The sequence below is a fragment of the Brachyistius frenatus genome, unplaced genomic scaffold, assembly GCF_029030835.1.
Source record: "Brachyistius frenatus isolate BFR_SWC_R1_liver_20210118 unplaced genomic scaffold, ASM2903083v1 Contig_15, whole genome shotgun sequence".
Taxonomy (NCBI): domain Eukaryota; kingdom Metazoa; phylum Chordata; class Actinopteri; family Embiotocidae; genus Brachyistius; species Brachyistius frenatus.
The window spans coordinates 3,024,176-3,168,354 of record NW_027210614.1 but is presented as its reverse complement, the minus strand read 5'-3'; the positions used below and the strand labels follow the sequence as shown (position 1 = coordinate 3,168,354).

At 40.5% G+C, this 144,179-nt stretch overlaps 7 protein-coding genes across 8 annotated transcripts in view; 5 read left to right on the top strand and 2 right to left on the bottom strand.

Annotated features, from left to right (window-relative positions):
• Positions 1-31,708: 31,708 nt before the first annotated feature.
• Positions 31,709-67,639, top strand: LOC138618107 (chromodomain Y-like protein 2). The gene is made up of 7 exons (XM_069693617.1): positions 31,709-31,996; positions 50,050-50,656; positions 57,490-57,707; positions 63,935-64,107; positions 64,194-64,404; positions 64,493-64,636; positions 64,729-67,639. The coding sequence occupies exons 1-7, from the start codon at positions 31,973-31,975 to the stop codon at positions 64,885-64,887; spliced, it is 1,536 nt and encodes a 511-aa protein (XP_069549718.1). The 5' UTR covers positions 31,709-31,972; the 3' UTR covers positions 64,888-67,639.
• Positions 67,640-68,603: 964 nt separating this feature from the next.
• Positions 68,604-70,648, bottom strand: cmc2 (C-x(9)-C motif containing 2). Of its 2 annotated transcripts, XM_069693618.1 has the most exons (5): positions 70,373-70,648; positions 70,069-70,148; positions 69,180-69,250; positions 68,994-69,065; positions 68,604-68,875 (listed from the first exon to the last, which is right to left on the bottom strand). In XM_069693618.1, the coding sequence occupies exons 2-5, from the start codon at positions 70,103-70,105 to the stop codon at positions 68,792-68,794; spliced, it is 264 nt and encodes an 87-aa protein (XP_069549719.1). In that variant the 5' UTR covers positions 70,106-70,148; positions 70,373-70,648; the 3' UTR covers positions 68,604-68,791. The 2 variants fall into 2 exon arrangements, with proteins under 2 accessions (XP_069549719.1, XP_069549720.1); XM_069693619.1 differs by lacking the exon at positions 70,069-70,148 and having other exon boundaries at positions 69,180-69,296.
• A 1,903-nt stretch (positions 70,649-72,551) lies between these two features.
• Positions 72,552-75,961, top strand: cenpn (centromere protein N). The gene is made up of 10 exons (XM_069693381.1): positions 72,552-72,722; positions 73,422-73,467; positions 73,590-73,649; positions 73,837-73,910; positions 74,039-74,212; positions 74,320-74,421; positions 74,629-74,683; positions 74,789-74,898; positions 75,031-75,154; positions 75,758-75,961. The coding sequence occupies exons 1-10, from the start codon at positions 72,552-72,554 to the stop codon at positions 75,877-75,879; spliced, it is 1,038 nt and encodes a 345-aa protein (XP_069549482.1). The 3' UTR covers positions 75,880-75,961.
• A 1,577-nt stretch (positions 75,962-77,538) lies between these two features.
• On the top strand, positions 77,539-86,262 carry atmin (ATM interactor). The gene is made up of 4 exons (XM_069693616.1): positions 77,539-77,923; positions 81,071-81,196; positions 82,128-82,327; positions 82,426-86,262. The coding sequence occupies exons 1-4, from the start codon at positions 77,693-77,695 to the stop codon at positions 84,209-84,211; spliced, it is 2,343 nt and encodes a 780-aa protein (XP_069549717.1). The 5' UTR covers positions 77,539-77,692; the 3' UTR covers positions 84,212-86,262.
• A 939-nt stretch (positions 86,263-87,201) lies between these two features.
• Positions 87,202-88,801, bottom strand: cunh16orf46 (chromosome unknown C16orf46 homolog). The gene is made up of 2 exons (XM_069693379.1): positions 88,581-88,801; positions 87,202-88,071 (listed from the first exon to the last, which is right to left on the bottom strand). Exons 1-2 carry the CDS (start codon positions 88,782-88,784, stop codon positions 87,238-87,240), a joined length of 1,038 nt encoding a protein of 345 aa, XP_069549480.1. The 5' UTR covers positions 88,785-88,801; the 3' UTR covers positions 87,202-87,237.
• Positions 88,802-89,791: 990 nt separating this feature from the next.
• On the top strand, positions 89,792-94,696 carry LOC138618105 (protein phosphatase 1 regulatory subunit 3E). Its single transcript, XM_069693614.1, has one exon. The coding sequence runs from the start codon at positions 90,008-90,010 to the stop codon at positions 90,932-90,934; it is 927 nt and encodes a 308-aa protein (XP_069549715.1). The 5' UTR covers positions 89,792-90,007; the 3' UTR covers positions 90,935-94,696.
• Positions 94,697-124,210: 29,514 nt separating this feature from the next.
• gse1b (Gse1 coiled-coil protein b) overlaps positions 124,211-144,179 on the top strand; it is a 175,715-nt gene continuing 155,746 nt past the window's right edge. Inside the window, exon 1 of the mRNA XM_069693620.1 lies at positions 124,211-124,612. Coding sequence (XP_069549721.1) covers positions 124,442-124,612 — 171 coding nt within the window. The 5' untranslated portion in view covers positions 124,211-124,441. The remainder of the gene's footprint in view (positions 124,613-144,179) is intronic.

Here is a 144,179-nt window from a genome sequence, read left to right as displayed (position 1 = left end):
AATCATAGCGACCCCTCCCCCCCCCAACTTGGTCACAACCCTGGAATCGTCCGACATTGCCCTTAAAAAAAAAAAAAGATTTAACTTGCATTTTACATGTTTGTTTTTGAAGGCATCATGCAATGAGCTCTAATCCTGAAAACTGACACATCGCCTGGCTCTTATACAGCCATAATCAGAAACAACATTGGTTGTAGGCAAACCATTCAGCGCAATAGTCATGCCTAATGAGGTTATAATGCCGGGCTGAATGGCTCTATCTGCTGGGGAGAGGCAGCTCTCTCTGCAGACCCTCAGACCGTAGCCTCAGGTCCATTTTAGAGAATATTCCCAGAGTGTTTCATAATTTCTATTCATTAATGGTTTGTTCTGATCACTGAGCTATATTGTTACGTCTTTTTAGCAGTTAGTTGGCTGTTTGTCAACACAGATCATCATCTTTGTTAAATCAAAAGCGTTCCTGCTTAGAATTAGAATATAGATGAATTTACAGGTAATTCATATAATCTTGTCACTACCGACACTTTTGTAGAGACAGTGTAGTCAGACAAGATGAGGATAAGAGGCCGAAAATCTCCCAAGTGGTGCAATGTTGCATCCACAGTGCACCTTAAACCCTAAACAGTTTCGACAAACATGGGAAATGGCTCCTTTATTTTATTTTATTCCTTTACTCCTATACGCTGGTCTCTGAGGAGTGCTGGCATCGATTGCTGATTTAATGAAAGCGTCTGTTCATCTCCCTCCATTCCTCACTCCTCTTTCAGGTCACTCTGCTTAAAATGCCTCCGTTAATCAGATTTCTGTTAAAAGCCGTAAATAGAATCAGAGCTCTGGTGCCAAGGCATACTCTACTTTACCCTGTCTCTGCTTTTTTTTTACAATTTTCCTAAAGGGTGTAGTGAATTTGCCGAGCTTCACTTCTAAAGTACAAGTTAACAGGCGACCCGTCATATTCACGCACTCAAGCATGTCTTTCAAAACAAAAAGGAATGATCAAAAAGAACAACACAGCACTTCCGTAAGACGACAAAGTTTTGCCAAAAATAATGAAATGGAGTGCAATCGTTTTTGCACATGACTTCTAAGACTGCTTCTCAATCTTTCTCTATCTTGGGGATTTTTATCCCATCCTTATTTTATAATCCAAGTTCTCAGGTGTCTGAGCTTTAGCTGGAGAAGAAATGGCCTGTAGCTTAATAGCTGTTGATCTTTTTTACAAATGTGGTGAAGGAAGTATAAATGTCAATGTTTCCCCTATTATTGTCTTGGGAGGGCAAGCTTACCTCGCCGACGGGACCTCCCGCCCCCTGAAAGAAACAAAATACAAACGTACCTACTCTGTATTTACTTAGTTCCTGTTCACCCGTTTCATTTCAGCTCAGTGAGTCTCTCGTGTGTGTCTCGCTCACAAAGACATTAAAAGCCCGTCCCTGTGGGAAATTCACAATCTTAGGATTGCAATAATTAACGCAAATTCAAGCAAACGCTGCAAAATTAGCAGGAGCTGAATTTTTTTTTTTTATTAACACAATTATTCCGCAGAAAAAAATTGTCATCAGAAGCCGTGCTGAAAGTATTAGGGCATAATAAAGTGGGGGTGTGCCATATCATATCATTCACAATAATACCGGTATACGTTTTCAGACTATATAAAAAAGGGATATCATGATAATGTCAATTTCCCGACCTGTTGACGTAATGACGTCTGTTACGCAGCGGACCTGTATGAAATACGTTTGCGGCTTACAGAGCAACAATCATGGCGACAGACGCCGTCTTCTACAGGTTTTCAGCTGAGTGGGACTTTAATTGACGGTCGCGCCGTTTCTCCTCCGTCCCTCCGTGGTGTTTCACACCGGGCAGCTCCGCCCTGCTTCACACACACAGAGCTCCACACACTCGACTCATTACCAAATAAAAGTGCAACAAATGCCCAAAACCAGACAATAATGGGCAAACATCGCTCCTAAACTTTAGAAAAATCAGACCACAACATTGCTGAATCTGCCGACGGTGGTGAGGAAGTAATTAGAAGGATCATGGTCGTCGTCCTAACAGAGCAGCAGCTCTCCTCCAAATCCCCCTCAGTGCTGTATACGGGATCTGAATCCCACTTTGAGATACTGTTGTTTACAAAATATAGAATTGAGAGATAATTTTTGTTTAGTTTTTAATTCATATTTGAATCTTGCAAATCTTTCAAATTCCTGCAATTTTACACAAAAAGCTCACTCACTAAACAATCGCACAAAAACTGCTAAATCCTGGCGGGACTGAAAAGCAGCAGAGCAGGAGATGGACACAGGTGATCGTTACTCAAGTTGATGACAACTACGCTAGTTACAGGATTGTAAAAAGCGCAGTAAAAGCCCAAATTAAGATATCAATGAACAAAGCTCGACCTCACACTAATGAAAACCAGTATTTTAAACACACCCTACCTGTATCTACTGAAAGTAGTAAGGATGTGGACACACACACACACACACACACACACACACACACACACACACACACACACGTGTGAGGTGCACATGTATTTTCTACGCCAACTTCGATTTGTTCATTATAGACAGCATATAGATTTAATCGCCGAAGAAAATCCTCCAGGTTTAGGAGAGGTCTGACTTGACTCGGAAATAAAAAAAAAAAAAGAATGACCTCTGAGCAGCTCCATGTGGAAGAAGAGAAACTCATTCAACCTCGTCTTTACCAGACAATTTGTGTTGGGCCAGAAAAAGTGAAGGCTTTACAGTGAAACCAAAACGCCAACTAAGAAAGTAAAGAAACAACCTCATATACCGTCCCACCTAATTTCACTGTAGGGTCCTGAATATCATTGTTGATTCTTTCAATATTTACTCATGAAAGGCAATACGAAAGGGGATCAGAGTGCGAGTTGACTAGTGATTTAGGGTGCTGGGTCTTGCAGCCACCATCACTAATCTACCTTGTAGGTATTTAAAGGGTAATTCTACACTGAATCGAACCAGGAGGGAAACTGCTGGTGCACTTGTTGGGTTGAACAGTTTAGACATGTTGCACTGACCGTGAAAAAGGTCCTTTTAGTCAGATGTACAAAACATGACTTTATTGTTTATTGTGCTCACTCAAGTGTTACAGAAAATAACTCGACATCTTGGGAAATTCTAGCAATCTTGCATGAGGTGCATAGTACTTCATAGCAAACGTAGTTGTTCTGATTCTTTACGTAATTAACCGGAGCACTTGTCAATACAGTGCTTTAAAATAATCAAATTACTCACTCTGGATTCTTTGGCAATCTTACAATTCAATTCAATTAAAATTATTGGTGTCAAAATTCAGTTCAGAATCAATAAAAGAAAGGGAGGCACTATATTTTGGCTCTTATTCCAGTGCACTGTGTACCAAACCATTGACTTCTGTCTTTTACCTACAGAGCTGAAAATGAAAACAATTCAGCCAACTGTGTGAGAGTCATTTTAAGATTAACAGGAAAGAACAGAAAAAGGTGTCAGAGCATTACATTTTAAATTGACATTTTTAAAGCTATTCATATTTATACAAGTAAAATTAACAGTAAGAACTTTAAATAAAAAAAAAGCTTACAATATTCCTCCAGCAGAAAAAATATTAAAAGGCACATGCAATTTACTGAACAACAGCAAGCATTTAATGTATTTTGTGAAATCGGAAATTTACGTGTTTGTTGAAGATTAGGATAGCGGTGTTGTTTACGTAATACTTCCAACAATGGAGAAAAGCCTCTCTGCAGCAATGTTAGTGTCGGGTAAAGCTGCCGTTCACCAAAACCTTGTATGGGTGCAGAACTTTTGAGGCAAAACAGAGTACTGATCAAGATACTGAGTTTCCCAAACCAGAGAGGGTTGAAGTTTTGGTTAGTTATTAGTTAGTTAGTTATTGTTAGTGCTAAAGTTTAGTGAAAAAAAAAAAAAAAACACTATAAAATTTCAGTGATAGGGTACATAGTATTTATTTGACACAGGCAGTGGACTTAACAGGCTGAGGATCCAGCCAACTTAGTTGAAAAACTTCATTGGAATCGCCAATGGACAAAAGCGACCACAGGTATCGGCATCTCCATTCAATGCGAGCGCCACATGGTGGCCAGTCAAATGACGTGCATAGTGTCACAGAAGTCTCAAATTTTGGCCACGCAGGAAGGCTGATTAATTCTCAAACTCAATATTGTGAGATAACTCATGCTTAATAAAACAGGCAGAGTGTCTGCTCAGCTTTAAGGGTAACTCTTTGCTTTATAGCTGATTGACAACTTGTGCACTGCAAAATGGTTCAGGATTCTGTGTATAGATCAGGATGCTTATCTTTGAGATAAGATGGAAGGATTTCTCCCTTTTGTTCAAAATTCACTGACATTTTTTGCATACTGTCTTTCGGTTCTCCATTACTTGTCCCCGATCATCAATCTCAAATGCTAAATATTTATTTCCATGACTCTTGGTGCTGGTGCTTGTTGCTGTACCTGCACTTGACACCACCATTCAACATGTTGTTCTTGCCTATAGTATTTTCTGTACTTGTGGTACCAAATAAAAACAATTACTGACACGTTTAGAACTGTGGCATCAACTTGGGAACAAAGTATTGATTCCTACATCCCTAATGTACACAGTGAATAAGCCACTCTGACTAAACTCTATTCTGATGTTAAAATTAAAAAAAACTAAAATACAAAAAAAGAGGACACAGCCATGTTCAATGCTTCCAGCCCTGGCATCCGCCAGTAGACGTCTGCAGGTAATCCAAAATGTGTCTCCCTGCCTGGTGTTCCACCTCCTAACAATCCTCCACCACCTTCAATACATTGGCTCCTTGTTGTAGCAAATATCTATTTTAAGAGTGTGGTGCTGAAAGTGAAAGGAAGTGTTCTGTAATATGTGCAAGCTTATCATAACAAAAGTGTCCGCAAATGAATGGAACATACTGCAACGACAGTCAGTTAGTGGCAAGAGAGCTCAACCTGCACCACCTGGAAGTCTTCACACTAGCCCTACAAAGACCATATAAGTAGTCCTATTGTATCTTTGCCATATCACAAACATTTCACTGAAGAACATGCCCATGCATGTGTGCAGTATGAAGTATGAATGATTTGTGCATATTCTCAACACAGTATTTTTTTATCAGGAATATGGGAATGGTGCACGCTTTGCATTTGTGAATACGAACCATTTGTAAATCTGGCCCCCAGGAAGTTTGGTATATTCAATTACAGGTAATGTGTATGTTCATTTTTTATTTTTTTTATACGGTTTAATTATGCAGTTTGCCAAAAAAAAACACTCCTCGGGCTGAAAAAACCTGATTGGTTATTGTATATGCTGGAGCATCCTTTAAGAGACTTTACTTTTCTTTGCAGCAGATAAGCAGCACTTAGACTGCCATGAGGGCTAATCATCACATTGTTCCTGATGAATAGCCAGCCAAAATGATTATGCACTCTACAAAATCTCTTAATTAGCAAAATCTCTTTCTCAATCAAGTATCTAAATTACATTTGTACAGTTCAGTGATTACTGACCAAAAAGAGGATTCTTGAGCTGTAAAGAATACGCTGACCCATAAATGGTCCCACTGAATGGGTGACCACTCACTGAATGAATCATGTCCTAATAATTAAATTGTATGGCATACCGAGAGTGTTAACTTCAGTGGATGCACATTGAGCGGTTCTGACTTCTCAAAAGGCTTTTAAAGAAATTAAGTGATGGTCTTAGACAATAATTTCTCTTTTCTGGGTCATTGATTGTTGTCTTTTTTTTGGCTCCTCCAGACACATTTTGCTCCTCTACTTAAGACTTGTATTCAGGGACCCTTGCCTTATGTCTATAACCTTAGACAAGTCAAGGCAGTAAAGAAGATGCACGAGGCTGAGCTTTCACAGTTGTTACTTTTGAAACATGATAGTTAAAATATTTACCTTCAAATTGAGTCTCTTACTTTGTGTCTGAAACATGTTATTCGCTCATCGACTGTAATTGTTCAAGCAATAAGACAGATAATGACAGTAAATCAAGGGAGGTTTTTCTGTGCAGGCTGCCATTTAGCAGAAGAGCCACTAAAACCACAAAAAGAGGGAGACGACACCATCTAGAGATCAAGCAGAAACTTGTTTCATTGTGTCCAAATGCTCACCAAATATTCACATCTACGCAATGTACAGGGATACAACATAAGATACAAAACTTACGTGGGCTAATTTGTTATAGAAATTTCATGCCTGAATCTATCAGGATAAACTGGTATTTAAATATATGGATATACCTATGCATCAAATTCTTTAGCCTTAATTTGAATGATATATCTCAACCTAGAGTATGACACCATCACACCATCTAGAGATCAAGGATAGATTTGTTCCATGATGTCCAAATGCTCACCAAATATTTACATCTACACAGTGTAGAGGGATACAACATAAGATATAAAACTTTATTAGATGGGCTTATCTGTTATAGTACTAGTACTACTGTACTATAGTAATAGTACTACTAGTAGTGGGCTTATAGTTATACCTATCCATCAAATTCTGCAGATCTGTAACCTTAAATTTGAATGATTCTTAACTAAGTATGATTTGCATCGTGCTAAAGGCAGCGTTTAACCTTTAAAGTGACAGGCTGGTCCAGAAAGTTTAAAACACAACTGCCGCTGGAATATAGAGACCTTATTACCCTCTTAGATAATAAGAACATTTGTTTAACACATTGAGACTGTCAAAGCTGGAAAGTTTTGTCACGTCACTGAAAGCTGTTTAGCTTTCTTTTCTTCTTTTTTAACAAAGTGATTAACCATTTTCTGCAATCTGTTAGCATCCAGCTATAAATCAAGTGATTACTGAACAGCCTGCAGGATTGTTGTGATTTAGGGGCCACAACACCATGCTCTCCATTCAAGCACCTGTATACCATTTGTTTCTGTTTTTCTAAGAAGTATCAGCAACATGTCATAATATTAGGCCCAAAATCAAAGTCAATTAGTATCCTTCTTCCCTCCCTTTCGTACCCAGTCCTGCCTCTGCCGTCACTCAGCCATGCCTTCGAAACTAGAGAAAAATCATTATTGCCTTTGTATGATATTTCTTACCTTTTAAAGGGGTTTTACTAATATCAAGCTTCTTCCTGATCAATAAATAGGACTGGAGGCTAGTGCCATTCATCACTTCCAAAACCTCACTCCTGATGAGTGATAGCTCTCCCATGCAGTCAATATCTAAAATCACTCATAAAGACTGATTAGGACCAAATCAGAACCTTCCTCTCCTGAACCCTCTACATATCATAAAAAAAATAGCTTTGTGGAGTCAAGTAGCCATATGATAGACGAGCATTTCCAGGAGCAGGGCCAGGGTATTGTGTGTGCCATGAAGCTTATTTTATAGGGTCCATGATAGATGTTGTTTAGAGCGATTTAAGCGGCCCTTATGCTGGTGTCAGCATCTGACCCCTCCGCAGTGATAAAGCTATCAGAAGGAGAGAGTAGATGCTGAAGTGAAATACGGAGGGAGGGACACACGTGCCAGATAGACTGCAAACTGGGCACCCGCCCAGCACTGGGAGGGGAACGCCTTCAGTCTTATCTGCATAAAACTTGAGTGTGCAGGAGTAGTTTCAGTGATATTGTCTTTTAAGTCCACAAACCGTCCAACTTCAAAAACTTTATTCAAATTAGGAGCATTTTTTCCAAAGGATTAAGTGCTACTGACTCCTTATTGCTTCAGTCAAACCCAAGTTTAGCACACAATTTAGCTAAGTTATATAATTTATTTTACCAAACTGGTGGTAGCATTGTGAACAATGGAATAGCAGTGAATGTGTAGAGGCAAAAAAAAAAAAAAAAAAAAGCAATATCAGGGGTAACAGATACCGCTGCTTGTGGATGCCAGTAAACCTAAACAGAATAACAAACTGCTTACCAAAAAAAAGAACAGGGCAACAGAGCCTAATATAATAAGATTGTAAAAAATTACAAATACAAATTAATATAATAAAACAAGTTGAAAAAAAACGACAAGAGCATGGCCTGATAATTAAAAAGTGGATCCTGATAAAAGTTTGAAAATGGCTCAAAATGAATGCGAGTTTTCAGAAATGATGATGAACAGGCCATCAAGGTGTGGTAGCGACTTCAAGAATCAAACATAGAAGGAGACTCACCTTAGTGGTCGAGCCTCAGCTGCACAGCAATGTATAACACATACTGTATAAAATATAAATTGGTTCCATGAATAACCTTGAAAATAATCAATAGAATCCTAAAGGGTCAGTTCACCCAAATCATCAAACAATGATGCAGAACCCTACCATTCATTTCTATTTATTTTTGGTCCAACCAACACCTCATAGTTCCGCTACAACTTTAGTAGAATTTGTACTACCTATTTATATTTGACATTTACTTGCTAAAAAATTTTTTGCGGTTCATTAACTCTCATTAGTCTCAAAAGAAAAAAAAAAAGTAATTTACATCAGAAAAAAAAAAAAAAAAAATGCCCAAATCTAAATTCAAACTGCATTCTAGCCAACGAGCGGAGGACAGAGAACAGGGGATGGATCCCGAGTTTAACTGCAGGTAAGGAAAAGTGCTGGCACAAAAAGTATTCTTCGTCATAGAGGTTACTCTTTTAAGAAGGTATTACAAACCCAATGGGACATTAACCCCACCTCCCCTCTCCTCCAATCCATATAATACAGCCGCTGCCCCAAATGAGTAGTTGGTGTTGTCATGTGAAATTGAGACCTATTGGTTGTAATCAGGAAATGCGACAGGCCTGTCCCCTCTAAGAGCAGGTCACCTCTACTCCCCCGCCCTTTTGCTGCTCTGGTGTGTTCAGCCTTCATGAGCCCCATGTTTTATTCCCCATTTCTGTCTGCTTACATTGGCCTTGTCATTTTTCACCCTGCTGACTGATTACTGGTTACACTGTTGAGCCAATACAGCTCCTTGTCTTCTCTGGCTTTATGACATTATTACATGTCTTTATCACCACCATCAAATACTCGTGGCCCCATAGTGAGATGCTTCAAGTCCCTGTTCAGAACAGGAACAAACACCCACAAGCTTAGACCACAATCTTCAACACGCACTACATTACAGCATAGATATAGTGGTGTTAGTTGGACAGACACCTGAAGCAACGGACCTTTAAGGACTAAGTTAATGTACAGTGCATCCAGAAAGTATTCACAGCGCTTCACTTTTTCCACATTTTGTTAGGTTACAGCCTTATTCCAAAATGGATTAAATTCTTTTTTTTTCTCATAATTCTACACACAATATCCCATAATGACAGTGAAAAAAGTTTGTTTAAATTTTTTGCAAATCTATTAAAAATAAAGAACGAAAATATAACACGTAAGTATTCACAGCCTTTGCTCAATACTTTGTTGAAGCACCTTTGACAGCAATTACAGCCTCAAGTCTTTTTGAGTATGATGCTATAAGCTTGGCACCTATTTTTGGGCAGTTTCTCCCATTCTTCTTTGCAGGACCTCTCAAGCTCCATCAGGTTGGATGGGGAGCATCGGTGCACAGCCATTTTCAGATCTCTCCAGAGATGTTCAATCGGGTTCAAGTCTGGGCTCTGGCTGGGACACTCAAAGACATTCACAGAGTTGTCCCGAAGTCACTCCTTTGTTATCTTGGCTGTGTGCTTCGGATCGTTGTCCTGTTGGAAGATGAACCTTCGCCCAGTCTGAGGTCCAAAGTGCTCTGGAGCAGGTTTTCATCAAGGATGTCTCTGTACATCGCTGCATTCATCTTTCCCTCCATCCTGACTAGTCTCCCAGTTCCTGCCACTGAAAAACATCCCCACAGCATGATGCTGCCACCACCGTGCTTCACCATAAAGATGGTATTGGCCAGGTGATGAGCAGTGCCTGGTTTCCTCCAAACATGACGCTTGGCATTCAGGCCAAAGAGTTCAATCTTTGTTTCATCAGACCAGAGAATTTAGTTTCTCATGGTCTGAGAGTCCTTCAGGTGCCTTTTGGTAAACTCCATGCAGGCTGTCATGTGCCTTTTTCTGAGGAGTGGCTTCCGTCTGGCCACTCTACCATACAGGCCTGCTTAGTGGAGTGCTGCAGAGATGGTTGTCCTTCTGGAAGGTTCTCCTCTCTTCACAGAGCAACGCTGGAGCTCTGTCAGAGTGACCATCGGGTTCTTGGTCACCTCCCTGTCTAAAGCCCTTCTCCCCCGATTGCTCAGTTTGACCGGGCGGCCAACTCAAGGAAGAGTCCTGGTGGTTCCAAACTTCTTCCATTTACAGATGATGGAGGCCACTGTGCTCATTGGGACCTTCAATGCTGCAGAAATTTTTCTGTACCCTTCCCCAGATCAGTGCCTCGATACAATCCTGTCTTGGCGGTCTACAGACAATTCTTTGGACTTCATGGTTTAGTTTGTGCTCTGACATACACTGTCCACTGTGGGACCTTATATAGACGGTGTGTGCCTTAACAAATCATGTCCAATCAACTGAATTTACCACAGGTGGACTCCAATCAAGTTGTAGAAACATCTCAAGGATGATCAGTGGAAACAGGATGCACCTGAGCTCAATTTTGAGTGTAATGGCAAAGGCTGTGAATACTTATATACATGTGATTTTTTTTTTTTAATTTTTTTTAAAATTATTTTTAATAGATTTGCAAAAATTTAAAAAAAAAAACTTTTTTCACGTTGTCATTATGGGGTATTGTGTGTAGAATTTTGAGGAAAAAATATTAATCCATTTTGGAATAAGGCTGCAACATAACAAATTATGGAAAAAGTGAAGCGCTGTGAATACTTTCCAGATGCACTGTATTATAAATTTAACAGTATGAAAACTTCATTTCAAAAACTATAGTAACTTCTCTAGACCTGCTCATGCCTGCAATTTTCCGTCAGGCTGCACAAACTAGACACTAGACAGCGATAACACAAGTTCAATAGGTTTGACCAACCAAGCATGTGTCAAATTTGTAATGACATTTATAATCCTTTAACTCTAAATTATATATTCAGTTGGAAATCAAAGGAGACAACGCAGCGGTTTCGTATATCACCACATTTAGCACTTTAAACATGTAGTGCTGGAATAGTTAAAAGAGTAATTTGCCGATTTTCAACCCGATTTGTATCAATACAAAGTCACCAGTAGTACTCTATGATACATGTCATTTCCCACAATGTAGCTGGCTGCGAGAGCTCCCTGCGCGACCACCGGTAAAAGTCCGCCAAAAGTCAGCCAAAGGACGTCTGGCAGACTTTTGGAGCCGGGACAGAAACTACAGACTGTTTATTTTCTGGGTTTCTGCAGCCAGTCGGTGACGGGGAGAGGCAGGTTCTGTCCTCACCGCTCCAAACTCAAAACAGCCGGTCCACCACGCTGCCTACTCGGGTACACAAAGCAGAGGACTACGGCAGAAAGTAACTTTAACATGCATGACAACCATTTTAACAGTGTAATGCTGGATTCAGGCAGTCAGGGCTACTTATATGAGCAAAAATACGGTGCGGAGGAATTACGGCGTACGGAGGAGGAAGAGGCCGCCACAGCCGAGACTGAAGGCCGAGCACCTTGCGACGAAAGCGGCACAGAGCGAACCGGGTCGGGAACAACAGGTGGTGCCGGTGCGGGAAATGTGCACCGACGGACACCGAACTACAGTCGCCCTGCTGCTGTGAAATAGTGAAGCCAGCGGGGTGAAACGGACATCTGAGTACACAGTAAGTGCAACTGCGACAGTCTATTATTATTATCAACGTTACAATGTAATATCATATACTACACGTTTTATGAGGTTATCGTAGTTCAGCCCGACGTTAGCAGCTCTGACTGGCTGCATGTAGGAGCTGTGGAGGTTTACGCTACAACAGACGCAGCCACTCGTGAAAAAGTGATATGATGTCAGAACATGGCGTAATCCTGCTTTTAAAAAGCAAAAATGGGTTATGTAAGCATTGTGCAATCTCTAGAAGTGCATTTCTCTTATAAATTATTTCCACTCAGTGAAAGATAGTGATAGTATAGCCTACAAAATGTGGCATGATAGTCACTATAATTTTTATAGTTTAGCAGGGATTGTTTACAGTCTCCTCTGATTACATGTCTATTCAAGCAGACAGGCTTTGATATTGCTGCTAGATTCCCTGTAGTCATCCAATGTTTGTTCTTTACATTATGTACATTACTCTGAAGCAGTTTTTATCACATTTTCTGTGAGCTGTAAATAAGCTTGGCGCGCTAGGTTTCTTTTTTTTGCAGACATTATCACCTGACAGCCCGAAGATTTCTTCAGGGAGAGACGACCGTCTTGTTTTGCCAGCCAGGCCATCAGAGTGAAGTTTCCATCACTGACGGACAGCACCAGGGACTCAAAAGAAACAGCAGATGCACTAGATGAACTACAACTTTAAAGTATTCTTCGACATCGTTTAAATTTTCATACGGTGAGAGATCTAACTATTCATCTCACACAATCATTTGAATGTGAAATAGAAGTTTACTCTAAAATATCTTATCAGAAATTTTGTGAATAAAGCTTTAAATTAGCTCGTTTTAGTTTGTTCTATATCCCATTCAATATTCAGGACAAGCAGCAGAGAATATTAGTTTTGACCCTCTTAAAACAGATTGTTTTTGCAGATAGATATTTCTGCCTTTGACTCATTCTATACCTATATGACTACTTTAACACAATATGTTACAATTACCCATGTGCTTCTACACTATAGTTCTTTATAAAAGGTTTTTGTTTTTTTATCGGAGGAAGAAAGTTAATAAAACACCATAGAATTTCTAAACTACTTATTTATAGACCAACTAACACAACAATTATTTGTTTTATATGCGTATAGTAGTTGCAGTTCTTTCCAGGAGTTATTATCCCGACAGTATATCACCTTGCAATCTATCCCAAGGACTCATTTTTGCAAAACATAGAGCTCAGAAAGCAATAATAAAAAAGGTAATTAAAGCATATTGAAAATGTGTCAATTAGGACATTTTAATCTGAATCAGCACAAAGTCAATCATCATTGCCCCATCCACTTTAACACCCAGAAGTCTGCTTCAGAAGCAGCTGTTGAAGCTCCTTTTGAAGGTTCTGGTATCGGCTTCAGATGAACTCTGTGGCGTTGGATTGAAAATCACAATAAACTCTTAAAACGTGGTTCTCCTGTAAGAGGAAGGAAAAAGTTGTTGTTTTTTGTAAGAATGTTCAAGTATAAGCATTTATGAAATGGCTCAATTTTGGGCTACATTACAATTATGGTAAATTATATTTATACAAAAAAAAAAAAAGCAGGAACCAAGAGCCAACAACACTTAGAATTACATACATGAATGCATAGCACTGAACTGATTCAGCCTAGAAAAATATAATTTTAACTTTTGCTGAGATTTTACAACACATGTCAACACACCTGTCTTGGTTGTGGCCTGCTTAGGATGGCAAGATGGGCTCGCTCCTCATTTCCATGGAAGAGAAAGTCTGCCGTTTAGAGGAGGACACTGTGAAATGCTTCCAGCACACCTGTTCTTGGTAAGAAAAAAAAGGGTGAAAAGAAAAATCATTAACAACAGCAATTAGGGAATACTTTAAAAGGCTCACAAGTCCCAAATGAGGAACATTTTCACCATTACGACAGGAGAGTACTATATCATATCATTCACAATAAAGATGTTTTAATTGGACCAAATTAATAGAAATATTCCAACTTGTTGACGTAATAAATAACATTGTACTGATATGCAGTGTAACAGTACGACATGTTCTCTGTGTCCTCTCTCCCTCCGGCTGATATGTGGTTGCAGTATTGAAACGGTAAGATAATGAGGAAGATGCTGTGCAGAGACTGATTATGTCACTGCAGCGGTTTCAGCTGCAAGCAGTTTGTGTAATTTACAGTGACGAGCTACGGTTTATCAGTGAGTATCGTGTACTTTAGCTACTTGGCAAATAACAACATCGTAGTAACGATAGATTGTGCCGACAACCTCACCTGTATGTGGCGTGTTTTGGGTCGGGGAGGATGCAGAGAACAGTCCCGGTTCGTAGATGGACCGGCGGTACCTTCCACTTATTTCCTCTTTACATCCTTGGTTTGTTCCAAGTCGTTGTGTTCTCAGTCCTCCGGTTTGAAATGGAGACCACAAACTAATACTTTCAACCACGGTGTGCTCTCCATGTGTGAGGTCATTTGTATTTGATTACGGGACCCGGAGACAATGCAAGTCGAAACCATAGTGACCAAAAAGTTTTGTCAACAAACAGATGGCTGCTCACTTGCTAACAAACCGGCTTAGATGCAAGTAACCGGGACCGCTGTTCAAGCTCATCCACTAGAAACAATGTAGGGCCGGCTGCAAGAGAACGCAACGAGCGCAGTGCATTCTGGGGTTTGTAGGACTTTTGCATTTTGAGCAAAAATGAATACTGAAGACTATTTTCTCTGTTTTTTTTCTGGTCATGTAACACCAATTTCAAAAGTTTTGCACCTCTCAAGAGCATAGACAATCTGGTTTTGTACAAAGACCATTCTTTAGACTGGAAATCTATTCCTTCAAGTCACACAGAGCGACAATAGAAAATATAAAGCAGCAGAGAAGAACACCTGCTGGTTTGTGCACTACTGTATTGTATGTAATAATATGGCATTGTTCCTGTTCTGATAATGCCTTTTTGATTGTCCTCACTCACTTAACCATAATTTTCTACTGGGCACCAGCTCCTTTTCATCTCTGGAGATTCTTCAAACTACAATGTCAAATGTTTCCCCTAAAATCAAGACAGTCAAATTAAATGTATACTCAATACACCACACTGATTTCAAAGCAAAAGTTGAAGATGGAATAAGCGTTCAAATTAAGCACAGCTCTCCCAGCTAAAATTCTTAAGATCCTAAATAACACCTTACAAAAAAAAAAAGGGAAAGACAGCAAACATTTACTCCACAAAAAAAAAAAAAACTTTTAAATGAACACTGTTTTGTAACTCATTCATCAATACGAGAGAAAACTGTAGGCTGTATTTTAATTCTAAAGTCATATTCCCTAAAGTTCAATTTCAATGTACAAGGGTGCATGACTCAAAGCATATTAAAATGTTTGGTTCCTGACCCGAGGTGGTAGTCACACAAGGTAACACAGTGGCAGTAATTCTTTGTTTCGGGTAACATTTCCCATTACAGAAACTTCTAACAGATGTTCTACTAAATTCAAGTGCATTTTATAATTAAAATACTGATTATTTTTGTCCTTAAGAAAAAACAAATAATCCAATTTAGGGGTGCAACGTTTGTTGTTGCTAAAACTGTTCACTTCCATTATTACTTGATAAGAATTAAAAAATATTAAATGAAAAATTTGTAATACTTATCTACATTTTGCAGTCTTTTTTTTTTCAACTTTAACTGAAAGTACAGTATTGTGTCTATGCATGCATGCATTAGTGTCGGTTATTTGAGGGCAGTCATGCGAGCCTGCTCCGGGGTGGATGTAGGGAAGTGTCCCTGTGTGCGTGTCTGCGAACACATACAGAAACTTGATTGAAATGGGAAATTTTAACATGAGAGAAGTGTAATCTCTGTCTCACAACAGGCTGCCGCAGTGTCAGAAGAGCACTGCACTGGTGGCAATTATTATTGGCATCACGCTAATTGTAGGTGAATAATTAATCCTTACTGTTCTGGAGTACAGGGACCTGAAAGTGTGAGCTGGTTTGTGGCAGGGCTGAACTCGGTGTTGAATGGTGACTAATTGGAACTGGGATCCTTTTGTTTATTGGACAATTATAATATTACTTATTCCCGTTCAGGTCATGTTTAAGGAGAAACATTAGCTATTATTAGGCTCTCAACACCACACCATACCAATTAATAACAATCAAAGTATGAATTCAAATATCCCCACACTGGGATCTTGAAACAAAATACATAAATGTTACTCAACATGCAAAACTGAGTTCATCTCATGAAAGCAATATACATATTTATATACACAGATACTGATAAATGTATCTGTACAAATGGGTGAGTTCAGTGATGCTCAGTCAAAACTCCCGATGAAATCTGCAGCCCTTGTCTGCCCTCTGTTGGACAAGGTTTAGATGTCTTTCCTCTCCAAAGGAGGCAGAGCAACATTATAATAGATAGATTATATATTTCAACGATTACAACGAACTTTGTGTTTTTTACGTAGAAAGAAAATCATGTTGTCTTCAACTGTGTAGGCCTAAAACGGGAGTAGTTCATTTGTAGTACAATAGTGACTTTCCAAGTAAACTTTTACACCAAACACAAATTAATATTTAAGTGCAATATCACAACCAAGTTCTAGTATCTAGTTTTAAAGTGTTACGTTCGTAATCAATTCTTGGCGTTGTCTCATTCTTACAGGAGAAAACAGACAAAACACAAACGTTTTGATATCAATACTGATCAGAAAAACCACAGTAAATATGACCTCCAACTTTAACTAATTAATTTTCTCGATAGTTTGTTCTTTTCACAAAACACCCTCACACAAAACATGAGAGGATTTGAGTGTAATGCAGTTTGAAATTGCATTACACCTGATCAATTACCAGGATATAGTATAACAAAATGCACAGGTGAAAATACAGGAGGAGGTGATTCGTCCTAATTAACAAAGACACGATACACCTCTTAATTTCTTGTTCATAGTACTTTCTTTATCTTCTACCTACTAATCCAACATGGTTCAACCAACAGGTTCCATTTTTTAAATCTATTGAGATTTCCTTATGCGTCATTAGGGTATTTCCTGACGAGTCACCACTGTAAATATAAGATTACTTTTGTACACAAGAGAAAATAAACAAATTCAAAATTGGAAATCTGAGATTAACCACAACCTTTTTCAAATGTTAAGACAACTGGGAGACTTGTGTATTCAGTGTATAGTAAGACAATGTTGCCATCTAGTGGGCAACAAAGCAAAATCCTTTCAGATCAGCATGTTATCTTTTAAACAGTTGTATCTGGGGTTTTTGATTTGAATTGAATGTTTTGCGCAAAGTATAAAACAGCAGTCTTTCCTTCAATAACTGACAATATGTATTTGATTTAACTCTTTTTTTTATTTAATATCTAGCCGAGTTGTACTCCATTAACTTGTGTTGCCTTTCAGATTGCATCAACTGGGTAACTAAACAGTCAAGGAAATGCTGCAAATGTGCTGACGATCAAAATATTTAAAACCAAAACATCCAAATTATAGACAGTCCACTACATAATAGCTAAAAAAAATTTGTGCCACTCAAACAATAGTGGGCCATACGTGAGCCAATGCAAGCTTAGAGCACTGTCCAGCAGACAAAATGTCATCCAATGCCAACCAGAAAATGGTAAGGGATTCATTCAGTGATTGTATTTATGCAAAAATAGGTGGTTTAAACACTTTTTTGTGTGTACCTGCATGGATTTAAAGCTGACAATTTCTAGTGTTGTACATAAATACAATGCAAACTGAAGTAGTCTAATAAAAAGGTGATAATGTAGAAATTGCAATATAATATTTTCAGGCTATGTTGTTGACAAATTTTAAATGACCATATTAGTTTTACTCTACACACAAAAAGGGCCAAGTTAATGCAGAATAACACCACAATGGTCAACCCAAACTCACTCCTACTACTAGTTGACCGGATTCTATCCTAACACTACGGCTGCTATGCTCACACACTGAAGTAGAAACCAACAGAAACCAAACCTTGGTAACAGGGTGAGCGTGTTCAGTACCTCACTGGGGTTATCAAGTGAGCACCTCCCTTCACCAGTGTCTCGTCAAGTTAGGCCCTTAATACCCCAGGAAGGCTCAACAGCAGTCCTGGCGTCCCAGGACTACTCCCCTCAATACTCACATCCACCACCCCTGCATCTAATCTAGCATGAACTACATTGGCAATTCATAACAGGGAAGGAAGGCTTTCTGGGCTCTGGACTGTTATTGAGGCCCTGGGCACAGCACTTAGTTCGGTTTGGCTGGGTAGTAATTCAGTCTTTACCAATATGGCTATAGGGTTCCAATGTATCGAAAATGATGTCTTAATTATTAAAGTTACATTCACTTTCGCTGACCTGAGGTTTTGCCAGACATCCACAGACACTTATATAAACAAAATACTGCCCTTGTCTAGTTTAAGGAGGGATTCAAATTTTACTGATAATGTGGTTGTTACAGGCATTTATGGCATGTGTCTTGACTTTCAGGAGGAAGGTTGCTCTTGTCTCTGATTCAAGTATCCTTTACACTGATGTAAATAAACATGCATATTTCAGTAAAATGTCCCACTCACACTTGAAAGCCAACTCTGTTAAGATTCTCAGTCACCAAGGTCAGGATATTACTAAGTGCAATCTGAAAGCAAATTGATTTATGGGGCTTTCAACATCTTTAGGGGTTATCAACACCTTCAGAGTTCACGTGAGTCATTGACTTGTTTGGATTTTCAAAAAACACCTGAACCCTCTACACATCAAGTGCAATAAGCCTCTGTGGCAGAAGCCTGTCCACCCTGGTGACAACACGCCCAGGCCTAAACAGAGTGATGTTATGTGCGCAGTTCAAGGATGTGAGGAATGCGCAGACCTGGGGCCTGTTTCACAAAACCTAGATAAAGGATTAAGACAGGATTTTCCAGATATGCTGCCTTAATTAAGCCTCGTTTTGGTTTCACAAAAGCAGTAACACAAGTTACCATGGAGATGTATTCAGTGAAACTAACCTGGTCCAAACCAGGCTAACAGCCAGGCTTACTTAATCCTGGTGCCTTTCAGTCAGTGTTTACTCTGATCAGAAACCAGTTTCTTACAGTTATTCCCTGTCAAAGGGAAGTTTTGCCATAAAATAAAGAATGAAAGGAGTTTCCCTTCATAAAGACGACTGCTTTTCTGAATAACTGCCTGCATCAACTTTCCCAAGATTCAGCCCCACGCAGCATGAAGCTCTGACCGTCCTACAGATCATCTGTACTGGGCTAAACATTTTTTCAAGTGACACGTTTCTCTTCATGCAGCAGGAGAACCTGAAAATCTGAGCAAAGCCTTTATTTGTCTCTGTTAGAAGGTATATTTGTCTTCGAAATAATATTCTCACATCTTTATTATCTCCCCACAGACGTGTGTGCTACATTAAGGAGGATTTTTTTTTTTTTCCCAAATCGCAGGTACAATGAATTAGATTATGTGTGTGTGTGTGTGTGCGCAAACACGTACATGGAGAGAGAAGGGTGTGTGTGTGTGTGGGGGGGGGGGGTAATCTTCAATGTGAATAATATAAGTAACAACTTTAACATTTACCATCACTAAACAGAGGTGGTGGTTTGCAACACCACCACAAGGCATCCTCAAATCCCTACTGGGGGAACACCCATTCAGGCCATGACTCCTGTGTCAACATTTGACCTAAACGACTACTAACAACCCTAGATGAGGTTAAAAGCCTGGGACCTGTCAGTGAGAATAGAAACATCTTCAAGAACCTCAGGCAAGTGCAGTTGCTTTTAGGTGACACTAAGAAAATCTCAAGCCGACATTTCAAATTCCTGCACTCACAAAGTATTTCAATGATGAAGCAACACATTGATGCCCAAACAGGTTTGGCCAACAGATATAAAGGTTGTATGATTATCAAGCAACTTGACCCTCTGGCTTTGCAACATGAACACTCAATGCTATAATCCATTTCTCAATCTCTAAAGATTGACCTATACGCAAAGTAAAATAGCTGTGAATGCCCACACACTTTGAGTATTTAAATTATAGCTTGTCCTTGAAGAACAAACACAGAAAAAAAAAAAAAACACCGTATCAAAAGACGTGAATAAATCAGTGTCAAATTATAAAAAGTCTACTTTCACACACTCATCTATGGGTTAGAAAAGAACATTCACACATGAGAAACCCGCAAACTAAAGCTTCTCCAAAGTCTCCGAGCACACACCTTTAGACCAACACGTAGACCCACGACCTTTAACCGGATACTGTTATCAAATCCATGTTGTTTGTCTAAGAAATGCAAATAGCAGATATCAAATGCAAATCAAATGCCCTGCAATGCACATTAAAACCTGCAAGCATCAATACAGGATTTAACTCGTAAAATTAATGACACTACTTTGCGTATTCACACCGGTGAACCATGAACTATCTTATACACCTGATGAAAAAGAAACGAAGAAACTCCACTCTTCACCATCATCCACCACTTCAATTAACTGTGTTGCACAAGCTGCAACCTTCAACTTCACACTCGACAGTTCATTTTCGCCCGGTACTGTTAAAACTGATTTAAACCAGCAATTAACTTTATTTAGGGAGAGCGCAATTATCTTAAACCAGGTGTTTGTTCTTCTTCGTTACCTTTCGTAGCGGCGTCCAGACTCGCTGTTAGTCCAAGTGACTCACGAGCGCCCTCCCTGGGTCGCGCGAACTTTAGCACGTGTCAACTTCATCTCCTGAACGTTGTTGTTTCAGCTAACTTTACTCCGACCGCCATGTTGTTTTCCTCCTCGCAACTGTCTTTTCGGTCCTCCTAAGAGGCTTTATTGAAGTCAACCTTCCTTTTGCTATTATGCCAGCTCTGTAGCAGGTGTTGCGCCGAGTTAACCCGCGTGTCCCTGCGCTAATTACTCCGCCGCGTGCGGCTCAATTGTGGTCCATTATGAAACGATTACTGAACGGGTCTCCCAGGCACACGCCCAGGGGCGCAAGGAGTAAGGTGGAGGTGGTCCAGAGGTTCTGCTGGGAGTGAGTAACATTTCGTAATAGTGAACAAAACCACCTCAAAGAAACACCAAACAATGACAACAAGATGCAGAATTTCTGTAAACGATCATAAAGGGATCCTGAACTATTCAGAACAACTACAAAGAGATTTAGATTTACACAAACTCACCACAATTTGAAGAAAATGATTCAAAACAGCTTTATAAGGAGGCTTATAACAATTAAACATACACTCAAAACAGCAACAAAGATAGCCTACTCAAAATGACAAAAACTAAAAGAGACTTAAATGATTTTTTTTTTTTAAAGAAAAGAAAAAAAAAAAAAAGCACTCAACTATACACAGCTATAAAGGCCCAAATTTGTATCGCTCACCATTCAACCTATTTTTTTGCACCTGTGTTTTTATAACCTTTCAAATTCTCTACTATGAAAAGGGTTTAATACAGTTTTGCTTATTGTGGTGAGGACATGTTTTCAGTAGGGGGTTTGTAACCATAAATTGTGGAAACGGATGCTAAAGGGCAGCAGTTATAAATTAAGGGGTTCTACTCAAAAGCGTTATATCATAGCCTAAGCATCAAAAAGTTTACAATGTTATTGTAAAATGGGCGAACATAAAGCATTTACATAAACAACTGCACATCCTATAATGAGAGAATTCAAATACAGAGGAACCTCTAGCCCATTGAGACTCAGATGGAAGTTTCACAGAGACTTATTAAGCAAAGGTTATTTTGTGTTGAACACTAATAGTGCATTGAGCCTGCTTCTGATAAAAAAAAAAAAAAAAGGTTATGATAGGCTTAGACAAATTATTAGTAAATGGTTGCATTCCCTTTCTTTATGGTAACCTCTGTCCCATGACCCAGAAACCTTTTGTTTTGTTTATTTACTTGAAATATGTTAGTGGGTTTATTATGTTAGTACATTTAACTGCAGAGGATGTGCAATTTAACTAGACTGAAACTGAGAAATGCAATTATGAAGTTCTCATTTATCTTTCTTTCATTTTCTATGTTAACTGGTAACTTTTACAAACTTTGTCATCTGAATTACTATGTTACATATTTGAAAAATGAGTGCAATAGGCTGTCAATAAATGATTCACAAACGTTCAACATTAGTCAGCTTGCCAACTGACAATCTTGCTCATAGCTGTACTGGAGGCCGAGTTTGCCAGAATTATTAATAGAATGAACTTACAACATGGTTACAATTGACAGCAGACTGAAAGCACTGTAACTGTGCAAGATATCTTCTCTCCTGTAAGATTTCATTCATGACCTAACCCAATTCCACCTCATTCACAGATGCTACACAGCCACACTCAGTAGTATACAGTTGTTCACTGGGGTTGAGGTATCTGTTCAGCTTTGAGTGTGACAGACATGTAGGGAGTTTGAAGAGAAGCCAGGGGCAAAGTTTCAACATGGTGTAGAAGTCACGTTCAGAAATAGGTGGGCAGATGGTGTGACGAGGAAGAAACAGAATCAGTTCATGTATTTGAGTGGAAATGTGCAGGATTACATTCTCACTGTGGCTGGTCTCAAGTGATTGTAAGTGATTGTAAAATCAATATTATATGCAAACATGCAAAACGCACACACACGAGAATGAGTTTTAGCATACTGGACACTGTGCAGAGTAAGAACTGAAAAATGCTTGCACTACCTGGCGAGATCTGTTGGCAACAAGAGGGGTAAACTACAAGAGTTCAGATGTAGTCTAATGTCAACTATGATGAAGTTTAAGCAAGCACTTGAAGTATGGGTGAGGAAAACAAGTTTTAGCATAGTGAAACACTGCAGTGACAACAAGCAGTGTAGAACTTGCAATGTGAACTAATGTGAATTTTAAAGCCCAGCTGGTGGTTGTCCAACTGGTTGTCAGACATTATAGGAAGGATGTAAAAACAGCAATATTAACATTGACTGATATTCACTGCTAAACAGTGTGACATACAAAAAGTTGGTTCACTTCAAAATATTCATTACTACTGGAGGATTGTTCCAAAATGATCATTTAAAATCATCGCTTACTCATTCTTCCTGCATTACCTCCACCATGGAGTTATGTCATCATATTAGTATGTTTGTTTGTCTGTTAGGATTTCAAAAACTCAACAGATTAAAAAAAAAGTAGTGAAAAATTAGGCTGGAGGAGAAAAAGAACCAGTAATTAGTTTCTGGTGCAGCAAATGCCCCCCTTTGACAATTTAGCAAGCACTCTATATTTTGGCTCTCAGCTGCTTAACCATGAGGTTATTTAGTCCATAGCTGGATGAGAGAGCATGAGATAATTGTTCAAGTGGCAAAGACCTTTAGTAGCCATATTAATTCTGACTATTTCTCAACAAAGGAGGAAGTTGGCTGATGGATTAAAGAGCCACCAAGTTGGCAGAGGGAGGATGATGGGATAAATGGGTGTGTGAGTGAAATGCCAGGGGAGGCCACTTTTCAGTTCCAGACAGTTCATTTTGGTTTCTTTGAACCATGCTTATGATTATTTAACCAATTTTTTTTTCGAGTTTTATCAACTTACTTTAACCTTGCTGAAGTACACAAACTTTTTTGAAACCTTTCCAAGTCTGGTTCAGGGCTGCAGAGCTTTGGAAGGCCCTGAGAAACTATTTGGTTCTGTTGATAGGCGTGTTAGATCACAAAACACTTCTGTGTGTCGTTTAAAGATGCTGTAAAGCAAATTCCAAGATTTGCTTCTCAATACATTATATAATCGTGAAAGGAGTTGCTGAAAGCATGTGCAAAGTTTGAAAACTTTGTCGCACTGAAATGTGGAGTTAGACCGTTGAACAGTTTCTCATCCGTCTTCAACTCAAGTTTTTTTAGGCGGGGCTAAAACCCAACCTATCTACCTCACAACAACCTATCTACGTCAGATCACAGCCGGTTTATATAACCTTCTGCATGGCTCCTCCTCTCACACGGTGAAACGCTATAAAAGCCTGGAGCTCATTTGCATAAGAGGTCATCCCACTGGACTTCAGTTCTACTCCTGCCGTGGTCTGATTGTTATTGTACATCAGCTAGCTGCTACAGGACGTCTCCCTCCACACGCAAGTGCATCTTTCCTAAATGCAAGAACCTCAAAAGCAACGCTGCATCGCTATTTAAATTTCCTACTGATGAAGAAAGGAAAAAGAGGTGGACTGATTTTGTGAAGAGCCACACTAAAGGAGACTTTAGGATTAACACCAACAGTGACCTGCAGTGACCATTTCACGACGGATAGTTTTAACTTGGACCGGAGACAGATGCAGTTCACGGACACACGGCTTCTCCTGCAGCGCGGAGCCGATCCGAGCTTCACCCTCCCGGCCGTTCATTCTCCTGTCGCACTGGCACCATCCGCTGCCGCCAACAGTTCACCACTCAGCGTAAGTTCTGTGTGCTTGTTATAATTATACTCGATAACTTTTCCACAGTAACTGCTACATTTAGTCTGCTGTGTAAACCCCTGACGTGATTTTACTCATGTAGAATAACGGTATTTTTGTGAAATGGTAGCTAATGTGCTAATTAGTTCAGAGGAAAATGCTCCGATAACCACAGATTTTTTTTTATGTGTGTCCATCTAGCTACGATAAGGAACTATAATATATGTAACTCTGTATTTTACATGTCGGGGTGATGGTAAACATGGACCAGAGGAGATCTTGTCCTCCCGATTAATGAGGGTTGTTGTTTTTGTACTCCGGTGTAACGTTACAATCACCGACCCTCTCGGTTGCATGTACCGGTACCAATCCGGATAAACGAGCCCGACTACATGTGCAGGAGGCTGCAGAGAACAGGTGGAGGTGGAGGTGGAGGGTCATCAGTGGAAGAGAAAGACTGTCGGCTCGACCTGAGCAGGTTCAAAATTTGAATTGACGTGATATAATGAATTGATGTGATGTAATGCAGCGTTGTGCATGTTGTAGTCGTTACAGAACTAAATCAAATCAACTCCTCCGCTCTTATTATCTCCACTATTGTAATGCAGGTCATTAGAAGTAGTTGGAGACTCACTGTCTGCTGTCTCTGGTGTCCAGTTTTAATCCTGTGTTACAGCTCAGGGGGACAAGCTGGATTTATATGCATCTGTATGTTTCACTCACTGGACAAATACATTCTAATTTTATTCTGTTTTCCCAAAGCAGGCTGCTCCGTCCACCAGAGAGACAGAGTGCTAGTGGGACATCATGCATAAAGTCACCAAGAGGTTGGATGTCAGACGGACCACTTAGTGTGAAAAGAACTGCAGCCACAGGACTGTCATACAGAACACTGAACACCTTCCAGCGAGTGGGTGGAGCTTCAGCTCCTTCAGGACACACCCCCACACTCTCAGCACAGAGAAGACTGATGATTTTCTCACCATTTCAAACTCTAATTTAACATACTTGTCGGTGGTTGTTTTTCATCAAATTTGGATGGGTAGTTAACAACCCATACTTGTGTGGGGTGATGAACTTAAAACTCATTTTCATTTCTACTTTACAGCATCTTTAAGAGTCAATCATACACCGATCTGCCGTAACATTAAAACGACTGACAGGTGAAGCATTAATACAACAGTCCAGCAATAAATACTCCCCTTATAAGAATTATAATGTTCAGCCATTATTCAGTCCAATTGAGAGGTGATTTAAGTAAATGGTCATTTTGGAGACTGTAAATTGTGGTGCTAAAGAACTGCAGCGGGTGATAGTGACAGTTCTGAATACTTTGTCCCTCCCATTTAAATTAACTTTGACTGACAAAATATTAAAAACACCTCTGTTTTAGATGTTGCTGCGAAAATGGTCCACACACAACTTAAAACCTGACAAGACAGAAGATCTATACAATCGCTGCAATTTTCAGATGGACACCCAGGAATAATGTCACCAGTTTGCTATCTGTCATAAATGTGAAATAAGGTCACAATCTCCCCTTCTGCTCCTCAGTTATGCTGTGCGGACAACCCAAAAACATAATGCCCCTGGTTATGGCCATTGCTGGCAAGGAGGCATACAAAAAAAACAACCTTTTATCTAAAAAAGCCCATAAAACAGCAAAATAAAACCCCAAAGTTATATCCAATAATAATATCCTTAAACCATATGACCGACAGTAAATGTTTCTGATAGTTTCTTATAATGGAAGAAAGTAACGAAGTACATTTACTCAAGTATATTATTTGTACTTTACTTGAGTATTTCCAATTTATTCTACTTTATACTTCCATTCCACTAAATTTCAGAGAGAAATGCTGTATTTTCTACTCCACTACATTTATTTGACAGCGTTGGTTCCTTTTCAGATTAATATTTGACACAATGAATAATATAACAAGCTTTTAAAATACAATACAAAGATTAAATTGGTGTATTTCAACCTTTTTGGCTTCTGATGTCAGTGTGAAAGCAGTGTGAAGGGAGAGCTGTGGCTCAGATGGTAGAGTAGGTTGACTGCTATTTGCAAGGTTGGCATGAAACTGGATATAAAGTAGTTCAAACTAGCTCCACCCCCAGCAGCTTTAACAGTAACACTCTGCTTACACTGCTTCAGTATTAATAATCTAATAATGTCATATTTAATAATATATCAGTCAGATGGAACTACCCAATACTTTCACTTTAATGCTTTCACTACATTTTGCTGCAAATATTTATGCACTTTCACTTGAAGAGTTTATCATGAACAACATTACTTGACATGGAGTATTTCTTTTACATTGCTGTGCCAATACTTTTGCTTAAGTAAATAAACTGAATACTTTAATCGTTAATTTCTTAAAAACACCCGACACATTTCTTTACAATTTTTAGCTTGTTCCTCATGTGCAACCACTGCTTTCTGTAAATCCCACCAATAATGTTTATTTTCAGTTTTGGGGACTGAAAAAAGGTGGAAACAGCTACTTCGCCTCATTCAGCAAATGTCAATACATTCAGCACACAGAGAAATGTCATTAGATCAACAACTTATTTGTCACTTTGTAATTGTCATGATAACCGAACATATTCAAGGATATTAGTAATCATATATATTTTGTGATGTCCCTTTAACACTATACCATTCACACCTGACACAACAAAAAAAGGCAACAGGCTCAGTGACAGAGGAAATAACATATCTAGCTGCAGGAAAAGAAAGCATTCATTTCCCTTTTTCACAGATGTTCTGTAACATGATGCATGATTTATGGTACAGTGCTGCCAACAGGAGATACAGTTGTCAACCAGAAACATACACTGCCCCCAATTCTCTATTTCATTTCCAATACAACATATGTGTAGCTTTTGCATTTACAGTGTGACATATCTTAAATAATACAACAAATGAAAATGGCTCAGACAAATTTTTTTCTGACCATCTCTGGCACAGCATTTTGAGGCAAACACTGCAATTAAGTGCTTTTCGTAGCTCTTAATGAAACTCCTACACTTCTGGCCCACTCTCGAGCAAACCACAGCTCGCTCAGCTTTGATGGGTGCCTTCTCCCAACAGCAAGTTCCAGCTCTTTCTGTATATGTTCAATTGGTTTCGGATAAAGACTCATAGCAGGCCACTTCAGAACAACTCAAAGTTTTCTTTTTCTCCTTTCTTTGGTGCTTTTAGATTTATGTTTTTTGTGTCATCATACCGTTACAGGAGCCATGACCTGCAATTGAGACCGAGCTTTCTGACACTGGGCCATACATTTAACCCCAACAGCCCTCTCATAATCTGGTTTCATTGTACCCTGCAAAGACCCACAACATAACTGAGCCCTCTCCATGTGTTAAAATGGAGACGGTATTCTTTTCTTTGACAGCTAATTTTTTTATTATCTGTACAAATGACATTCTCAAAGAAGCCTTGTGACTTGTCAACATGCATTTTAGCATGTTGACAGTCTGCCTTTATATATATATACATATATATATATATATATTTCAAATGTGCGGTCTTCTATAATGGAGCCCACTTTCATTCAGAAATGCATGGTGCACCCACATAATGGTGTACTTTTATCTTGGAGGTCAGCTTGTAGGCATTTTCATGTTTTTCTCTGTGTCTTTTCCACCATTCGAACTAACCTTCTGTTCAATCTGGGTCAGTTTTCCTCCTGAAGCCATGTCCAGAGAGGTTGGCTGCAGTCCCATGGACCTCAAACTTTTCTTTCCTAATAGCGATTGTCACTGGAACATCAAGCCTCATGCTTGGAGATGGTGTTGTAGCCTTTAACTTGACCGAGCTTGGCAATGATTTTCTGCTTGATCTCCTCAGACAACTCTTTTCTTTTCCGTATTATTATATCTTTCTCCATGTTGTGCACAAAGTGACATAAAACAGAACAATGAGTGCTGTTCTCTAATTAAATGGGCTATAGGACTAATTATATGATTTAATACACCTGTGACACCCATTGAAGACAATCATCTGCATGAAATATCCTTACAATCCACCGACTTATCCACACCTTTAAATCAATTAATGCATCCAAAGTCATGCAAGTGCATTTAAAAGCAAGTTATTTTAAAGTTCAATGCTTTGTAAGGCTATGTCAAATGCAGCATTTGGTCTATACAGTGACAAAATAAAATGTGAACCTTTGGATTTACCTGATTTTCTTGATGAATTGATCATAAAATGTGATGTGATATTCATCTGCAGCTATGACTCAGATGGTAGAGTGAGTTGCCCAGCTGGTTGTACATTAATCATAAAGTTGGTGGTTTAATCCTCAGGTCCTCATGTCTGTATGGACATTGGGCAACCCCGACATGCTCCCAGTGGCAGGCCAGAACCTTGCATGGCAGCTCTGCTGCTAGTCATGTGTGTGAATGTGTGTGTGAATGGGAAGCAAACTGTAGAGTGCTTTGAGACCACTCAGGTGATAAAGTGAAGACCATTTACCATTCACATGTGCTTAAGCAAATAACAAACAAACATTTATAATCATGTTTTTATTAAACACACCATTTAAAAAATCTCAGTGTTGGTGGAAAAAGTGAATGCTTTATCAGCAATTACCTCAAACAAGTGTTTCTGGTAGCTGCAGATCAGACTTGTGCAACAGTCAGGAGGAATTTTGAACCCTTCTCCCTGACAGAACTGCTTCAGTTCAGCTTTATTCTGAGGATGTGGTGTGAATGGCTCTCTTGATGTTATTCTTTGGTATCTTTATGGGGTTAAGTTCTTGCTTCAGACTGGGATACTCTTTGTCCGTAGTAGATTCGGTCATTGTCCTGCTGCATCAGCTAACTTCTCCTAAATTTCAGCTGGCAGACAGCCACCATGACATTATCCTGGAAGATACCCTGATAAATTTGGGAATTAATTTTCCTCCTTGATGATGGTGAGCTGTCCCAAAGGCAGCAAAATGTGCCCAAATCAAAAAGCTCCCTTCACCATGTTTTCATGACAGTGCCCTTTTTACTCCATAAGTAGTGCTGTGTTCTCCCCAACCAATTCAAACCTAGTTTCATCACTCCACAGAACAAATAGCTCAGTGGAGTATCAAAGTGCTCTTCGGCAAACTGCTGTGGAGATCATGCTCTATGCAAACCACTACCAGGGAGAGTGGCCACGGTACTAAATGGTCACCATTCATAGACAATTTGCCCAACTGTGGACTGAACCGTATCTAAACTCTGCGAGATTACCTTGTAACCTTTTCCAGCGACACATCAAAAATGATTTATTGCAACTCATCTGAAATGAGATAATGAGTGGTATTTGTTATGCGTTTGTTCATTATTGTAACTTAGATGAATATCTGGCCATGTTTTAAGACAAATATATACAAATAATTCCCAAGGAGTAATATGTACTTTTTTTTTATAAGATGAACATTTATATCCAATTGTTCTTTTACAATAAATAGCTCAGTTTTCCTGATGCAGAAAGTCAAGAACTAAAATCTATCCAGACAACACTTCCTGTTTTGTCATTTCCTCAACCTTCTTACATAGCTACAGTGTAAACTGCTTTTCATTTACCAAACAAGTTGTACCTTCTTTTTATCCTCTCATTCAAGAATATTTCTCTCCTCTGCTGAATAAAACACAAGAAAAAGTTTAAAACATCTTTCAAAAAAGATTCTTGAAGAAAGCATCACCAGAAAACAACACAACACAGGGAAAAGTTGAGATATACCTCGACAGGTCACCGGTCCATCAAGAGTCCTACACAGAAAGACAGATAGCCATTCACGCTAACATTCACACCTGCAGCCTATTCAGAATCACTAATTAACCTAACATGCATGCCTGTAGGATGTGGGAGGAGGTTGGAGCACCTGGGGAAATCCCACACAGGCACAGGGAGAACATGCTATATCTATACAGGAAGGCCCCAGTTTCAAATCCAGAACTGTCTTGCCGTGAGGTGAGAGCTGTATGAACCACTGCACCACTGTGCCGTCCACCTTTAAAGAATCAGTATTGTGAGCATTTTGATAAAGCATCATATTTCAAATTTAACATACTATTTAGTGAAAGTTGTATAATTCTGCCAGCATAATAAAACCACTCACCTCTTATTGTTAATGTTAATTTATTCTGAGGCCAATCAGCAACCTATTTAGGCACATAAAACATCTTTGAAAATGTAAATGATCTACTACCATACTGAACATTATCCCGTGCAGTCTCAGATTCAGAGACAATTGAATTACATAGAAAAAAAAAATTGATAAATGGCATAATATGGAGGCAGTTTACACCTTTGTTGTGATATCAGCTTGGTCTGATCAGTTTTCTGAACAAATAAATAGGGACTCAAATTTTCTTTTGAAATTGTTTTTATGGTCTGATATTTTTACTTTGTACCACATATATAAGAACAATAATGATCCAAATCTAGTGTGGCCTGGAGAGCAGTTGCACATTATTTGCAATGAGCTCCTTTCCACAGATCTCAGTCAATAATGTGAAACAGGCAGAATTCATATTCATGCTCACAGGCATAGAACTGAAAACCAGAATAGCCTACTTTCCTGTGTTGTAGTTTCTTAGAAGGGTGATTTTTGGACCAAAGGTAGTGTACCAATGTCTTATTTTGTTAATTTTGTGGGTGACCATGTGAGCTGAGGAATGTGTGGTCAATGTATAACATTTTCAAATAAAGAATAAATTAGAGAAAGACAATCCCAAGTAAGTTCTTTCCAAACAATTTAGACATATAAAAGAAATATGATTTCTACATTGGGCTTGACATAAAGAAGTCCTGAATGTTTTAGATATTACAATGACGAAAAATATTCTAACACCTGTAGGAAACAAATTCAAGGAACATTTCATGCAGTGACTCAGCTTATACGTAACGGTCTACAATTAAATATCACTATTTTCACTTGTGAATAACTTTTCAACATATTCACTTGAGCCTGATCAATTTAAATTCACAAGTAACCAATAAGTCTTGACAACATAGGTATATATTAAATATAGAACATATAGCTTAGCTACCTTAACACTGTCATGTAGCTCCAACACTGATAATGTGGTGAGCTAAAGAAATTATTAGGTGCAACAGGGTGATTGCAAAATGGAAATACAAACATATATTTTTGTTTTTTTAGTTGTCAACTTCTTTTGTTTATTTTTATTCATCACTAACATAAACCATAATTAAACATTATGGAAGCGATTGCTATTGCATGATGCTGCACAGGTCAATGAAAGGGTGTAGCCTACTCACATCACTAGTTTTGCAGCTTCCAGTAGGTCATCGTTGGTTATAAATAGTTCTTTGTTCTGGATGTTTCCTAATGAATCTAAATTAGGTTAGGGCAGGTCTTTCTTTGACAGTAAAGTGGACAGGTAGAGAGGATCATAGAAAGGGATCTGACTCAGCTGATGTGTGTAAACACAACATTTCATCTCCCGTTGAGTAGTTTGGATTGCAACAGAGCTCGGAGGAGCTGCTGGGCGCATGCAGACCATCAGGCTGTGCATTCTTTGCCGGGGACTAATTTCCAGTCCTCCACTTGGGTCTGGGTAAACAGCACCGCCCCGATGGTTGTTTGTTTTAAGTGTGGAACGATCCATCGCAGAGCGCCGGGCTCGATTGACACTGTCTGCTGATCTGCTACTGCGGATTGCTCAGAATAACAAGGCTGCTCGCTAATTCCCGTCTATCGGGGCTTTCGCCGAAACACCGAGAGAGTAGGGTCCAAAAAAAAGCCAACCAGGCAGGCAAGAACGCCGCGCCGCCGTTGTCCGCACCCCAGAATGGCTTCAGGAGACCTTTACGAGGTAGGATAAAACCATGTCCAAGGAAAATGCTCTGTAATATTGACGAATAATGGAATTAGGAAGTAAAGGGAAGGGCGTCGCGTATGTAAAAAGCGGTGTCCTAAGCCCTTTAACAGGCGAAACTAACCCCTCTGAAGCTTTGCGAAGACAAGATTGGTTAATTCATGTTTCTACTTTATGTCGCTTCTGATATACTTTGACATAATTCTTCGCGACTGTAGTAAATAGACACGATGTCATTTACGGGCTGAACTCCTCAGTCTGTCGCCGAGTTGAAAGTCGTGGTAAAGTGACAGCAGCGCGGAGCGGACGGGCATGGTGAATAGCTACAGACGGAGTGATGGTTCTGAAGGTGCGCATACATGCCAAAAGATATTTTGTCATCACAGGCTTTCACAGCGGTGCGAGTGTTTCGCAGGCTGTTTGGCAGATAGGACGAGAGACGCCAGTGTATTTTTTTTATTTTTTTTTATCGAGCGGTGTAAACAAGTGTGTGTGAGCTTCTTTCAGGGTTCATGCGTGAATTTGTGAAATTCTGACTCCCACAGTGTTGGGGGTGAAAAAAAAGAAAAAAAGTTGACCAAATGGTTGGCAGGAAGGTCACGCTGCCCTCGTGCGCAACATCTCTCTGGAACCGTTGCCAGAAATTGCATGAAGCCTGGTTCCTACGGACAGTCACTGTCTAATGACAGTAATGCTGACAGGGTGTCATACAGTATGTTTCACTTCATGTTACTAACAGACGGATGGGGGGGGGGGGGGGATTTGAATGTCTGTTGACTTCCAAAGACAAACAAATATAGTTTGCATATATCACCTCTTCCTTTTTTCTTTTTTTTTTCTTTTTTTTTTAATGCACACAGTTTAATCATGTCACAACAAAGTCCATCTGAAAAGAAACTTGGGGATCCTCTGAGTGTTCAGCTAGATAACATTATCTGCTCACAGAACTGACAAATAATGCACGGTAGTCAAGCAGGACATGAGTTACAAGACAATAGATTAGGCTAAATAAGTGAGAAGCAGTAAGTAATTATGTTTTCACACAATGTTAGGCTGTTGGACTGTAATATATATATATATATAAAGTATATTATTGCTCTTTATCCTTGAAACACATTTAATTTGGAATATGATAGCACAGTGCTGCCTATAAGCCGATCCATGGACTAAATTTAACACAAGACCAAGTTAATATATAATATTGTCTCATCCCCACCTCCTCCGTCATGGCCATGTGTTTTGGCTTTTGTCAGTTTTATTTATTTAATAATTTTTTTTTGTTTGTTAAGCTTCTTTCAGCTTGGCTTCATGCGTTCATGTACCACCCCTGAGCAAAGAAAGCTGTTTATTGTATGACACATTCAAGTCATATTGTTTGGTAATTGCTACTGCTGAGTGGGGAAAAAAAACCTGTCACTTGTGATTCAGCATTGTATGAGTGTAGCTTTACATCAATTAAGGACTATAGAGCAATACTCTACTTTTGTTTTGAAGTGAGTCCTCGATTGAGAACGTTTCTTGTTCTGTGAAGGCTGTTGGTTTGATGTGAAATGTGCTTCATGTGGCAGCCTTCAACCGTGTGACCACGGGAAGCTGATTCATTTGTGTGGAGCTGAGTGACTGATCACTGCTAAGCGGGTTACTGGTTTATCATGATCTATCAATAGAAAATCTCCCCTTGTGGGATCAATAAAGTACTTCTATCTATCTATCTATCTATCTATCTATACACACAATATTATTTACAGTGTGTGTAATTATGGCCTATAATGGTAATTACATTTTTTTTAGTTGTTTTCCTGCTAACATGACAACAGCTCCATGGGTGACAGTCATGTTTTAAGTGACCAAAATGTAGAAGCTGGCCAAAGTTTGCTTGGGCTGTATAGATTTTATTTAAAAATGTGGAGAACTTCTTTTGTTGAGATGTATGGTAAGCAATCATTTTGAGGAGCTAGTGCCCGTTGGAAGCACCGTCACCAGAGAACTAGCTGATATGGTTGTGAAGAGGTGTTGTTTTTTTATGGTGCTATTGGAAATTGTTTGAAAAGTGTGATACATTTTGGAACGTTAGGACAGATTAAGAGAGATAAAAGCCAAGAAATGTATGTATCATTTGACTCTTGCGTGTTCATTATTTTATTTGATGTTATTATTTTTCTTTTGAGAAAAGCAAAATCAAGGTGACTACAAACCACATTGCAGCTCACATTAATAAAGGAAGAATTTGCTGATTTCACATCAACTGAGCCAACCTGATGAGCTGAGAATAAGCTTGGTTATTTTTCAATGCAGAAGAACATCCTGACTTCACTCTTAGGTTTCTAATAAGATGTTGTGAAGCTTGAGTTGAGGTTATTAGCTGTCTGTTGGGTTCTGGAGTTAGAAAATCCATTTTAGAAAGTGGATGTTGTGGAGTCAAGGAGATGGAGCCTTGGCTCGAAAGAGGGAGCAGTGACCTCCAGGACTGAGTGAGTGAGACAGACTGAGGCCAAGGTTGGGTACTGAAATTCAGTACTTTTCTGTTGTCATTTGAGAGTGGGAAGGTGTTAAATATTCAACCTGTAATTATGTGTCTGAATTCAATATTCAGTCTCTCAGGCTGTGCCTTGTGCTACAGTGGGGGGCGTTTCTAAAATGTCACTCTGATCTATTGCATGCTTTCTTGAGCTATCAGTAAACAAGGCCATCACTCTCTTTCTTGGTGGAAAGTGAAGAAAACTTGCAAGTCCTGTTGAACCGATTTCATGACATCAAGCCATGTGTGAGAAATATTTTTGCAAAATTGTGCATCAAGATCAGGTTGTCTGCAGACTTTATAAAATGTAATGAGGCAGTGGGGATGAACATAATGTGAATTCTACAACGTCGTTGAGAAATATAACAACCTGGGGTCAGTTGTTGTGCAAAGATACTCACTGCTTATCTGTATTTATTAACCACATTAAACACTTCAACAGAGATGCATACATTTGAACAAAATGATGTACAAAGAGACAAATTTTGAATGAAAAAAATTTATAACGTCTCGTATTATGAGAGAAGTTGAGGTTTACAGGCAACACCTGACATCTGTTAAAGGAACTCTATCTTTCCCTGAACCACAATATGCCTTTTAAGCATCAAATATTTGCCTCCTGTTGACTTTAAACGTAGCTGTCAAATATATTCATGGTTTCTTTTCAGAAGAACACTGCCGTTTCCTTGAAATATGTTGTCACAGTAGATTGTAAAGGTGACATGATTTAATCAGCTTCTTCACTGTTCTTGTTAATGATGATTTCATCACATGTAACAGGTTTCTCTGTCACAGACTGAAGCTCAGGTTGAGGTTGCATCTTCCTAAGCTATGCTGTGGCTTGTTACTGATATCTATGGTGCACAAAGGAAGAATTGTAATGACTTTTGTCACTCCTTGACTCTCGTCCAACATTAGGTCAAAGTTCTCATCGATCAAATAAAATATCTCAATGTCTACCTGACTGACATGCACAAAACCTTTGGCACAACATTCATCCTGATGTTGACCAATTATTAGCCAGTTAGAAACATGAATTTATTCCTATTGTTTTTCACAGAAAACTTATTTTCTATTGATTTAACATTACCTTCATGTTTTCTCAATATACTGGGTTGCTAAGCGTCTTTGTTTCAGTGTCTGAATGCTCTCTACCCATGACTCCTATGTTTCACACTCTATACAGCAGCCTTCATAAAAAGTTTTCGAAAGCAGAGTTAGATTTAGATGCACATGGTGAGAGGATAGCAGCTTAAAAAAAAAAAAAATGGAATTACTGCCCAGTGTCTGTATGCCTCTGCTAACCACTCAAGTAATAATTTACATGCATATCTGTTCAAACTCATATAAATGTTAATGCAAAGAAGCTAAAAATTCTGAATTGCCAATGTTTCACACAATCCTGACCACACAGAAAATCCACAATTTCTAGATGGACAATTCAATAACTGTCATAAATGTGAAATATGATTACCCCTTCTGCTCCACAGTTATTGAGTTGAATAATAGACAGAAAAGAATAACAATCATCTTATCCTATTAGATATTTGTGTGAAATATTGTCATATTTTTGCTGTGAATTATTACGTTTATTGAATCCAAGTGGATATCAGTACCAAATTTTAAGTAATGCCTTCAAGGTGTTCCGGAGATATCACATGCACAAGAATGAGACTGATGGATTGGAAGGTCATATTGACCTTGACCTCTGACCTCAGATCACCAAAATCTGTTCAGTTCATCCCTGAGTCCAAATTAAGGTTTGTGCCAAATCTGAAGAAGATCCCTCAAGGTGTCCTGCGATATTGGATTCTAAAGAATGGGACTCGGATAGAACGGATGTGAGGTGATATTGACCTTGCTCTCTGACTTTTGATTACCCACCAAAACCAAGTGAAAGTTTTTGTCAAATTTGAAGGTCTCTCAAGGCATTGCTGAGTGATCGCGTTCACAAGAAATGGAAATATGTGAGGTCACAGTAATTGAACCTCTGACCTTTGACAACCAAAATCTGATAAGTACATTGTTTAGGCCAAGTGAACATTTCTGCCAATTTTGATGAAGCTTAAGGTAATCATGAGATATTGCGTTCACAAGAGAAAGAAAGTGGTCTTGACCTCTGACTACCAAAATCTAGTCAGTTCAGCGTTGGTACCAAGTGAATTCTTTTGCTAAGTTTGAAGAAATTCCCTTAAGGCGTTCTTGAGATATTACCATCAGAGATGGATGAGAGGGACACAAGGTCACAGTGACCCTGAATTTTGATGACCAAACTCTCATCCGTTCATTCTGAGGGCGTGTGAATGATTGTGCCACATTTTTAAGAAATTCCCTCCAGCTGTTCCTGAGATATTATGTTCATGAGAATTAATCGAATTGGGGTCACAGGGACCTTGACCTTTGACCTCCAAAAGCTATTTTACCTCATCCTTAGAACCAAGGGAATCCGTTTGTCAAGTTTGAAGAAATTCCCTGAAGGCATTCTTGAGACTCAGTGTTAATGTGAACAGGATGGAAGGACAACCTATACAAATCTATAAAATCAGAATCAGAGGTTCCAGATTAGGTGGCAATGATTTGATTCATATTGAAATGTGATTTGAAATGGGCAGTACATGCAAGAAAACCTTCAAACATCTTGCAACTGAAGCAACTTTGTGTAGAGGACTGATCAAAAATTGACAAGTGAACAAATGTGCAAAAGGTTTACAATACTTTATTTCTGCTTCAGGGGCCATTAGCATCTAGATACTTTCTTTTTCCCCAGAAAAATATAAGATCGATTGATATTTTTGTTCAATAGATGACTGAAAAAAACGAACTTTCAAGTACACCAGCTTTATCTGTAAGACACTGAGTGGCAAATTGTCAAATATTGTCCAAATATGTAAAAAGATTAGCCAACAATTTCGATAAGATGTATCTAATTTTTTACATCACTGTGTATCAGTTAAACAAACAGATATGTTGGCTTTTTCACTTAAATCATGTTGATATTAGCATGTAGCTCAGAGCACTGCTGCCTAAGCACAGCCTTACAGGCCTGTAGTAGACTCTTGGAACCAGATTAACAAGAAAATGATGTTGTGTCAGTGTGTGCTGTGGATTTTATTGAGTTTTAGGCTACAAGCTGGATGTTTCCAGGGAATTTGGTTGTGTTTGTTGTACTAGCTTGGGTGTTACTTCCTTATTCTGAGTCTGAGTGGTACAATTTGTGCAGTGGTGAAGATGCTGAAGCAGACCCAGCATGACTAATGCACCTGGTCAGAAATACACTCGGTTGCACCTGTAACCACAACCAAAAGTTATGTCAGCATATACAGTACGTTTACACACCAGTCTGGACATCCTCGACAGACCTTTTGTATGTTGTTTTCACTACGTTTTGGAATGTAGGATGCTGAAAAGAAATTCAGCAGCTGAGGGAGGATATGCCCTCCTCCACTCTCCCACCTCGTGCTTCAATACTAAATGTTACTAAACCTCTCTGGTCTGTGTATAAAACTGGGCCCTTCTACCTCCTCCACTTTCCTTCTTTTCTCTGCATGTGGCTCTGCTGTACTGTTAAAGTCTCCCTCCACTCAAAATTGTTTTTTTTTTCTTGTTCCCACAGTTGAAAGTTTGAGCTTCACTGTAAGAATGCAACACATTCTCGTGCTGAAACGACAGAATAGTTTGTTTTCCAGTGACTACCAAAACGACAAATATGATTGTTTTAGGTGCTCCGCATTGGACCAACGTGTCGTCAAGTGTAAAAAGACAGAATGGGTCATTTCACCATCTGAGAGTACCAGCGACGTGTGTACCGAACCTTTGTTACCATGGTCGTAATAGACACAATGTTAGCGTGATACGGGCGCAGTATGCCAAAATAACTATTTGTTTTTTTACCGACATGACATGCGCTCAATATATTATGTAAGTTAAAATAACCTACCATCTTTATTACTACAATCACTAGAAGTCACAAGAATAAATGTAGGTAGTTTTAACACCACAATCAACCGGTGTTGTCGCTTTCAATGAGGACCGTCTAGCATAATGAGGTATGGGCACTGTTTAAAGCTGTTTTCACAGTCGTCTGAGGATGGAGGATGGTTTCTCTGTGAAAGTGTAATTTTAAGAGGTAGTCCTACAAGGATGATTTGTAACATCACAAATATTTTAAAAGCAAATCCCAGTGCAGTCCAACTAGCACGAGTGCACAGTGCAGACTTGAAACCTCCAGTGTATACTGACGATAAAAATGGGTTTGACATTAAAGCATGAGACATTTGTGATGAGCCGTTAATCTTCTAAAATGAAATATATTTGCATAGCCATACATTCTGGACGTTTTAATGAGTGAGGAAGTAAGAATCATTATAAGGATTTTGAAGACAATTAAAAAATGTTGTGGAAAAAATTATCACACAAATTATTATTCAACAAAGGGTATTTTATATACCCTTTAAACATGTCTGAAGGGGATCTTTTGGTTTGACATTGTTTGGTATTGCAAGGACTTAAATCTCTGTATTTCAGTGCCACTCCTACAGCTCAACTATCCAATCAAAGGCTGTTTACTCCTGCTGATGTATTTAAAGCAGCAGAGAACATGATGAGCAGTTATTACCACAGCTTCATTAAACCCTCTGTTAAAATTTTCCAACCATCCACCATCTCTGGCTCAACAAACAGCACACATTGTCAGGTCCCCTCTAATTTCTCCTGAAGTGAATATTCACAAATCCACTGTGTGAAAAGGCACATGCAATGCTTCATCTTGTGAATTTTCATGCCTGTGTACCTTCATATGAACAAGCAAGCTTCTGACAGAGTCTAGCACAGTAGAAAGTAATGAATTTATAATAAATGCCAGGGGTTTTGCAACGTTTGCATACCCCTTTAGAAAATGCATTAGTTTGGGTACCAAGGCCAATTACATATCATGTTGATTTTTTTTTTTTTTTTAAAGAAAAGACGTAAATACAGGCCCGGCAGTAACTATAGATTACAAAATAGCCTTTATTCAAATGCTAATGCACTGATAGTTTTTATTTCTTTAACTCAACAATTAGGAAAAGATTGTGGCATGTGCAAAAGTCTGCAAATGACTTGCAGTTTGAGAGCTTCATCAACTCATTAGGTCTTCATTTACTGGTTAGGATTTGTAAAGTAGATGAGAAATTGTCATTAGGACCATAATCAATTCTCTGACCCTTCAAACCTTCTGGTAACCTTAAACACCCACAGGGTCCTCAAGGCTGTGGACTCAGGATCTGAAAATGAAGCTAACTGATACAAAACAGGGGACATTTTAAAAAGATATTAAAGCTTTTCCAGCTTATAATTTCCACTGTCTGAAATGTCATCCAGAAGTGGAAGCTTAGGAGAGCTGTTGAACTAGACAATATCTGGTAGACTAAGAAAATGTTTGGATAAAGCTGTACGTCTACTGAGCAGCAATGCAAAGCAAAACCACTATCTGACTGCAGAGGAGCTGCAGGAAGGTTTAGTTGAGACTAGATAGGTGGTGCTCCATTCACAGTGTAGAAATGATGCAGAAACAGGGTTTACAAGGAATGGCCATCAGAAGGAAACCTTACTTATGATGTCATCTCAAAAGTCAATGTCTAAAGTCTGCAAAACAAGCATATGAAGAAACCAGAGTCCTTTTGGAATCTAATGCTGTGGACTGATGAAGTTAAAATTAAGCTCTTTGTTTAGAACAAAAAAGGGAGCTGCATTTGAAGCTTGCCAAGTGTTAGCATGGGGTAGGAAATTCTGCTTTGGGATTGTGTGGCAGCCAGTGGCACAGAAGACATTGCACAGATACAGGGAAAATGGATTGCACTGAATATCAGTGAATTCTGCATGTAAAGTCAGCCATCAGTTAAGTCAGCAGTCAGTAAAGACAGCGAAACAGGAAACAGGCTGTTCAGGACAATGATCCAAAGCGTATTTCCAAAACTAGGATGAATTACTTCAAGAAATGCAAGCTAAAGCTGTTAAAATTTCCCGATTGAAACACTACTGAAAATCTGGAAGTAGATTTTAAGCATGCTATGTGTGATTTGCAGATTTCATAATCACTGTTTATCTTTGTAATTTTTAAGAATTTAACAAAAAAAATGCACATTTTCAATGTCTTTTGGTGCAGGGTTTGTATTTACGTCTTTTCACTTTAAAAATGAATAAAATAAGTAATCAGACCAGGGCTGTCCAGATTTTGCATAAAAGTGTGTGGAATATGTTTTGATTTATTTCACCACAGATTGCGTAATAGTAATACTAAATGTATGAATGAGATAATCAGGCTTTGTCGTGCTTTCACGCGATATATAAGCCAAAGGTTTTCAGTCTTTGCTAGATGTGTATCACTGAAAAAGAGAAGACTGTTGAGTCTTTCGTCAACATCCTTATTTTTGTACTTACACCGATCAATCTTTAAACTACAGCACCACCTATACTTTGATTTGTAGCTACATTTTCTAGATCTGCACAGCTGTGCGAGTAGCCTCTTTAGCTGTGCAATAACCCTTTAATGCCGAGCTGGGTACTGAGCTTAAGTTAGCGGTTATACTGATCAATTGCCATGGGCATTGATTTTCCTGCCAATAACTGAAAAAGTATGCGAGTAAAGAGGCAAAAATGACTTCTAGGATTCTGATATTTCCTGTATCAAAGTTTAGAATGGATATTTTTAGATATTTATACACATTCAAGAAATGAAAATGGACAATACAACTACAAAGTAAATTTTGTCTTTAATGTTTGTTTATTTTGTCTCAACACCAACTTCCTCCTCCTATGGTCATTTTGTTGTCTGTTTCTGGAGCAACCATTGTTCTCCAAACAGAACTATCAGCCTAAAGCCCTAAAGTGGTGATCTGTACTGTATACAGTTTCAATTTATGGCATTGGTAGTTATCAAGGGTCAGTGCAGTGCATTTCTACAACACGTATTATTAAGCAGTGACTGCACAACAGAAAACATTTTCACAGGATGTAATTCTTGAAGGACTTAAATTGATTCATGTCACCCTGCATCAGTTTGGATGTGAAAATGAAGACTTGTTATCATGTTTTACAATGACCCTTCACCCTACCCACCACTGTGTCCTAATAAAGGCTACAGGGTAACTCCAACACACTGTACCCTGAAACAGGCTGCTGCAATACAGACCATGTTAAGCCAAAACTGAAGCAGTAATCCTTGATCTTCACCTGTCTAAAGATTTCTTTTAATAGATGAGGGGGCTCTTGGGCCTTGTTACAGAGAAGAGCCGCTTTGATCATTATAGAAACAGGCGCTGGATATTTCAGATGAGCGAGAGATGAAAAAATACCTGTTATTGGTCAGTTATATATTTAATACCTAAAATAAAATTCACTGTCCATTTAGCTCCTCTTTGGTATTCACTGACTCCTGAGGGAGATGTCTGGCTCTTAAGCTGCTAAATGCTCCACGACAGTATTTCTCTTTGTCACTTGGTGCCACACAGGTAGCTGGCAGGCAGTTTATCAGAGCTTATTTGCTGAAAGCACCTGCCATTCCACATGACCATACCAAACAGGTTTTAAGTATGTCGCCGTGTAACTCTGTTATCTGAAGCATTTGAAAGCAAAACCAAAAACTGTTCAAAAATGCCTTTTACAGCATGAACTCCAAAGTGTCAGTGTAAAGTGTAATGCACTTTTAGATTGGGGACTTGTTTTTACTTTAAAAAAAAAAGTTGAACCGGAGACATTTTTGAATTCTGGGCCACTTGTGGGTTGTAGTTGTAATGTGGGTTGTTGGTGCTGCTTGGATGTTACCATCTCATCGGACTGAAGTGGTGCAATTGTTTTGGACTTGATGGGCTGTTCTGGTTTGATGAAGGGAGGTGGTTATTTTGGTATCTACAGTCAAAGCTGGTTAGAAATCTTTTCAGTTTTTTCATTCTGAGCAGGGGAAAACAATAATGTAAGCTGCTCCGTGAGGGTCAAGGTCTCTGAGCCTCTAATCTTTTCTAATTGTTAATGTCACTTTCCAAAATTTTACCTTTTTTTGTTTCACAAACTTAAATAGGTAAACCTTATAGCGTTAAAAAAAAATAATATACATATATATATTTATAGGGAGTTTTGGTGTTCATGTAAATACATTATTCATATTATGTACATACTGTATTTTTTACTGCAAAGGAGGAAAATAATTCAAGTCCCCCCATCACATCTTTAAGCAAAGTTAAAATGGTCTTGTAGGTTTTTCTGTTCCCAATTTTAAATAAGTCTATCTGAGAGCTACCAATGTCAGAAACTTTATCATATTATATTGGTTACTAGTCTGCTCTGTTGTAACTGCTTCAGAAACAGTCTGAACTGGGTCTGCTTTGAGTTGGAAGATTTTAGTCCAGTAGTTAACAATGCTTGGGCAGTTCCAAATCATGTGTGCTAATGAAGCCAGTGTTTGTCTACTTGAATGGACTTACTGTGGGAAACATCTTGGAGAGTCTCAGCTTTAATAAGTGCAGTCTGTTTAATATCTTGAACTGCAACAGTCCATGTCCGGTGCAGACAGAAGAGGAATGGTTGTGCTGTTGGGCCTTTCTCCACCTGTGATTTCCACTCAAAGATCTTGTGCAGTCGATTTGTGCCAGTACATCACAGATTTGAATTATACCTCAATTCTCAATTTATGGAATATATTATGGAACTAGGGGGATCATTGGGAAATAATGGAAATACCAAAAACTACAAACTCTCAGATATCAGGAAAAACAATCTATGTTGGATACATATATTGAATTTCTTCTGTAGTTTATAGAATGCTTCAATAGAAAAGTCTCATATAAAAAAAAAAATGTTATATATGTAGCATTGAAGTTAGAAAGTGATGGAGCACACCGAACATTTCTGCCAGCCAAAGTGTCTCCTTATGTTGAACCAAAGTCAGATTGGATTGTGAGACTAATGGATTCCTGAACTTTAGGTTAGGAATTGGTAGCGCTGATAAATCATTGGTAGTTGTGAAAAAGGGGAGCACCTCCCCTTCTGGATTTTCTAATCTTAACCAATCGGCCCTTTGTGTGAAACCAGAATGCCATAAAGTATATGTCACAAGACCAATTATAAAGCTGAAAGCATAGCAGTTCTGTCTCTTCTAACGTCAAAATTCAGCATTTTATTTGGCTATTTAAGTTTGAGAAATTTTGTTTAAACTGATTTTTTTAGTAACATTTATCCCAAGGCATTTATTCATTACATTGATTAAAATTCTGTCATGGTCAAGGAACAAAAGAGGACTCAATTGCAGAACTCTGAGAGAAGAAGTAAACGCTTATTGGATTGGGGAAGAATAGAGGTGTGTGTGTGTGGGGGGGGGGGGTCGAGGAGTGAGGAGAACAAGCAGGGAGGCTTGGCGCAGTGGTAGTTAAGTAAAGGCAGGCGGAGCTGTGGAGGTTTGCCTGAGGTTGGAGCGGTGATAATTGGGTGGAGACAGATGGAGCTGGAGTAACTGGAGGAAGCAACTGGAGTAACTCCAAAGTGGTGGAATTGATGAACTGGTGAGGAGTGGACGTTGAGTCGGGGAATAAATGCAGGAGTTAATGAGATGGGAAGCTGGTGTCTGTCATCATCCAGTTACTCAGGGTTCCACACCCACACGGGTGCACTGACAAGGGACTGACTGTCAGAAAGCACAGAGACAGAAAAGAAACACAAGGAAGGGGAAAAACACTTAGGAAAACACAGGCATGTTTGGGAAGGACTGGCAGACTGTCTGCCTGTAAAACAATCGAAAATGTTTGAAATGTCTTCAAAATCTTTTCCAGATTGCCACTGCAAAATTGATTTTCAAGGGTTTGGAACATACAATAACAAATCGCTGCATGTTCTGAACTTAAATGACCTTTTATTCTAAATTTGAATCTATTTTTATAATTATTTTTATCAACCATAGTTTTTATATGACAGAGTCTATATAACTTATTCATAAGTAAGTCTTTTGATGCACTTAAAATATGTACAAACCTAAAATGCACAAGTATCTCAGAACAGCCCTCTTTTAGTGTCCAGCACTAGTCTGCCAACATGGAGTGTCTCTACTTTCCTTGGTATCACCTCTCCATGCCCATTTTAACATTGGAATAAAACAACTACGGGTGAAATTCAGTGTTCAAAAATACATAAGAAACAGGCCTTTTTTTTTTTATATGACAAAAAAAATCTTTGTTAGCCAGTGATTTCCATTTTAGTATATTGTGGTTGAACACAGCAAAGTTGTTATATCATGTATTGATGCTGATTTTGTCAGACAACATTACAATTATAGCAACAACATGGTCAGCTGTTTCCAAATGTTTCCCCTTTGAATAGTGTTTCCCTCATGTTAGAGTGGTTTTCACTATCTCACTTGCCTGATGTTGGTGATGGTGCACATTTTTGGTTCTTTGCCAACTCAAAAGAAGATCAAGAAGAGATTTGGCCATTTTCCCTTTGTTGAGTCATTTCAATGTGGGCTGCAGTCTCTATGGAAATGACCAGGGAATGCCAGTGTGGACCATTTCCACAAGAAGACAGTGTTTTAAAAGTTTGCCGGCTTGATGTAGATGCAGTTCCGATGTTTGGTTATTGTGTCAACGTTGCTGCCTACGGTTGGTGTTGGAGTTTATTGATGCCACACATTTACTCATTCTCTGCCGCTCGTACTTAAGTATCAGGGATTTTTGAAGCCCTCTGGTCTTGTTACACAAGTTTAGCATGATTTTCTTCACTTGTCTTGGTTTTTGTGTGTGTGTGTGTGTGTGTGTGTGTGTGTGTGTGTGTGTGTGTGTGTGTGTGTGTGTGTGTGTGTGTGTGTGTGTGTGTGTGTGTGTGTGTGTGTGTGTGTGTGTGTGTGTGTGTGTGTCTGTCTCTCTCTGCATCGCTATTAAGGGTGACATTATCTGTTCATTTCTCTGACACCCCTGCGGCTCCCCATCAAAGGCTGTTTACTCCTGTTAATGTGCGCAGCACATCTGAGAACATAATGAGCAGTTATTACCACAGCTACACTGAAACCTTCCAACCATTTTCTATCAATCCCATGGTCCAAAATCATGCTACTTTCAAATGTCCTATGAGTATTTATTTGACACACTCTAACAAAAATTTGTTCTTGTCTTTTCCTGAGTGACTGACAGAAAAGCTGCATTCAGTATTTGTGTTAGGAGAAACTTGTCTTTAAGACGCTACTGTAAAATTGGAAAAGCCTTACATGATCCCTGAGGATGTGTGTGATTTTTATAGAGTTAGTCAGGCGTTTTTCAGCATAAATGTACCTCCACGACTGGCAGGGATGTGATGCGTTATGTATAATGTTTAAACTAAAATATGCATGTTACATGCCTGAGATGTGTGAACAGTAGTGCTGGTGTACATTTCGAATACGGCTGATGGTGACCAATTCGAGTGTGATGTTTTAGTGTGTTGTGGGTGGATGACTGTTTTTGTTGTGATATATCCAGTGTGCTTTGTATTCTGTGATGTGTTGGGCTGGGTATTGTTCAAAAGGTTTTGATACTGCTACTGATACCATGAGTTTGATACCAGTTTGTGAAAAAGACTTTTTTCGACCCCAATTTTTATAAAAAATCTTTAGTTTTCATGCAGTTTAGAGGGGGAGAGTGTAACCAAGATTATTTGCTGTGCTTTTTACAAATATCCCCTAAACGCCTCATGTGGAAGCAATTGGTAGACACAAGCTAACGATCTGCACACCGAGAAGCCTCCAGTCTGCAGTTACTGCAGTGCACGCAAATCAGTTTGTGTACAAACAACTAGTTTGAAAAGAGGAAAATAAGGTGCTCAACTGTCAAGTTTGATGTTTCGCCATGACACAGGAAGTTTATGTTTAAGGTCAAAGGATGCTTGAAACCTCATGAAACATGGCAAATACTTCCGGCGTGGTGAGATATATCTGACTTGTGTTTTGTGAGTGGGCGTGGCCAAATGGCTCGCTACTGCCCCTAAACTTCAGCTCCGGCACCTAGTTTCACCTACATGCACCAAATTTGTTGGACGTGTATCACACCAAGATATACAAAAAAGTCTCTTGGCATCATGACCTTAACTTAATAGAAAGTCCACCATTTTGAATTTAGTCACCATTTTTGGCTATTCGCACGTGTTGTATTTTAACGAATTCCTCCTCCAGACTTTGACGTACCAACCTGAAATTTTTTCTGTCCTATCGTAACACAAACAAGTTGTCAAAAGAATTTGTTTTCATCGAACGGTGTGCCCGTGGCACGGCGGCCATTTTGAGTGTCTCGCCATGAAACTACAAGTTGCTGTAACATTTATGTACATATCCCGATCTTCTGCAAACATTACATCTTTAATAACAGTCCTGCCCTGAAGACACCTGTATGGTAATATTTGTTCATAGTTATAGCGCCCCCTGCTGGCAACAGGAAACATGAATTTTGTTTTAACTGCAAGCGGGGCTATGCGGTCCCTCCCACGTGGCCCCGACCTGCTGGATCCCCGACATGCACCGTGCAAGGGCCCTCATATCACTGCTTGCAGTTTTAATTGCATGTATTATTATTACATATTCCAGAAGAAGTTGCATATTGGAGTTAAGATGATCACATTATATATAGCGACTGCCGGAAAATAAAATTTCTCAAACCCTCACTGGAGTGGGAGTTGAAAGATTTATAGCCAAAAAATGGGTCTCCTTAAATGAGCAGTGCCCTTATTTTATCAGGTTATGTAATATGAACAACTCATTGGCCAGAAAATCCACCTTAAGTCTAATCAGCACTTTGGCAAATCATGTTGACTGCAATCAAATTGAATTGCAAAGTAATGATCCACACTCTTATTTAAGTGATTAGTCACACACATTATGTGAATTTGGTAGACAACAGCATTAGTTAATCTTTCAGCAAGTCATGAAATATGTATTTTAATGCACCACCAACTTCTCTTTTAAATTAAGACGTATACAGTAGATTTTGGTGTTAAAATAGATAAATACAGTTAAAGTTATTTATTATTATTATTATTATTATTCAAGTAATTTCAGGAGCAATGCTTACAGAGAAAGACAGAAAAATGTACGATAGCCACTGTTTCTTTGGTTCATAAAGTTTGTTTCTTATTTCTACTCTATTTTGACTCGGAATTTGTCCATGTGTATTTGTTTCTGCTAGTGTCACTTGTTACTCTGAGTTTATTCAGCTACTGTACATAATAAAGAACATATATCACATAGTTTGCTGGTGCTTTGTGGTGTCTTTTGGCTGAATATAATTACAAAATACTCAGTTGTTTCATGTGTTGGTTTAAAAAGCTGATGTTTCAGGTTTCTTCAGTTTTCAGCCTCATCTCGGCTCCACTCTGGTCCCTTATCTTTCTTCTACAGGGAATTGGACCTTATCTGGAACTTGACATATGCCACAAAATGTGCCCTTTCAAGATTTGACACTCCCTGGCAATGTCTCAAAATTCCGCATAAAAATATGGGTATGTAAAATGGACCGGGTAAACCACTGGGAAATGTGAATATGGTTAGGCAATTCAGTGGATGTGTGCCCATTATGATTTTTCTTCTGTACAAATTTCAGTGGTGAAAGTGAGGTCAGATAGCAAAGCAGGCCATGCATGGTGCTAGGCCATGAAGTTAACCAGCAAAGGAACACACCTCTAAGATAAAATCATACAAAGGGCCTCAAACTTGAAAACAAAAATAGGGCACAGGATAATGCATTTTAGTAGGCATGTGATAAAAATGTAGACATATAGCTATTTTCATGCAGTTGGTAAACTGATTAGAAGTAGATTAACAGTTCTCAGCTGTCTTGTTAGTTTAAACACATTTTTAGTTTCACACTCTTAGGCAGTAAAGGTATAGGACTTGAAAAACTGACTCTGGTGCCGGGTTGTAATATAAAAATACACGCTCTGGCAGATAATTCCTTTTATGCCAGGAACCACTGTCTACATGGCATCTGCGTGCGACGGTCACAGAATGTCTTGATTTTCATTTCGGTGCCCATGTTTTCAAGTTGGAGTGGCCACGCAGCCTGCGCGAGACACACGTGTCATGCCTCATCGTAGCAGGTTATCATCATGAGAATACGTGCCTCACCTACTTTTCCCGTGTGACATGTGCTTTTCCAAGCAAAAATAGATGGGGAAAAGATCTGTGATCACATGTGTACTATTTAATCATAGCAGAAACCTAATGTAGGCTCCAATTATATCATGACAATAATTTAACAGGTGATGTGCAGTATTTTTCTGGTGCGCTCTGCTGCTCACTCGCTCTCCGTCTCTGTCTTGTGTCTGTTTGTGTGCCTGTGCGTCTTGCTATGAACGAGAGATCAATGAAAATCATATGACTGCTTTTGGGTTACAGCTCTTGCCTGACCTCCAATATGCAATCAGTAGTAGCAGCAGTACAGCGAGGGGTAGTCAACACACACACACACACACACACACACACACACACACACACACACACACACACACACACACACACACACACACACACACACACACACACACACACACACACACACACCATGCAGGCTGTGTTTCCCAGGCCTTAAGATGAACCAATTCCAAAAAGTTTGGTTTTGACCCGACACTAAGTATTACCAGGCCAGGATCACTGATATCAATACCAAAGCTGCTAATTCATTTATCATGTAAGGGAAAGATATATGCCCATAAGATTTATGAGGTGAATGAATTATTAATAAGCTACTTCTGAATATATTTTAATCACTACCCAAACTTGCTGAAGTTTTGGCATTTCATCTTATTGATTTTCAGGGTTAAAGTGCTAAAATAGAATCCTCCAGCTACTATGCTGGGGTGTTCTGATTGAGAGATGGACATATTAGTTTTGATCTCTAATGAAACAAAATCTACACAGTCTTTATTATGCTGAATAACAACATCAACATATACAGAAATAATTTATACTTCAGACTTGGATGGAAAAATAGTATTTTGTATTCTCAGCTGACCAGAACTGAAACTATCTGACCACTTTTACTGCTGTGTTTACAGATTATCATAGTTGTTGTATAGGCTTATTCCTTGTATTGAAATGTCTGTCGAGTATTTTACTGCAATTGCTGATCCTTTGTTTTTTGAATTTGAGTGGATTTAGATTGTCTTCAAAAGTCAAAATCTTGCCAGCTGCCCTGGGCTGCCACTTTGTATTTTCCTTTAAGTCTTGAATCATCTGTACCTTTACATCTCCAGGGTTGCCTCCTGAGTTTATCTGTGTTTTGTGTCTCCTCCCTACATCCATTCACTCAGATGCAAATGTGGCCAGAGTGTGCCCAGGATGTGATCTAACATGTGATGGATCTATTTTTCGATAACCACCCTTGGATCGACTTAGTTAATTAGGGGGGAGTGCATCACTTAAAAAGTTTTAAAACTTTGTGAGTCAGTTTATTAGCGCTTACAGTTAATTTTTCTTAATTTATTAAATGCATCAGTTTTATTTGAGTCATTAGAATACTGTCTAATTGGCTGCCCCTCTGTGTGCTGCCCTCAGGTGGAGCGGATCGTGGACAAGAGGCGGAACAAGAAGGGTAAGTGGGAGTACCTGATTAGGTGGAAAGGTTACGGAAGTAAGGAGGACACCTGGGAGCCAGAACACCACCTACTGCACTGCGAGGAATTCATTGACCAGTTTAACAGCTTGAGATTGCACTCGCACAAACGGCCCAAAGTCCCAAAAAACCGTGGGGAGCCCCTCATCGCCAGCCATCCCTCTGCCACAGAAAACTCCAGAGCTCGGTCTGAGGCCCGAAAGAAAAAAAGGACTTATGGCCCAGCTGTGGGGGTTAGAGTGGGATCTGTTCTTGGTATTGGAAGTGGAGCATCAGGACCCACTCAGAAGCAGAGAAAAGTGGGCGTGGGACCCGGGAAACATGCTTTAGGGGACCGAATTAACAAAGGCATTACGTACAAGGCTCCTCAACCAGGTGGGCCTCACTTTGGTCCTCCACTGAGGGTTCCTCATAATGGACTCCAGAATGGAGAGATGGAGCCTCTCATGTACAGGACAGCAGCCAGGTCACATAGACTGCCGTCGGTCAGAGTGGATGGAGAACAAGGACATGTGGATACCACTGGACTGCAATTCACCACTGAACTAGGTAAGATGCTGGAAAAAATGAACCACATGGTAAACAAAGATCAGATGATACTGGATGTTATGAGTTTTTAATAGGTAACACAATAGAAAGCTGATAGTAAGTTAAACAAATTAACTTTTTTTTTTTTTACATATAAAAATATGTGCAAAATATGTGCATGGATATACAGTGAAGGAAATAATTATTTGATCCCATGCCGATTTTGTAAGTTTTCCCACTGACAAAGAAATGAACGGTCTATAATTGAAATTGTAGGTTTATTTTAACAGTGAGAGACAGAATATCCCCCCCAAAAAATCCAGAAAATCACATCATATACAAGTTATAAATTGATTTGCATTTGATTGTGTGAAATAAGTATTTGATCCCCTAGCAACCAGCAAGAATTCTGGCTCCCACAGACCGGTTAGATTAGTCCTCTCGCTTTAAGAAAGTACTTGTTACATCTGTCTCAACTCGTTACCTGTATAAAAGACACCTGTCCACAGAATCAATCAATCAGATTCCAACTTCTCCACCATGGAGACCAAAGACCTGTCTAAAGACGTCAGGAACAAGATTGTAGACCTGCACAAGGCTGGAATGGGCTACAAGACCATCGGCAAGCAGCTCGGTGAGAAGGAGACAACTTTTGGTGCGATTATTGGGAAATGGAAGAAACACAAAATGACCATCGCCCTCGGTCCAGGGCGCCACGCAAGATCTCGCCTCGTAGGGTATCGATGATCATGAGAGAGGTGAGGGATCAACCCAGAACTACATGGGAGGAACTTGTTAATGATCTCAAGACAGCTGGGACCACAGTCACCAAGAAAACTGTGGTAACTGTACACCGTAATGGATTAAAATCCTGCAGCGCTGCAAGGTCCCCCTGCTCAAGAAGGCACATGTACAGGCCCGTCTGAAGTTTGCCAATAAACACCTGAATGATTCAGAGAAGGCTTGGGAGAAGGTGATGTGGTCCAAAATCGAGCTCTTTGGCATCAACTCGACTTGCCGTGTTTGGAGGAAGAGAAATGCTGACTACAACCCCAAGAACACCGTCCCCACCGTCAAGCATGGAGATGGAAACATTATGCTTTGGGGGTGTTTCTCTGCTAAGGGGACAGGAAGACTTCACCGCATTGAGGGAAGGATGGACGGGGCCATGTACTGTGAAATCTTGGGCGACAACCTCCTTCCCTCAGCCAGGACACTGAAAATTTGTCGTGGATGGGTCATCCAGCACGACAATGACCCAAAACATATGGCCAAGGCAACAAAGGAGTGGCTCAAGGAGAAGCACATTAAGGTCACAGAGTGGCCGTGCCAGTCTCCAGACCTTAATCACAAAGAAAATCTGTGGAGGGAGCTGAAGCTTCGAGTTGCCAAGCGACAACCTCAAAACCTTAAGGATTTGGAGAGGATCTGCAAAGAGGAGTCAACCAAAATCCCTCCTGAGATGTGTTCAAACCTGGTGACCAACTACAAGAAACGTCTGACCTCTGTGCTTGCCAACAACGGTTTCTCCACCAAGTACTGAGTCATGTTTTGCTAGGGGATCAAATACTTATTTCACACAATCAAATGCAAATCAATTTATAACTTTTATATGTGATTTTCTGGATTTTTTTTTTTTTTTTTTTTTTTTTAATATTCTGTCTCTCTTAAAATAAACCTACAATTACAATTATAGACTGTTCATTTCTTTGTCAGTGGGAAAACTTATAAAATCGTCATGGGATCAAATAATTATTTTCTTCACCGTATATATATATATATTCAAAATGCTAAATCAGATTTAAAATGTGTTCATAATATAAGTGAAACCAAACTGCTGTTCTGTTACAAAAGAAATGAAACCTCATTCAAAATCCTCACGATGTAAAAATAACTATTAATCCAGCTGTGAACATAACTTTATTTAACCTTATGCCCTCTATGTATTCAGATAAGGGTGATAATAAAAATAAAATAAAGTGTTGTTATATAACATGCTATCCAACAGAAGTGCTACAAGCAAGGTTTGTTTGTTAAACAGTGACTATCACAAGCAATGCATTACATTTTATTTTTCCATAATAAGTATTTCCTATTACATGATGGTTCACATTTTTTATAAAAAAATAAATACAGCATATTATGTGTGGATTGCCGTGGCGCCAAAGAGCTCATAAAAGCTCCCACTGTGGTTCTTTACTGCAGGAACAGATGATAACACCTTTGAATTTCACCCCTGGGTCACAGTCCAGGCCCTGAGCCACTATAGTTAATCATTACTCGTTTTCAAAACGTCATCTTGACTTGTTTAACAGGAAATCCAGATTAGAATAAGAGTCCCATTCTTTCAATATTTGAGTAATAGCACATACAGTGTCAGTGGAAGAATTTGTTTTGGTCTATAATGACTGTTATGGGAATGTTTTGTCCTTTGTTGTAGGTGTCAGAGAGTTTTTCTGTTTAGATGCCCAAGAATGTACAGAAAGTGTGTTTATGGGTATGTATATTATGTGCTTGTTTGGCTGACTATTGGCTCTCGTCTTATCACCATGGTACATATTATGCAGGACATTATATAGTCATGTGACTATGGAGACACATTCTTGGGAACATGATAACTCAAGAAAGAAAAATAGCAGAAACTTTATATTTACACCAGTTTACTCCTCATATAGAGTGAATGATTTGGTTAAATCTTGGTGAGCATTGTTAAAAAGAATTGAAAATTGATAAGGGAAAACTGTTTTTTTTTTGTTTTTTTTAAATGACTTAAAGTTTATTAAATTAAAACATTTTAGTAATCCAAAACTGTATCATAGAAAACGTGATAACATTACACCAGACAGAAAAGCAAAAAAACAAAACAATGAAATAAATAGTAATTGTTCACCAACAATGAAAGATGATAAAAACATACAAATGTAAAAGAAAATGTATAGTAAAATAATGTTAATTAAATTAACAGCAGTAACATGACATGTTATGTAAATTTGTAAGATGTCAACAATGTTAGATGTCCACTCGTAGTCCTTAAGAAATGAATGTTTAAGTAGTGTCCATTTAGCATTTCATTCAACTGCATCACCAGTCTCAACAAAGAACTGTGCACAGACAAAGCGACTATATTTACAAGTACACATAACAACATGTAACACACAAAATATCAGTACAAGTAGAACTCAATTATTTTATGAGCTCGGCCTTTTAGGAAGTCAGTCAATGTGATATTCAGGAGGTGTGTTCATTGGTTTCTCTGTGCTCGCTGTGTATATTTGTGCCTGATTTATTAGACTATAAGATATGGGTTCCTTGTCACCTTACTCGGTTCTGAGATCCAGTCCTGGGCCTTCTAGAGCTCCCCACTTTCTCATTATTATCTGTTTACCAATCACAATACTTTTCTGGATCCAATGTGTGAGTTGTTTTATTTTAATATTGGTCAATGGGTTGAGAATTTCAAGTATATATACAGTAGGACAAAACTCACAATCTACTTCTGCAACCTCTGTTATGTATTCATGGACTCAAACCCAGATAGTCCGCACCTTTGGGCATGACCACAGTGCATGGACTAAGTCACCCCCTTGCCAAACACATGGGATCGGTATTGTTAAAAAAAAAAATGTAGACCTGTATCGATACCTTGACTTTAATACCAGTTCTTGAACGTCACTTTTTGTTTTGTTACCAATTATATAAATTCCAGTTTTCACCAGTTCACTTCATAAATGTTTGTGTACAAATCGTAAGTTTTCATGCAGTTTGGAGGGGGAGAGTAACCCAGGTTATTTTCTGTAGTTGCAATTTACATATGCACTCTTGCTTGCAAGCTATCGCGATACTCTAAAGTTAGCTGATGTTCCCTACATGGCTCACCTACTCTTGGTACACCAGCTTGCCGGCTGCACACAGAGAAGACTTCAGCAACTGCAGCGCACACAGGTAGAACAGATGTGTGGTAAAAAATCAGTTTGAAAAGCGTGACATAAGGAATCTTAATGTAAGATTTCCAAAGTTCATGTTGAGCGATTTTATCTCCTTAATAGGATTTATTTCTTTAAAAAACAAAACAATTAAAACTTGTTTTATTTTTGATGATAAACTATTGGTATTGTGAGAATATGTATTGCTATTGAATGTGTGATGGGACAAAAGGAAATCATTGTGCCTCTTTCTGTTATTGGCCTTTTCTCATAAACTTTATTTACTGTATTTAATAGAGAAAATACTAGCAAATTCTAGTTCTAATACTTTTGGCCGTCCACAGTTGTAGGTCTGCACACCAGAATGTGAATTTGAAAAAAGAACATTAGCACAAAAGTAATCTGTCCGTTTTTCACTTATTACATAGCACAATAATTTAACTAGTGATTTTGATACCATGTGTGAGTCTCTAGATGAGAGAATATTAGGGCAACAGTACCAAACCAGCCTAATGTCTATCAGTCTGGCAGTTATTATGCTATATCTACTAATCTCCTAATCCTCAAAAGACTGCCCCACTCACCTCATTCAGCACTCTTCAGCTCCACCCATTAACCAGCTACAGTGGAGGGGTTTAGCTGGGATTGTTGACTGCCAGCAAAATGTGCACACAAGGTTAAGTAATTTGAACAAAAACAAATCTATCGATGCAGAGAATTGTGAATATTTATTTGCATATGAGCAGCAAGAATGTGTCAAATCTCATGTCAACCTTTTGGGAACGTATTATATCTGAAGCAAGAATTTGGAATTTGAGATGCCTGTTTAATTGACCTTCATCAGGCTGAACATCTCCATCTGGTTTGACAGTGGAATATATTTTTTTGATTTTATGAACAACTAAAAAATCTGCCGCAGCATGAAAAACAATTTCTGAAATCGTTTGAGGATTTTGGAAATGTCATCATTATGTTTGTTTGGTTGAAATGCATCTTTACTCTCATCTTTTATAATGATCCAACTCGGGTCCCCTTACAGCATTTTTTTTTTTTTTTTTTTATTTTTTAAAAGCACTTTAAATGATTTCATGTTTTTGTAAATTTTTTATCATGTTTTCATTTTCTAATTCTTATTTCATTGCTGTTCCTGTGAGAAATGGCATCTCATTCAGACATGTGTTTAGTCCTATGGACATGGTTTGCGTGATGATTTAAAAAAAAAAAAAACAACACTTGAACTTGATGCAGTGAACTTGAATTTTGAAGCAGTGTTGTCACATGAATTAAGCACTGTCAGTGGACATTTTTTGGCTCAGGGGCACCACAATATCAGTCTCCCATTCTTCAGGCATTTAAAGGACATCATATCATCTCGGGTCTGAGTTTTAGAGAGCTTGAATTTATTTTTGTATCTTAATACAAGAAGTAGGCTACCTGCATTTATTTTTCATTATACCTTAGAAATTGTTAGACCTGTTTTTTTTCGACTGGTTTCTACTAAGTCTACCTCTTTACTGCATTATTCATCTAGAAATCAGTCACGCTTAAAAACACACACCAAGGTTGTTTTTTAGAGCTTTTATGTAGTTTCAAACTGACCCATCGTGAGACCCAATGTTTGTGTTGTCATGTATAACTTATTTGTGGGTTTTGTTTTAGTACCACAACATCACTTAAATGTACTTAGGTAAGGGACCTACGCATTGCTCTTTTCTTTTATCCATTCACCTGAATGAAAGTCCACAGCTGAGATTGTGGTACTCAGATTTCACAGAAATCTTTTGTTTTAATACAGTCAAATTAAAGCCTTTCATGGAATAATGTTGGTCCATTAGATTTCATACTGCTCCCATAAAGTCAAGATTCCTTTGTGTGAAAAGGCCTTAAGATTATGTTGATAATGTGAAATATTAAAGTTATGACAGCAACGAAATTCATTTGAAGGTTGAAATGTTAATGCAATCAAGTTAAAATTCAATCAAAAGAGTTTGTGTAGAGTGTCAATTTACATATTCGAAGGTACTTCCAATCACACGAGACAAGTTGTGTAAGAAATGCTGTTTTTTTTTTAGTTCAAATGTTCCCTTTATGTTTTAAGTTGCATAATTTTCTTGCTGCAGTCACATCACAAATTCAGATATCTAGTAATATCTTTCTGTTCATTGTTCATACAGTAATCAACATTTTTAGTTTTCTATAAAACACAGAGAAGCAACTTTCTTTTCTATAGGACATGGAAAAATATTGAAAAAGTCATAGTTAATAAAATAAAAAATCTGATTTAAAAAAAAAAAAAAAAGGTACTTTTCTTTTTAGGAAAATATGCATTTATTAGGCTAAACACAAAACGTATTTGAAATATAAAGTAACATAAAAAAAGACTCCAGGCCACAAGAAAGAGAACTTTATTTCCTCAGCTCATTGTCAAGGAGCAATGGTGCACTTCAGATGCTACTTGTACTGATTACTACTAATCTGTTCACACTCTGTATAATGCAGTACTTTATCATAAACATGTCCCAAAGAAAAACCAGCCACTCAGTCACACAACTTTTAAAAAGTCCACAGTTAGAGCACATTATGTAAACCGCTGCTTTAGGTGATAATGTCACTGTTTGAATTGAAAATGAAGCTCAGTGGTCCTGTTTATTGTAACTATCCATTCATATTTCAATGGTTCTTTCGGCTGCAGCTTTGATGTTCAAGCAGATTTTTGTTGAAGACATGTTAACTACAAGTGATTTAGGACATAGAGTCTGATCAATAGACTGTATGGACTCGTAACTATGTCAGCCAAGACACATTTTCACACTAAATTTTTTAAAGTAACATTACAGGTTATTTACTTGTGATTTTTATTAGAACTCTTCTAGTATCTACTCGGTCCTTGAAGATTGATTGACTTGTTCTGTCATCCCTCGTATGTGTCAGGCTCCCCTCTGGCCAACGGAAAGATGCACCTGCACAGCTCAGTAAAGCGGAAGATGGCCGAGGAGAAAGGCTACGTGTTTGACAAGCGGCTCAGGTACAACGTGCGACAGAACGAGAGTAACTGTCGATTCCGTGACATCGTGGTCAGGAAGGAGGAGGGCTTCACGCATGTCCTGCTGTCCAGCCAAACAACAGACAACAACGCCCTGACACCAGAGGTTAGGAACAGGAATACTCTCCCCCACCCCCACCCCCACACACACACACACACACACACACACACACACACACACACACACACACACACACACACACACACACACACACACACACACACACACACGTTGTACTATTTAAACACACAATTCATGTCTGTTTGGCCCTTGTGTTTTGTGTTTCACTGGTATGTAATAATGCATCAAGACCTACTGTACATTTCATTAGTTGTGATTGGTATCCTAGTTGCCATGGAGCTCTGCTTGGGTAAAATAAATAATGGAAGTATCCCCAGTAACTGTTGTAGAGATGCACTGGAGCTATGCACTAACCCCTCAACTGCTACAGGGGCGCTTTTCAGGACACATCTTCAGAAAAGTGTGGTTTATTTGACAGCTGCCACATGTGAGAGTGTTCGCTGCATGAATCGTAACGCTGGGCACTGTTGAAAAAGTGACACAGTTTCCTCAAAACGGCCTCCTGCCAAACAAGACTTCTACAAATTTAGTAATTAGGGGTGCATATAATCCAGCGTGATGCCATCTGTTGTTACTGCAGCAAAATACCAGTTGAACTAGTGAGGAAATTATGCCGCAAGTTCTTAGAGGAGAACATTATGTAATTAGAGAACTGAAGACCCTAGAGATGCTTTCCAATGATTTCTACTCCTTGCTCTGTAGGAATAACTCTCCCTTTGCTGCCAGTGATTGTAGTGTTTCCAAAAGAGCGTAGTGACATCTATTAAGTTTTGTTGGTAATGTTAACATGCTGTAAACCCAAACAAATTATACTTTTAGAATCATATTCTCCAACACAAAATAAGCTTTTAAAATAAAATAATCTGATTTGCTGTTGCAATTACAGAATTTGCTTCATGAGTATTTGACCTAACATAATAAAATTCTTGGTAAATTATTAAATTACTCACATTTAGAAAGGTGTCATGTCAGTCAAATTCCCTCCGTAAAATCAACATATAGCAGTAAAACAAACTGTCCATCCTGTCATTTTCTATAATCCATCATAGGGATGGAATAACTATCAATGTCAGTCTCTTCAACAGTGTATCCAACATGTGTTGTAGTGTTATTATTGCCACTGTAACAATTTGCTGTTTAAGAGGTTAACTCAGAAATATTTGTAAAAGTCCTTCATTAGAACACCTTACTTCACTCTTTTTGAACACATTTTTTTCAAACACCTGTCTGAGTTGTGCTGCAGTAACTGTAGGTCTCTCTGTGTGCAGCCGGCTAGCGAGCATCTACTGCTAGCATATGAGGCATTTAGGGCACATTAGTCAATTGTAGCCAATATTGTCCATTTGGGGGCATTTATGGAGCATTAGTAAATTGTAGTGTCAACAACAGAGAAAACAACCTGGATCACACTCTCCCCCTCTAAACTGCATGAAAACTAAAGATTTCTTCCGCAGTGTGTAGTGTCATTTTATGTTTCTAAAAATTTACTTTATGAAATTTGTATAGAAAAAATGATTATTTTGGAACCGGTATGGAGGTTGAGAAACAGGGACCGGTATACAAAACCTTTGAACGATACCCAGCCCTAGCTGAGGGATCGGGGCTTTGGACCAATTTCGGGTGCAGTGTGTTTTGGGGTTTGAAAACCACTTTGAAGTGGTGTTTGGAAACTGTTCCTCAACTATTCCGACACGCCTGCTACACATGCAATCACCAGGGGTGTATGCTCATGTGTCCTTCTCCTCTCTTTGATCGGATGGTGCACTGTTTGGGGGTATTTCCAGCTTCGACAGATGCGCAGTTCATGTCACCACATTTTTCCAGGGCTTGTTTAATGTTGAATTTCTCCCCTTCCTTGGCTGCTGTGTCAGTGGGGATGCTCTGTCGGCTCTGTGATACAGCATCAGATTCTTCCCTCACTTGTCCACATCGCCGGTGTGGTCCTGGCATCCGTCTTTTTGTCAAGCATTATGAGGAACGTCCGTTGTGTGCCGATGTCTCTGTTGTTTAGCAAGTAGGGCGAATTTCTTTTACTGCCTCATTATCAACTTCCCATGTTGCTCTAGACGAGCCTTCTGCATGAAATCAATCACGCGTTGGAAAGAGCTCTCAACTAGATACGATGTGAGTCCATTGAATGTGCCTCTCTTTGACTTCCAAAGCATCGATGTTGAAATGAATTTGTTTCACCCATTCATTCAACAGCTGAGACTGTTCCTCCTATAGGATCTTGTTAGCTTGGTAGCCCTCCAGAGCAGATTTAATTTGCAGGCTCTAAGGTGTAATCCCGCTCTGTCTGTATCAGAGGCTGAATCTCTGGTGGGTCATGTAGTCTTCCATTTTACATGTCGCGTACCAGTTTAGGGCAGTCAAAATGTTTTAATGCAGACTCAATAATCTGGGTAGGAAAGTTGCATCAGTTCATTTTGCAATGTTGTGGCAGCAGCTATTCCCCATTCATCTGTGAATAGTGCACATGACCATGGTAATTGATGGTTGCAACTATTTCCATATGAAACCAGTTTCCAGTTTCATTGTTATTCAACCATGCTGGTTTTCGCCGTTATGCAACTGTGCTGTTTATAAGATTGGGGATACTTGCAGTCAGCTGAGACTAATAAAGTCATTTGGATGAGTGATGAAGTGTTTCTCCCTCAAAACTTTGTGTCCAGATGAACCGATGAACTCAGTTTCCTGGGATTTTCTACTGGATTATTGAACATCCATCAAGATATGCATCTGCTGATACTGGATGTCATTTAATGGATGGCTATCTGCTCTGCAGCTTCATGATTCACTAGTTGAACTTGCTGCCTGCAGGAATGTATCAGCCGGTGATTGGTTGCTCCTTTCCTCACTTCAATCAGCAACAAGCTGTTCAATTTAAATTCCCCCAACTGCATACCAGCAGCAGTTTTTGATCCATCAAAAAGACAAATGTTCTTTTCAATCACCTACACCTTTTGAAACGTTTGCGAATTGAATCGTTTTGATAAATGAAAATGCAGTTGTTTTTTTTAGACAGTTTCCTTATAGGTCTATTAATATGATACAGGATTAGCCACAGATAATAGCAGGTATCACAACAACCCACCTCTGGCTCATAACTCTAAGCAAACAGGATTTCCCTCCTCTCAGATTGTAGGTTGTGTCTCAGATCCTCCACAGAGGGCGGTTCTGGCTTTGATACAGCGTCGTGGGCACCGCAGCCTGTACTTCACAGACACTGAAGTGGCGTAAACTGTGTGTGTGTGTGTGTGTGTGTGTGTGTGTGTGTGTGTGTGTGTGTGTGTGTGTGTGTGTGTGTGTGTGTACTTTAATGTGTTACAGTAAGCCCGTAAGCTGTGTGCTTATCAAACAGCTCAGATAGCTCCTTGTCTCTCTTTCTTGTCTTTGAAGCTAAAGGAGCAAGAGAGTCTGCGGATGTCCTTACTAAATGGCTGTAGCTGAAAACATCTTGAAAAATATCCCAGTTTCTTCCAAACACTCAGTATTTGCTTTAAATAAGAAAGTCCCCCGAGCTATTAAGTGGTACTGTTTCTGTCACCTGTTTGGCCTAGTGAACTGTTGCTTTTCTATCCTTTGCTACATTGTGTTTTTGAACCAGCCTTGTTTTATCATTTGTACTTTTTTACTATTCAATAGTTTGATGATAAGAACCCTGAAAGTGTAAACTGAAACACACGAGTAAACAAAGAAAGATCCTTGAATAATTGTTGTTTTTTTTTTTTTATAGAGGATGATCTTGTGTTCTCTAAAACTGTGAATAATAAGTCCAAAACTGGTGTGCTTAAAAAAAATGCCAAAAAAGTAGTAACTGGAAACGGGGAAGAGGTCTAACTGAAACAATGTTTCTCACACTGACTGAATATTAAATTTATGACAAAACATGCAGTCCATACCTCACAGCAATACCATTAGTGTTTGTGCACTGTTTTTTTTATTTATTAATTTTGTTTAGGTCTTGTGCTTTAACTGTGATATAAAATAACGGACACTACAACAAAGTGAAGTCTCGGCTTTAATTACAGTAGGTTTGCAATATAAAAACAACTGTTCGGGAGATGGAGCCCTTTTAACACACAGTGCCCAGATGTTTCGTGTCCTCCCTGGTGGTGATGCTCTCTTGATCTCTTGATCTCTTGGTTGTTGTTGTGGAATGCAGCTCAATGGAAATGAAATCAGGTGAGAGACTCGACCGGCCGAGGATACTCCACCTCCTCATTCTGAAAAGTTGTTTTGAGTTGGTTGGTTCGGCAATGATTGACAAGAAAGCATGGGTCGACCTCCTGGTGAGCATTCTTTACCTGTTGTGTGATCAACAAGGCGTTTTTCTTTATGGTGTAAATTATTTTATTTTTTTTGGTCATCCCAAAGATTTGTGCTCCAACCTACCAGGTCGTTTGCCACTGACGTAAGAGACACAGCTGCCCAAAAAACATTTGCTGTTGTAGCCAAGCGTCCACTAACTTCAGGGCACATGTTGATAAAAAATTTTTAAAAAAGGGCTACATATCCCAAACAATACCTTCAATATTGCTAAAAAAAAAATCCACTGAAATTAAAGCTGAACTTGGCACTTTAATGTAGTATCAAGTGTTTTATTTCAGATTGAATGTGCTGAAGCACACAGCCTGAATTAAGACTTGTAAATTGTGTAACTGCCCAGATATTTCTGGTCTGTAGTATGTTTGTTTGACTGATTCACTTCACACCCCTAAAGCTTAATTTCCAGGGAGCCGATGCATATAATTTCTTTGTTGTTGAAACCATATTTGTTTGTCTATAAATATCATCAAGATCTCCGCTTATTGCACACGAATGTCATGTCATCTTTCTCTCTGTCTCACAGAGTGTAACCAACATCTGACTGTCTCTGCTTCATGTACAAGAGGAGGATTTTAATACACTTTGCTAAACATCATTTATAGTCACACACAACACACTTCAGAGGACATTGCATTGACTTTCAGTCATTTCCTGGAGACTTATCTCAACTCTAATAAATACCACTACTGACCTGCCCCGAACGCTTGAACAATCTACGTTATGAGGACTTGTTGTTTGACAATGTGGCTGTGCAAAAAGACCTACATCCCCACAACATGAGTAATACAAGTACACACACGCGTGCCCAGATAGCCCATCCAGTTAAAACTGCAGGGGGCAGATTATGTGCTTGGTGAGACACGGAATTAAGTTCACTTTGAGGTTGAATGGTTAATATGGATCAAGGGTGATAATCTGATTAAAATGCAGCAACAGAGTGTTGACTGCAGACAGGGATGTGGGTGGGAGGGCTGGGGTTTTGTAGAGGACTTCTTATCAGGTTGTCTGTCTGACAACGTGGGCTCTCTCCCTTCATCATCACACGAGACAAAGGCCAAACACTTGTCTGTTTATGCAGAATGATGCATCGCTGATAATAAATGTGTCTCTGCACCGAGTGCTATATTGCGCCCATGTGTTGCGGTATCATACTGCAAGCATACTTAACTGAGGGCTTAATTGTTTTTTTCATATCCCCCTTCGAGTATCTCCTATGAATGAATGAAGATTAAAAAAAAATTCATCTCGAAGTTGGCATGCCTTTTTCTTACCACACTGTAGGCAGAAGGGGTGGCTGCTGTCAACATACAATACAGTTAAATCAGCTTGTCAAGGAAACAAGCTGCCCACCAAGTTATCACGTAAACACCTTACTTACATCTTACCCCTGCACGGAAAGTAACAATAAACGGCCAGAAACAAAGCCACCACCAAATTCTCACCTTTAAATCTCCATTGAGGAGACAACCTCTGACGGGCCTGTTCATGCACGTTGTAGTTGTACAGAATGTAAGAGACTAAAAGCTTACGTTATTGTTTTTTTATAAGATAAACAAAGGAAGAATTTAAACTAGATTTTTTTTTTTCCCTAAATAATCTACATTCTGTGACATGAACAAGAATCCTGAAAGGCTATGAAATATTTTGATGTGTGTTGCAGTAGTTGAATAGCCGTCTTTTAAGACACTTTTTAGTCACCATTAGCTTTCAGCACTGTACGAAAGAAGACAGTCCAAGTGTTGGCTACTTTTACTCTGGTCTGTGTATCTGCAGTAAAAAAAAAAAATGTATGTAGTGAGTGGATCTCAAGCCTTACTCTGAGGATTCAAAACCTAGAGCTCAAAACTTTTTTCTTCCCAGCTATTCCTCATGTGTCAGAAGAGTTGAGAATGTAATCCCCATCTTTTCCTCTTTCTCTTCAGATCATGAAGGAAGTTTGTCGAGCTTTGGGTAATGCAGCTGCTGATGACAGTAAGTTATTATTGCTCAGCTCCGTGGGGACGGTTTTCTGCAGTGGCCTGGAGCCGTCTTACCTGATTGGGCGTCTGTCCACTGACCGCAGAAAAGAAAGCAGCCGCATCGCAGATGCTGTACGGTAAGAAGAAGTCTTCCCACTGACTGTTTTGTCACTTGCGATTAGTCTTGACAGAGCTTGTACTGATTGTTCCGTGACCCCTTTAGGGACTTCGTGCTGGCATTCATCCACTTCAAGAAACCCATTGTGGTGGCAATAAATGGGCCTGCTCTGGGTTTAGGGGCATCCATTCTGCCGCTGTGTGATGTGGTGTGGGCCAGTGAGAGGGCCTGGTTCCAAACTCCATGTGCAGCCCTCCACATCACCCCCTCTGGATGCTCTTCTTACACTTTCCCTCAGATCCTGGGCGTCGCTCTGGTATGTGCCTGCAAAATCAAGGCTTTTGGCAAATTCCACTTGATGTAATTTGATTCCTGCTGAATAATTCCCCCCCCCCTGATTGCAGGCCAATGAGATGCTGTTCTGTGGGAGAAAACTCACAGCACAAGAAGCTTGCAGTCGAGGTTTGGTGTCACAGGTCTTCTGGCCGACCACATTCAACCAAGAAGTGATGCTGCGTGTGAAGGAAATGGCATCGTGCAACAAAGTGGTAGGTCCTAATCTAGACAACCCAGAGGGCAAAGCTGCCTCTTGAGTGTAACCCAGTTGACCCTTTCCCCTGTCTGTATGTGTTTTTAAAAGGTTTTAGAAGAGTCCAAATGCCTGGTAAGGAGTATCCTCATGTCAGTCCTGGAGGAAGTGAATGAGAAAGAGTGTCAGATGCTGAAGCAGCTGTGGTGTTCAACCAAAGGACTAGAGGCGCTCTTCAGTTACCTGCAGAACAAGACGTATGAGAAGTAACCATCCACACCCAGGATTGTTCAAGGTAATCAGCGTGAGGCTACATCCAGTGTGAGGAGCATCCGGGATGACAATGCTGTGATCCCAAACTGCATTGTGGGTTTTCTTTTCCATCCATCAGCAGAGAGGATTGTCTGGATTTCTTCTCGCCTACATATCTAACAACAAAATAAGTTCCTTCGTAATCATGTTTGGTAAAACAGCTTTTATTTTTTTTCTTTATTGGACCCTCAACTGTCCAGATGTCCATTCTCTATATTTATGGAGTCAAAGAGCAAAGGGCCAAATGTGCATTCTTTAAAGCAGGGAGGTACAGGGTGTATCTGTACATATGTCAGAATGTATGAAATCAATGTATGTCTGGCTGCACAGGATAAAATGATGGTAATATATATTAATATATATTTATTTCATGTGTGTAAAAGAGTTGCTATATGTACATAAGATGCATTTTTCAGGGTTTTCTTTTAGTGGCTTATTGTTTTGAGTTAAAGTGTAAAACCAAAGTTTGCATTAGGACACTACTGTTTGCTCCCTAACATGCACATTCCCTCCTTCTCTGTATAGACTAAAGAAAACCTGCCACAAACGCTCATACATGTCCGTGGATCACATTCAGTACCTACTCAAAATATCTTACCATAAAATGTTGTAAAACAGAATAAATTTAAACAAGATTGACAATTTTGTCATCATATTTTCATTATTCATATTCAAAAGTTGTGTGTTTTGTAGTGACGTTATTCTCATAGAATATTCGCCATCTGTTAACTGACATGTGGATTAATTCTGAATTGTGGTGATTTTGGCGTCTGTCTTTAGTTCCCTTCACCTGCAGCAAAACCAGCAGGTGATTTATTTTGAAATAAAAATTCACACAGAATTTTTTTGCAAATCAGACAAGTAAAAATAAAGGATAGTAGAAGTGCAATGCAAATGTGAGCACCAGTTATATATGACTAAATTAATTGATGGCACATATCAAATAGGAAGATCAATAATGAAGTTTATCCCACTGTTTGAGCTACATACAGTACATGCAGCACTGTGATGGTTCAAATGTATAACACGGCTTCCCGTTATCACTGCAGATAGTTATTGTGTGAAATGTGCGATTGTCTTTTGAAAAGAATCAGATGACCATGTTGCTATTGGCTGACAGTTGTACAAATTTTAGCGCACACAAGAGAGATGGTTATGGCTTGGTCCTCAAGTGTCCTCAGTTGCCAATCAACAATATTGTGGAAATGGAACATTTGTGTCTCTGGAGTCAACTTTGTCTTTATCGACATGTGATGATCCAAGATTTCACTAAATTTTATATTGCGCTGTATTATATTTAGGGATCTATTTTGTTTTCCCCAAAATGTAAATGTATGTAGGTCTGTGTAAATTGTTTTGTAAATCTTGTCCATTTTGCAGTCGTACACATGCAGTACAGAAGAAAAATAAAATATAATGTAGACTGTTTTCTGGAACTAATTGCATGTAATATACTGTATAAATGTGTTGCCTGTCTGAACACCTTGTATTTCAGGGTATGTTTTGTACCAGCATTGTAAGTACTGTTAGAAATGTTGCCGTTTATTTTTCTATTTATTTGAGATGACTGTTTGGTTGTGCAGTGCCATGTGGTTTCCTTTGCTCCAGAGGCACCCCGACTCTCCTTCTAAATTACCCCCCCCCCCCTAACAAAACAAAGAAAGAAAAAAACAAAAATTTTGATGAGCAAAATGGGTTAGATAATTTCAGAAACACTATTGTCACTGGATCATTTCCTTTTTTAATTACAATTATTAGATTAAATATTTTGTTGTAAATTATCAAAGGCATGTCAAATAATTTTATATATTGTTTAAATATGAACTAGTTGATAAAAAAAAGACCTTTGTTGTATTTTGAATTTGTCAATTTCAAGCTTTCAAGACTTTGTCAATGTGCCATGAAGTTTGTTAAATGATTTTCAGTCCTTGGTTTCCTTTATTGTCGTAGATTGCCGGGAATAATTAATGGTTTGATGAAGCATTTTTTGACATTTTTAAGTCATGAAGTGCTGAATACAATTAAGCACGCGTCCACTTAAGCTCATGAGAAATAAAACCTTTGTAGTTTCACTGAATGTATTCTTTTATCCTGATTTAATGCAGAAAGGTGATTCAGCACATAAATATCAAAATTAACATGTTCTCAGGTTTGTGAACAAAAACATCATGACTTTTATAATAGGTCACATTTTGTAATTTATTTTTGGTGAAAGGAGTCCCTGTTCACTTCGACTATATTCTTCATCAGATGGTAAATAATAGTTAATATCCCCAGATTCTCCTTTGCTTTAGAGACCGAAGAAGAGGTGAGAGGGACTTGTGATGTGGCTACTGTACAGCATCATGGATGCTAAACACTCAGGTCCGCTGAGATTAATCACACTGGTCCATCAAGACATATTTTTTCTTTAATGTATTTATTTTTTCTATAATTTTATTCAGTGTCACCTGAGACAGAAAAAGCATTTTGAATCACTGGTTTCTCTTTCAGACTCCACATCCAAATTCCCACCTCAGCATTTGTTTGAAGTGTGCTAATTCTATGTAAATTAGTTATGATTTTTTTTTTTTTTTTAAAGAAAAAAAAAAAGGACTTATTTTTGTTCCATTATTTATTATAAATGTATTTTAGACAGGTTTCTGTGTTTTTATAAATTTGAACCACCCTATCTTGTGTGTGTTTCATCGTTCATGTTTTTTTTTTTTTCTCTCCACATTGTCTGAAAGCACACCTTGGGGTGCCTTACCATTTAAATATCTGTCAAAGACTGAACCATACATGTGATGGGTAGAGTGGGCTGCTTCAAATAAAGAAAACAGTACTTTCATAATGTGTGTGTTTTTGTTTTGTTTTACATTTGTGAAAACCCTAACTGGGCTTATGTCTACAGTCTCTTTGAATTTCCAGTTTACTTAAACGGTTTACAACTTTGCTTTGGTTCTATTTATCAAGCCAAGAGTCACTACAATCATTTAAAATACATAAAAACACATCACATTTGAACATGTGCTTGGTTGATTTTTTTTTTTTTTTAATTTATTTTTTAAGAACTCTTAAAAAGACTAACACCTTGTTGTTTCACTCTGTTTTAACACCAAATCAAAGCAAGAATGGATTCTTAATTCAATTTATGATTTCACTTTATTTTAAAAGAATTCATCTCGAATCAGTATGATTCCCCATTCAAACAAACTCTCAAACAACAACAACAGCAATGTTCATGAGAGTGTGTTTACACTGAGTAACCCTCCCTGTTTTCACAACTAGTTTTCAGGTACCAGAACCTCCATGAGGGGTCCTGCCAACAGACACAATGATTGGCTGAAAGGATCCTGCCGACAGCTGCACTAATCTCTCTGATGGAGCAGCAGCAGCAGCGTGTTGCTAATAGAGTTGAAAGTATCGATGATGCCCAAAAGCAAACTTTAATCCTAAGTACTGGATGCTCTTGTTTTTATGTTCACCCAAATGCTTTGGTGGCGCAGCAAGTTTTAGTCGGTGCAGATGATAAAAAGTCCAAAATGTGTTCGTGGACCTGTAAGAGCAAGCTTAACCAGGGTTGTCATTGCTGACACATGATCCCAACGTTTAAGTAAACTTACTCATGTTTCTATCGACAATCAAAATAAGAGTAATAAGCATTAATATATAGTAAAAACACGTGCACAAGATGATTTACACTATTTTATAATATTTAGAGGTGTAAATGTGAATAAAAACCCACACTGCTCTGATTTTACAAAGAGAAAGTAACAACTCCTCTTCCTCTTCCTCTTGACACAAAAGCAGCAGAGGAAGTCTGTTACACAACGTCATGCTTCAGTCAATGTCCCAATAGACGAAGACGCTAAACTGTGATTCACAGAGGCTCCTTGGGCCCTTCCTTCAGCTTCTTTTTCATATCTAGTGCGTGCTGCTTGCTGCGCTCCCGTTTTTCCAGTCTCTGTTGGAACGGTTAAGACACAAAGAAAACATTGATCAAAGAACAAACAAAACAAGGGTCAAGAGTTCCGAGCGCTTATTGTGTCTTATTCACAAACGAAAAAGAAAATCTGACAGACCTCTATCTTCAGGCACTGACGCATAGCATGGTCAACATCATTACATGTACCGAAGAACTTGAGGACATGGTGCTGTTGGGAACGTGAAACAGGATTTACATGGTTTTGATTTTTTTTTTTTTTTTTTTTTTTTTGTCTGTACACGAGAATCACAAAGCACCACAGGAACTAAAGAGAGCGACGTACCTCCGTGTGGCACTGCCTCAGACGAATGATTAGTTCATTACACTCATCCGTGTGCAGGTGAGGTGACAGGTCAGGGTGCATTCTGAGTTAAGGGTTTACTGAACCACTGCAGCAGTACTGAAAAGCCACAAACAAAAGGAGCACTGAGAACATACACACATCTATGAACTGTCTACAAATATTGCATTAAGGCTCATCCACAGGTAGGGCTGCAACTGAGGATTATTACCAATATTGGTTGATGTGTTGATTAATTACTGAATTTTGTCTCAACCAACAAGTCAACAATCAAAACGTTTACAGTTTCTCATCATGAGGACTAAAGATTCCCCTTTTAAGAAGCTGGAATCAGAAAAGTTTAAAAAAGACAACAAAATTGCCATTTGATTTTCTAATAATAAATTAATCAACAAATTTAGTTATCACTGTAGCTCTGTCCTGAGGTCAGATGTTTGAGCTGGGTTTTTTTTAATTTTTTTTTAATGAAAGTCATTTTTCCGATGATTTAAAATAGAGGAAGGCAGAATATTCTCACAGCTAACAATCTAGAACCGATGTTTTTTTGGGGTTTTTTTGCTTGACATATATCATAAACAAGTGGTTTTAACAAAATTGTTTTCGACTAATACTCTGTAAAACCATTTATGAACCACTTTTCTAATTGTTTCTGCAGTCATGCATAAATAATGTGTCAACAAAAAGCTGGGGGATGTGAACAAAAAAAAAAAAAAAACGTCACACTATTTTTGGCCAAATGCCTCAATATCGATATTGTGACAATTTTTGGAAGGAAATTAGTTGTGCTTTCACAAAATATAATAAAGGGGGGGGGGGGAAATAAACAAATAATAATAATAATAACATCAGGGGCACTTCTTCTAAAGGATACTAACGCCTCCCCATCCCTCCCCCTCCTGAGCTGTCATTGTGATGACGGGGTTTTTCTTTTTCTTTCCAGAGGACACTTACCTGCAAGACACAAAGACAGAGAGAAAGCGGAGACAACACTTTGACCCATGCAGCAAGCGTCATGGCATTATGACCCACCTACATTCACCGAGCGGAGTCACGTTAACCAGGCTGGGAGACTCCGGGTCAGGGTCGCGTTGAAAGACTTTAGTTTTGCATGCCGCGTATCTACCCGGTTTATTTAGAAGCCGACACTGTTGCACGACCAGCCGAGTGTAACTTACCTGTGGAAAGGTTGCGTCATGTGACGCTTTCCAGCACACCTCGGTGAAAAGTCACGTCAGCTAACTGCTAGGCCTCAGCTGCAGAAGTCGTCGTCTTTCCCCTCTCTCCCTCCCTCCCTCCCTCCCTGCAGTACAGAGACGCAGGTTACTGTGATACCTCTGTAGTTTGGACTAAATTTGCTGTTCTTGTACTGACACCGCTGTGACCCGCAATAGCAATAAAAATCCTGGAGGACATGCTGCCTGTTACAACCCCCCCCCTTGAAGCTTTCGTAACAGTGTAAGTGCAACTATTTGAGTGACATTAGTCATCAGCGAATCAGCGTCCGCGTTTTTTTACTCAATCCACCAATCGCGTGCGTTCCTCCCACAAAAAGGTGCCGGATGTTTACAGGAAATACAAGATAATTCCCCTCCAAGTTCCTCTGTTTTTGTTTTGTGGTTTGGAGTACAGTATTTATAGTTTTGCCAGCGTTTCATTTAGACATTTGAGAAACAACAACAACAATTACCAGTACTGTTGTGATGCAAACTGTATGTATGCTGATTCATTGAAGTAATAGCCAATGCGATGGACCTCTCAATGATTCTGTTGAACAATGCTACTTTTGTATCTCACAAGCCTTTGAGATGATAGTTGTTCAGACCAAAAAAAGTCTTCAGTTTGTTTAAAACATGCAGAAAATGGATAAAATAAAGGGCATAAAATAAAAATAGATAGATTTAATAATAAATACATTAAATAAAAATAAATCACAAGAATTTATGTTCAAGATGAATTGAATGCTGTCTTATTTTATCTTAAAACATCTTAACTTAAAACACATCAGCCTCCTCCCTTAATCCTATAATGTCACTTCATTATAGTGTTATAGGTGGTTTGCTCCTTGTTGTGCCCAACGAACTCCATCTGAGTTCCCTGAGCACTTTGAGTTGGTTGGGATAGAAGATACTGCTTTGTTCAAAAGGTCATAGACATATTTTTTTGAACTCCATAAATTTGAGCTAGTTGTTTTCTTTTAATAAGTTTATAGCTACACATATAACTGTGACGACACCTGTACTTTTCCTCTAAATCTACAAATTTTGCTGTGTTAGCAGTATGTCAACCATTTGGCGATTATCGAAACATATTTTAACTACAGTTAAAAAAAAAAAAAAAACTTGGGCTTACTAACCATTTCCATATATTTTACTGTTGTTTTATTGCTTTCCTGTACCTATAATGCTGCTGTAGCGAAAAAAAAATGTCCCCTTGTGGGATTAATAAAGTATCTATCTATCTATCTATCTATCTATCTATCTATCTATCTATCTATCTATCTATCTATCTATCTATCTATCTATCTATCTATCTATCTATCTATCTATCTATCTATCTATCTATCTATCTATCTATCTATCTATCTATCTATCTATCTATCTATCTATCTATGTGTCTGTCTGTCTGTCTGTCTGTCTGTCTATCTATCTATTTATCTATCTATCTATCTATCTATCTATCTATCTATCTATCTATCTATCTATCTATCTATCTATCTATCTATCTATCTATCTATCTATCTATCTATCTATCTAGTCCTCATTTGTTATCATCCCTCTAAACCCACATGATTTTAAAATAACTTCACATTGTTGTTTTTTCTTTACTCTCCCATTAATCATCTCAACCCCTCATAATTATCTTTGAAGGGGACCCAGCTCATATTTTGAGTACAGCTGGGCCAAAGTACCTGTACAATAGATGTTGAAACCAATTTCACTTAACAATAAAACATACTGGCACAGGGACGCATCTGTCTCAATAATCTAGAAATGAATATACTCCAGTTATGGGTACATTACCTTTAATATTTTAAGTAGACTACATTTGATTGACAGTACTGACAGTAGAGCTTTTGCAGGTCTTTTACCTGCAATTTGCAGCGTTCTACCGGTACTTAAGTAAGGGATGTAGTACCGTGCAATAGTTAATAGAGGTCGTATCAGCAGCTGCGGTACTAGAAGTACTACCACCCCAACACGAAAGAGGGCGCTAAAGAAAGCACGTGAGACGTTCCCGCGACATCTGATTGGTTGATTCGTGTGCGCTCGTAAACGCGGTTTATTTGGAAACTCTCGACTTCGTCGTCTTCTCGGTTTCACGCAGTAGCAGCCAGATTTAAGTTACTAAGGAAGAATGGATGACTCTACCAAGCGCTTGTTTCAGCGACTCATTAGACGGATACCGTCTCCAATGCTTAAAACAACGCTGGACCGGTGGGGCCGTTTGACCGCGGCCCAGCTGCAGGCCCTGGATTTTACTCAGTCCAAATGGGCGTTAACAGAAAAGTTACTCGGCGTGTGCGAGGTATGCGCACATTTCCGTAAATATAAGTTGTGATATGATTGTTAGATATGCCGCGCGATAACAGACATTGGTAACATAATTATAAGGTAACAACAGTGCAGCAGATGGTGGTTGGCAGTTTGGAGAAGCAGGTAGCTGTACGACGGAAGCTTAGTAATACACTGTTGTGGTCGGGGTCAGCAACTAAACATGTATTAGACACCTTTAAAAAGGTCCATCTAGGAGTGATCCGTACAAGGTTAGTGAGCAACTTTTACAATATTTCCATCGCCTTATCTTCACTTGCGTTGTACCGCTTTTCTCAAAGCCTGACTCCATTGACTAAAACAGATATTTTACCCGGCAGAACAATGAAGTTGCTGGTTTACTGATGCCTCGGTCTGTTAGTTTGTTTGTATTATTGCCGGACTGTGGTGGTGTTTTGACATGTTAGTCCCGATCCAAACTAACACCAAAATACTGACCTCGATCTGCAGCAGGGAGCCGTATGTATATTGACTGACTATGGATAAGTAGCTCTAGTAACCCCACCTGAGGCAGTCAGAACTGTCTCTTTAACGTCATCCCACTTAGATTTAACAATTTCAAACCATGTTAATATTTTCTTCTTCTTTTTTTTTTCTTTTTTTTTAATGAAATCCACCTCATTTGGATTCAGCTAGCATTGGTGTAAACTTTCTGCACTTGATTTCTTTACAGGAAAATGAACTGGCTGTTAAACACATCACAGAACTTGAGATGATACGTGAGTCAAATGAAATGATTTTGTTGTTTACACTTAGGTAACACCAGCGCAACCTAAGAATAATCATACAACGCCATCAGTCTATTAACACCTCATGTGTTGCTTTGGTTTTATTGTCTCAGATGTCATTGAGAATCCAAACCAGGGGATGTGGTACGCCCTCCAGCTCATGGACCCTCAGGGTATGTGACAACAAGAGTATGCTTTCTAGTTTGTAGAAACCAGGAAGGTGGAGTTAACAGGTCCAAGAAAACATTGATTAACTGGATGTTTGTGGAAGTTATTACCTCACATTTCTGGAGCAGTTGCCTGAGATTTGATCTGTGTCCCTTCTTTCAAAGCATGTTAAATCATTTTTCTGTTTTCTAGATGATGCTTACTCAATAGAGTTGACACAGTTCAAGGAACAATTCAAATCCCACCTCGCTGAGCTGATAAGACCGGTAAACCAGATATTCCTCCTTTTTTACGCTGCAAAATCCCACTATATAGCCCAATCATTTAAAGGACATTTCATGCGCTTTGTGTTTAACATCCCACATTAAAGTCTGCTTTTGACGTTCGATTACAGGTGTCTGTCAAAATAAAAAAGCACACAGATGATGCTGTATGGATTCGAATTGCGTGGGGAGACGGCTTTTCTCGACCCAACCACCTGAAGCCAACATATGTTGTTCACTATCTTCAGAGCCCCTACGTGTTTGTGACGAGCCTCACTTCAAAGCAAAAGCCCCTGTTAACCCAGGTGAGGAATGAGTTCTGTGTTTAACCCTCCTTGTCGTTTGTACAGTTTTTAGGCAGCTGTTTTTGTGTGTTTTGTCCATCGCTTCTAAGAAATGGTGTTCTTTGCAGGCCTTGACTCAGGCCACCAGATATGAAATTATTAAAGATGCTAACCTCAGTGGACGGAACCTCAGCGCCATCAGAGACCTGCTGATGAGGCAATACCAACAAGTATGTTTGTTGTGATTTTGTTGGAGAACTATTTACTGGTTTCACTTTTTTCATACTTTCTTGGATTGTTTTTGTTGGTATGTAGTGTTTTTATGTTCAAATGAGTGCCTTAGATGATTAAGTTTAAGTGGTAGTTTTATAGTAACCTTACTAATTTATGGCTAGTCTTGATGTTGGATTGGATCTTGCCTTTTATTTTTCCCTCAGGTTTTTCCCTCGAGGTATTCAAACCCTCTTGCAGAAAAAAACCAAACTGTCTCAAGTATGTGTTGCAAATCACTCGATCTTGCCTAAGCTGCTTAATATATTTTTATGATGTCACACATGCATGACAACATTATTTATTTGGTTTTATTTATGTGTGCAGACGTCCATATAGAAAATGAACAAGCTGAGGCTGCAGCAAACAGACAGCAGATGGCCCGTCATGCCTTCGGTGATGGGATGTTACCTCAACTACAATCTGCCGTTTACAAGGTAAAGAATAGCAGTGCAATATCAAAAAAGAAAAGGCACAACTCACCTTGTCAGCATGTTAAAGATGCAAAAGTTCCTCATAACTCTGTACGGTAAATGTCTGAATTACATTTTGTGTTGATCTTTTTTCAGCTGGAAACAAAATTCAAAGACCAAACTAATAAGACCATGACAGAGCGTGAAGAGCTGTTTAAATGTGTTGTTAAATTTACAAGCACCAACCTCCTGGAGTCATTCAGGCACTCTGCATCCTCAGGTAACAAGAATTTCTCAGCTACAGCCTTGAAACAAACTATTAATGCCTTAGGAAGGTAAATTATGTTCATGTAACTCTGCAGTAAACTATTTTTCCTACTACTGGTAAAACCATAAATGCCCATAAGAGGGCGCACATACACACACTCGGGAGGAAATATCCATACTCTAATGCTCCTGCAACATTGTCCATGTTACAATATTCATTGTGGATGGCGCATGATTGGGATACTTTTTTTTTTTTTCACCATTGTGTTCTTGAACCTTTCTTACTTTTCAACAATCCCTTGAGGACTCACCACATCCACCAGTGTAGGTGGACACACTGATAGCAACAGTGAAAGCAACAACAGGAGAATCCTGTTTTTCTTAGTTTAGGCACCCAATTCTCATAATCGACTCAAAATATTTTTAAGGCATCTTTTTCTCACATCTTAGCTCCTCCCTTAATATGAATGCATCATGTGCCTGATTTTTGAACAACAATATTTTGCGTGTTCTAACTGTGACATAAAGTTGTGATGAATGATCTTGTCAACAGTTCTATAAATAATTATGAATACAGTTCAACCCACTTGTGTATTTTTTTTATTTTGTATTACAGGAATTGCCTCCACCCCTGTTACACCCCTGCTCTCATCTATTCCCTTAAAAGGAAAGAATTATTTTGTCATCACGGACAATGGCCTTGGTCCCTCTTCACAAGCGCGCCAATCACAGAACTGATGACAGGCCCTTTGATTTGAAGGACTCACCGGAGGACCTGTTCTTATTTCTACCTTGCTCTGTCCATCCATGGTTTTCCTTTACAACTTTTATCACTGATCTTTGTGCTAATAAAGCTCTTGAAAAATCATGGCCATCTGGAGTTCAGAAGCCACTCATTTTCTTCTCGCTTTATATATAACTCCAGATAGTAGTTGTGACTTTATTAATATTTACTGTATGAATTTAAAATAAAAGCAGGATTTTTAATATTCTTGAAGTTTTACAGTGTGTTTTAAGTTTTACCCAATATATTAGTTTTCATTCCATCTCTTTCTTATGTTTTTTTGTTTTTTTTAAATAGGGCTGTGTAGTAATGTTGAGTAGTGAATGATCTGCTGGAAGTGATGTGCTTAACAGTTTGGTATTTACATGCAACTTGTTGCATTTAAACTCTCCTATCTGTGCAAACAAAACAGGATAAGTTAAAAATTTTGAAGTTTGTCATAAACAATACTCGTAAGCACATGCATTCATTGAAAGAATGATTGGTCATTGAAATCAAACTTCTGTCCATATTGGCAACACATTCCCTTTCTAACACAGATGGAGCACAGAGCAGAAGCCTGATGAATATTGGTGGTATATTCTTTGGTCTGATGAAACTAAAACACATTTGTTTGGATCAGATGGGGCCCAGTATGTTTGTCATGAGTGTTGACGAGGACCAGCACAGTGCCTGACGGCATAGTGCCAACATGTGAAAGTGAAACATAGAGGTGAGAGAAGGTTGTGTGTGCAAACTGTAAATGAGCTTATATTTATGGATGGCACTATGAATGCTAGTTTGTTTAAGCAAATGTTGAATAGAAATGTAATCATGTTCTCAAGAAGCTTGGCAGGAGAGGAATTTTCCAACACAACAACTATCCCAAACATATTGTGACAATAACAACAGTTTTAAACTAGGCACCATCTAAGTGGAAAGGCGAGCTACAAAACTCAGAAAAAGAGAAAGTGAAAATCATCCTCTGTGAAGAATGGCAGAACATTTGAGTAATGCATGCAATACAGGTATCTCTGAATCTCATCAAAATAAAGGCAGACCTGCAAAAAGATTAAAGTATCTTACTAATCAAGGTTGTACTGACTTTTGTCAGGTTTCTTAGATATGGACCTAATTTAAATGTAATTTGTCAAACACCCTGTTTTGAAATTTAATTGGCATCATTCCTCTAATAATAAAAAACAAAAAAACTGCAATGATAGAATTTATAACAAATATCATTTTTTGTAACATTGACCAGAGTTTTTGTTGTTGTTGTTAGGTTAGGTAGTTACTTTATTAATCCCCGAGGGGAAATTTTTTTCGCTACAGCAGCATACAGAAGCAATAAGATAATAATAGAACAATAGAAAAGCAATAAAATAGCAGTAAAAAAATATAAATATAAAATGCACAGTATATACAGTACAGTATATATCTATATATATTATATTGTTGTTGTTGTTGTTTTTACCAACTATTTTGCAATGAAGTGAAAAAAATAAATGTTTGGCTTCAATATCATCATCCAACACGCTTTTTAAAAAAAAAATTATTCAACTAGTCAACCAAACTAGTATATTTTGTAAAACGGAAGTTTGCGCGTTGCCCCAGAAGTGACGTAGCTCAGCTTTCCCAGCCGCGCTGCTGTGGAAGGTGTCGAATCAGCCTTTCAGGCAGAGCTCAGGGTCCAAATGCCTCCGCCCATTCACCGCTGCTGCTGCCGCTGCTGCTGCTGCTGCTGGGGGGCTCTCTGTGTTTACAGGGTGGACTGTCAACACGAGAAACATGGCTGCCTCCGAAACGGGCAGGGCGGTCGGCAGAGATAACGCGGCCGCAGACGGTCCGAAATGTCACGTGGAGTCTCTGTCGCAGTCCGGGGAAATAATAAAACCCACCATCGTGGAGCTGACCAAAGAAGTGAGGACGAACATCCTCTGCACCGTGGAGGGATGTGGCAAGATTCTGCCCAACACACCTGCGTTGAACATGCACCTCGTGAAATCGCACAGAATAAAGGTAAACCCACGTGTGGTCCGTCCTCCGGGTCACTGTCGTGCTAAGTTTGCTAACTCGGGTGTCGAGAAAACGCCGACGTGAACGTGGAAAACGCAAGTCATCCCTTAACTTCGGTTGAGCCGACGCGCAGCCTCGCAAAAAACAACAACAACAACGTTAAACTAATAACAGCTGGACGTTACAGCTGACGTCAAATAAAAGTTTACTTTTCTTTTTTTTTTAATTTTATGCGGTTTACCGTTCACCATTAGCGAGTGAGCTAAGCTGCAGCTAGCTGCTTATGTTATCAATTAAATGATTTGGATCACGTGATGATCGGCGCTCGCTTATTCATCTTTATTTATTTATTTATTTATTTATTTATCTCGTCAGATAGACACCCTCACTGTTTAACATGTTTTTTGTTTAGTGGACTGTTATTTGAGGGCTGGGATTTTTTTTAATTTTTTTTTTTTTTTATTTTTTTTTTGGGGGGGGGGGGTTATCTAATTTAGCTGTGTTAAATTTGCAATGGCAGAAATGTGTTTATCGTTGTTGTTATCTTTCTAAGAAGACAACGCAAACATGACTCATGTCGTGAGTTATACAGTCCACTACCAGTACTCAACAGCTTGTACTGTGGAGGCATTTGGACCAACGTCTCTGTCCTCTCTGGACTGGGCTTTTTTTTGTTTTGTTTTTGTGGGAGGCAGTAATTCACCGTCTCCCCTCAATGAATGAATGAAGTTCTTTGCTGGGAAAGGCTGCCTTTTGTCCTGCAATAGACTTAAGACTCTTTGTTTAGAAATAGGTGAATGTGAGAATTTGAATTAGCTCCCAGAGGGAGTCCATGTGGGCCCTCACTGGAGTGTGTAAAGTTTGAGTCAAAGTCCATCAGTATTTACGCGTAGGACTGTTTTACTTCAGTGGCTAAACATTATTGGTCTAAACAAAACTTTCAAAGCTACAGAAAACATTGGTAAATTATATTTAATTCATGTTCATTGCGGTCTGTGCTTGAGTATATGTCAGTTCGAGCAGATTCCAGTCATATGTTTTGATTGCTGACTGCGCAACCGCAGATTGCGACTTTAAAGTGAGAATCCGAGCTTTTCATCGGAAGACCCTCTGCTGGCATAGATGAAACCCCTAAAAACGCCTCTCTTCATCACAAGTACACATTTAGAAGTTTTCCAAGAAAAAAAAATGCCTTAAAGTGGCTTCGATGTAACTCCACACCTTTACCTTTTATTCGTTGCACAAGAATCTATGAATATGCAAATAGGCCGTGCTTCTTCTTCTTCTTCACCACCCACCCCTCAGCTGCCCCACCTGCAGCTTGAGTTGGCAACTCAATGATACGGATAGCCCCACCCCGAGAGCGGACTGGATGGGTTCCTGAGGTATGTTACATTCCTGGGGAAAAGTTACAAGCGGCGTGACACACTCGCTTGTCAGTTCACTGAATCGAGTGACTGGGGAAAAAAAAACCAAAATAAATAAAAATGTGCGACGTTGTTTAGATCTCTGGGAAGTGAAGTCCAAAAACAACGCGCCAATTCCCGCTCATCACCGTGGACGCTGCCGAAGGGAACGATGAGGAGACCTTTGAGATCGAGGCCCCTGAGGACCGCAAAGAGAAAATGAAGCGAGCAGCACTGAACTGTTTGAGCAAAAAGGCCCTGATTGAGCTTGTTGTTTTCAATCCACAGCTCTGCGATGCTTCTCTCATCAGCGGTAATTATATTCCGTTTGACATGATGACGAAGTGCTTAAAAGCTGGAGTTGCTCACTCTGTGCTTCTTCTGAATTATTCATGGCGTCAGACTACAAGTGAGGCATGATGCGGGACACCGTATCTGTTTATATTACGTCCACTTCAACACCACCATTGCTTTTTACGGCATCGGAGGGCAGCAGCGTACTTGCTGATGAGTCACTGTTCACGTTTCTTACTGGGTTGCTGTTTCCCTGTGAAGACTTCACACAATTCATTTGAATGCGTGCACTCAGCCCCCTTCAGGTTCCTTTCATAAGGCTTAATGGGAGTGTTTTGGCTTGAATTTAAGCTGTCTTTCAATCCACGCCACTTCCCTCGGCAGCAAGGAGAAGCAGAGTTTAGAGACTATTACTCTGACTTGTCACTGTATCATTCAGAGAAAGGAAATAATCTCGGCAATGGCTGCTTCGTCTGGGGGCTGTGGGCTGGCACTGCTGTAGCAAACACTATGAAATCTTGGCTTGCTTTTTCTTCTGGGCTACAGCTAGCTCCTGACTGATGACCACTAATGTCTTGACACGACTCAGACTTCAGCCTACAACCATATGTTGTAGCTGCAGGACCATGAATTGCTTCCAAAATGTGTCTTTTTGCGCTAAGTCCTCATGACAGAGCAGAGGGTGTTTGTCAGCTTTAGCTTCTCTGCTCCCTCCAGTGTTACAGCAGATGGAGGTGACCTTGACCACTGGAGGGCTACAATATAAATGCCTGTTACGGAGTGTGACGGTCTTGTCCGCTTTCATCATGTAGAATACGTTCAGCGGAGGTGATGTTTCTTTGGTGATAATCATCATATGATTCATCATTTAAAAACAGTTTGTATTATATCATTTGCAAACAGCTGGTTTAGCAAATGAGGGAAGCAGATGTACAGCAAACTGTTAAAGCCCATGTATTGCCAAGCACATAAATGGCCCCTTCAGTTATGTAAGGCAGAGCCTATTGTGTGTGCACAGGTATACGGTTGCTTGCGTAATAAGTATTTACCAGCTAAGGACGATAAGGCAGTGTAAAGCGGTCATTTTTATTCTTCTACTCCCATTGCTGCCTTCGACTTCTAAGAAGAATGAATTGCGCGGACTTGAAACAACGACATGTTCTATTTTTGATGTATGGCACGTTTGCTATTAGGGCCTTTACAGCTGTTAGATGGTAAGAAATGTTGTTTTTGTCAAATTAAACCGTAGTTTGCCAGCTGTAATCTCTATTGCCAGTCACAGGGTAAACCTTAATGATTTCTAATTCAAGACAAACCCCTTCAAATGCACTGCAGCATTTTGTGTTGTGGTATATTTATGACATTTCCAGGGACATATTCTTGTTCACTTACTGCTATAGTGAGTAAGGGTATGATCTGAACATCTAAAATCTGCCATTGTCTTCCTCAGGATGGTATCGTGAACCCCACAGTCAGAAAGGACATGAAGGGCTCTCAGAAGCTTTACTGCTGTCCCATTGAGGGTTGTCCCAGGGGCCCTAACAGACCCTTTTCCCAGTTCTCCTTGGTTAAGCAGGTAAGCGTTTCCTCCAGTGCCCTGTTATGATTTATTAGCTTATACACAACCTTTTGAAGTCCTTAACCGCTTTTGCGAAGCTGAGACTGAATGTAACTTTAAAAATACTTCTGCCTCAGTGTGTTTGAATTCAGAACAATGTAACCCTCAAGACATAAAATGTATAATATATGATGAGTTTATCAATTTCACAAACCTCCCTCCACCTGTGTGACTCAAAGCCTCATCAAATGGTACAAGAGGTTAATGAGCACTGTCTAAAAATATGCACATGTATAAGTATAAAATATTCAGAATTATAGAAATGCTGTGTCTTGTTTCCCCTCCACCATTAGCAACCTTTATGATCCCTGTAGCACCTGCTGGGCTGCCAAACGCCGGCTAAACTGCACTCATTTCCAGATTTGTGTCTAAATTATACTCTAGACTGCAATTCTGTTTAAAGCACTAGACTAAAGAGGGTCATGTCACTTTACCTTTTGTTCTTTAAAATGTAAAGTTATCTTATTCTAAAGCTCTACATTCTTTATGTTGGTAATGACCTTGTGTTACAAAAATAGTTTGATAATAGTCAACTTTATTTGTACAGCACCTTTCATACAGGAGATGCAGCTGAAAGTGCTTCACAGCAAAGGAATTACATGCAATGTTTCACCATAAAACAAATATAAAGGATCATAGAAACATTTAAAAATTTCATGAAAAATAAAATGCATAAGAACAGATCAAATTGAACACAAAACATAATATAATAATAATGATATTAATAATAAGCATTAATAAGATTAAAGAAAGTGAAAATATCAAATACAGCAGAATGCATTTTAAGGGCGCAGTAGTGCAAAGAGCAGGCAAGCATTCAATAGTTCAAAGCTATTGGATGCTACATTTTCTTTGCCCTGTGATTTTTTTTAAAATTTTTTTATTTTAGCATTTCATGAAGATGCACGCAGAGAAAAAACACAAGTGCTCCAAGTGCAACAATGGCTACAGCACAGAGTGGGACCTGAAGAGGCACATAGAAGATTGTGGGAAGACCTACCACTGTACATGTGGCTGCCCATATGCTAGCAGAGCCGCTCTACTCTCACACGTCTACAGGACGGGTCACGAGATTCCTACAGAACACAGGTATGTACATGCCCAGCCCAAATAGAGTTTATCGAAAAGCTTCTTTTTGTGATGTTATGAATTTGATCTTTATCTGCATTTGTTTTGTTTCTTCGCAGAATCCCTCCAGTAAAAAAGCGGAAGATGGAGAAATTGTTAGGTGGTTTTGAAAAGGTTCGCACCAGCGATTCAACCTTCCAGATCATGCCGGCTACGAAAGAGGTGACAGAGACCGCGTTCCCTTCTGATGCAACTGTGCATATCCCAGACTTGGTGAATCAGAACTCCAACCCCCGTAGGAGCCTCCAGAAGTTGCTCTTACCGAAGCCAAAGATGGCTTTAGTTAGTGTTCCTGTAATGCAGCTGGCCCATCTGCCTGTCCTTCTACCGTCCACAGAAAGCGGGGCTCTGAGGTCTGTAGTGCTTGCCGTCGACAGCCAAGGCTCCGTCAGCACCCTTCAGCTCCTGTCGCAGGCCACGGGAGCAGTGGTGCCACAGCTTGATGCTAAAAGTCTGTGTTTCAAGGACAGCATGCCCACCTCCCGCTCCAGCCTGGGGCCCATTAGCACAGGTGTGCAGGTCAGTCTGGATCCTGCAGGTGCAGAGGAGTCAGCCAGCAGCATGGCGGGACAGCGAGGAAGGAGCACCTCCACCAACATTCAGACAGACAGGTCATACTTGTCAAAAATGCCCACAGGTGTGGGGGTTGGGGAGGGAATGGGCTTGTGCTCTATGGGCGAGTCCTCGGTGTCATCCTGCTCCCAGACAGACATCAGCGTGAGTGCCCAGGTCCTCCTACCGGTCAGTGTAGAAACCCAGACATTCTTCTCCCGAGCCAAAGCAACATCCTCGATTGGAGCTCAGACAGACAGCCAGTGTCTGAACCAGATTCTGTGCTCCTCCTCATCTGTGCTCCCACACAAAACCAGGCAGACACAGACATACTTTGCTGTGCCACAATCAGAGGAGAAGTCTCAGGACCAGGCTATCATGTGTTCTGACCTATTTGACAACGACTCCCTGAGCGTGTCTACCCAGACAGCTCTGGACATAGATGACACCCTTAGTGCTGCAGGAGGTAGTATCTATGAGGAGTCGAAGTCAGCGGGCGCTATGTGCTTCGGGGTGCAGACCCATGAGCTCAACTCAAACAATATGGCAGACAACCAGACCCAAACAATGACCTTGTTAAATGACCTCGAAAACATTCTGTCTGACAGCATGTCGGGCCACCAGGTGCTCACGGAGGCCTCCGCAGGCTGTAGCTCAGGTCTCGGCTCCGTTCAGGAGCAACACAATGGCATAGACTTTGACTTTGAGGACTTCCTCAATGCTGTGCACATCCAGACACAGACAGAGGAGAGTGAGCTGGGAGGACTGGGTGGTGACACGCCGCTGGAGTCTCTGGACATCCAGACCCAGACGGACTTCCTCCTGATGGATGACCTGGACCAAAGCGAGGGACCAAATCGAACCCAAACCAGCGACCTGGAGCTTTTTGATACTCAAACTCAGACTGACCTCAATTTCCTGCTGAATGCCGGGAGCCACATGCCCCTGAGCAGCATCCTGCGACATTCGAGCTTTTCTATGAGCACCGAGTCCTCGGATACCGAAACGCAGACGGACCTCCCTTCGTTTGCCTCGGGTCTCTCGGCTCAGACGCCCGTCAGTCAGGGTGAGCAGGCGAGGCTGCTGAACAGCACGGAGACACAGACCGTGACCAGCCAGGCGGACGGCCTTGGACATCTCTTTCTGACCAGCAATGAAACCCAAACTGTCATGGACGACTTCTTGTCAGCAGACCTGGCGTGGAATATGGAGTCCCATTTCAGCTCTGTGGAAACCCAGACATGTGAAGAGCTTTGCGCTCTCTTTCAGCACCCTGAGAAACCCAACAGCTGAAGCCCTCTTCGTGAAGCTTCCTAAGCCTTTGCAGTACAGGTCTCTGTTTTCTGCCCGATCCCTATAAGAGGAATCGGTCCGTGCTGTCCTCCGGGCGGACCACAGTCTTAGCAGCAAAAAGTCTGCAACAATGTTTGTGATCATTCCACTGGCGGGCCTCGTGTCCAGAGCCTTTCCAGGTATATATCCTGACAGCTTGGCTGCACTTTATATTCGCTCAATGGGCATGATCTATCAGCTCCTGTGACAGTTTACATATTTATTTGCACATAAAGTAACATATTGTACGTGTCTTGTCTGAAATGCCAGTTTACTTGTACATTTCAGTGTATAACCACTGTGACTGGATTTTGCTGTTTGGTCTTACTAGCAGTTTTAAAGAGAACATAACATTTCATAAATGTTAGATCTGCACATTATAGGGATGACATCTGCAGCCGAGTGTGGCTGTCATTTGAAAAGGCTTGTAAAAATCGCTGCCCTGTATGACAGCTTTTAAACATGGATATACTGCATTAAAACAATCTCATCTCAGCTGTACAGTAGACGATATTGTACACTTGGTTTACCTACGTCCGAAATGTGCATGAAACCTTCACCCGGTCAGCAGCACAAAAACATAAAATATAAATTCTACGCTTGCGCTTCTGATGGCTGCCTCTTCGACGTTACCTCGTCAGTGAGAACACGGCTATAAATTGAAATTCATCCTGCGAGCTTTGCAGCCGACGAAAAAGGTGACCAGTCAGAACCAGCTTTGTTTTTCCAAAATAAAACCCTCCTGAGTATCTGATAAATACACTGTTACTCGTACAGATGGGGCACAAGTCACAATTGGATGTTTGTCGGTTGTTGCGCACCTTTTATTGAAATGTGATCGTGAAGTCGGATGTTGTGTAAACATTTTGTTTGTGTCTAAGTGTCTGTATATAAGCAGTCAGTTCAAGCCAGCAAGCGGGGCGCGGCTGTCATCGTGTTTGACTAATTCATTAGCTGGGTGTAAGTGTATACAGCGGCAGTACGCTGTGCTGAAGTGAGCCAGTAATGTTACTGTACGGAAACACTGGATTAGAACCAGGATTAGCACAGAGTCCTTGTGTGTATTCACCACCTGATTTTGACTGAACGGCGTCCTGTTAAATATCAGATTTTACACCCTCATTTTGGCACAGTATTTTTTTTTAAATTTATTTCTTCTTTTCCAAGTGGCTAAATTTAACATTTTGATTGTGTTTTTCATTGTACTCAGTAACCTCGTGGGCACCACACACAGACGGTGTTCTACTAGGGAACCAATAGCTCCAGGCCTTGTTTATTTGTTCATTTTGTTACGTCGGTGCCTTAACCCAAGTATTAACCTGAGTTCGGTTATAGATAATTTGCTGCTTTAAAATAATGACCATATTTATACTACAATGTGTTTTAAGATATGAGTAAACACTGAAAAACTGTTGGAATCCTTTCGGTCTTTGCATGTTTAATCCATTCTGTTTTGGTGTTTTCATCATGGCTGCATGAAATATTGGAACGTCCTCCTCATTTTCCATGTTTTGATGGAAAGATGTATGTTCTGTCACGTGAAAATATTGCTTTGGAGCATTTTATTGGAGAGAAAGGTACTTTGATTCCATCTCACCATTTTTATGAGTAGGTGGTCAGTGTTGTTGCGGTTTAAAGATGTTTGTAGAAACGGAAGAATGTACAGAACATGACACTGTGCCCAAGTAAAATATGCTCTATTTTTTGCACCATATCCAACTTATTTAAGGATAATGTCCCCTGTGTTAATGAGGTTTTTGATATGTATTAAATATTTATATTCTTTGTTTTGAGATCAGTGCTTCTAGTTTCTGGTTCTTAAATTCAAATAAGTGTCAGTTACAGTGCTTTATTTTCTCCCTGTAGGGAATGCATGCACATATTTTTTCAGCACAAAATATTTGTTTTAGCAGAATTTGAGTTTCTATTGCCTATATATGTGTAGAGTTTATGGTTGCCTTGATTAATTGTTGAAACTACACTACAGATATTGTTAATAAATCGCTCGAAAATGCAAACTGTGGCCATTGTCATTTATCGTGAAACAAAAGTAGAAGAAAAATGACATCGCACTCGAGCAGACAAAGAAAAAATGCTGAATTTTGTGTAAACTTGATCCGTGTTCAGGTGTGACAAAATATTTTTCTGTAGCTCTTCTTTGAGAACAATCTCTTTTATATTGTTTGTATTTTTGTTTTTCATTTTGCAGAGTAGATTTACAACAAATAGAATAATCCAACAAATTAACAAGATCGCCCAAGTTTAAATAGTATTATAGTAACTGTCTGGCCTTTGGACACCAAAATGACCCATAGTATGCCAACAGATTTGATCATGACATGGCACTGATCACCCTTGTTCACTAGATAACCCAGAATTTACCCACAATCACCAGGAGTCACTTACTGATGGAATTAAAGTGAGATTGTGGAGAGCGGATCTTAGTAGTTTGGATGCTGTTTATATCGCGTACAGACACAAGCTCCAGTACGACACTAAAGCTCGCACAGAGCTGTACTTTGAAGTTGAAATTGAAAAAGCAGAAAGTGTAAGGAGGCCATACTCCTCATGGGGTAGTTGCGCGGTTGCTAGGTAACACAAACAGCTGCTAAAGCATGCGTGGGAACTGGTCAGAACAAAATATAGGTCGTGCCAAATTATAAAGAGCTTAAGATTTCAACGTTGTCTTCACTTGATGCTTAGTGTGGTTTGTAATGTTTTGCCCGAATTAACTACCCTTTAAAATGCACCGCTTTAATGAACATGCCCCGTATATTGAATATATTCTTCCAACTAACTACTTTGATGGAAACATTATGGTGAAGTGAGGCCGAGATATATATATATTACACAAAATAAGAACCTTAGAATTTCCTGGTTAAACCTGAGAATTCAAAATTAGTGCATACTTGATTGTTACCATCAGTTACGTTGAACATTTATTTAGCAGGTCTCATACAGCTTGACATCCCACACAGACGTCTTTCTTAAGAGAACAGGCAGCTAGGGTTCAAATGGGGTTGAGCAACTGCAGGTGAGAAGCTCTTGCCTAAAGAGTAGTTAGTGCGGTGCACCGGGTCAGGCTTGGTAGACATGGGTACTTGGTACCTCTTGTGGACAGAAACATTAACAGCCGACAACAAGTGAGGGTTATGCTGACACGTCTGGCAATTGGAGGTCAGGGCTGCAGAGTAAGCAGGAAGGTCTGAACTAGCAACTGGGTCCACTCTTGTTCCTCTTATTCCACTCCTCTTGTCCGACATGATACAGTTTTCCTTTAAAGTTCCTCCTTCTGGAGCCTTCTTGTCTCTGCAGCGATGGCCACCGACCTTCGGATTCAGGTGTGGGGCTTTGATAGGTGGTAAAAATGTCAAGCTTTTAATAGGAATCACTCTATTGTTGGGCCGAAGGCTGTGTTTTCGAGGCTTAGTGGACCTGTTCTCATCACATCGGGAATGCGGACGGTGAGGCTGCAAAGGAGTCTCTTTCTCCTCTAGTTTTTCTTCAAGGAGATGCGTGGTGTTCGTCGGCACGCTATTGAAGACAGAACATTCACCAGCGTCTGGCTGTTGGGCTGCCACACCTGTTTGACCCCCAGATTCTGTCTGCTGGTTTAGCCACATGAATTTCTTGCAGTCGTACAGGCCTATATCAGACTCCCAGCTCTGCTCTGCAAAGCTGATTGAGCTGTCCGCGTTAGTTGGTGTTGGTTCTGCAGACAAAGGGGGGGGATTCTCCGCCTCCTTTCGCTTCGGTTTTTGGTATCCCTTTTGAGTCAGAAGAATGCAGCTCAGTGGAGCAACGTGGCTCCAACCCCGAACCTAAAGCCAAATTTAACGTTAAATATTTGAACAGTTTTTTTGTTTTTTTTATATGTTTAAAAAGGAAACACATAAAGTACATTCCTTATTGTCTCAGGTTAAAATAAATAGATTCAGTATGTCAAAGCAGACAAAGCATAGGTGTGATTGAGAACATGTGGAATGAAGCTATTCCATTTAGCTTAACCTCGCTGGAAAGGTTTACTGGGTCACTTAACAGCACACAGCCATTATTAATATTAATATTTCCCCCTGCACTTTTATTGCAATGCCAAGTCAAAAAGATGGGAAAAGTTCACTATTGGTATGTGATATAGGTAAATTGGACACAAATAGCAGACAAGTTAATCTACAGATATATGACAATTTAATGAATCTAACTATGTCACTGACTCCAAATTGTGATATCGAGGACACCTACCTGTGTGCAACATATACAACCTACTTAAAAAAAATAACATTTACAAGCAGGGAAAAGGTTTGCAGTAAGAATATATTCATTCACTTACAGTTTCTTCCCAAGCAGAGTAACAATGATACTCGTATGGGTCCTCTTCTTTCAAGAAGTTCTCCTCACTAATGTCTAGAAGGGCATCAACATGTCCTCTTCCTGGTATGTTGTAAGGCTGCTCCCTGTCTGAGTCGTCCTGCCTGGAAACTTTCTGGTCTGCTCCATTTACAGCTGTGTGATCCTCTTCTTCTAAGGTCACCATATTGTTGTAGTTAGCTCATGCGCTTCATGGCGAGATCTACAAAAGGACATCAAAACAAGAATATTACCTGTACAAGGTATGTTGATTCGTTCTTAAAGTCAAATCATGCAAACATATAAACGTGAGAAACCACAACAAAACCATCACTCCGTCAAACTCTTGACTTCCCTTACCAAAACAAAGCCAGCTGCAGATTTTTTTTAATTTTTTTTTTTTTTACGAGCTTATATTCCACATCAGAAAGCACGCTAGACAAAAAAAACCAAACAAAAAACAAAAAAAACAGCTTGCAGCGATCTGTCGTGACACTTTTTCTTTCTGCTTGACAGAGTTTTCCCAAACAGAAACGGAAGGAGGCGGCGAAAGCCTTCAGAGACGAGGTGCAACGCTGTCGCCGTGGTAACCTGTAAAGGCTGCACCGGAAAGGTGTGACGTAGAGAAAAGGGGCGGGGTGGGCTGCAGCTCCAGACGAATCAATGACCGCTGGTTTCGCAATAGATGGCAATTTACACGGTACCGGCATTATGCCGGTGATGTATACCTGAGATAGACTGAGAAATAATGACGTTTACTATCAGACTGTCGTTATGAAAAAGCTTCAAGTGTTTTGCCACATTACAAAAAAAAAAAAAAAAAGGCAAAAATAGCCTGTATTTGGCTTAATTTTGGATACAATGTAGGCTATTTATTTCCTTTCTGTGGGCTATAGTGGTCATTTATAATACTGTCACTGTGAAAAAGGGGGGAAGTCAACCGGGTTATCGCTTGAGAATGAGGAAACCATTGGTTATTCGCTACGTTCACTTCTGCACGTAGACACAGCAAACGTCAAACGCTGCTGCGTGCAAGGCAGATGAGGCGACAAGCGTTCACCACATTGAAAAGGAAGTGTGGGTGTTCGCTGTGAAAGGGAACGTGCTCTCTTTTGATTATTATTATTTTTTTTTTTCCAATGCTACGACAGTGAAATATCTGCACGCACCTAAATTTAAAGTGTTCCTGTTTGCAGGAACAAACTCGCATTTTGCTGCCGAACAACAACAAGCGTGGCTTATTGGTCCAGGGGTGCAGAGAGTCAGCTTCTGACGCTGGTGGAGCGCCTATCCGCGAGGGGGTGGGGGGTGGGGGGGACACTGACACCTGACGGCTCCATCTCTCAACTCGCTGGGTCTTTCACGTCACGACCACTTCTCGACTCTGCAGTGCAGGGGCTGTTGCGCTTTATGGAAGCGAAGTCTGTGCGTCCAGGAGTGATCATGCTGCCCCCCAAGAACTGCCTTCCCAGGAACTACAGCTGCATAGCCGGACTGTTCGGGAGCCTGGCAGCGCCAAACCCCAGACTTGAGGATGGGGAAGATTTTGACCTGGTCAACGGCACTACACGTGAGCCCACTGAGAGTCCAGTGGTGGACGAGAGACCGCGGGGCAGAGAGATTTTCCTGAAACCTCCACAGAGCCCAAATCTGCGTCGGAGATGCAAGTCGCTGCCTACCCCGACGGAGAGAGGAAAGTTAGAGATCTGCCGCAGCAGAAGTCCAACCAGTGAGAAAAAGGTCCGGTTCGCCGACTCTCTGGGTCTGGAGCTCATTTCAGTAAAGCATTTCGACGAGACAGATGTCCCAGAGGTGCCGGAGAGCATTTTGGCAAAATTACCCAAAGCGCCGCCTCACCTGCACCATTTGGACACAAAATTCCCCCGTTCTCCAACACAGACTGTGTTCATGGAGCTGCAGTTCACCAACCCAGGCACGCTCCCCGGCTTTGAGCAGAAAGTGAGGGAGGTGAAAGTCCTGCTGGACACTGTGGAGGCAGACGAATTCAGCCTCTCCGGCTTTGTGCGCGTGTTGAATCTGGCTTTCGAAAAGAGCGTTTTTTTGCGCTATTCTCTAAACAACTGGATAACATTTATGGACAGTTTGGCGTCCTATGTTCCCAACTCAAGCGACGGCGACACTGATAAGTTCTGTTTCAAGATCGTTATGCCTACTTACCCAGAAAACGGAGGCGCATTGCAATTTGCAATTAAATACTGTGTCGGCGGCCGAGAATTCTGGGACAATAATAATGGGAACAACTACAAAGTACGGCGTCACCAGTTCAAGATGACCCCGCCTCGGGAGTGGGAAAATGGATGGATTCACTTCATCTGAGCTTTGACGCCTGCAATGGCACGTTGCGTAATATGCTTAATTGATCCCCAGTACCTTATTGAAGACTGTAGCCTGTTACAATTTGTTATTTTTGTTTGTTTTGTGCTGCCATTGTGAGCTACACACATGCTGTGAGATAGTAAATATTTTCACACAATATTTCAAACATTTATCCCTCTGTGACAACACACACCGAGTGTTTGAAACTACTGTGTAAGCCTTGACAGGTTCCCGGTGTGGGATGCTGTTAGATAGTTTGCCTTGATGTCAGGGCTCTGTGCAGCATGGTGCCCTTTGGGAGGGCATGTTCACGTTATGTAATGTAAAAACACGTGCCACGGAAAACGTGCCGGGAAATGCCAATTTCAGGCATCAGTTGCTTACTCGTTTCAGGAGATGCATACGATTTATTGGTGGCATGGTGTAGCTAAAATTCTCAGTTTGTTTTGCATGGGTGCAAAAACATATCTACTTATTGGGAAGCAGAAAGCATCACGACTGATGTCGACCCTATACATCAAGTAGGATACTCATCTGGTGGTCTTAAGCAAACACGTCGTTGAAACAGAGGACAGATATATGTGGAGGGTTATTTCATTTAATAATTCAATGTACAATTCCCTACCGTCATGCCATTGCAAATGCCTTATTCTAAGCCATGATGCAGGAAGTTGTACATTGAATGTTGTACAATATATATTATTTTTTTTTACATTTGAACAGAATAAATGCATTAGATGGTCATCATCATTTAATACACTTTCGAATGATCCAGGGACACTTCAGTCAAAACTTAATTTTTAGACATAAATTTGCAGCTATTCAACAACAATTGTCCATGTTTTTGCTGCATTTATGTACATTTTTTTTCAATATTTTCAATATTCAAATTGACAAATTAAGGGATCTTAATAATGTCCTAAAATTTCCTGAAAAGAATTTGAAATGATTACTGCATAACTCATATATCGCTAAATCATAAAGGCTGTTTACAAAGCATGGGCTTCACCACTTGTGATTTGTTGATTTATCTGAATTAACTCCTCCAACATGGCTCTTGTTCCCACAAGGAAAATAGGAAAAGGAAAAGTTTACCTCAGACTAGTCGTGGACCTTTTCTCCTCTTCTTCAGGTTTATCGTTATATAACAGATGTTATTTTCACAGTAATTATTTTCTAACAAACAAAATCAAACAAAAACATGTACATTTACAGATTTAAAACACAATGCTTCTTACTTTGTGTGGTTATTGATTCCACTGTATCTCCTATAACTGTGTTTTTCCACAGAGCCTTTCTGTCTACATCTATAAAACAGATGACTGTATTTGACCAGCTTCTGCTGCTGTAGAGGTACATGATAATTATCACTGTGCAAGAATAGTGCTGCTCTTTACACATGACCAAAATAGTTTGAACCACCTTACTGGATGACGGGCTCAAAATGCAAACTGTATCACTGCTTTGTATCCATACACCTTGATGGTGTACAACAACCAGCATGCCCTGTCTTACATGTAAATGTTTTAAATTTGTTCAGTAGCGAGTAGTCTTCCAAACCCACTCCTGTGCATTTTACAGTCTGTTTGGCAAAATATGCTTGTGTGTCACCTAAATGCAGATAGTCATTATGCTTTTTGCCGTATAATAATATCAATGTTTGTGAGTGTGTAGAAAATTGTGACTCCAGCAAGTAGAGAAACAACAGGCAGGGTGCTTTTAACTCCAGTGCTCTGACTGCAATCTGAATATCACTTCGGCCTGTGTTTACATCATCATGGCCTCAGAGGGAAGCTCTTCATTTAATGAAGGCATCGAGTCGGGATGTGGATGGAGACTATTCCTGTAACTACTTAGTTTTTGGAGCAGCTCCACTGTGAATCAATCAGTCATGTTTGTCTCCAAATATGGCATGATTTGTGACAGGACTTGAATGCTATGCCTGATGATGTTAGATTACTTTTGATGAGATGATTAAATGATATTTGAAATGATATTTGCCATTATGCAGCTTAACTTTATCATGTACAGAGCTGCATTTTTCTCATCTGTTTATTCAAATATATTGTGGGTATAAAAGGTCTGGTCATGGCAAAGCCTACTGTATGTTATGTTGTTAAATCAGTATTTGCATATTGTCTGCTTTGGTCTGTGCAAACTTTTTTCAATATGCAGTATAATACCAGAGAACATTAATTATGCAGGATGGGTCAACTGATGTGGGTGCAAAGAGATGCATCAATACCAATTAATCATTGATAGATTGTGATAGATTCAGCATTTGGCTGACACCTGATCAGATTTACTCTGTCAGACACAATACAGTGCTGGGATTTTTATTTTTGTCTCCACAACGTAAATAGTAAAACTATTTTGTAATGAATATCGAAGTAATTTATAGGATACAAAGTTGGGTACCAGTACTCAGTTTCAGCCTCCCCACTGATATTGTTATTGGTGCATCCCTGCATGAAGAAGTTGAAGGGCTTCTGGTGTGATTAGAGTTTCACCTCAATGTTTGCATAACAATTTGCATCAGAACTCACTGATGTGATATGTATGTAAATGTGTTAATGTTTCATATTGAATGTCTTCCGATTACTTGTCTGTGTGTTGTGGGTATTCTGAAGCATTTTAAAGTGGCAGATGTAAAAGGTAAAAGTTAATAATGATTTATTAAAAACAACGCCTTAAAGCACACTTAATAATCAGATCTGTCCCTTTTAACCATTTGAAGTAACGCTAATGTTAGAATTGGAAATGCAACTGTGATATTTTGCATGAAAGTGTTTTGTGAATAAAAAGAGATGGCAGATTTTTCCCTGAAACATATGGACCAAAATGTGAGCAGTGTATCTGTGAGAAATGAATACATTTGAAAATATGTGCACACCTTTAGGTATACTGCCTTACTTAGGGACATAAAAGAGAAGTGGGTGATGAAAAGTGCTTTATTTGTTCATGTGGTTAGCAGAATGTGAACACAGGGCAATGATGAGGGACATGAGTTACACTTTGGTGTTTCACAACCTTTTGCATGGGTGACTTATGATTGTAGCTGATACTGAGGAGACTGAGGTGAAGCAGAAATGCAGTAAGAAGGAAACAGGTGTCGTATATATATGTATGAAAGCTACTATGAATATACAAATGTTTTCTTTTCTGTGTCATATTGTACTGCTCTTTTCTCTCCATATGGAAAGACGAAATCACTTCTGTCTAATTTATAACCATTTCATGGCACCGATGTTTTTTCTTGGTTTGTTCTATTGACAGGGATTTTTGTTTTCTGTATTCAATATGCAACACTTTTTGTTGTAACATCTGCACTGTGAGCTCAAAACCTTCTTTTCTTTTTCTTGTTTGCTGTGAATTTTAACCATGTTTGCATGAACAGTTAAAACACATTTGTTTTTCGCGTTTAGTTTTTTCATGTGACCCATATTTGGTTCAAATAATGGTTAATAAAGAAATTTGTGATGTAAACCAAACACTCAGTGAGTACCTTCAGCTCACATTCACACAATGCAATCTCTAAAAATGAGCCTTTATTTAATATTAATGTGACATTTGTGCTGCAGAGCAGTGCATGTGTGCATTCCCAAGCTATCTGAGTAGGTGGTCAGTTGAGCAGTTCATTTTCAAAGAGCTGCTGTTGATCCCTATTCATAAAGCAACACACTGCGGTGAGCTGAGGCCATCGTCATTGTAGACATGGCTCACGGCATGTCCTTGAATAGATTGCAGTCTGACACCCCCCCACCCCCCACCACACGCACACGTTTATGAAGGGGAGGTGCTTGAGGCAGGAAAATGCAGCAGGCAGGACAAAGAAGACAATAACGGAGTATTTCAAAAGCTCATTAAAATGAAGCATTTTAGATTAAAAAAAAAAAAAAGTTTTGGTTACACCCCATTTGAAACGCAAGTATTTTAAGGACCAAACAAATAATAGAGTCAATGCAGCTGTGTGTGTGTAGCATCCCTCTTTTATCAGTTATAAAGGGCCGTGTATATGCTCGTTCATGACTGATAGAAGGTCAAATCTGATTCAGGAATACAATAAATCAAGTGTGTTTAACTTAAAGTTTTGTGTGTGAGTTTGTGTTGCAGGTAAATTGACATGTTGGGTATGTACACGTGCTGTGTGGGTGGTGTATTTGGGGGGTCTGTGTCAGATATAGAACATGGTCCTGCTCCTCCATGTTAACCCTCGGCGAGTGAAGACTGAGCTGTGTTAGCTCACAGTCAAAGGAATTTGAGTCAAAATGTTCTTAGTTATGGATGTGTTGAGGGCTTCCTGACAGTTTGTAGATGTTACACATATCATCTTAATACTTTCAGCAACCAGTCAGTATGAATCCATGTGCCCAGTCAATAATAAAAAATAAAAAAAACTACAGTGAGACTCCAATTTAATTCTGTGATTAGAGCTACTCAGCAGCTTGCTCCAAGTGGGAAATCACATAATTACCCAGGATACAGATAAAAGGAGATCCAAATATCAAATGGCAGAAAGTGGTGAAGCAGGAAATTAAGACATGCACAGTTTGATTTGACTGCAGTGTGCCACATTTGTCTTGTCTGGCTTTTATTTGACAATTTGTACAACTGTAGGATGTGTTACATATGTATTACTGTGTGTATATATATATATATATATATATATATATATATATATATATATCAATATCAGCCAATCATTTCACAGCAAAGTTAGCTTTTGGCATGCATGTGTATTGAGTCACATGTAGGGAAAAAAAACATGGCATGTATATCAGCAAAGGGCATGTGTTTGTGTAATTACCAGGCAGCATAATCAGGCAGCATTGTCATGCTGTGTAACAGCTGCTTACATAACGGCTGTGTTCATGTGACGATGATGCTCTGATGGTTCTCTCCCTCAGGCCTCTGACGTTATTAGACTGCAACCACAGGCCCAAAGCCATTTTCATCCCACCTGCGCAGCTCCTTTCACCTCATCTGGAATGTTTCCTGCGGCTCTATGGAGCCATGCACGCAAATAGGTTTCAGTATTGCATTTTAAATAATTCATGTGAGACAGTCAGATAAATACTGTGCCATCAGGTGAATATTGACTCAGCAGCAGCCAGGGCTTCAGTGTCAGATTCAGTCACAACCTCATCTCAGTGATGACTGGACCTGAATGATTAATTGGATAAATGATCTTTCATAACTCTGGAAAATTCATTTTTCAGAAGTAATTCATCAAAGTATCTGCTCACACAACTAACCTACACGACATTCTTATTCCTTTGACCACAGCTGTTATGTTCCCCTTCCTTCCTTTTGCCTATCTTGTTGATTTCACAAGTACACAAAGAGGTCAAAAAAGGAGAGGCAGGAGTCAAACTCAATCTCGTCAAACTGACTGCTTGTGTACTTTTTATATCCTCTTTACCTCAAATTTATTCTTTGCTCTTACCACCAAGTTGATTTTTCTTTATTTTCCTAATTAATTTGTCAGCTTTGTCAGTGCAGTGTTATTTCATTAAACTGACTTTTCTTTTGCTGGAATTTTTAAAGCAGATGTCAACCCAAACTTTTCACTGGTAAAATTTTCCAAAACCACACGGGTAGATGACATTGACTTGGTGGCATAAACAGTCTGAAAAACACGCATGCATGTAAATTCGTAACATGTAAAGTACAGTTTCACTTGTGATAAAGTCATACATATCATACGCACACATGCGCACACACACAAACATACACAATGGCATGAATGGTATGTAAGTTTGATTTTTGTAGTATAATTCACAAAGACATCATCAAGTATTGATGGAGGTGGCAGCCTCAGTTTTTGTCCTATTTTAATTTTTTATTCATATTTAACTGTAGCTCTCAGTGGAAGTTTCCACTTTCTCAAAAAGGTTGGTTTATGAGAAAGAAATATGTGTTGCTTCACCACCGACCATATTTAGACATGTAGGGAAATTGAGTTAGAGGCTTCTTAGGAAAGACTTTCCCCAACAAAATAATGGCCTGGTGCCACAGCTACATACCACACCTCAGGCCGTTATGCTCACTTGATTTATACAACAACTTTCTCTGTTGAAACTAAGAAGTAACTGCTGTTTATCAGGGCCCAAGCACCGAGAATCGGTGCGAAAGCCCTATTGTTTTTTTTTTACTGTTGTATTTTGACTGACTTGAATGATGTAAAAGTATTTAAGCAGAAATGCCTGGAAACTTCTCACACTACTGCAAACATACTTCTACTTATTTTTTCTTAACATTTTGATTTGATTTGATTTTTGATTTTATACACTTTATTAATCCCCGAGGGGAAATTTCTTCACTACAGCAGGCGGGCTCTCAGGGGGGAGATGCTGCAGCAGGCTGCCACTAGCGCGGCGCCAGGTAACCTGACCTGAGGTGCATGTTTTTGGATGATGGGAGGAAGCCGGAGAACCCGGAGAGAACCCACGCAAGCACAGGGAGAACATGCAAACTCCGCACAGAAAGGCCCAGGACCGGATTCGAACCCGGAACCTTTTTTGCTGTGAGATGACAGTGCTAACCACTGCACCACCGTGCCACTTCCTTTAGCAGATGAAAAGTCCACTCTTGTAAGAGTGACATGTAGATAATTGAACATGTATTCAGAGTGACCTAGTTTAACCAAAGTGGACCATATGAAATTTACAACATGATCCATAATGCCCCTCATTGTTTATGGTATATAAAGTGACATGGTGTCAGGTAGGAGAGCTCACCTTGTGACCTGGAGAGACAAAGGTGACATTTTTCTCCCTTCTTTCCCACAAGGTCCAGTTCTGGCGCGAGGTGTATCTTCCACACACCTACTAATGCTTCACCTTCTGACATGACAAACTGTGCCTTCTCCGCTCTGGGTTGAGGGTTTTCTTAGTAGATATGTGTAAAGTGATCCTGACTAGAACAGGCAAGGCTTTAGGGTTTAATGTCATGTTGTGGAGCCTGTTGGCAGTTTTTAAGTTTGAACACTGTAAAACAGAACTTTGAAATAATGTCATTAGTTAGTGTCACAGGATAAAAGTTTACAGCTGCTATTGGTTCTTCAACAGGCTTGCATGGAAACTTAAGAACCTGGACAATAACCAATGAATATCATTTAGTAACACTGTAGTTGCTTGATTTGGTTTTGCCCATTAACCCATGGTTTAAAATGTTGGCATTAGCATTTTGTATATATTAATATTATTTTAGCCAAGGCTTGGAAAGGTCTAATGCAGATGGTTACACTGCAAGAACAGCTACGCCATACATATGGGCGGGCCTTGCTGTAGGAGATGTCATTTCATATGAAGAAAACGTAACATGTTTGACATTGAAAAACTTAAATGAGTTTAAAAGTAATTTGAAAAGTTGTCTTGTCCATTAGTGTGATGTGACTCTGAAGAGCTGTATAGGAGGTTCTCTCAGGGTCTGTTTAGTTTGCTGCAGAGCTCTTTCTAGACCTCAGAGGGCCACCAGATCTTATATAATAAAATACTAAAGTTCTGTTTCATATGAGCATGGCAGGAGTTATTGCATCAGAGGATTACTCTGAATAAAACAAAAGGTATGGCATTACATTTCCTTCATCAATTTAACATTTGCATTACTTCCCTTTTCTCTTGTTCTCTGCTGTTTTCATTTTCTGGTGTTGTTACACGCTGCTTCTCCTTCTATACATTTGCTGATGCTCTCCAATGAATGAAATGTTTCTTCGTCTATTCTTGTCTTCACTCTTTCCTCCTCACTGTCCTTCACTCTCACCCTCTCCACTGTCCTTCTGGAGTCTGTCTGGTCTTTCAATAACGCAATGAGCATTCAAACTACTGCAGACACAGTAAATTTCTTGCACTGGCTCTGTGGAAGAACTCTGGGCTGGAGGCACAGTCATAAATAATCTACTAATCCAGACTGTTTCCACCCTCTCATGAGCACGTCCCACCGAAGACGAGCAAACAGAAAAGCTAAGAGCATCACGCTGACAAACAGGAAGAAAGAACAACTTGGCACGTGCTTAGATAAAAGCCCACTTTAAAGTGCATGCTCACAAACAGGAGATAAGCAGCTGAATATGAAACATCATCAGTTTCCAGCTGACAGGTCTGCCATAAAAATATTCTTCCCGTCACGCCGAGACACTGAGGACACAGGACTGATTTGCTCTTCGGGCAATACTGGGAACTAATTCAGGTTTGTCAGTAATCTATGCATGTGAAACTGTTTGACACTTTGTCACAGCTGTGGCAGACAAATACCACTGCATATATCATCAAGCACTGAGGATAAAAAACCTACACCACAAAGAAAAAGTATGTGGACGTCAGAACAAAGTAAACGGTCAGATGTGACAAATGTTGAGTAATCATGTAGACATTGCTTAACATCTCATACCAATCCAGTTTAATATGCTGCTGTAAGAATGTACTGGGAAGGCCTTCACATGATGTTTAAAGCTAGCTGCAGGAATTGGTTCCTGGCCAAAAGAGCATGAGTAAGGCTGGGCACTGATGTGCCAAGGCCTGGCTCGGTTGGTGCTCCAATTTGTCTCTATAGGAGCCAAAGACGTTGCTGGAATAACCATAATTGACCTGTTATTCACTGTGCGTACACTGGGTGTCGCTGTGCTAATAGCTACAGCTCAGGTGCGGGGAGAAAGGCCACTGTTGTTGACAGGTGTTTGACCCCGGAAGTACCAAAGCTTTTTGAACACTATGGCGCTGAAGTGTTGTGCTGTCAGTTGGGTGTTGATTTCTCACTATAAACTGGACATTAGATATTTATATTTGCACTGTGGAAACAATAAACACAGATTGTCACTTTGTTAAAGTCCCAGCCTGCACATTCTTCACCCAACAATAGTAATGTGCGATAACGTCAAACAGAAGTGAAGCGCGGCAGCCAGGTCACCTCTGGGTTAGACATCACAGTTGCTCACAGGAGCTCACAAGCTCCTAAGATGTAAAAAAAAAAAAACAACAACAAAAAACATGCACCAGTTTGAAATTAGTTTGAAAATGTTATTTAAAAACTTCGACACGTGACAGACGACGAGAGAGGACCAGGGGAGGACGAGGAGAGCATCGGACCGCTGGACCGCTGGACCGCTGGTCCGCTGGTCCTCTGGACCGCTGGACCGCTGGACCTCGCGCACAGAGGTGTGTAGCGCTCTACTGTTTAATGTCAATGTTCACACAACGATCCATGAATCCAGTGCACTGCTTCTTGAAGCGGGCAGACGTTACACTTGCACCGACTGTTTTGTTCGTTGCAGTGACTTATTCATTGATTGACTGTTCTTCATGGAGATGCGCAACGTTGTGCCAGATTTAGGTTTATAGGAAGTGTTGAGCCGCTGCTAAACCCAGCAGAGTAATTTGCAGCGTTGACACACAAACTCAAACTGGTCGTTAAGCTCACTGCTGAGGTGCTTGTTGATAAATTGGACAGGTTGCAACACGTTGGAAAATATATGCTTAACAAAATCAACAACCTAAGAAAATGTATGCAAGATTTAACTTTTAAGTGTGATAAGACACAGGTACAGAATGCTCTTGAAGAATTGATTGAATTGTGTGATGAAGCAAAATGCAGGAATTAATCTGTGTTGGGTCTACTGCCATGTGATGAAAGGGAAAAACACGGTAGAACGTAGGTCAGCTGCTGCTGTTTTCAACCATGATCTGACTAAATGAGTTCAGGCTGGAATTTGTTGGAGTTTCATTCCGCCATCAGGTTTACACCACAGCGGTGTGTGGGAATGGATGATTTACTTGATGGAAAACGTTTTTAGCTCTGTCCTACGTCAGCATAAGTTTGATGATGATGGACATCATACTGTGTGTGAATTTGAGGCCATTGTGAATCGTTGGCCATTTACCAAGCTCTCGGATGATCCCAGCCACCTGGAACCTCTTGTGTTGAACCTTCTTCATCTCTAAAAGAAGAAACTCGCTTTGGCAGTGGGAGCTTTCTGCTCTGGACTCTTCCCAAATTTGATGTATTGCAAGATTTTAGGCTTACTGTCTTTTGTATTTGTTTGAATTGTTATGAAATTAGGGGCCAGTATGTAGGAGCCAAACACATTTGCTGGAACAACCAGAATTTGATTGTAATTTCCTGTGTTTTTATTGAGTGTTGCTGTTCTGATATCTACAGCTTAGGTTTTTGTTAGAAACGTCGCTGTTGTTGGCAGATATTTGAACCATGAAGGACAAAGGCAGCCAAAAGGGCACTATGGCCCTAAAGATTGTCTGTCGTGCTGCAAATTGTGTGATTTATTGCTAGAAACTGGACAATGAACATTTATGTGCTCTGGAAGCAAGAAAAAATAAATTGTCTGTCTGCAACTGAATGAACTGCCTGCATGTTTTTCCTCAACACAACACACAGCAACTGATATCGTGATGTAACATCAAACAGAAGCGAAGTGTGTCCGCCAGGTCACTCCTTGATTAGACATCTCAGTAGCTTGAAGTAACAGACTGAGCTCCTAAAGTTCCAAAGGCATTGTGTTGGATTTGAAGTTAGGACAGAAAACCCTATGACAGAAAACCAAATAACAAACAAAAACAAAACAATTTCTATGGACCTCACTTTGTGGATGGGGATTTTTGTAACAGCATCCTATTTTTTTTTTAGAATATGATGCTCCTCTTTAGCATTAAGATCTGTCCTAAAATTAAGGGGCTACAATACTGATAAAGACCAAAGTGCACAAACATATGGATATGTTTGGTGGTTGGCTGATGATCATATGAAAGCACATTTTGTCTTTTGACATATACTTGGCTGGGTAAAGTTGAGTCAAGGAAGGAGGTGCTGAGTTTAGGACGATTAGGAAATAAATGAATGAACAGGAGCCAAGTGGTGTGGCTGAGATGTGTCATGAATGAAGAATTAGTCCTCATTAAGCATGTCAGTTGAGCTTGATACTGGTTTGTCAGGCATTTTGGTATTTTTCAGGTGGCAGTTAACACTGTTACTGAGTTTAGTCTGCTGGACCTTTATTATAAAACTATTAAATTAGATTAACAGCAAACACTGTGTCTAGTGCACCCTTTTTCACTAACAAAGACTCACAGAGCAAGAGCGCGCACACTCAGCAGCATTTGGAGAAAGTCATCCTTAACAATACTCAACGGTGCTAAAAAAGGATGCCTCGTGTGTCTCTCCGGTGTGTCTGTAACAGGAGACGAAGATGCCGGCATTTGTTATGGAGTTTGCAGTGGGGTGACTTTAGCGGCCCGTCTCACCACTGTCAACCCCTCAGGGATGCCACGGGCACTTTGTCACAGGGAATGATGTCAGTGACTGCCGCCCCCACCCTCATTTTCAAATAAAAACCTTGTCTGCTGTATAGGAGCAGGACCAGGCGCGTGAGTGATTCAGCAAAACGTGACCGCTGTCACTACAAATATTTGTCAGCATCTCTCCTTGCAGATGGGTGCTGAGGATGTATCAAGAATGAAACAGCAGCCATGATTACTGTGATTTTTTTTTTTTTGTATGCACATATAGTATATCTCAGTGTGATTGGGTGCTGTGTGTATATTTATGTTTCCCCTCACCCTGTGTGTATCGTATGGTAACCAGAATCGTATCATTTTCACCCCTGCACCTTTTGTAAGCCCTGTTGCCTTTGGGTGCAGAGCACTCACAACAGGTCTCATGAAATAATTATGTTGCTGCACTCTCACACACCTCTCCCTGTGTCTGGCCTCCATCTCAAAGCACTCACTTGTGTCTCTCCTACAGACACTGGCAGATCATATTGAGCCAATGTGTGACTGGACGTGCTGTCGTCGTTCTTTGCCGCTGACCCTTAGCTCAGCCTCTGAGACACACTCCACCCGTGAAGGTGTGATGTTGATTAAGTATGGCTTGAGCAGGTATACAAGTTTAGTATTAGAAGACTGTTGTGCAATTCTATCCAGATTGGCAAAGTCAGGTTCATCCTTTGCATCACTTCTGTTTCTACCTGTTTCTGTGTATTTTTGAAAAGCATTATATAAATACAATTATCATGATTATGATGACTGTCAGTCTTTGTTACTTGCTTTACAATAGAAAAGGGCACACAATGACAGAGTCTAGAGGGCCTGTGTTTCTTTGATAGTTGAACTAGAAAGGACTCTGTAGTTCTGTATAATACTCCACTGTCTCAACATGTGCCAAGGATGGGTTTTGTGGGCACGTGCACACGTGCAGAAGAAAGTATTTCTGTGTGATGAACCAAACCAATCTCTTTATGCATGTGTGCACTGAGGCTGCATATTGTGGCTTTTTCTCCAGAGGACTGAGGCTTACTCTCTGCTGCCCTCTCCTGTGCCAATTTATGAATACAATATTATTCCTTTTTAAAAAAAAAAAAAAAAAAAAAAACGTAGAGGAGCATTCAGGCAGAATAAATCCCACTTACACATACACATATTAGTCAAACTGTCTTTTGAGAGACAATTCATAATCTGCTTCCATGTAGATCCCTGAGTTTTGATGAGTCACAGCCTTATGGATGATAGCTGTCTTTAATCCTACTGATGACATTGCAAAGGCCACATTTGCTGCTAAACATAATATAACAGTTGCACACACAGTCAAATCCTTTTAAAATGTTGTAAATCCTCTGTGCAAGGCAGGTTAATGAACTAGGCTTCGTTGGTGCAACTCTGAGGCCTCGTGTTCTTAGTCACAACCTCTAAATCTGTCTCATCTGTCTGAATGCTCCACAGGTTAGAAGATTAAAGAGAACAAAGCCCAGAATATAAGGCTGCTGGCAGCCGAGAGACACAGGCAACTGCCCCTGTCTCTGGAGCCCAGTCATCAGAAACAGCATCACTGCCTCCATCTGTCTGAAGGACTGTACACTTTCTCCCCTCTCACCCTGTCACACGCCATCTGCTCTCTTCGATGGTAATTTTCACGTCTTTGTATGGTTGTTTGTCTGTGTGTGTTAGCATGACCATTATCACCATGAAATTTACAAGCAGATCACATTCAGACTATCAGAGTTGTGCTCTTGCGAATGCACACGCACACGGGCACACGGGCACACGGTGATTGATTTTAAGTTGACACAGTCACACAGATGTTTACATGCCCATCAGCACTGCTCTCTTATGTTTCCAGGTGTGCTGATCTGTTGCTTCCTGTCCCTCTCTCTCTCGTTTGCTTTCATCTCTCCAAAGACTCTGCTGTGACGCCATGGTGACCTGCTACGTCATCACAGGTGACACCCCAATCTGGTGAGGTGAATACCTGCAGAGTACAGACGCTGATGTTGCTGTGACTTCTCTCTGTACAACAAATGTATTCATTCAAACAGTTCTCAGCTAATTCATCACAGCAGCTGTCAAACATAGCTGACACTTCCGTGCCACGAGGAAGAGGTTTTGGCAGAAGATGAGTGGAGAGCTCATGATTTTGGCAGTGCGGTGTGAGCGAGAGTAGAGCCGGGCTCTTAAGTGTCCTCTACTCTCTGTTGTTTCAGCTGGGCAGCCTCGGGTAGAGTACTGAGAGATCCAGAGGGGAGGATTTCAGCAAGACACACAACAGACAGACAGACAGATGAACAGTTCTACATCACTCATGACACCGACTATTTGAGAAAATCCCACAGTAGAAAGATATTGAACCATTAATTTGCGTAGGTTTTAAATAAAAACGCACAACCTCTCATTCAAAGTGATCATCATTAAACTCAAACTGTTGAGGTGGGAGAAATAAGGCAGCAAGCTGAAAATAACAACTGCACACGGATCACTGAGCTTCGTCTTTGTACAGATAGACTTTGAGTGAATGCATATGTGTGCGTTTATGTGTTCTTGTGTGGACAACAATTCCACTTGGTCTACATGTGAGTTGTATTGTAGTTGGGGCCTTATCATGTTATAAGAGATAAATCTGCATAAATGCAAATATAACTATTTGTTCCTATGTGTTCCTATAACAACACAAACAGAGAAAAACACAGTTGGCTGTGACTTCATAATGAATCAGATCCTCAGGTCAAAGCAGCTTTCCATCACCATTTGTTGTCATTCTCCTTCAGCAGCCACCACTGGGCTGTTTATTACTTATGAATTAATTCAATGGAAGCAAAATGAGGTTGAGTTTGTAGCATTCATTTTATGTGATTTTTACGTTTGCATGTTTTCTAGCTGAAATTACATTTTCCATTACAGTGACGTTTACTCAAACATGTAAACAAATAAAATATTGTTTGAGAGCAGAGACACACCCATACAGACAGCCGTAACATACATATAAAAGGCTGCACTTTGTAGCCGTGACAGAACTATTGGGCAAACTCATATAGTGGGATTTCTTTCCCCTCTACAATCGTAAAAGATTACAACACAGTGGAAACTATGTAATTCATAAGGGTGACTGCATCTAATTACCATGTAGATCAGAACAACACAGTGTGTGTGTGTGTGTGTGTGTGCGTGCGTGCGTGCGTGCGTGTGTGTGTGGTTTTGTTTCTCATGTTGTGGGGACATAAATCTTTTTACACCATCACAAGAGACAAGCCTAATTTTTTGGGACAAAAATCACGTACCCATTGCGTCAAACGTTAAGGGTTCGGGTAGGAGTTGGTGTTAGGCTAGAAGTAGTTATGGTTATGGTGAGTCAGGGAAATGAATGTGAGTCAGTGTAATGTCAAGTGACGTGAAAGAAATATGACTGTGTGTGGTTATGTTTGTCTGTCAGAGCATCACTTATACATGAAGGGTCAGACATAATCTTCCTTCTCCTAAAATGCTGGGGACTCAACAAGCAGTAAAAGTCAACATACTAGTAACACCTATAATTTCTCTGCTCTGAGAAGTCAAAATCTCTTTAGATTTAAGAATGGTGTTATCCTCTAAATGCTTTGTAAGGAGTCTCCTATCTGTATTGGCTAAGCATGTTCACACATGGGAGTTTTCTGATTAAATTTGCGGAACAAAACCTAAAACTAATCAATAAGTGTGGAATTTTACAGATACAAGACACGGCTTGAAAGCGAGTACATTTAATGGCTTATATGCCGAAAAGTGATATAATCTACAATGGCGTACAAACTATGACATTTAATCTGGTCAAACTAGCCATCCTTAAATGTATGTCTTTATTTCTGACAACAACAACAAAAAAACTACAATTAACTTCATACCACAACATCTGAATTCTTGGCTGTCCTATGATGCATGAGTTTGTCTGACTGTGACAAAATGAGAATCGTGTTAAAATCCCCCACCAAATCTTTCAATGAATCGTTTGTAACGGTGTGAAAGGGAAGTTTGTAGTTGATATTTTTGGCCTCAGGATGGCAGCAGAGTGGCGTGATTGGGCTGTCACCGAGCGGGGGAGACTTAACAAGGAACTAAATTGTAACCTCATCCTCTGAGCCTTTGAGGAGCCTGGTAAAAGTGCCGTATAAAAGCGCTCTTATTGGCGCCCCCTACATACTCTCTCTCTCTCTCCTTTTCTCTGTCTGTCTTTCGGGGAGGGATTGTAAGGACTGCTGCCTATTAACGAGAGTCTGTGAGCGAGATGTGTTGAGGCGAGGCCAGCTTAGCTCTCGATCTGAAGAATGTGTTGGCATATACAAGGGGCGCCACTCAAATGGAACTTTAATTCATTTACACGAAAACCAGAACAATCGTAAAAACAGACCTCACTGCCGAGAGCGAACAGCTTAGGTAATCAAGGCTGGAACATAACTTCCTTTAACCTGAAAATTACCCTTTTACAGTGGGTTTTTTTTTAAAGTATATTTTGTACATTGAATGGGGGGTGGGGGGGGATAGCGTTTGAGTGTGTGTATGCATGGTTTTGTGTGTGTGTGTGTGTGTGTGTGTGTGTGTGCGTGCGTGCGTGCGTGTGTGCGTGCGTGTGTGTCTCGAATGGTAGAGGTGGGCTGTGAATGAACCTTTGATGTAGCCTGCCAAGTTTCCCCTGTGGACAGCAGCTGTTATGATAAACATGCTGTCTAGTAGCAACAGATCCTCCCAAGATGGTTCCCCACCCCTCCTCTCCACTCTCCTACTTTCCCTCTATTTTCTCCCAAGGCTGTGTTTAATGGAAGGGAAATGAAAACAATAGCCCTGCCAGTCTGCAGGCCAGCATCACCGCTGCCAACCTCACAATAAGTCAGAGAGACAGAAACTGTGAGAGAAACATTGCGATGTACCAAACACAGTCCAAACAGCGGGTTTTTTTTTTTTTTTTAAGGTGTTTCCACTGGGGGTGAATGAGGCAAATTGATTGTGCATGACCATCCATACTATCATCAAGCCAAGCTGAGAACAGAGCGATGAAGCCTCATGGGTTTCCAACACGCCGGATGTGCTGTTCTTACATTTCCTTTTGGAGGTCTATTTTTGTGAACATTTTGAGTCTGAAATACATATTTTTCTCACACTTCTGTCTGGGCACTCTATCTAACAGAGACATACCACTCATCTTCGAGACGATTGTAGTGCAATAATCTCGGATCTTTTTATTTAGCTTGTAAATAGTAAATTCATTAAACTATCACAGTAATTACACTAAATTCAATATATTCTTCATTCACAATTCAAATGTGGAACCTTTTTTTTAATTATTATTATTTTTTTTAGTATATTTAAAGGCTCAATACGTAAACGTACGGTTAGTTTAAATCATTCAAAAAATGAACAAAAGTTTTCTACAGAATGTGAGGAAATAACAGTTTTGACATTACGTCAAAGATGTATATGTATTGTTTTGCACAGGTGTCTGCTGAAGTTTGGTCCGGCCTCTCCTGTCTCGCAATACCTGGAAATACACTGGAAACAGCTGCTGGCTGAAAAAAAGGAATGAAGTTTAATGCTGAACTCTTCTTCTGGACTGGTAAGTAAATGGCTGTCGCTGCTAACGCTGGCTGTGCAGTAGCTTGTAAAGGTAACTAATTGTATAATGTTGCTGAGCTGTTAAGTTTGTTGAAACAAGGCTCATACCAGTCTGAGTAGCTGTGTGTGGCAAGCTCAATGAGATCGTCATCTGGCGTACCAAAGTGAGGCAACTTTATGAAGCGAACAAACCAGATATAGCAACTGACCTTGCCATTTAAAACAAATCTTTAGTGCAGTTAATGAGAAACTAAACTGCACTGAAAAATATTCAATGTATGGTTTTGCTGTGGCTGTTTTCTTGCTACGGTGGTCGTGCTAAAAATAGAGAAAAAACAAGCTGTAACACAAACTGTAGGCTGAACAGCCATCTTTTAGTCGATCCACTACTGGGTCTATACGATCACATTTTTCTAATCATTAGTTTTATATATATATATATATATATATATATATATATAGATATATAAAAAATGAAAAAATAGGCAACTAGTAACGGCACAGCAAGAATACTCTGAGACAGACTGAGGGCAGGCTGGATGTTACAGTGACTCACTATTGCCTCCAAGTCTATTGTTTTTTACACAACTCAAAACACTATTGAACATTTCGGAGTTGTGTGTAAACAAGACTATTAAGCCCAGACCAAGACTTGCCACTGAAATCTACTCTAATACTTCAAATACAATGTTGATTTACATTTTCAGGAAGCAAATTAAATGGGCACAAATTCCCTAAACAGAGGAAATTTCTCTGAAATTATTATTTTTCTTTTAAAATAAATTGTCATGTGAGCCTTTTTAAAACAAATTACATTTCCCAGTATCTTCCCTCAATAAGGTTAGTCGTCAATACGCTGTTGATAATGGTGTAAAATATATCGTCTTCCACTGAGAAAGTTTGGTGCATCACAGTATTCAACATGCTGATGCTCTTCCACACCAAACGGGTACAATGGGCAAGGTTTTTTGCATTTACTTATTACTTTAAATGAAAATCACTCACTATTTGTGCCAAAACCAACTCTCTAAGCCGTAAAAGTATTAAAGGCATGTCACAATTGCCACACAAAGAAAAACACCCAGGAAAGAATCTCAAAATGTGTTCTCTCCTTTGACACGACATGCTCAGAGTTCAGGTAGTCACATTACACTCACATGAGGAATGCAAATAAATTAGTCAACCTTGCCTTATACTAATTCTCAACCCGCCCAAGTTTACTCATCAAAGTGCTGTCAGGTCTTCTAAAATGACGTCATTCAGCCTTTGGTTTGCATGATCTTTGGCTTTCCAAAGCAATGTCCATGTTGTTGAGTGAAGGTCTAAGGAAGGGGTTAGAGAACACGCGCGCGCACACACACACACACACACACACATGCACTGTGGTCACGACAGACCCAAACCACAGGCACCCATGTGGAACAAGTCAGTGAACAGACCTTTATTCCCATGCTGAGCTGCTCTATGAGTAAACCAACTCACTCCAACTCTATCTATGTGTCACTTGTCTGTACTAGTTCGATGTGCACTGCCAGCTCTGACTCTCACCAGCGACTGAGGCACTAAATGTGCATCACTATGTTGCTTTTGTTTGCATGCTGACCTTCTTACCTGGATAGTTTTGTCATGTCTGCTCTGTGACCTCGGAGAGAACTCTCTCAAGCTGGCTTGCTGCCCAGTGAGGGAAGTGCAGCCCATTTGGCCCTTCATTACCTGCCCAACACACTGATTGGGTTACTGAGTGTGCATTGGAGTAAACAGGTACTTCCCCACCTATCCAGGAGCTCTGGCACACCAGGCGTATGCAGTGCACAAAGATCCTTTTACATTTTCCACTTTCCTGGAAGCACAAACCCCAGGCGTTGTGTGCGTGTATTTATGTATGCATGCATATGTCTGCGGGTATTACTCTGTGTTTGTACATTGACCAAAAAAACTAAACAGGGTGTTTTCAGCTTTCGGGAAGTGGAAGAGGAATCTCCACTCAGGTCAAACACCTCTCCGCTTCAAACCCAATTACTCAGTTTGAGTGTATGCATGTGTTTAAAAATACATGAGGTGTGATCGGAGTTGTTAATTCAATACTCAGCTTCCCCCTGTGAAGCTGTCCAGCACAAGCTGATTGTATTGTAGTGGGATATCATGTTGCCCATCCACCCTGTGTTTATGCTCGGCACAGTGCGTTTTTCCACAGTCCCCTAACACACACTCCAATGCACACACAACACTAACGCCCCCCTCCGGCATCAGTCAGTGAGCTAATCCATCATGGGACTTGTGTGCTGATGAGAAGTGGAGGAAAAAAAAAAAAAGAGCAGTAGAGGGAGAAAATGACACATGTGGGGTTAAAGAGGGGGAAGAAGGGAAGGGGAGAGGGTGTAGGGCCTGATCACAGTGATGGATGAGGGAGAGGATGCTGGTTGATAGCTACTCTCCCCTTTCAATCCCACGTGAATGCGAACTCGAGTAGGAAAATGTTGTTTGGTGTGAAGGGACATCAGAAACCTGGTGGGTGATGTAGATGGTGAAGGCTGAGGCTGGGATTAGTGTGTGAGTGTAAGTGTGTGTGTGAAATCTAATATTAATTTTTTTTTCCCTCTATAAAAACCCCTGTCCTGGTTAGTGCCAATATGCTTGAGCAATCCTGTGCGGCGATATCTTACCACGTTGATTTTCTGCAATAAAAAGATCAGACAAAAGCCTGGAGGATTTGATGCTGGTCAGAAATCAGTAAATCTCAGAGAGGGAGAAACCACAGTACTGTCATGATCTGAGCCCAACAATTGAGGATTGGATAAATGCAGATTCTGGACTTTCTGGGAAATGCAACAATGTATGACAGGCCTCGCCACAGCTACACTATTATGTTACCAGAGGATGAATATCAGACAGTTGGAGAGAAAAAATAACCAAGTCTATGTGAGCGTTTGTGTGTGCTGTGTAACTGGTGGATTCTGTGCAGTAATTCAAGATGCAACAATCACATCCCTAAGTAAACAAACAAACTTGATCATTCATGATTGTGGGGATCACTTCAGAACTTTTGGAACATCCTAAAAAAAAAAAAAGCTTGTGTCTGACCCGAGGGTAACACAAAATGAAGAGAGAGGGACAAAGGGGTGAGAGAGGCAGGAGGAGAGATGGAGCCAGAGGAGTTTAAAGGAGTGGAAAAAGAAGGAAAGCAAGAGAGGAGAGGTTTCCCCTGCAGGGCTGTGTGGCTGGCTGTGTGCTCCTGTTCTGTTAGGCGGCCGTGGCTGGCTAAATAAACAATCCTAATTGGCTGTGGAGCCCCACTAGTCTGGGGTTTCACTCGCTTTCATCCTCGGGAAGCTGCTGGGAAACTGTGGGAGAGCTGAGGTGAGGCATCATGACAAACACACATGTGCTCAATCACACACACTCATGACAACTTGCAGACTTATATGCGTGTATAAAATTAAACTTTAATGTGTAGTGGCTGCGTTTTGATTCTGTTCTCTTTCTGTCTTCATGTAAATGGTGATACATGAGAATATGTGCTGTTGCGAGTGGCCTCCCCCGCCTGCAGTTTAACTCACGGGAGAGTAATGTGACCACCTGCTCGGCACATCTGTACCACACACACACACACACACACACACACACACACACACACACACACACACACACACACACACACACACACACACACACACACACACACACACACACACACACACACACACACACACACACACACACACACACTTTCCCATGTTTACACAAATAGATGCGCACTCAGACATTATCCACAATCACAGATATGATTCATACTACAGAAATACCGCATGTTGCCGACACAGCCAAAGCCCAAATGTCTAAGTTACACTAAGAGTATTACAACACATGGTTTTGGAACAAAAACAACAGCAGATTATAGCATGGACCATTTAGATTCATCAACTGAGGTTTGGTGAAGACATTAATGATCTCCTCTTTTAACAACACAGCCCAGCAGATATGTAGGACAATGTTTTGCAAAATGAGAGACATCTAGTGGTGCAAATGAGAGATGACTCCTGTTTGGCTGAACTCGCATTACATTGAAAACAGAGCAATCACATGTACATATCGCAGGAGAGAACGGAGCACTGTCGCACAAACGAGCTGCTATGACTAAAACAGAAAAATCTATTGAAAATTTGAACAAGAGATTCATTTTAAGCTAAAAACCAGAATGATGCTGTGATTGGCTGTCAGCCTTCAGAAAATGGCTCTGAATCAGTTTAAGTGTTTGTTCTTGTTTCTCTGATGCCACAGCCAATCTTTGCTACACTGTATAATGCTTTTCGTTGGCTCTTGCCTGCAAAGAGTGTCCTAAGACAAGAGAAGACCTACAACTCCTGAAGACTGACTTCTTAATGTGATGGAAATGTGTTGTCTGAGAGAAAGAAAGAAGAAGAAAGAGAGGCTCTTTCGCTCTCACGAAACTGGCCCTTGGCCCGGCATGGATTGAGAAGGGGGACTGTGAAAGCGGTTGTCATGGCGGAGAGCGGAAGAATAGTGAGAGACAGATGAGTATGGGAGAAGAAAAGAATTTCTCTCTGGAAATGCAGACTACTGATCACTTCTCTACTTCCAATGTCTTGTTTTATAGGCTCAGCAGCAAAACAGAAGGGAAGGAGAAACGTGATGAATTAGATTAGAAATGGTGGTAGCAAAACAAATTAATGTAATGTTGTGCATACTGTGTGTGTATGTTGGTGATGCACTTCACAACAGCAGCAACAAAGGATGTCCCTGATAGATATAGTATAGAGCAGCAGTAACCTCAATGACTTGTTGAAGAAAAGAGTGAAGCTCAAAATGTTAGCATTGTAGTTTGCTAATTAGCGCTAAACATAAAGTACAGCTAAGGCTGATGGGAATGTCATTAGTTTTGCAAATCTTTACCCAATCCAATTCTATGGTAATCTATCCAATACATAACCTATTGCCTGAAAACCACCAATGTTAAATTATGGTAGGGACATAAAGGGGAAATCTTGGGTCCAGCAAAGTCATTAGGATTTACCGTCTGGTAACTGCAGATCATTTATGTACAAAAACTTCTCTCCATTAGATGTAGAAATATTTCACTCTACAAGGGGAAACAATGGCTAGTTGATGGTGCTCGATGAAGATTCAGGGGTCACTCCAAATGATTAGGATTCATTATCAGGGCAAAAATTTATATTTTTATAACATTTCCTGGACATCTGTCAACCAGTTATTGAGATACATCAATCTAATTCAAAGTGGCTAACCAACAGTGCCAAAGAGACTGGCTGGTAATAATGCAAAGTAAAAAAGCAGAACTGTATGCTGCAAGAAGAAAAATATTTGAAATCATCAAAGAGAAAAAGAGTTATATATCAAGAGTCAGCACATCATTAATCCCTGTATTTAAAAATAGAATTACTTTTATCATCACAATCATAAACCGTTTCAAAAATAAAATACAACTGCTCGCTTCCAGCAAAGAAGACTGCCAATTGTTTCCTCTCTGTTTTCCAAGGCATCCTTTGGAAATTCAGAGTTCATCATGGTTTAAGACTTCTGTGAAAAAGGGAGCGAGCTGTGAGTCAAAGAGCTGAATGTAAAGATGGCTGCGACCCAAACACAGCAGACCGGCCTGCCTCCATCCGTTCTCCTTCCTGAACCTTTCGTCCTTTTCTGACTACTGGCTCACGCTCAGCTCTTACACCGCTCCTCGCGTGACCAACACACCCCAGGAATCCAGACAAGCCATGAGAGGAGATACTGTGTGTGTGTGTTCACATGAAAATGTGTGTGTGTGTGTGTGTGTGTGTGTGTGTGTGTGTGTGTGTGTGTGTGTGTGTGTGTGTGTGTGTGTGTGTGTGTGTGTGTGTGTGTGTGTGTGTGTGTGTGTGTGTGTGTGTGTGTGTAGGGAATTAAAGAGTCTTTCTACAAGCTGCGTGTATGTCAGGCACCTCATGTATCAGACAGCACCTCCGCTCACTGGAGCAAAATGAACTGGAGACAAGGGGCTTTCCTACCTGGCTCTAACACACTGCTCACACATCGCATGCAGAAACACAGACACACACAGGATTACATGGGTTAAAGGTCAGAACCTGAGAAGAAAATATTTGCTCTTGACAGCTGGAACTGCATGTGTGGAGATGTGTTTGCCAGAAGTTGAGACTAAAGGCTCCCCTTTGGGGCAAAAGATAAGTGATCTGATTCCCAATACCGAGAGAAATACACACGTGCACGGCAACACACACTCATACAAGAGCAGAAAGGTGATGGAGAAAGAAGGTGGTGGTGCGGTGGATATTGAGTGCTGAATGAACCGAAAGACGGGATTGCAGACAAGGAATAGGATTATTTGATAGGGACGCGGGTGGGCGGTAATCACTTTTTCCAGGGACCTCTCTGAAGATGTCATGTCATCAGCATTTCCCTGGCAGTGAGAGAGAGAGAGAGAGAGAGGGGAATGAGAAGAGGGAAAGGAGGGAGAGTCTGAGGGCGCGCTTCTTCCGAAGGCGGCAGGCAGCCAACAACAACAGCCGACTCCAGTAGGTCGGCACAGGAAGGGGTGGGGGGTGGTGAGTGTGTGTGTGTGTGTGTGTGTGTGTGTGTGTGTGTGTGTGTGTGTGTGTGTGTGTGTGTGTGTGTGTGTGTGTGTGTGTGTGCGCGTGCGTGCGCGTGCGTGCGCATGGAGGAGGGTGAGGGGGGGGGGTGCTGTTAAAGCCCTTATGTGTGCACCCTGCGCTCCTCAAGCGTTCCCGTTTGTTGTTGCCGAGCCAGAGGGCCTTCGGCTGGGCCGGTCCCAGGGGAGTCGTTACACCACATTCCTTTCCCATTATTCCAGGCGTCTCCATACGAGCAGCACCATCCCCGGATTCGGCTGGCCTTTTCCTCTCGCCCCTGATGTCCTGTGTTTTCATCCTTGTCATTATTTTTTGGTTATTAGCTGCCACTGTTCAGGCGAAAGATGGTGATGTGCCAGAGAGCAGCAGGAGGGAGGGGCAGGAGATTGAAGGGCTTCTGCTACTACAAAGCCTGTCTCTGTGTGTGTGTGTGTGTGTGTGTGTGTGTGTGTGTGTGTGTGTGTGTGTGTGTGTGTGTGTGTGTGTGTGTGTGTGTGTGTGTGTGTGTGTGTGTGTGTGTGTGTGTGTGTCATCCTTAAACTACATCTAGACAAAATTCAAACCACCAAAGCCGTTAGGTTATACAAGGTCAAGTAAATGAGTTATCCAAATCTCTATCACTGAAATTGCTACTTGCATTTCCAGCAGTAAATCACAATAAGGTAGAGAGAGGTGACAACAGAATGAGAGAGCGCTCCCTAACATCTGCTCCAGAGAACAGGTGTCCCAGGCTCTCCAGTTCCATGTGGATCACATAGGTCACTTATCACTTCTCCCTCTCCACACATTCACTCTTTCTGTCTCTTTCTCTTCTGTCTCTCCTCTTCACTTCCTCTCCCTTGTTTAAATGTCCTCCTCGTTTTTCCTCTGTGGAGTCTTCCTCTGTTGGGTCTCAGTGACCTGAGGAGGGAGGAATGTTCATCAGAAGTATGTAAAGACTTTTTTTTTCTTTTTTAATAAATCTCCTGTGGGAGGGGTCTGGAGCCTCAGGCTGGGAGGGGCTTTGTGACTGACAAGTACAGGTGAAAGTGGTTTGGGTCATCCTTATGTCACTGAGGACACACACACACACACACACACACACACACACACACACACACACACACACACACACACACACACACACACACACACACACACACACACACACACACACACAGGCTCCAGCCAGGCTATGCCTCTGTGGGAAACAGGGAAGAGGTCAACTACAGCAGTGATGGGGTTCACTACCATGGAAAGTAGGATCTCCCTGACCCAAACCTTATATAGTCATATCACATGACTAATTTTAATCTGGATTAGTGTTCACAGTCTCCGCCATTTTGCATTTTCATGATATTCAGTTTCATATGGACTGAGGAATGTATTCACGTAATGCAATACAAATTTAGTTTCAAGGCTTGATTAAGTAGCAAAATTTGTTTTCAATATATCTGAACTATCTTTGTGCCTTTAGACTAGAGGCCAGATATTATTCAATTTAACTTATTTAACTTTTAGTTTAACAGGGGAACACAGTCCAGAAAACTGAATGAGCTGTTGCCCAGCCTATACTGTACAAGCTGGACATTATGTTTTTTTTCTTGTTCAGAGGAAACACATTCCTGAGTCGCACCTCTGACCTTGGAGAGAGGGAAGAGATCCCCCAGAAATAAATGAATAAATAAACAAGCAGAGAGTGCAGGCTTCTCTCCAGAGGTTACATTATCTCTCTCTCTCTTCTGTGTGTGCCTGACATACAGCACTGCTGCTGATAAAATTAGATAATGAAACATTTTCTAAAATTTATATTTTGAGATGCATTTTATTAGTCAGCTTGTCAAAGACATTAAGAGATTTCAGCCGTGAACTACCTCACAACCTTGAAATGGTACACCGTTGTTTTGTAATTCTTTATTTAACCGTGTTCATATTAGATCCTGCCTCTCAGTCATTGTGATGATTTTTCATCAAGGAACTGAACTGCTGACTCTTTGGCTCGATTTACTTCCTATAAATTACCTCCCCGGGATGGCATGTACACCATCACTTCCTGCCTGGCAGGATACAGAGCTGCAGTTGGCTAAGCATTGCTGTTATTTCTGGCATCAAAAGGTATCTGATGCTTTGAAATCTTAACGAACAAATTGTACTTATAAACCTATTAAAACATTGTTTATATGTGTATACAAAATTACACATTATTCAATCCTCCAATTTAAATGTTATCAGCCTGTAAAATATCTATCAGCAGTTTTCATCACTCCCACAAGGATACTTCAGACTGGACAAGCTACACCTTCGTATGACCTTTAGTCACCTTGATAATTTTGACAGGAGCAAAGGAGATACTCAGGTGACATAGTATATAGAGTGAGAAATGTCTGCGTAGGGAGCAGGTGGGGGGTGGTGTAGTCGGACTGAATGGATGAATGTTGGTATAAACCTGCCATTGGCTGACTCTTCCTGACTCACTTGGCATTCTCCTCCTCTTCCACTGTGTGCGTTTTATCCTTTTCAAAATGCCTGTTGCAGTAGGAAACAACAGGAACAACCTCAAAGCAGCAATCTACATGCTGAAAAAGGCAAGTTTTGATTCAGATCGTAATACGGCTGGCCTGCTTTGATGCCAGAGCTCGCCTTTCAATTCAATTCAATTCAATTCAATTCAATTCAATTCAATTCAATTCATCCATCCATCCATTATCTAGACCTGCTTTATCCTGAACAAGGTCACAGGGGGGCTGGAGCCTATCCCAGCTCACTTTTGGGCAAAGGCAGGATACACTCTGACAGGTCGCCAGTCTATCACAGGGCCAACACTTGTAGACACCTAAGGGCAATTTGTAGAACCACCAATTAACCTGAGGTGCATGTTTTTGGATGGTGGGAGGAAGCTGGAGTACCTGGAGAGAACCCACGCAGGCACAGGGAGAACATGCAAACTCTGCACAGAAAGGCCCAGGCCCGGATTCGAACCCCGAACCTTTGAGCTGTGAGGTGACAATGCTAACCACTGTGCCAAGCCAAGCCAAGCCAAGCCAATTCAGTTCAGTCCAGTTCATGTTATTTATACTTAGAGCCGTCAATTTTTAATCCATTTAGGATGTAAAAATATTCACAGCTAAATTGAAGGAAACCATCAGATCTGCTTAAGCTTAAGTTACAATGACTTTCTTGCTATAACGGGTCAAAATTTCTGCTGTGAAAATGGCCCACAAATACCTTTTTAGCTATGTTTTGTCAAAGTGATGCAATGCTTTGTAAATACTTTTGCGGTTTCAGTGAGTTTTTTGCATTTTAGATTATTTGGATTAAGCTCTGAATCTGCTGTCAATTACATTGAAAAAGTTTTTTTCTTATGAATATACCTGTATTTTTTTCTTCTTCTTTTCCCCCTACTGACATGCAGTTCTTCCTCGGCCTCACCGGTGAAGTGTGGAGTCTTGTGGTGTAACCGTAAAATAATGACTCCCATATGGCCATGAAAGCACTCACACATTCATGACACTGAAATGATGCATATGAACAATCATACTGTATTTAAATGTTGAAGTCGATTGGTATATCATCTAAATCAGTTGTATTAATAATCTTCTCTATCACCAGCAAACAAGGAACGCAGAATAAACCAGTTTTTATAAATTTTTAGAGGTGCATTAAGTTTTCCAACAAGTCCCCCAACCGATATGACCATATTGGTCTGGTGGTTCTTACCACAGATTACCACTCAGGAGTGTTTCCTAAATTAGCGCCCCCGATAGGCACCAAAACCATTTGTTAGGTTTAGGGAAAGATAATGGTTTGGGTTAAAATGATGGCTTGAACAAAGTTATTACATCTTTAGAGTTATGCAACTGTCAACATTAGTTATGCAACATTTGATATTTACATTTTCATTAAAAAACTGTGGTGAGGAAGGAGAGGTGAACAGTGGTCTGCTGTATCGAACTATCAACCCATCCTTTCTATAGACGTCATCTGAACTGTGTAACCTCTCCACCTATCATTCATGTGGCTACCATGACAAATAAAAAAAATAATAGATTTTCCATTGGCATTCTTTCTATACTACCGGTACATGATTTTAATACAATACTTGGCACCAGCATGTAACACAGTGTGAAGAGATTGTGGTCATTTCACATAAGGTCAAAGATCATTTGTTGACAAGACACCCAAGACATCAGATTGTTGTTAATTACGAGCGCTAGAAGTCACTTCATAAATGTGGTTCATAAAAAATAATAAGTACATTTTTTTGAGGCGGACGGTATGCCTTGCTTATATCACAAACATCAAAAATCACAAGGCCCATGATGATTGTCATATGATCTGTATTGGCAGGTGCTGTGACACAACACCTCCCCCCGCCCCCGGCCTGTCCACACATATATACACACACACACATTACCATTACCCCGTGTAGTGTCTATGCCTTCCCCCTTCCTCTGTCATCACCTCTGCCTGACACACCTCCAGGAGGCCCTACACTACTCAACAAGGGATTTTATTCAAATATCTCTCAAACTCCATTCCCTTTCTCACAATAACTTCGCCCCCATTATCCAACACCCCCCCCCCCCCACACACACACACCCCGCCCATCGCACTTTCTTCTCTTCCTTGAAGGGGTGTTAGAGCAGAGAAATGTCCATACAGTACAGTATAGCACAAGCAATGTCACAGGTTACGACCTTAGCATGAGATTTTATTTATTTCCCACAGATTAGAGACAATTAAGAGGAATTAATTTTGTGCATTTCAATTTGTGTAACATTTTACCATTATTATTTGTATTTATCTGTCAGAAAAGACAAGTATAATAAGTAATATTTTTTCATGCTTGGTCTTTCTCTCTGCCTGCTCAGTGTTTTAATTTTTTCTTATGCTCATCTGTGATCTGCCTACAGGAGCCCCTGGCTGCGCAGGGGGATTTCCCATATCATGCAGTACCAAGATTTAACAGTACAAGGCAGTATTGTAAATCTATGCTGACAGCACATCACTTTGTTTCACTGTATGTTGGCAAGAGTGAGAACAGAGTAATTGGCATATGCATCACTAATACATTAACTTGTGAATTGATCAATATACCTAATTAAAAACACCTCTTTTGATACTCTTCAATGTTAGACATCTGTGCCTAATCCCTTTGTGCTTGTGCTCCCTTTCTCCCTTTCACCCCCGTTTCTTCTTTCTGTGGGAATTGTCAGTGGAAACAGGTCAGCATCACCAAGGAATTCACTTGTTGTGGAGATCTTGCTTGGCTTCCATGCAAAAACCCCCCCAAAAAAACAGGTTGGCAGATTGGGAGTTACAGAAAGGCTCGGCACAATCCTCAAAACCTTGTTGGGCTTCCAAGTTGGAAGACAGAGGAGAAGGCTTCATTTTTCTTGAGGGGACACAGTGATTATGAGGATAATAATGAAGAGGAAATAATGGGGAAGTGCAGAAGTAGGAGGAGGTAGTCCCTGACTCTGACATTCATCTGTCACTGGACTGTAGATGAGGGCTGCAGCACACAGTGAAACGGACAGTCATAACCGTTTATGTGTACCATTGTTAGATGACGTGATTGTTTGAGGTCTGATTACTCGACTTGCCGTCTAGTCTTTGTTTAAGATACTGAAGTTCAGTGAAGGGAGGAGAGTGAGGGTGGTCGATAAATATAAATATTGTGTATATGTCACAGAATGAGGTCCATGTGTGTTGTTTGGCCCTGTGGGGCACTTTATTTGTCTTTTTCAGCTCTTTCTCTTTCATTTCTCACCTTCTTTAAAGGACATAGATAGATAGATAGATAGATAGATAGATAGATAGATAGATAGATAGATAGATAGATAGATAGATAGATAGATAGATAGATAGATAGATAGATAGATAGATAGATAGATAGATAGATAGATAGATAGATAGATAGAGAAAGAGAGAGAGAGAGAGAGAGAGAGAGAGAGAGACAGACAGACACAGACAGACAGACAGACAGGCAGACCAACAGACAGATACTTATTTTTGAACAACTGTTTAGGCTGTCAAGTTGCAATGGGAACATTTCTATGTCCTACCACAAATTCTCAATTGGATTTACTTCTGGACTCTGACATTGTTGTTTTGAAGCCATTCCTATTTAGCTTTGGCTTTATGTTTGGGGTCATTGTGTTGCTAAAAAAAATAAATCTGTCACAAACTGGAGAGGAACTACACAGTGAGGGCTTTCTGCCAAAATGTCATTGTGCTGTGAATCTTCCAGGGCCGGCTGCAGAAAAGAGTTCCTCACAGTTCAGTGCTGCCACCAGCATGCCTAATGGTGGACATTTGGCTTAACCACATGACCACAAGCCAGTTTTGGTATCATAAGACCAGATGAAGTTAGGGTTGTTTCAGAGTGTCGTAAGTGCGTTTTCCTAGACTTCAGTACCGATGACTAGTGAGTTTTCCTCCAAAGTGACTTTTTCTTTTCTATTCAAAACAGTCATGAGGCTGCAACTTGTGAACCACCTGAGCCGCTGTTGTTACTGTTTTTGTCATCCCACTGCAGTTTCACATTTCATTTTTCAAACTTGACTTTGACATGACTTTTGCTATCAGTCAGTTTATTTTACATATTTTATTGATTTACATATATTTGTTCAATATTGATTTGACATGACAGTCTTTCTACTGTCTGTGTTTGTCTTGATAGAACAATTGAATTACTCTCTTATAGGAACAATTTTACTCATGCAGTTTAGATCTCATTCTACAGTATGAGAAAGAAATTGATTAGACACAATAATTAATTAACTGTAAAATCAAAAAGTTCAAAACTCTTTGGAAATTAGTTGCCTGAAGCATATTTTTAAAAATCATCTCTCACTGCTGGGAAATCTGTTTCACATGATGATTGTATTTTTCTATAATTGATTTTCATTTTTCGGCTACATACATGTTATAATAACATGTACTGTTATTTTACATTAAGTAGGTGAAAATGGCCAGAAATCGCTCAAAGTCACCGTTTGGTGCATCCACAGGAGAAAACTGATCATGTAAAGTTTCTGCCTTTTCACTGACTGACAAATGACAAATGTGTATCATATTGATCGATAAAGGATTTTGGAAGTTTTGCATGCAGGTGATACGGGAGCTTCTTTATTAAATACACGCCCCTGTGCATGTTAAACTGGATATCCTGTGCATGGTCACTACTTTGACGCATGAGTAGCTACTGCAAGAGTGTGCTCGTAATCCCTGCGAAATTATTACTGGGGGCTGGCAGGGGGTGGAGGTTGCCTTTGGGGTGTCGAAGCGGGTCCCATGAATTGGGGATGGCGCTGTGTACAGTGTGAGCGAGTTAGCAGCCAAAGTTGCAGGCAGGAAAGTTCGCTGGAGAGGCGACCCGTGATCCAAAGTTCCTCTGTCATACTACGTCCAGTGCAAACATGCGGACTGCAGACTTCAAATAACAAGGACTTCTGTGCTGTTTTGTGGATGTTTTGGATGCATTTCTACTTGTCCTTGAAAAATAACAGTAATCGGTTTGCTGCCTTCGCTGCACGCTGTCGTTTCAATGGACCACCGTCTATCTTATCATTCAGTGAGTAACTTGGACAAAAATTGATTGCATGATTTCCTGACTTGGAGACAAGTGTTTATCACGAGTATGACTTAGCTGTTGACGTTATGCCATGTAGCCTAGTCTTGGGTGTTTAAAAACAATGAACCCCCGTGACCAGGAACTGGCACCCTTATCTCGGAAACACCGACTCATGGCTGCAGCCATGCCCGGTGAAGACAGCCCATTGCCCGGTAACACTTCCAGGACTGATCGGAATGGATACGGGGGACTTGTTCACTGTTTTATATGTGGAAGCGGAGTTACACCAGGGAAGGAAATAAGGCTACAAGTGACATATCAGAAAGAGAGGGCTCCTTTTTTCCCGTTTCTGCAAAATCAGGAGCCAGCCCCGGGTGCGTGTGAAGTGAGCCCGGATGGACATGCGCTGGTGTGCGCCGTATGCCACTGCTTTCTGACGGAGCAGTGGAACTCCTTCGAGCGGAGTAGGACGCCCATTGAGAAGCGCATGTACTGGTTGAAACGGCCGTACCAGTGTGACTCTCGCCGGGTCCCACAGGAGTGGAACATCTCTTATGATCTGGAGAGGCGAATCAGTGTCAGCAGCCAGAACTACGACGGGGGCGCAGACTCTGATTTCTCATCTTTTTCTGACAACGAGAACATATCAGATCAGGAGATGGATCTAATCGACAGAGGAGGCAAAGACAAGTGTCTGAAAACATCTGTCAAATCACCAAGAGACGGTAGCAGGAAAAACAATGTCATCAGTATTAAAAACAGCCCAGATTCACAGCGGACATTGCGCTACCCGGTGGGTGTTTATGGGGCAGAGGGATCACCAAAAGCAGAGAGCGTTCTGGCGGTGAGGCGCGGAGCTAAAATTATAAATAATGTCTGTCAATCATCAGAATCTCTGGCAAAGTCCCAAGAGAGATTCCCCCAGCGATGTTATGACAATCCTCTCTCTGACACACCTGTGCAAGACAACGGGGTCATTATGCGCAACAGGCGATGGCTGGAGGAGGAGAATGTCAGACATGTGGAGTCGCGTCAGATCCAGCGTGTTGCCGACAGCAGCCGTGCTCCGTCCAGGCATCCGTCTCTGCTGTACCGAGGAAGATGCGAGGATAACTCCAACGCTGCACTGTCCTCTGTGGGCAGCCTTGCTGTCACCCCAAAATGTAACATAGCTGTTCCCAGGGAGAGCAACTCTGACAACTCTGATGAGGATGAGATTAACATTACAAGTGATGATGACAGAGACATGTATGACAGCAGATCATGCCCAACAACTCATCTCAGACCTTTCACAGACCTTTCAGCAAGAAAGCGTGCCCCCCTGCAACAGATTGCAGATTTCAGTCCAGATGAGTGTGTGTGCTATATCTGTGGCACCGGGCTTAGACATGATGGCCGTTTTAAAGTCAGTGTTCAGAAACAGGAGAGGGCGCAGGGTGAGCCCTTCTTTCCCTTCCTGTGGCTTCACTCTGCTCCTCGTGGTGCATTACCCATCAGTCCAGCAGGTACCACTCTTGTCTGTGGCAGCTGCCACACCTCACTCTTGCAGCAGTGGCAGAGCTTCCAGCTGGCTGATGTGCCTGTTCTCCAGCGCCTCTATGTTGTCCCCCTTAATCAGGCTACCAGTCCTCTCCATCCTTCCCAGTCTCCTCTGCAAGAAGGAAAAAACCCAGGACCTATGGAGTGCATACCGGAACCTAAGGCTTCCCATGACGCCTGTTTTCTCTGTGGTCAAGAGTGCGGAGGAGATGTGAGAGTAGCATACGCACAGGCTGGTGTTGGCAAATCTCGGGGTGTGATGTACTTTCCTTTCATCAACATGTTGCCGTGTCCACCCAATGCTCAGGGGGTGAGAAACGGCCGTGTACACTGCTGCCCACAGTGCCACTTTATCCTGGAGGAGATCTGGGGTGCGTATAGACTCAGCCTTAGTGAAGACCTCATCACCTCTGTCAGCTCCTTCCTCGTCAGGTATCATGCTGCCATGTCCATTGAGGCGTCTGGACCACCTCACTCTCAGACAGGGGGGGCCTCGCGCACCAGCAGCTCCATGTCAGTGTGCTACCTGTGTGGAGCTGAGCTGTGTGCAGGAGCGGAGTACCAGCTGCATGTCAACCCACCTGGTCGCTGTGGGGAGAGGGAGCCTTTCTTCCCATTTCTGACGGTCCACGCTCCCGCTCCCCATGCCAAGCCAGTTGACGCCACAGGCCTGGTGTCAGCATGTAACCTTTGTTACCATGACCTGCACGCACAGTGGGCCCAACATGAGAGAAAGGGCCTGGGTCCCTCCACCCCTTCTACCTCTAACTTAACCAGTGCCAACTACCAACCCCCCAGCTCGCCCTGGGCCCGTCAGTACAGCTGTGAGGCTTTTGTGTGTTTCTTCTGCAGGCAGGAGCAGCGCAGGCACTGTAGGCTGTGCGCTGTCACTGTGGCCAGGCTACCTGTGTTTTTGTACGCACCTCGCAGCTCACGCATGCTCCTGGTGGATGATGGGAGGAGGTTGGTGATTGGCTCATGTGTGGAATGTAAGGCAATGGTGCAGGTGGGACAGAGCATGCAGCAGGACAGGACTAAGATGGGACCTGGGGCCTCAGACGGGGAGAGGAAAGACCCAGAATCAGCCTCTCCACAGTCTAGACACAAGGTAAGAACAAAGCTAACAGCTGGATGTCACTCAACACAGTGTTTTCCTTCTTTTTTCCTTATGTTGTTTTAATTGCAATTCAATCCTGATCAGCTTTGCTAAAATGACAGTTTCCTGCCATCTGTATACCCCCTACACTCACACAATCACACACACACACACACACACACACACACACACACACACACACACACACACACACACACACACACACACACACACACACACACACACACACACACACACACACACACACACACACACAAACAATAGCTGTGCAGACTGTGTCCTGATATGACCTCTGAGTCCAATGACAAGGGCTGATTGAGAAATGTAGGGTAATAATCATGATTAAATGTATTAATGTGCTTGAAACTGCTTACTTTTTAGTACAATACTGCATTGTGCTCTGGGCAGAAAGAAGAGTGCGTTCATGCGTGCGTGCGTGCATGTGTGCGTGCGCGTGTGTGTGTGTGTGGTTGGAGACTGAAAAGACTCAAATATTTATCAAAACTTCCTTCTATAAACACCAGTGGAAAACTATGGGGATCTGAAGGCCAAGGCCAGCCCTGTGTTTTCTGTGTACATGTGAGTGTGTGTGTTTATTTGAGCAAGCATGACTGAGTATGTCTCACCTCATGCTGAACAGTTTGTTTTGATTTGAGTGCTGTGAGGGGTATTTTCAAGGAAGTCAGTTTAAAACATGGCAATATTTCTTTTGACAATAATTGTGACAATTGTTGAAACAGAGATGCGAAAATAAATGCCCACTCTGCTGTTTAGACCTGTTTTACTTGTTGCACAAACCCCATTTCCTAAAAAAAAAAATCTAACTGATTGTTTAGAAGTGTTCAGTTGAAGTCTGGATATGGAGAACAATGATGTAAATCATCTATCAGTGTCAAATTAAATCTAACTACTTTGTATAACGGAAATAGAAATACGAGGTAAAGAAAGTATAAATTGGCCCTGTCTTAGGGGTTTTAAATTGATTTCTTCTATCGATGTACAGTTTAGTGAGATGCAACCAAAATGACAAGTATGACATACATTACACTATTCATATGAATATGTGAATGTAGGCAGCCCAGACACTAAACAGTATCCACAAGTGTTTCACAACTCAAACATAAAACAGTGTGCTCTGCAGCATCTGGCATTAAACATTACAAAGGTCACACCTTCAGTTATTTACTATTATCAATATATTATTATTAAAATATTGACACATTTTCATAACACCCATGAATAATGTAATTAGTTATTTGATAACTGATCCCTGTTGATGCCATGAAGCACTAATTCTCTCTCAGGAGTGTAGTAAGAGCACAGTGTTACTCCCCACACTCCCTCATTCAGTCATTCAAGGACATTGTGCCTACAATTCATCCCATATTTGCTTAATCTGGCGAAGATGTTTGTTTAAAGACTTGGTACGTGACAACAATTGAGTAGTGTGTTTTGTCATAATGCTGGTTTCTGTGGATATTCATTTCTGTATCTTGTATCAAGTGTTGTTGAGTTAAGATGCTTGAATAAGTGGTCCAGATGGGTTTACTCAGTAAACATTACATCTGTACACTTTCTCTGAGGAGAGATCATCCTGTCATCAGTCATGTTTGTGCCTTTTTGTTGCTTCTTAGTCTTTCCACAGTTTTCTTTTTTGACTCCTCTCTCATCAATACACATAAACTCCTATTCCTGCTGGTAAAACGTTGATAGCAGAGCTTTTTCAGATGAGCACTAGCCAGGCTGTAGGCTGTGGGGACACTGTATGCGGAGGACCAGGGCAGGACATTTGAGGATGGTGATGTGTTAATGGAGGAGCATTTAGCCAGTGAGAGACGACCCTATGAACAGATCTCTCATGCAAACAAACACTGTGAGTGTCCGAACATGCATGACACGTGAAGAACATCTGTGGATGCCATTCACACTCAGCAACCTCAGCATGTTGCTCACTCAAACCAGTTGTCTGGTGATGTCAACCTATTTCTCTCTCTGTCCCTTAACAAAGTGCTTTGAGCAATCAAAGGTCCTGTACAATCTCCAAATTTAAGGCTGTATTACTCTTCAGAACGTTTCCACGTGAGCCAGTCCCAGATGAGCTCATAGCAATCATATGTAAGGGGATACTCCGGAAATAGAGTATAATTTTGGGACCTGTTTTTCTTCCCACTAAGGTTAGGGGGATCATAAAGTGGGAGGCATGAGAGGGGTGGCAGGGTGGGCAGGGTTTTAGCTGGTCATTTTGGACCGGGACGGTTGCAGGTGTCAGTTTTGGCCTGATTGAGGGAGTGACCTTATGGCTGAGATAGTGCCAGTGTGTGTTTCTGTGGGGGGTGTGGTGCAAACGAGTAGTGTGTGTGTGTGTGTGTGGGGGGGGGGGGGGGAACAGGTGTTTTGTCCTCTGGTGTCATGCTTGAGAGGGTCTTTCATCACTGGTGTTTGAGCAGTCAGGAGGGAGTACCCATCTGGTTCCCCTTAGCACTATGTCTGCACTTGAGGGATCTGTACAAATATAAACACAGAGTCATGTACAGTATTGTATTGTATTTTGTTAAGTTTTTCATGTTGCAAACCCTCAAAATACAAAAATGCAGCAGGAACAGATCCAGAAAGGAATTTATATTTAATGTTTACAATCAGAGACATAACTAGGACCAAGACAGAGACATTGAACCCTTAATTAAGGCTCCAAAGAGATCTTACTTTTAACAGTCATCATTATACTGCTTGGTTTGGTGTAAACATTATAGTGCATGTACGAATGCATCTTGTTAAGTGTGAAAAGGGTGAATGATGCTGTGTTGGGTGACTTTCCCGCTTGGTAAGACATTAATTAGCACATGAAATAAGATCTGCCACACGACACTCTTGAAGCTGTTAAAAGTAACACACAGGTGTGCACACAGACACAAGTGATGGGTGGTTATCATGTTCTCTGTTCTGCTTCTGTGGGTTTAATTAGTATGTTGGACATGACCTTTGCCAGGTGCTAGTATAGACGACCAGCTGGCGACTGAGGAGAGGGGGCTGGTCAGTGACACTTGCACTCTCAGTAAAACAGATGTCCATTGACTGTACTTTTTAAACTTTATACAGTTTTATACAACTGTTTGGGCACTCCTAGACAAATGTAATGTTCAGTTTGTTTTTTATTTTCTTTTAAAACTGTTTAAGGGAAGTGTTAATTCAACTCTGTGGTCATTTTGTAGGCTGTAGTTTGCCGTGCTGTTGCGTGTGCCGTATTCTACTGACAAGTGTGCTGTTATATTGTCCACCCCATTTATATCAGTGAGGGAAGGGATAAATAGTAATGCAATGCCACATAACCCCAAAACAGAATATATCCCCATGTCCATGCTAACACGCGGCCAGGTTTATATTGACTTAGCCTTTTCGACCTAATTTTTTTTATATATACTGCACCTACCAGATGTGTGTGGTGTCAAACCTGCAGAATATCCCATAATTGGTTTGTGTGCCACACATGGTGCACCATAGGTCAGTGAAAAGAAGGCAGTCTCAGTATCTTACCTCCCTAAATAACACGCTAATTGCATAGGTTGTAAATTCAATGAAAGGTGCAGCTGCCCTGTACACTGAATCCCTAGTAGCACCAGGTGTGCTGTAGGTGGGCCTGGACTTAAGACTTAAGAACAAGGTGTCCTCCAACAGATGGTAAGGCCCCCACAGAATGAAGCTTATAGCTGAACCTCCTGCTTCCCTGCAGCCAACACAGTCTCCTCTGCTACTACAAGGGCATACTATATTGAAACGGCAAATAAATCGATGATTAGTCAGGCCTTTCAATTATAAATGCTGTGGGATTGAATGTAGATACAGAACATAAGCAAGCCTCTCAGACGCCGACACAGTCATACGTGTGAATACAGTGTGAGTCTGTATCCATACACATGATCTTTATCTTTGAATGGCAGTTTTCTGAGTGACTGTTTTGAGTGGATGATTATTGTTGGCCTGTTTAAAGAACAAATACGTGTTTCTGTGACTGAGTTCAATCAATCAGTTGATATGTGTGTACAGGAAGAGTTTGTGTGTTGCATGTGCTCATGTTTTCTCTGTTTATATACTGCTCCTTTTTGATGCACATGTGTGCGCAATGCGTGTTCATGTTTGGTGTAAAAAATCGTCTGTGTTCTCGTTGCATGGCCCAAATCCTATAAGGGAGGTATTTGCTGTGACAGGAAAAACATGCCGGCATCCTGACAGTGTCGCCGAGTAAGATTTATGGCATAGTGAAAGAAGAAATGAATGCAAAATTACACATTAAATTTAGACGCAATGTTGAAAACGAAGGGAAAGACATTACCCTGAGTGAATTATCGGAAAAAGACAAAGAGAAAAGAATAGTGGGAGGGTGGGAGAAGGTGAGGGAGTTAATGGGATTTAAATTGCAGCCAGAAGAATACACAAGAAAAAGGAGTCGCATTCTTATTATGTTATCATAAAAAGAAATATTACATCATGCTAGCCACGGACTGTGTTTTACCCAGAAAGGGTATTCTATTAAGATAGTTACTGTGAGGTATGTGAGATGTTGTGGCCTAAACACATGGTGTGAGCTGTCCATGTGCATGCCAGTGTGAGCTGTGTGTGTGTGTGTGTGTGTGTGTGTGTGTGTGTGTGTGTGTGTGTGTGTGTGTGTGTGTGTGTGTGTGTGTGTGTGTGTGTGTGTGTGTGTGTGTTTGGTCAGAACCGTTCATATTGCGTGTATTGTGTAAAGTTTCTGCAGCTGTGCTTCTCTCCTCTCCCAGCAGTGCTGTCTGACAGACAGCCTTGCGTTTCACTGGGAATCCTCTGGTATTTGAGGGGCTTAATTTCAAAGCTGCTGGAGGTGGGTTTTGATTTAGCTCTCAAAGCTTTAATCACTCTCTTCCCGCTAGCCTCTCTCGGTGCTGCATTCTTGCCCATATCTGAATGGAGAGATCAGATCGTGCTTGGAGTGGATGAGATGGATGTGTTCCAGTGTTTCAGGTCTTCCCTTTTATGTCTCAACCCTGCAAAGACAAACCCGTATTCAAGCCACTACTAGTTTGAGGGGCACAACGGCACCCCTGACCTGTCTCGTAACTCTTAGCTCTACCTACTGCATGGTGTGTCTTGGTCAGTGTTTGACACTGCAGGCCTTGGCCCTCTAACTCTTTGTAATGTCAAAGGTGGTGTGTGAGGTTTCTGTGTCAGTCTTCAACATATTGAAAAAGAGAATCCTTTGATCTAGCCACAGTAACCCACTTTCATCTGTTGGCACATAGTAGATACAGTACATGGAAGCAGGCCAGATGTATGAAGAGAAAACAATATAGGACTCAGAGATGTCATCCATTCTTTTTAATGAAAGTTGCATATGGCCAAAAGTTCTGTCTTGTGCTGTTCACTGCACATCAGTTGCAGTTTCCCTGAACATTCTGGTCTTGCAGACTCTACACATGAATAAATTTTAAAGCTTAGAAAAAGAGCTTGTCTTGGCTTTGGAAAAGTTTTATAAATGTTAACTATCTTGGCTTATTTATTTAATTTAAAAAAAATAAAAATTGTTAAGCTGTCTCAGTCGAGACACCTCTAAGGCAGGTGGTCCAAAGGGAAAAAATGATATTTATACTGCTGGGTTTTTGTTTGTGAAAGTAACTGTGGTTGGCCATTGCAACAACTGGCAGTGAGGCTAAGTCGCAGAACCATATCCAGCTCATGGTTGTATTGTAAGAACTGGACCTACTCCCACTTGCTTTGAATAGAAATCACCCCCTCACTGTATTAGCCAAAAACATTTTCTTGCTTCCAGATTTGCTTTGTATTCGTGTTTCTCCCACTCAAACCTGCAGACACATAAAAATACATTTGCTGCACTCTGGGGAGGTTTTGCTAATATAAAATCTTCATGGGTTAAAAATTCAATAGTACAAATTATAAATATTGATCTTGTCTGCGGTCCTGTCAGCACTATTACATGTCTTTTAATAATAGTGGTCTATGTGTGAAATGCTTTTTGATTATTTTTGGTCCTCCTTTGCGAAAGATTGGCATCGAGGCTGAGTTGCCACACAATAGTCAGCTGTGTTGGCTCTATTTCACTTATTAGTAATTTGTTTGCATGGTTGAAAGTATTTCATGTTTCAAGCAACACCGTATCAAGACTAGGTGAGAACTTAAGAATATACAGTATTCAGACCCCTTTAAATTTTTCACTCTTTGTTTCATTGCAGCCATTTGCTAAAATCAAAAAAGTTCATTTTATTTCTCATTAATGTACACTCAGCACCCCATCTTGACAGAAAAAAACAGAAATGTAGAAATTTGTGCAAATTTATTAAAAAAGAAAAACTGAAATATCACATGGTCATAAGTATTCAGACCCTTTGCTGTGACACTCATATTTAACTCACATGCTGTCCATTTCTTCTGATCCTCCTTGAGATGGTTCTACTCCTTCATTGGAGTCCGGCTGTGTTTAATTAAACTGATTGGACTTGATTAGGAAAGGCACACACCTGTCTATATAAGACCTTACAGCTCACAGTGCATGTCAGAGCAAATGAGAATCATGAGGTCGAAGGAATTGTCCAAGGAGCTCAGAGACAGAATTGTGGCAAGGCACAGATCTGGCCAAGGTTACAAAATAATTTCTGCAGCACTCAAGGTTCCTAAGAGCACAGTGGCCTCCATAATCCTTAAATGGAAGAAGTTTGGGACGACCAGAACTCTTCCTAGACCTGGCCGTCCAGCCAAACTGAGCAATCGTGGGAGAAGAGCCTTGGTGAGAGAGGTAAAGAAGAACCCAAAGATCACTGTGGCTGAGCTCCAGAGATGCAGTAGGGAGATGGGAGAAAGTTCCACAAAGTCAATTATCACTGCAGCCCTCCACCAGTCGGGGCTTTATGGCAGAGTGGCGGCCCGACGGAAGCCTCTCCTCAGTGCAAGACATACGAAAGCCCGCATAGAGTTTGCCAAAACACACATGAAGGACTCCCAGACTATGAGAAATAAGATTCTCTGGTCTGATGAGACCAAGATTGAACTTTTTGGCGTTAATTCTAAGCGGTATGTGTGGAGAAAACCAGGCACTGTTCATCACCTGCCCAATACAATCCCAACAGTGAAACATGGTGGTGGCAGCATCATGCTATGGGGGTGTTTTTCAGCTGCAGGGACAGGACGACTGGTTGCAATTGAAGGAAAGATGAATGCGGCCAAGTGCAGAGATATCCTGGAAGAAAACCTCTTCCAGAGTGCTCTGGACCTCAGACTGGGCCGAAGGTTCACCTTCCAACAAGACAATGACCCTAAGCACACAGCTAAAATAACAAAGGAGTGGCTTCGGAACAACTCTGTGACCATTCTTGACTGGCCCAGCCAGAGCCCTGACCTAAACCCAATTGAGCATCTCTGGAGAGACCTGAAAATGGCTGTCCACCAACGTTCACCATCCAACCTGATGGAACTGGAGAGGATCTGCAAGGAAGAATGGCAGAGGATCCCCAAATCCAGGTGTGAAAAGCTTGTTGCATCATTCCCAAGAAGGACTCATGGTTGTACTAGCTCAAAAGGGTGCTTCTACTCAATACTGAGCAAAGGGTCTGAATACTTATGACCATGTGATATTTCAGTTTTTCTTTTTTAATAAATTTGCACAAATTTCTACATTTCTGTTTTTTTCTGTCAAGATGGGGTGCTGAGTGTACATTAATGAGAAATAAAATGAACTTTTTTGATTTTAGCAAATGGCTGCAATGAAACAAAGAGTGAAAAATTTAAAGGGGTCTGAATACTTTCCGTACCCACTGTAGTTGTCCTGTTGTACACTGTCAGAGTGGAATGAGAACTCTCAATTGCAAACAAACACGGGAAGTCACAGCAATCTGCCGACCATTGGTGCAACTTTAAACTCTCAGTCAATCAGTGACAAATGGCTGATCCTACTGTTGCACTCCAGACAAAAATAGATTTGTCAACCCAAAGACTAAATTGTTGTGGAAGTAATGTAGCCTCCTTAGCTACTTAAGTACTTTTGACATTTAAGTGTATCAACACTGGTAAATTTGCTTGTTTGGCTACTTAGCTAATCTAACTATTAGCCAAACGTTGCCGTTAATTAGCAGGGACACACCCTTTCTGTGGCTACTTAGACTCATATTATTTGTAAATTCAATGCAAATCATTATAAAACTGAAAATATTAGTAGCAAACCAACAAATAGCTAGCTGTTGATCAGGTTTATGTAATAAAGATAAGTTGGTAATTTCTTTTTTTCTTCCACATGACTGTAATTAGCGACGTTTGTGTGGTTTGATTTCAATGCAGGAAATGCAGAGAGACAGACAGCTAGAGAGCAGTGGTCTTGCACAGAATAAAACACTGGGAGTCAGATGAACATTTTTTTGTGTGAGTTACAATGTAATTGGGAAACTTCAGGATGATCAGCATTAACGTTTAGGAGCTAATTTGTCATTCCTGCAAATGTCTGCTAAAGTACCAAGCCAAATGGCATAGGTGTGTTCATGTATAGGTTGGCAGTCCAGATGGAGCAACATCAACAAATAAAATCATAAAAGACGCTTGAATGGTAAAATTCTCTGGTGGACAATTGATGAGAGGAGAGAGAAAAGGAGGAAAGAAGGAGAGAGTGATTGAATTGTCAGAAGATTCTTCCCATCCTGTGTCCGTGTTGTTTATTGCAAATGAGTGAATAACCGTGTTGTAGCACACAGCACTGCAACTGTGAATAAGTGCATGGCAGTGCTGCTTTTGAGTTGCTATTGATTTTCTTTAAGGAAAAAGGTGTTGATGTTGGGACCAACGGGGTGGTGGAGAAGGAAGTTGTGGTTTTAGGGCTTGACAGTGTCAGACCTTTGGAAATCTGGGTGCAGTTTGGTGCAGTTTGTAGCTGACAGATGAAGACATGCTGACCTTTTAACCCTGCAGAGCCAAGTAGAGAGAGGATATCAATCTGGTGCAGCACTCAGGGACAGGGTCACCAGAGGTCATATGTCGTAGAAACTATATATGATTTGACACACCTGTTTAGCCTTTTGACTTTAAAATATACTTTAACATTCTTTGTGATTCTGTCTGTAAACCCTTTCAAAAGGGCAGGCATGAGAGACTTTTTCTCAATGCCTGTCTGTTGGCAGCGGGCAAAAGGCCAGTCACTGGAAAGGTCTAAACAGATTGTTGAGTGACCATATTCCAAAGAAATATTCAGAAAATAAATAATACATTTAATGTCATCACGCTGATTGTGGGGATTCCTCAGAAAGTTGTTTCACTTTCCATGTCTGGGAACTTCACTTTCTTTTTATATCTCTGACTTGACTTTGAGGGAGCTGTTGCTTCAGACACCAGTGAGATAATGAAATACAACCCATGAAGTCCACTTTCAGAGCTGTAAAATGCTCTAAGACAGCGTTTTACAGCTCTGAAAGATGATCACAGTGGCATTGATTGTGCCTTTTGTGGTGACAGTAGTAAACAGTATTAATACAGTACTCACATTATACTAGGAATGTCCTCTTTCACTGATATGACTGGCCAACCATCTATTTGTTGCTGCGGCATTTTTGTCACTTTTACCATTCAGTCGCTGCAACGCCAGTCAGTCTGAGCACAGCCTTGATCGCAATGTATCAAATTGTTGCAAGTTGACCTTTTATTCAATTGAATTGAATTGTAACCCATGTACTGTGTCTAAATGCTTACTGAGTTGTTAGAGGTTAATAAATATACAAATGCCTCCTCTCTTATTCTTTTGTTTTTGTTTGCATTGGTTGTTTCTTGTGTCAAATACAACACAACCACAATAACTTTTACAACCTCTGTGACCCTGGAGGACACCTGGTTCTCCAAAAACTGTCCTTTTTGAGGTTGAAACCTTACACACCTATGGTACACACACACACACACACACACACACTGGTATGTTCACTTATTTTGGCTGGTTACACCTCCTCCCAGGACTGTGTAGTTGTGTACAGGCTATGCTTAACTGAAATTTCTTCGACTCTTCAATCAGCTTTTAGGACGGAGCAGGTTACACATTTGTGATCACTCATGGTATATTGAGTTGGGCTGAGTAATAAGACAAAAATAACTGCAAGTGGAAAACCCCTGTAAAGGTGTGCATCATCTTCTTTACTCATCCACATCCGCTAAAGAGAATAGGAATGCATAATTGTCTACCATCGGTTTATGTGGTGACACACTAGTGGATGGCAGGCGCACTGACTTTGACTATGATTGTTACCGAGAGGCCACCATGTTCTATGGTTTTTGTGCGAAAATAGGTTTTCTTTCAGCAAAACCTTTTTTTAAGTCATTGAAACGTAAATATTTAACAATGTATAATTATTTTTACCTGTCAATCTTGCCTCCCTAAAAAGTAATATCCACATCCAATGGACTCGACAGTGTGAAAAGTGAACAAAGAGGGCCATGTCCCCACTGTGAACTGTTTTCAAAAGTGTTTTTGTGGGTGCCCATTTGGCACCAAAATATGTGAATGCAATGAGCCAGGAAACCTCTTGTCAACTGTGAAGCTTGGAGTCCTGTGAGAACCAAGTCATGTGAGTTTGGAGTGCAGTGTTGGTGTAATGTGGTCTGTTGTCTGGGTCCTAAGTGAGGTTTGTGTACAGGCGACATGTGCTGCTTCTGTTTCATTGTTGTCATGATCTTTTTAGTCTTTGAGTTTTCTGGACTGTACAACATGGACATGGTAACTTCACCCACATGTTTATCATTGGATTTAGGTTTACAGCCTTTTCAGTTGTCATAGGGAAATGTCAATCAAACAACCGCCACCTCACAAATATATCTCTTTTAAAGCCTTGAACAAGTTTTACATGAAATAGACATCAAAGTCTGTGTACAAGTCATGGGGAGTACGAGTACTTATGTGAAATAAGGTTTTATAAAGCCTTTTTGGCTCCAAAGGAATACATTGCTTCAGGTGATGGTCCTTGAGTCCGCATTGGTTAGATCTGAAGACTACTTTTTGACAAAGAAGAAGAATGCTGGGAATATAAAGACACATCAGGTTCTGCAGCAGTGATTTAAAATCTTTTGGTAAAACTGTCCCTCATGAGACTGACAGTGTTGTAGAAGTTATAGAAGTTAAATCAATGCAGTAATCTTTTGATTTATAAAGTACTGATATTACAGTGTGTACATTAGAAGGATTGCCATTTCCTGTAGGAACTGATACCTTTATGTAAAACTTATCAAGGATAAAGTAGTTCTCAGAGAAGTTGAGGGGGTGTGCAGTTGCTTCTGTGCGATGAGTTTTCTGCTAGATCCCGTGGATAGTTGTAGCATTGAGCCCTTGTCTTGCGGATGCTGTTCTAGCTTCCTACATGATTAGAAGATTCTTTGTTACTCTGCAGAAAATTGCTTCTTTTGTTTTGTATAAATGTGGTTTTGTTTATTTCTTTTATTTTTTTTACCAGTTAAGTTTGAAATATGCAGCAGCACACGATTTCTGGCAACTATGCTGGATGAAACTTCTTTTCAAACCAAACAAAGCCCTCAGGGACTGGCAGTGAACAGCGTACATCCTGATGTTTGTCATAGACATCTTCTGTACCGAACATCTGCTTTGCAGAAAATTCTCCTGTATTGCCACACTGGAGCCTGGCATGATGTGGCAAGAGGCCAACGTGGAAGTGTGGTTACACTGTAAAGGCTGTCATGCTGCACTGGAGTCTGGGCTTTGCACTAGTAAACCTGGTTTGACTGTGGTAATTATAGAGGACAGAGGGTAATGTAACTATAGCTCAGCCCTCTCTGCCAGCTGCCTTCTGGCCATAACAAAGTCACGTATAAATGCATACATCCATAGACTTGAACTCACACACACACAGACACACACAGACACACACAACACACAACACAGAGAGTGTAATCTTTATCGTCATTTACATACAGAACAGCTGCAAGTGTGTGTGACTGGGTGTGTTTGTGAACGTGTGTCTGCCAGGTGGTTGGGAGCACTGGCAGGTGTTTGCTCTTGTGCTGGCGAACGCAGCTGGATTGTGCCACAGCTGTACGTCTGTATGTCTGTGTGCATGTGTGGTTCTGCACCTGGACACAACTGTATTGTGTGGCAGCACAGTAGCTAATAGCAGACCTATTTCCTTGCCAGACTTTTAACATGTAACTTATGCTCTCAGCTGACTGGATATTATTCATTGCTATTAGGTGCTACTCATTAGTCTTGCTCTTTTGGACCTCCCAAGTGTTGCTGAAGGTCCGGGTGAATGTGATTTTTCATTCTTTGGCTCTTCCCCTTCCCACTTTCTTTCACTTGCTCTTGTGCCTGCCCTCCTGCCCGCCCTGCTGATATTTCTAATGGGGTGAAGAGAGGGAAGACTCACCCTCACCCTGCTGTCAGGACAACTGGAGATGTCAGCTGGAGCACTAAAGAGCTCTACGTAATGGACTAAATATACTATGCACCCTCTTCCCCTACACTCAGCACACAGGCAATCCCTGGTTCCAACCAACCAGTCACTAGATCGCTTCACCTCTTTCTGTCAGCCACCCAAAGAAGAGATAAAGATTAACATTACTGGTGATCTTGTGGGAGCTTATTTTGGCTGAAGGAGACATTCCCTTCTTGGATTTCTCCCTCCTCCTCTAAGCATGCCCAAGTCCTGGCCCTGACCCCCTCCGCCCACACCATGCCGCCCAGCCACCTGGTCTATCACATACTCAGCTTGTCCTGCCAGCTCCAGGACAGCTGGGAAGAAGGAGACAGGGAGGGAGTTTTGGACTAAGCCTTTGAGGCTGGAGCCCATGATGCCTCTGGAAGAATGCAGACTATACAGTAGCCCTGGCACGTTTAGTATTATGTGGTCTCTACACTGTGCACCAAAAGTGGATCTCCAGCTTGGAGTGACCACATGGCGGTGGCACTCAGATGATGTCATACACTTTGTATAGGAATTGTCAGGTATTGGTTGTTTGAAGAGCCGATTGCTGTGTATCATCTGACATTTTGTAATGACTTAGTTTGGGTTGTGATCCTGTTGTGTTGGTAATCCAAAGCATCATGCAAGATCAACTTCAACAGAAATGCTCTCACTGACCAAGCCATAAGTAGGCAGACACACAAATATGAACACACACACTTATAGTTAGGAGTTATTGAGACTTTGTGAATAGTTTCCATGGGTGAATATTTCCCCACACTGACATGACCACACTATGAGTCAGAAATAAACTGATACAGTTTCTATATCAGTGTGACAGAGATACCACAGATACTTCCAGGAGGCTTGTCATGATTTATTTGTTGCTTTTTGCCTGCTATCCCTTTCAAGTATGCCATTTGCAGCGCTGAAATGTTATTAATATAGATTTAATGTGGCTGTTTACCACTTCTGGTTACGTTTATGACTCAGTGAAAGCATGCCTAACCTAATCCAAGGCTATGAGGCTAGCAGGATGCTAACACACGACCTGCCAGCTTGGTCAGTGGCATTTCCCACATGTTCAAAAGTTGTGTGCAATGTGGACCAACATGCTATTCACGGTTTACTCGCCTCAAGGCCACAGCGAAGTAGCCAGAGTGGTAAGCCACCGCAGTAGCTGCATTGTTACTCACATGTATCAAGATTTATCATATGTTTCCCAACTGGAGGCGTAACATGGATGAAGTACATCTCTATCTTGGTAGAGGAGAAGCATTATGAAGAGAAGAATGAGATTATGAAACAAAGTGTTTTCTCCTCAAAGACTTTCCCGATTGTTATAAATACTTAAGTTGTTATGAGAGGCTATAGACACAGAGGGGCTCTAGATGTTTTTATGTTCCTCTCTTCTACAGGGGGCTATAAAAATAGCACTCGGCTCCAGTTAGGTGTCAGAGGTCTTCTTCCCTCTCTCTTTTTTTGTTCTTTTTTTTCTCCCAGCTGTGTCTTCAGTCCATCTCTCTCCTTCTCTCCCTGATCCATCTATCACCTCAGTCATCCTCTGTCTTTCTCCACACCCCCTTCCCCACCCCTTTTGCCCCCACACCCCCCTTTTCTTCTTTCTCCTCTTTCTCCCCTTTCTCCCCTTTTTCTGTCTCTTCTCCCCCCCTCCTCTTCATCTTTCCCTGTGGTATTAGCTGGGCCACATGTTAGCTGGCCTCTCCTGGTGGTGTGAGCCCCATGGCAGGCCCTGGCTCCAGGCTGACGCGTAGCTTGGTGTGTGTGTGTGTGTGTGTGTGTGTGTGTGTGTGTGTGTGTGTGTGTGTGTGTGTGTGTGTGTGTGTCTGTGTGTGTGTGTGTGTGTGTGTGTGTGTGTGTGTGTGTGTGTGTGTGTGTGTGTGTGTGTGTGTGTGTGTGTGTGTGTGTGTGTGTGTGTGTGTGTGTGTGTGTGTGTGTGTGTGTGTGTGTGTGTGTGTGTGTGAGTATGAGAGGAAGGACTGTAATGTGTTCCTGCATGCCTAACAGTGTGTGTGTGTGTGTGTGTGTGTGTGTGTGTGTGTGTGTGTGTGTGTGTGTGTGTGTGTGTGTGTGTGTGTGTGTGTGTGTGTGTGTGTGTGTGTGTGTGTGTGTGTGTGTGTGTGTGTGTGTGTGTGTGTGAGAGAGGGCGCTAACACAGTAACCTGATAGTGGTGCGGCTGTGCAGTACAGTGCGGAGCAGTGCTGTGATTTATCCCGCGGGCCCAGCAGATGGCTGCAACAGGAGTTTGTTTAAGTTTGCTTCAGAGCTGGGCAAGCAGCCAGGAGCACAGAGAAGGCTTGCCAGAAAAATGTTCACTGACTCTGGATGCCTAACCACACTACTCCCCCTCTCCTCTCCCTTCTGCCTCTCCCCCCTAACCCCTCACAGCCCCCTCAGTCCAACACACACACAGACACACACAATCTCTTGCAGACTTTCTGTCGCTACTCTCCTTTTACCCCTCTCTAATTTCTCTTTTTCCTCCCATCTGCTTCACACACATGCTTACATACATATACACACTCGCGCGCGCGCGCACACACACACACACACACACACACACACACACACACACACACACACACACACACACACACACACACACACACACACACACACACACACACACACACACACACACACTAGTTTGTGCATGCTTGACTGTTCTGTTGGTAACATCCTTGGTGCAGACATGATCTCACACCTCAGGAGGGGGTATTAAAGACTGATGAAGTGTCCATTTTGGTGGGGGTCCTCTGAACACAACCATATGACCGACACGTTGCCTCTGACACTGGAAGAGAGATGAATCTCTGCAGCATAAACACTAACAGACAGAGGCACACATGCACAGCCATGCACAGATTTACCATGTGCACACATAGCGGATGATTTATGAAATAAAGTCCAGCTGGATTCTGATGTCCGTTCATTGCTTTTTCCTCATTCTCTGAGATTCAAACTCTCTGTTTGCGAAGGTGATGACAAATCCTGTCACATCGCTTTAGGTCACCCGGGTGATAACTCTTGACCTCCCTCTCCACACGTAAGCTTAAATTTTTCCTGCCTTATCTCTCTCGGTTCTTTTATTTGCCTTTTCCTCTGCTCTGTATACTCCTCTTCCACACAGAGTTCATCAACACAAATTCAAGGTCACTATGACTAAATGACATAAAGCAAAAGACATCAAAGCAGACACAAATACATGGTGGTGAATGGGTGTTTTTAAGGGCTTTTAGCTCATGTGCAAGGTTGGGAACATTTTGTAAATGGTCTGGTACTGAAATTGACTAATTGGCAAAGTTGTAATCAAAAGTTTTTTGTACTGATACGGGTTGTTTTTAGTTTTTATACTTGACCAACCACAAAACCTTTGTATGATTAGACTCACTGTAATATTTTCATCAAATATACAAAGAAATATTCAACCATATGTTTGTATCAAAAATGTTTTTTATCAGTTATCCTCACATTCAGTTTATACGGTCCTATACAATATATCAGCTGTATTTACATTAAGGTATTTGATGTTTCATTAGTAATAGACGTATATTCTCTTGAGCATTTTGATGCAGGGCATTGTACACAGTGTATGTTTACAGAAAATGATTAAAGATTGACTGTCAGGCACATGAGGAAATGTATATTTTTGTCAGCCAGATCTCTACACCTAATTCATTCATAGATGACCCATAGTTATCCTGGCCGTTAAGAATTTGTGTGTGTGTGTGTGTGTGTCTGTGATGTGTTTGTTTTTGTATGCTGATTTCTTCATCTCCCTCATCATTATTGTGTTCCTCCACATGTTTCTCACGTTTCATTCTCACCCTTTGTGTATTCCCTGTGTCCTCAGTGGCTTCTCCAGTTCAGTGATGCCCAGTACTATCAACAAGACAGGTTATGTGAGAGAGTGCGTACTGAAGTCATGCATACACATAAATTATGGCGACCTTTTGTGTGTATATGAGTAATGTGTTTATGACCGTATGCATGACTAATTGTGGAAGCAGTCTGGGACATTGTGCTTCGGTACAGATCCTTATTTCCTCTAAACATCAGTCATTCTTACTGCTTGTTGTGCTTTCAGGTCAGAGACACACAGCTGAATGTTATCTGTTCCATGTAAGAGTTTGTTAAGAGTAACACTGAAATGTTTGAATTACTGGAGGAATCCGCTGCACACATAATATTTATAAGCTTTCTTGCATTACGGGTTTCATACTTTTACATATCTGTTTGTACACGGCTTCAAATATAATAGAGGGCAAATAAATGGTCAAGATAATACAGTGGTTCTTGTAGCTTTCAGCGTAGCTAATGCCAAGGGATACACTATAATGTTAATAAATTATAGAGGGATTCTGTAAAAGGCATTTTTTGCAGTTTCCAGCATTTTTTCTTTTTTAAAACCACTATGAGGAGCATATAGAGATATCAGAAAGTAACAATACCAGGCTAATAAATACTGGGGGTGTCAAGTCATTTGTAACTGTTTTCAAGGTATCCAAATGATATGTTTCATTCTCTCACAAGCTATTAGTGTAGCCTGTAATAATAACTTAGATTGAACATTTGTCTCTTGAATGAAAAATGAAATGATGCTTTGAAAATGTTGCTGACCTGTGACAGCACCAACAAATGTAAATTTTAATCAACAACATGTTGCCCATCTCATACCAAATATACTGTGTCATTGTCTGCTAACTTGAGAATAAAAAAAAAGAATAGCTTTAGCCTTTTTGACTGATGGTCATCTTTAAAGAAATAATACAATTGTATAGTGCTGTCCAGTGGCAACAAATGCTTGCTCAGTCCATTAATTAAATGTGCTGCCACATTATACACTTATTATTTCTGTAAAGCTCGGAGAGACTTGTCAGTATGACATCCACACTCTGCTGCTGCTTGCATGTGTTTTTTAAACCACTTCAAATGCAGTCAAGCGACATCAAACAGAAGGGACAAAAAGAGGAGACAGGTAAAGAAGAGAGAATTCTTTATTATGCTCCGAGTCCGCCTGCAGCTCTGCTCCTTGATGCCCTTGGAAGACAGGAAGTGAGTGGGTCACAGGTCAGGTAGCTTAGCAGCCTGCTAATGAATATTTATCTGTCAAGGTTACAGCCAGTTGACACAGATGTGCTTCTGCCAGACTCATTATTTTTAAGCGTGCTTGTGTCCACTCATTACCTTAATAAACTATTTATACCATAGCATACTAATCACTTTAAAATTGAGGCTAGATAGCCTGGATATTAGAGATACTGAAGATACCCTTCCCAAGCACCCTTTACTTCTGTCACCAAATTTGGACAAAAAGCTTCTAAAATATTTAAATTACTTAGATTTTTTTTTTTTTTTTTTTTTTTGTGCTTTATGTATTCAGTTAAACTGACATGAAGTTCTAAAAGGTGTTTTTAATCTCCACGTTGCAGGTAATAAAATTAAATAAAATGCTCTTTATTGATTGTTGTTCTGAAATTCTATTGTAATTGCAATTCTAGTCAGATATTGTGTCCTTTTATAAGCCCATTACTTTGTCCTGCTGTTACATTTTATGACTGGATCTGTGAGATTCATCAGCAATCCAAGAAGTCTCTTTCCATCCATAGCTGCGCATCACCTTTGATCTCCAATCCAATATGGATCAAATCCAGTACACCGTGGATCAGTGCATGAACACAGTATGACGATGGATCTCTGTGGGTTCTTGATCCCTAAAAACATTGAAATTCATAAGATAGTGTTACCCATGCCCTCACTGTCTCATGCATATGATAAGACTTGGTGTTTGGTCTAGTCCAGGTGGGGTTTTGTGAGCCAGTTGTTGTTCACCTGCTGGTTTGCCTGAGGAGAGCAGTAAGCACAACACTTTCTACAAACCAGAGCCTCAGACAGACTGACGCTGGTTGAGCAATGATCCGATGCTGTTTGACTTCCACTCAATGTGGAACATGTGTCCGTAGAATTGGACTGATAGCAGGCTTTGGATGAGTTCCCACAATGCACAGCTCCACAGGTGTCAGAGTTGGTCAGAGTTTTGTCCAAGCTTATGATTGTGTGAGAAAGGCAGTATGAGTCTTAATGTTTACATGTACACACATGAGAGTGTTTTTGAGCGCTGGAGCATCTTGAGTATCTGTCAGCAGAGATCAAAGCCGTCTTTCTCTGTTGTTTTCCTGTACTTTGGCTGAGTCAGTGTGCATGGAGTCTGAGTTGCTTTTATGGAGTGTTGCTGAGCTGGTCAGCCTGCATGCGTGGCTGTGGTCCTGTTGGATCTCTGTTATAGGCTGTTAAAACTGACTGACACTCCTGCTTTACAAGCTGCTATACATCAACCAGTAGACCTGCTGTAACCGTGGGAACACAGAAATAGTTCTGTTGGTGTGTGTGTGTGTGTGTGTGTGTGTGTGTGTGTGTGTGTGTGTGTGTGTGTGTGTGTGTGTGTGTGTGTGTGTGTGTGTGTGTGTGTGTGTGTGTGTGTGTGTGTGTGTGTGTGTGTGTGTGTGTGTGTGTGTGTGAGTCAGCGAGTAGTGGGGATCATTGTGAGGCAGAAACAGGGCCTGCTGCTGAACGATAAGGCCTGCTGACCTTGTAACCTTAAGCTCACTGTGACGAGGTCATCTCAAATTACACCAAGCCAAATGTTCCCTGTCTGCTAGCATTAAAACAGGAAGGTCTGAACGCCCTCGAACAGGAACCTTTCCTAACCCTGTGATGGATGATGGCCTTCTGCCCAACCTTATGTCCAATAAACACAGACAAATGGACAAACATGGGCACCCAGTGAAGGCCTTATGATATGGTCCTATATTATTTCACTCATGATAACATTGGTAAATGGAGGTAAAGATATCCCAAATTGGCAAATATTTTTTGTTAATTCATTTGAGGTCAAGAAAAAGCTAATGCTGGCAAATGTTTGTGTTGGCTCAGGTAGAAGAGAGGGTTAGATATTAGTCGAAGAGTTACTGGTTTGATCTTTGGCTCCCTTTGTCAAACTGTCTGTGGGCAAGATGCTGAATTCTCAGATTTATGTTTTTTTTGGGCAAAAATACCTGTGAAATTAATATAAAGAAATCAGAATTTTCCACCTTTCATCCACAACCCATTAAGCCAAGTGATC

Excerpts from the sequence above, each read along its gene's own strand:
- cunh16orf46 (XM_069693379.1), bottom strand. The coding sequence starts at position 88,784 with ATGGTGACCTTAGAAGAAGAGGATCACACAGCTGTAAATGGAGCAGAC. Across the intron at positions 88,072-88,580 it reads ACTCTGCTTGGGAAGAAACT|GTTCGGGGTTGGAGCCACGT; the intron begins GTAAGTGAATGA and ends ATTTGGCTTTAG.
- LOC138618107 (XM_069693617.1), top strand. The coding sequence starts at position 31,973 with ATGGCTTCAGGAGACCTTTACGAG. Across the intron at positions 57,708-63,934 it reads ACAACGCCCTGACACCAGAG|ATCATGAAGGAAGTTTGTCG; the intron begins GTTAGGAACAGG and ends CTTTCTCTTCAG. Across the intron at positions 64,405-64,492 it reads AGATCCTGGGCGTCGCTCTG|GCCAATGAGATGCTGTTCTG; the intron begins GTATGTGCCTGC and ends CCCTGATTGCAG.
- cenpn (XM_069693381.1), top strand. The coding sequence starts at position 72,552 with ATGGATGACTCTACCAAGCGCTTGTTTCAGCGACTCATTAGACGGATA. Across the intron at positions 74,684-74,788 it reads AAAAAACCAAACTGTCTCAA|ACGTCCATATAGAAAATGAA; the intron begins GTATGTGTTGCA and ends TTATGTGTGCAG. Across the intron at positions 74,899-75,030 it reads TACAATCTGCCGTTTACAAG|CTGGAAACAAAATTCAAAGA; the intron begins GTAAAGAATAGC and ends ATCTTTTTTCAG.
- cmc2 (XM_069693618.1), bottom strand. The coding sequence starts at position 70,105 with ATGACAGCTCAGGAGGGGGAGGGATGGGGAGGCGTTA. Across the intron at positions 69,251-70,068 it reads GGAGGGATGGGGAGGCGTTA|ACCTGTCACCTCACCTGCAC; the intron begins GTATCCTTTAGA and ends GAATGCACCCTG. Across the intron at positions 69,066-69,179 it reads TGAGGCAGTGCCACACGGAG|CACCATGTCCTCAAGTTCTT; the intron begins GTACGTCGCTCT and ends CGTTCCCAACAG.
- LOC138618105 (XM_069693614.1), top strand. The coding sequence starts at position 90,008 with ATGGAAGCGAAGTCTGTGCGTCCAGGAGTGATCATGCTGCCCCCCAAG.
- atmin (XM_069693616.1), top strand. The coding sequence starts at position 77,693 with ATGGCTGCCTCCGAAACGGGCAGGGCGGTCGGCAGAGATAACGCGGCC. Across the intron at positions 81,197-82,127 it reads AGTTCTCCTTGGTTAAGCAG|CATTTCATGAAGATGCACGC; the intron begins GTAAGCGTTTCC and ends TTTTTATTTTAG. Across the intron at positions 82,328-82,425 it reads GAGATTCCTACAGAACACAG|AATCCCTCCAGTAAAAAAGC; the intron begins GTATGTACATGC and ends GTTTCTTCGCAG.